The sequence below is a fragment of the Trachurus japonicus genome, chromosome 14, assembly GCF_045865225.1.
Source record: "Trachurus japonicus isolate A0001 chromosome 14, Traja_1.0".
Taxonomy (NCBI): Eukaryota; Metazoa; Chordata; class Actinopteri; order Carangiformes; family Carangidae; genus Trachurus; species Trachurus japonicus.
The window spans coordinates 17,598,331-17,739,693 of record NC_140920.1 but is presented as its reverse complement, the minus strand read 5'-3'; the positions used below and the strand labels follow the sequence as shown (position 1 = coordinate 17,739,693).

General features: G+C 40.8%; 10 protein-coding genes and 1 non-coding gene across 16 annotated transcripts; 6 read left to right on the top strand and 5 right to left on the bottom strand.

Annotated features, from left to right (window-relative positions):
- Positions 1-25,982: 25,982 nt before the first annotated feature.
- nsd1b (nuclear receptor binding SET domain protein 1b) lies at positions 25,983-49,358 on the top strand. Of its 4 annotated transcripts, XM_085798211.1 has the most exons (25): positions 25,983-26,073; positions 26,177-26,300; positions 28,169-29,079; positions 31,899-32,037; positions 32,661-32,833; positions 33,050-36,161; positions 37,234-37,346; positions 37,479-37,740; positions 38,789-38,889; positions 38,974-39,016; positions 39,199-39,458; positions 39,975-40,112; positions 40,852-40,975; positions 42,257-42,457; positions 42,561-42,740; positions 43,565-43,721; positions 43,962-44,167; positions 44,259-44,371; positions 44,695-44,841; positions 45,589-45,711; positions 45,876-45,992; positions 46,204-46,345; positions 46,855-46,961; positions 47,143-47,344; positions 48,080-49,358. In XM_085798211.1, the coding sequence occupies exons 3-25, from the start codon at positions 28,186-28,188 to the stop codon at positions 49,078-49,080; spliced, it is 8,055 nt and encodes a 2,684-aa protein (XP_085654337.1). In that variant the 5' UTR covers positions 25,983-26,073; positions 26,177-26,300; positions 28,169-28,185; the 3' UTR covers positions 49,081-49,358. The 4 variants fall into 4 exon arrangements, with proteins under 4 accessions (XP_085654337.1, XP_085654336.1, XP_085654334.1 ...); XM_085798210.1 differs by lacking the exon at positions 25,983-26,073 and having other exon boundaries at positions 26,161-26,268; XM_085798208.1 differs by lacking the exons at positions 25,983-26,073; positions 26,177-26,300 and adding an exon at positions 26,890-27,136.
- A 2,527-nt stretch (positions 49,359-51,885) lies between these two features.
- On the bottom strand, positions 51,886-60,092 carry rab24 (RAB24, member RAS oncogene family). 3 transcript variants are annotated; one of them, XM_085798214.1, is made up of 9 exons: positions 59,611-60,092; positions 58,443-58,642; positions 57,304-57,372; positions 57,083-57,161; positions 56,364-56,431; positions 56,159-56,258; positions 55,268-55,318; positions 54,771-54,830; positions 51,886-53,788 (listed from the first exon to the last, which is right to left on the bottom strand). In XM_085798214.1, exons 2-9 carry the CDS (start codon positions 58,557-58,559, stop codon positions 53,718-53,720), a joined length of 615 nt encoding a protein of 204 aa, XP_085654340.1. In that variant the 5' UTR covers positions 58,560-58,642; positions 59,611-60,092; the 3' UTR covers positions 51,886-53,717. The 3 variants fall into 3 exon arrangements, with proteins under 3 accessions (XP_085654340.1, XP_085654341.1, XP_085654339.1); XM_085798215.1 differs by having other exon boundaries at positions 51,886-53,785; positions 59,611-60,072; XM_085798213.1 differs by having other exon boundaries at positions 59,626-59,790.
- Positions 60,093-63,517: 3,425 nt separating this feature from the next.
- pgrmc1 (progesterone receptor membrane component 1) lies at positions 63,518-67,887 on the top strand. Its single transcript, XM_085798207.1, has 3 exons — positions 63,518-63,824; positions 65,204-65,359; positions 65,832-67,887. Exons 1-3 carry the CDS (start codon positions 63,530-63,532, stop codon positions 65,924-65,926), a joined length of 546 nt encoding a protein of 181 aa, XP_085654333.1. The 5' UTR covers positions 63,518-63,529; the 3' UTR covers positions 65,927-67,887.
- Positions 67,888-68,310: 423 nt separating this feature from the next.
- Positions 68,311-68,422, bottom strand: trnal-caa (transfer RNA leucine (anticodon CAA)). Its single transcript has 2 exons — positions 68,385-68,422; positions 68,311-68,356 (listed from the first exon to the last, which is right to left on the bottom strand). It is a non-coding gene; the product is annotated as a tRNA-Leu (tRNA).
- Positions 68,423-68,696: 274 nt separating this feature from the next.
- cox7b (cytochrome c oxidase subunit 7B) lies at positions 68,697-71,259 on the top strand. The gene is made up of 3 exons (XM_085798206.1): positions 68,697-68,751; positions 70,342-70,457; positions 71,031-71,259. Exons 1-3 carry the CDS (start codon positions 68,715-68,717, stop codon positions 71,112-71,114), a joined length of 237 nt encoding a protein of 78 aa, XP_085654332.1. The 5' UTR covers positions 68,697-68,714; the 3' UTR covers positions 71,115-71,259.
- Positions 71,260-72,343: 1,084 nt separating this feature from the next.
- pgk1 (phosphoglycerate kinase 1) lies at positions 72,344-85,979 on the top strand. The gene is made up of 11 exons (XM_085798205.1): positions 72,344-72,495; positions 75,545-75,595; positions 75,740-75,895; positions 76,088-76,232; positions 78,312-78,415; positions 78,524-78,643; positions 80,478-80,592; positions 83,641-83,820; positions 84,299-84,476; positions 84,954-85,052; positions 85,149-85,979. Exons 1-11 carry the CDS (start codon positions 72,431-72,433, stop codon positions 85,187-85,189), a joined length of 1,254 nt encoding a protein of 417 aa, XP_085654331.1. The 5' UTR covers positions 72,344-72,430; the 3' UTR covers positions 85,190-85,979.
- Positions 85,980-86,776: 797 nt separating this feature from the next.
- On the bottom strand, positions 86,777-96,069 carry LOC146974647 (uncharacterized). The gene is made up of 12 exons (XM_085796844.1): positions 95,815-96,069; positions 91,400-91,504; positions 89,422-89,464; positions 89,226-89,269; positions 89,091-89,124; positions 88,807-88,832; positions 88,677-88,724; positions 88,547-88,571; positions 87,576-87,631; positions 87,422-87,475; positions 87,266-87,325; positions 86,777-86,958 (listed from the first exon to the last, which is right to left on the bottom strand). Exons 2-12 carry the CDS (start codon positions 91,500-91,502, stop codon positions 86,918-86,920), a joined length of 534 nt encoding a protein of 177 aa, XP_085652970.1. The 5' UTR covers positions 91,503-91,504; positions 95,815-96,069; the 3' UTR covers positions 86,777-86,917.
- A 1,879-nt stretch (positions 96,070-97,948) lies between these two features.
- Positions 97,949-101,521, bottom strand: myl10 (myosin, light chain 10, regulatory). Its single transcript, XM_085798216.1, has 7 exons — positions 101,473-101,521; positions 100,413-100,502; positions 100,003-100,078; positions 99,694-99,798; positions 99,479-99,557; positions 98,942-98,990; positions 97,949-98,166 (listed from the first exon to the last, which is right to left on the bottom strand). Exons 1-7 carry the CDS (start codon positions 101,473-101,475, stop codon positions 98,062-98,064), a joined length of 507 nt encoding a protein of 168 aa, XP_085654342.1. The 5' UTR covers positions 101,476-101,521; the 3' UTR covers positions 97,949-98,061.
- Positions 101,522-103,608: 2,087 nt separating this feature from the next.
- Positions 103,609-112,005, top strand: kctd7 (potassium channel tetramerization domain containing 7). Its single transcript, XM_085798203.1, has 4 exons — positions 103,609-104,177; positions 105,828-105,997; positions 109,278-109,456; positions 111,629-112,005. Exons 1-4 carry the CDS (start codon positions 103,833-103,835, stop codon positions 112,003-112,005), a joined length of 1,071 nt encoding a protein of 356 aa, XP_085654329.1. The 5' UTR covers positions 103,609-103,832.
- Positions 112,006-113,232: 1,227 nt separating this feature from the next.
- kcnj6 (potassium inwardly rectifying channel subfamily J member 6) lies at positions 113,233-129,254 on the top strand. The gene is made up of 5 exons (XM_085798202.1): positions 113,233-113,499; positions 114,833-114,948; positions 116,731-116,982; positions 125,904-126,824; positions 127,995-129,254. Exons 4-5 carry the CDS (start codon positions 125,927-125,929, stop codon positions 128,348-128,350), a joined length of 1,254 nt encoding a protein of 417 aa, XP_085654328.1. The 5' UTR covers positions 113,233-113,499; positions 114,833-114,948; positions 116,731-116,982; positions 125,904-125,926; the 3' UTR covers positions 128,351-129,254.
- Positions 129,255-129,626: 372 nt separating this feature from the next.
- On the bottom strand, positions 129,627-139,779 carry rabgef1 (RAB guanine nucleotide exchange factor (GEF) 1). Its single transcript, XM_085798201.1, has 9 exons — positions 139,650-139,779; positions 138,072-138,263; positions 137,275-137,480; positions 136,782-136,948; positions 136,565-136,646; positions 135,478-135,610; positions 133,709-133,800; positions 133,275-133,531; positions 129,627-132,389 (listed from the first exon to the last, which is right to left on the bottom strand). Exons 2-9 carry the CDS (start codon positions 138,248-138,250, stop codon positions 131,961-131,963), a joined length of 1,545 nt encoding a protein of 514 aa, XP_085654327.1. The 5' UTR covers positions 138,251-138,263; positions 139,650-139,779; the 3' UTR covers positions 129,627-131,960.
- Positions 139,780-141,363: the final 1,584 nt, after the last annotated feature.

Sequence of the window (141,363 nt, the reverse complement as noted above, 5' to 3'; positions counted from 1 at the left end):
AGGAGCGACCCAGAGATCCCCCATCCTCCCCTCTGAGAGGCAGCAGCTCCTACATATGACACCACAGATCTCAGGAGGAGGTTAATTAAAACAAACTGGCAGCACTGTCGTAGATGTGGGTGAAACATGAGACAACTGGAGCTTCAAAGTCTCTCAAACTAAAGCTGTCCACGACATTTGAATGCACTGTATGCGTAGTTCATCCATTTGTCCAGGAAATGTTTTCACATTTTGGCAAAATAAAGCTTTCTTGCAAAAAAATCAAATTACTCATAATAGGCTATAGCCTACTATAGCTAGCTTAAACAGAAATGTACAAAACCTAAGTTCAGTTTAATTTAGTTTAATGGCCCTCTTGCTGCACTCGCTCTTTAAACTTGTATTAGTTTATTTGTTCCCACACAGGACCTAAGGAACAAGCTGTAAACACACAACACCGACATATTTTCACCTTTTAAGTTGATCTAGGCCTATCAAGCTTGTTAGCAAATCATAGGCTAGCTTATTTACACATTGAGCATACAGAACAACATTAGCATTCATTTGTAGTCGTGTTTGCGTTCACCTAACGAACGCATGTCCAATATTAACTTAGTCTCCACCGGCTCCTGAGGGAAATATCTAGCACTTTAGCTGCTAAATGCTCCACTGTGTTCACCACTGAGTCTCACACTGTGTCTGTTTGCTGTTTGGTGCTGAGCAGGAAGTGTACAGAGAGTTTTTTGTGCTTTTTGATGAAAACTGTTGCCTGCTGTGAAAGAAAACAACACGTACGTCCTTATACTGTGAAAAAATGGAAAACTGAGAATTATCTTTCTAAGATATTTTTATTATCGTGATCATTTTCTGCAGGTTTATCACTATCAGAGACTCGAGACACACAGCTGACGAATCATGAAGTAGCCTACAAAACTGTGAGAAAACTGTGCATCTTTAGATGATTATGTACAAACACATTTTGATAACACCTGACAGATGTCTGGTAGGCCTACATCACTGGTGTTTGTGTCAGTGATGACAAATCAGCGCTCCTCCCTCTGTTTGTTTGCCTTTGTTTTGCTTTCATCTACAAACCTTCTGAACAAGACGAGGAGCAGCTGGAGGGCAGAGAAAGTGACCCCTCCGCTCTCGGCCAGAGGTCAGCCGCGAGTTAAGGTTTTTCTCATTTTTATTTATTTATTTATTTGTTTATTTGTAATGGGACTCAGCATATTCATGAACATAAAACATTTTGTTGTAAATATGCCAGATTTTGCTCAGGAGCTAATTTCCATCCATAGTCCCATGGTCCACAAATAAAATTGCATCGACGTCACAATTTAAACATTTTGAAGGGAAAAAGACAAAATAAACTCAGAAATAGTATGTCATTTTCTGTGTAAACACACGTTTTCTATGCATTTTCTGACCCTGCTCCAAATGGGATGGGTAGAGTTTACTCTCCATATCATCAGATACATTCACATTCAGTACATGACTTTTTTTGAGGTTTAAACCCTGATAGCATTTTGAGCCCAGAATAAAATATAATTACCATGAAATAAAACGACCCACATGGTAGCGTGGCTATGTGTTCAGCTCTCAGGCCTCTCTGTCCTGCTGCGCTGCTATGAGCCCACACACTAGGGACATCAGCAGGCTGGGGTTCACTGCAAGTTGAGGTGCTTTTTTTTTTTATCTGTGAATGTGATCGGTCTGGACTGGATTCCACATCCAAACATGAGTTTCTGAAACGAGCCGTGAGCTGCAGGCACCTGTCTGTCTCCAAGCTGTGGTGAGCGCCGTGGGGGTGAGACAGTCTGGCGAGAGCCCCGGTGACCGGGAGGCTCAAAGTGTGACCGACGTCTGCCCACACAGCTATGGGTCAGTCTGCACAGAGACAGACAGGGAGACGACGACTTGGGTCTCCTCCAGAGGACGTTAATGATCCAGACACAAAGAAACAGGGCAGAGATAAATAGAGACAAACGAACTGTTGGAGGCACCAGAGGGTTTTTTTTCTTTTCTTTTCAAATATTCTCCATCTGACAAACCCAAACATACACGGCCACTCTCCCTGTAGCTTCTTGTTTCAGTGTTTTTTATGTCAGAAATATATTTTATTTGGTTCCTCACTGCACTGATCAGTATATCCATTGAGTTTGGGTTGTTTTTTGTTTGTTTTTTTCTATTCAAATTTGTAGCATGGAATTTGACCTGGTATCTACCAGTGATGTGCAGCTGAAATGGTTTCAAAACCAGACTAAATTTTGACTCAAGAAATGAGGTTTATGTTTATATAAATTAGGTTGATTAAACCATAAAACTCCAAAATCAAAGTGTAGAAGTTGACTGAAAAGGTTTAATGCCCCTGTTGGATGATAATTTCATACTTTATGTTAAATAAACAAGACAACACAAAAGTTAAAATTCAACTCAGGTGACACTTTAGGTGTCCTGGTCTGATCTCCAACATGTTGGACTGGTGAAAAAACATTTGATTTATTCTTAAAATATACAGCACCCAGTGCAGCCTCACGGTTGACTGAACATATTATGAAAAGGTTTAGACTAGCTAAAAGGAATTTAAATGTTTCTGTAGAAAATGTAAAATCCTGTATGTGCTTGTTAATTTGACCTTTAAACCTTCTCTCACCTCCATCCTGGATGTCACTAAGCTGTATCACCATCACCATCCCTGCTGTTACAAAAACCTATTGTTCTTCTATATAGACTGCGACATAAAATCATAACCAACAAAGAAGACAAGTGTTTGCCAGACGCTTTACTGCCGAGTTGAGTTTAACAGCCGACGTACAGGAAAGCAATGGGGAAAATTTCAGAAAAAGTGTGAAACATGTCTTTCACATAATCGGCTCCATTGCACACTGCAGCTAAAATTAGACACTCCTGGCCAGCGTCGACATTTATAAACTCATAACTCACAATAGAAAAGAACAGAGCAGGTAAGTTCCCTCTCAGTGTGGAAACTAAGGCAGACAGAGGCCTTTCTGTCTGAGCTGTAAGGGAGGAAACACAGGCGTCATGCAGCGCCGGGACATCCTGACAAGCCGGCAGCCGCTCTGACCAATTAAAAGGTGAGAGGAGAGGAAGAGCAGGATGTCAGCAGCCGAGCGGAGAGCTGCCTGGACTCCCCTGAAAGACTGGGCTCACTGTAATAAACTCAAACTCACATCCTCACTTGCTTCTACTGGAGCTTAGTTATAAAAGTCCAACGCAGAGGAGCATGTGCTGAGTTCATTTACTGTAAAACAATATCTGTTCTTTAAGTTTTTGTCTTTCTATTTTGAAGATTCACCTGGTGTTTAAATATCAGACTTCACCAGTGCCATGTTCTCACAGTGGCCAAAGGAGGCCATGTTTACAGACTGTTATTGTCATTTTTATTAATACACTTGGGCTCTGTCTTTATTCTGAGCTTTAAACAGGTAAACAGATCCCTTCAAACTCATGTGTGAATGTGTGATGAAACTACGGAGGCAATGAGCTCTATGAACACCATCTGCAGACTCAAGTTGGCATCAAATATAATGATGAGATGAAGCAATCACCACGCCACAGCCAAACTGGGATTAATCATTTCATTTTCATTTCTTTATTGAATTGGGACAGTGCACATTCATCAACACTGACACATTAAGCATCAGTGTAAATGTGCCAGACTTAGCACAACTGCTAAATTTCAGCCGCAGTCCCAAGGCAGGTTTCTAAAAAACATAACACAGAAGACTTTAAAACCTTGTGATGACAAGTCATACAGTGGACAATTACAAGACAGAGCACAGACTGACATCATGACTGTGCAGAGAGGAGTAAGTCAAGCTCTGGCCTTAAATCCACCAAATTACAGCACATTCATAATGTTGGTGACACTGAAATTACAGGAGATACTTTAACAAGAAGAAAGCATGCAAACTGTTTGTTTTTGCATATATGCACAGAAAATTCACTCACACCATTATCTATACTATGCACTGAGCAGCTGGTCATGCAGTTAGTTTGTGGGTTGCATCAGTAAAAAGACTTACTGATGATGACACTGAGCAGGAAGAGGAGCAGAAAAGAAAAAAATTGAAGAAAAAAAAAAAAAAAAAGAACGTTCATCAAAACGACAGTGGCCTCCAGACAAGCTCACCACATTTGAGGCGTATTTATGAAAGTGTTATTTATTGCCTTTTAATGTGATGCTTTGCAGTCTGAGACAAGATAGATCAAACCCACCTCCAGGTCTTTAAATATCTTGATGGAAAAAAAAAAAACATATTTTGGTTGGTGTAATGTGGCAAATCCAGTCAGAGTCAGCTCTGAGGTCTCACTGCAGCTTTTTACAGAAGAACTCCTTGTAGTTTTTGTCATTCTTTAGTTATGCCTATGACCTCTTTAGACCAGTCGGGGGAAAACTGTGTCATGCATGGACACATCAGCACTATAGATGATAGTTGTGTAGTTTTGCAGGGTGATCATTTTCTGATCGGATAAACAGATAGATATCAGCATCAAAGGAAGGTGTTTCCGACAGCTAAATACAAAACAAAACAGAAACAGTGAGCATGTGAGATTTTGTTCCTATTTCTGTCACTTTTTCCAGGTCTGACAAACCTGTAAATTAGTGTTATTGGTTGAAAACTTAAGTATTTTATTACTTAATTTTTTTTTTCAAAGAAGCCTGTTGTCTAAATCAGTGTAAAAAAAAAAGAAAAAAGAAACCACAATAAGAGGAGTTTTGAGGTATGCTATGCTTTCCTAATGTACAGCTACTCTGACTGTCTACTGTGAAAGGAAGATCATTATAAGAGTTATAAATTAATATCATAAACTGTGGTCAGGATTGTCATAGAAACATGATCATGTTTGTGATAGGGTCAAACCAAATAATGGACAGACAATAATAAAAAATATAGTTTGGTCTTTATAATATAATGTATCAAAGCAGAATAAGATTCATCCACACTGATGTGCATGTAGATTTATAATTCAAGTCGATCATACTGTAATAATGTGAAAACAAACAGTTTTTTTTTCTTTCTTTCTTTCTTTTTTTCTTTTTTTCGCTTATTATCTGTAACATTTGGACTTTAATCTTCAGCAACAGTGTGGTGCTGTGAGGGCTGCAGGTCCAGCAGTATAATCTCAGTGTTGATGGTTTGCATTTTTTTAAAGTCAGGAGACAGCAGAGAGGCTCATGGTCGTCTTTTGATGAGGCCAGATGAGACCTTCACCCACATTCCTGGTCAGTCTCCTGGGTTGCAGCTCGCCACATTACTGCCTGCTGTCCAAACAAACAAGGCCAGTCGCATAGGGCCTCCTGGGCCATGCCAAGCCAAGCCAGGACAAACCGCCCACCTCTGACGGTCTTAAAATATAGACTCTCCATTTTTAACTCCAGGAACAAGATGCTTTTTCATTCTCTTAAAAACAAAGTCGTTCCACATGTTGTGGCACCCGCTGTTGTTGTCGCCTTTGGTGTCCAGACGTCACCAACCTGTGAATCAATGTGTGTTCCTGAAAGACATGAATCAGTGTCTCCTTGAAATTTTGTAGAATCTAGTCAAAGTAAACTAAATTAACTGTTTGCTTAAAACCTCGACCAAACATGAGCAACACTATGCATTTAAATTTTCCTTCACAGAACCAAAAACCAAACATAAAAACAAAAGGACAAGAGACAGACTGTTAAGGGCCAATTTAACAGTTTGTGCACTACATTGTTAGCATTTTTGTCTAACTACATTACAGAAGAGGCCATCATTAGCTATCTACTACATTTTAATCAAATTACTTTCTATCCTATGCTGATTTTATTTTTTAAACTATGCGTAAACTAAAATTAGCAGCTTGAGTTTAAGCTAACATTAGCAGCTATTTGTCTTGTTACATTTTCATTGACAGTGCTAACAATAGGCCTACAGTTTTGCATGTTTTATCACCTGGTTAGGTTGCTAATCTCAGCTTTAGCCTGAGTCATTTACAATTATTACCCAAATGGCATACTTAAATAAAAGATATAATTTTTCTGGTATAACAAAAGAAATATTGCCATAAAATACTGTTCTCCCCCTCGCCAATAAAGCCAAAAACACTTTGCAAACAGAACATTTTTGTGCAATGTTACAGATATTTGCTTAAATTATACAGCAATTTGTGCTTTAGCATGCAGGCTTGCATAGGCCTATGTGCGGTTGTGTTTTAAGTGTATGTGAGGGACATAGAGAGGATCATGTAGGAGACACAGGTCTAACGGAGGCAGAGTGCCTCTTGTAAAAGGCACAGACCACAGGATGTTGATTCACCATAAAACTTTACTAGACCTTTGTTTTTCACCACTCACGAGTATTCCTGGACCATAGTTTGATCAAGCCAAACCTGCAGGAGAAGAAGTCACTTCCTTTAATCACGAGGAAGGAAGAGCATATAATAGCCTACAGTCCAGGAGGACATGTTAGGGCTTACAGAAAAACAACATCCATAGGAATTTAGTTTATATTGAGCATCTCTGTAGTACTAGAGGTCTTCACAGGTCTATGAGGACCCGAGAAAACCCGATCCGACCCGAGCCCCGTACAGATCCGGGTCTTTGTTTTAATGACGTTACGCAGGTCAGGGTCAAAACCTAATCAACTGACTCGGCTATAGGTCGGTGTGCAATAGCTACTCTTTGTAGAGAGCTCAGCTCAGCAGCAGCTTATTGTTGCTCATTAAAATGTTCCTGCAGTTTAACAAATAAATATAAACACTTGCTCAATACGACTACAAACCCTGTCGGGGACATTATACATCATCACCTGCGAAAAGTCGAGACTCCCGCTGACAAGCCGCTTAGTGGACGTCAAAAGTCATGCGACCGTGTAGTAGTTAGTTAAAGCCTAGTGCTAGCTTGGCTATTTTGGGTTTATCGGATCTGTGTGAATTAGCGGACCCGTATCGGTATCGGATCACTCTCATAGCTTTACTCTTGGGCACGCACAGACTCGGGTCTGTAATGTCTCGGGCAAAAACGGGTTGGGATCCTATCTATTTTAATTATCGGGTTCCCGTCGGATCTCGGAACAAAATGTAACGGTTCTATCGGGTTCGGACAAGTTAATTTCGACCCGAGATGACCTCTGCTCTGTACTTCATGATTTACATCCAATGTCAATATTAGGCTGATATTATCTAATAACATTAAGTCCAGTAAAACTCTCCTTTTAGTTTCATCTTTGGTCTCTAAGTCATAAACTCTGCCTCTATAGCTGTTAAATGCTCCTGTGAGTTTCAGTTAGTCTCCAATTTCTCTGTAGATGCTGAACACTGGGTTTTAAGGCTTTATTTCATTTTGGTCTGAGAACAGCTGCTGCCAAAGAAAAGCAGGTGAGAGCAGTGAGAGTGAACCAAAAGAGCAAAGCTGCAGGACGCAAAACCAACAATAAGCTTAAAGGCATTGAAACGCTCTGTGGAGGTGTAGGGAACTGCTGGGTGATTATCCTCTCTGGGTTTGCCACTATAAGCCACTTTCACATTACATGTATTGTTAAATTACAGCAGCTTTAGCCAGTATGCTACATAGTTAAATGCAATGCACAGAAATTTCAGAAAACTGGAATGTAACATTTCGTTGAAGCTGAAAGTAAAAATAGTTTTTTATTGAACAAAAGTGCCCATCATCAGTGTTCTTGTTGACTGTGGCATCACTGTTGCTCCCGTGAGAAGAACTATGTTGATAATATAAATATTATTTTATCAGAAGTAGCAAATGGTCCAGTCATCCATCATGCTGATAGCTGCAATTTTCTTTTGAAGTCACAAAAATCTGGTAACTGTGAGGTCTATAGATATCACCTCTTTGTTTTTGTCATGTTGTACAAACTACCCAGCCCCATGCAAATCTGTCCTCCCTCTCTGTGTCCTCCGAGTGGCTCGCTCCCATTTTGAATCTCAAATGCAAAAACTGAATTTTAAATTTTAAACAAATTATAGTATTTACATGAAACCAGACTCAAGCAGGAACTGGATGGACGGTTCAGTAAACATAGCTACATGAGGAAGCCACCGCCAACAGAAAAAAGTCCCCTTGAAACTTCAATATATTAGAAACAATTTAATAAGGTGGACCTTCCCACCACTGCTATGTATCACAACAAGTACATCAAATAATTGCAGAACAAAAAAGCAATATGCTGCCCAATCATATTACACTTTATTAGTTTTGCAGATTGAGTGTTTGGGTGAAAATAAAAATGTGCAAAACTAAACTTCCTGTAACATGAACTACTGTTCCTCCCTGAAGTATAGCTCTCCCAGAATCACACCAATACTTTGTCTAATTATACAAAGCACGAGTTCTTCATCTGCCGTGGAATTTGTTTGTAATCTGAGTGAGACTGGACCTAGAAATCTCTATCATGGTTGTCAGATCAGATTGACATGTAACCTTTGAAAGAGATTCTGCCAGGATGCCAGACTGTGACCGGGGGGCAGCGCTGTGTGCGTGTGTGTGTCACTATTGTGTGTGTGTCATTGTTTCTGCGTCTATGTGACAGACAGAGACGTCAAGTCATCAGAGAGGACAATGAGTCTGGTCCAGAGCCGAACTCTGGGAGATGGAGACAAAGACATAGTGTGATAGGTGGAAGGACGTGACGGAGAACTAGAGGCCAACGAGTGAAGCTGTTTGTGTCGCCACCTGCCCTCTCGCTGTCTGACAAACTGCAAATGAAGCAAACGACTGCAAGCAAAATGTTTCCTGAAGATGCAATCAGTGGATTTTCTTTTTCCCCAAACATTAACATTGAAGCGTTTTAAATTCAGTTTGTTTATGTTCATGCTACTCTGCTCTGGGTGAGATAATTCTCCCCCTCTCTGCCGTCACACTGACTCTGTGATTTTCAAAAGCAAACTCAAAACAAGTGGTGGTTCACTGATCTCAGCAGTGCAAAACCTGCCTTTTTGTTGATGATCTAGCTCTGTTTGTTCGCATTGATCCTGATCCTCTTGTTTATACCTGAGGATGACATTGAAACACACTGTTGGATTGAATCAAAGGCTGATCAATCTAAATCTCAGGCCTCAGGTGATGACCTACTAGAACTAAACTATCACAGACAATCGTTAAAAACTAAATTGTGCAAGAAAAAATGTCAATGTTTTCTTCATCATTTACTGAATTCTTTCTCCCCACCAAAGTATTGACATTAATACGGGCCCTTCTTAATCTTGTTTTGTGCTTCTGATCTATTAGAAAATAAAGTTTTAGTATTTGAATTATTTCAGTGTATTTTCCATTTACATGATTCCCATAAAGTTGTGTTTTATCAAACTGCTTTAAATTACTTAAGAATCCACCAAAACATACACACAGCAAGGTCTAATACAATGAGTGTTTTACAACAGTGCTGTATGTATAATCAAAATAAAAGCCTTTTTAGTCTGGGAAAGTTGTGACAATTTGAATTTCAATTTGAATTTGTTATTTGCTGGTAATGAATCTGGTTTGACTGTGGCACATTTGAGGCTGTTTGTCTTTCTCTGTTATTTTCTCGACCACCTGTATCTTCTGAGTACCTTCCAGTCCTCCCCGCTGACCACTGTCCACTCTCCTGATTGGTCCGGTCCTACTCGCTGCCAGGGCGCCACAGGGGGGTCGTATTATGGGCCGGTGGGGGTGTCACTCAAACCTCTCAGAGGAGAAAAGGGAGGGAGCTGATGTAGCATTAGGTCATCCCCACCCCTCCTGCCCGCGCTCTGTGGCTCTTTGACAGGTCGCATCATACCGGGGACCTGCCGGGCAGATTGACAACTCAATGAGTTGACCAGCGCCAGGCTTTTACAAGCACCATTTCACGGCTTCAGTCTTTGTATGACAAACCCCCTGCCCTGCCCAATATCCCCTCTGCCACCACCCCCAAACTCTTTTTTACCTCTCCCCCTTCCCTCATCTTTCTCTCCACAGCCCCTCCCTGTCTTACTAACTGTCCAGCCTCTGTTGTTGTTGATGGTTTGAAACGGGATGTAGCAGCGGAAAATATGAGTGCAGCCAACAAAAAAAGAAACTATTAGAAAGTAAAGATGCCTTCAAATCGTTGATCTCATATTTTCCAGAGGGATCATGTTCAGTGGAGGAATGTGTTTTATTCTACATTAAGTTTTATGCTACTTTAATAGTTAATAATAGTTATCATGTGGGGCATCAGTGTAGTTTAAAGACAGACTTAAACAATCCTGAACCTGAACTTATATCCTTTCAATAATCACTTCCCTGTTCATAGAATAAAAGCTTCAGTTGTAAAGACGTCAGATGTCATTTTTCCATCGTAGTTTTTGATTTTCAGATATCAGCACCTTTTCTTATTTTGATGATAAACGGTCATTTCACCACCAGAGGTTTATCTTCATGAATCAGCTCGTAATACTCAGTAGATGAACCCACCCATGCTTTTTTTTAGTTTTGTCAGGTTTGGTTTTGTTTTTTTCTTGCTACTTTCTCATAGTTCAAATAAATCTAAAAAATCATAACATTTCAAATGAAACGTGGCTCATAATGACTGTGTTTTATTAAGGAGAAACAGGTTAGGGAAAGTGGTGGTGATTAATTTAAAGCTAAATAACAGGTCAATGTCCTACATGAAATTTACCACCCTGACCTCCACACCTTGCCAAATCAATGTGAACGCCATTTAAGGAGTGAAGGTCTTTGATAAAATGATAGGTAAAGGGATGGAGGAAAAAGAGTGGAGATGAATACGTACAAAGTGGAGGAGAATTTAAGAAGGAAGCAAGGAGGAGAGAAGAGGGAGTAAGGAAAGGAGGGAAAGTGGGAGGCATGAAGTGGGAGGGGACACCGTCACGCTTTGGTGCCTCTCAATTGAAGTCTGAACACCAGCCACAAAAACCCGGCTTGCTCCATATACCTCATCTTTGCATGTGAAAGGACGGCTCCATTGTCCGGGTCTAACTGCACATTTAACCTGTCTGGACTGAAAGAAAGGAGAAATTTCTCTCGCTGTATCTCCCCTCACACCCTCTCGTTTTAACAAACCAATTAGCTGGACATTTCTCCTGCAAAGACGACTTCTTTACACTCGTGCTAAATAGAGAACAACCAGCACTCGGATGTTTAATTCGTAGCTGGAGGGAGAAAAACTGGACTTCTCCGGCTTTTTCTCTTGTTTCTTTCATGATTTCAGCCTCAGGAATCTCCCTGTAGTTTTTTACAGAGGGTTTGGTGTTCGTTGGCCACTTTGACCACAGGACGGGAGCAAACCCAAAACTTCTCATCCACAACCCAGAATTTGACACTGATGGACTGTTTTCATAAAATTCAAATTAATTATTGTGTCATTCATTTTGTCATGTTTGGATGGATCCAGTAGAAATACTATATATACAGCACTACATCAAGATAATGATAAATACTATGTAATACACATTAATATTCTGATTTGATGACTGCAGTAGCTATGGGTGTAATCATATTTAAATGGCCAATTGTGCCATAGTACTGGAATTTATAGATTACCATTAATCACTGTATTGTATTGTACTGTATATGACAACATACATATATACATAGTTGAAGTGCAGCCCTTACAGTACTTTACAGTTAAGTAAGCGTCCTTTCTTGCAGAGTGGATGCAGAATGATCCCAAGTTGTTGTGCACGCAAGCACACACACACAAACACACAGTGGACGGTTGTTTGGCTTTGACGAACACACCTTATTAAAGTGTTCAAGGTGGTAACTAACAAGTCAATTAATCATGAGTAAATAATCTGATTTGTTGATTTATTGTTAGAGGAAATAATCAATTAAAGATCATAATTTTCCCACTTGTATTAAAGGAACGGAGGTTTAATGCAACCTAAATCTTGTTTTTGTAGCTATTCTTTAGTGTCTTGTTTGTTTGTTATTTGAAGTCTGATGTCATATGTCTGTTTTGTGATGTTTCCATGTTCATTTGAAATGGTGAATATTATTGTAACTCATAGCAATGATGGAAAAAGACATAAAAAGCTCATGCTCTTCACCTTACCAGGCCTTATACACCAAAACTTAAAGCTTATAGCACTAGAAATCTAAAAGTTCTTCACCTGCACGGATTTGAACTTTCTTTGCTGTGCGTTTGCAGAGGTCAGTTCAGGCTAAAACCCACTGTAAGACACCATGAAGATGATTGTCAAAGATATGAATGCAGACTTTGGGGGGAAGCTTTCCCTCGAAGCTGCACCGCTGAATACTGCAGCTTCCTGAGGAGTCTAGTCCCGGAGCGGGGACGCCGTCTCTGTACCTGTGAAGCCGTCAAACAGCCGACTGGGGTTTGTTTGAGTCGAGCCTCAGCAAGAGCTCTCTCAACACAATGTCCGACGCCCCGGCCCTGTGGCTCTGAAGCTCAGCCGAGAGGCCAGCTGTAAGAGGGTCTCAGCCGGGGGGCCAAGAGGCCTGAGCAGGTCCAAAGGCCTGGTGCTGGGAGCCTCTGACGGGGGCAGCTGCATCCCAGCAGCACCTCAACGCCCACGCTCATTCTTCTAATTAGACACTTGGAAAATCGACTCCCGCAAAGACGAGATCTGCCTCCACTCCCCCTGAAACACAGAGAGGAGAAAAACACTCACTGATAAGTTCTTCAGTGTTTAAACTGTATATTTCACTCAAACGGCTAATTATCTCCCACTGAAGTGATCGGCTGCTCTCAACCTGTCCTCGTTTATTCATTCAGTCATTCATCTCCAGCTGAAGAGCTTCATATTCTCACGTACTTTCATTTAATTAGTCTGGTTTGCACAGGAGCCGGTGTCAGAGTGTGGAGATGATTTTCCCTTCTATGTCCACTAATGATGCTCCATACGAGGAGGTGGAGGATGGTGTTGTGGAGGATGAGTGGAGGTTTCACAATAAAAGCTCTCTTATTGTTGATTTTCATATGATATCTTGAGGATATTTGAACTTTTTTCCTGAAGCGTGATATGTTTTTGTTTTTTTATCTGAATTGGAAATAGTCCAGATTGTGTCTTGTGATATAATTATAATTATTGCCATGTTTATCACTGTGAGTTGACACAAGTTTTGTTTCAGTTTTTTTTTTTTTTTGTCCCCATCTCTTTTCATCATGTAGGCCTATGTGTAATCTGGTTGTCAAACCAAAACTGAAGAAAACGGGATAAAGCGGTAAACCAGATCAAACCAGGAGGTGTAGGTGGTGATTTGTCCAGCAGGGGGTGTAGTTTCTGGGCTAGGAAGGTGTTTTCTCTCTGAGGTTCAGAGGCCACTGTGAAAATAGCAGAAATACAACGAATCACCACTGAACACACACCGATGGGATGAGGCATAGACCGTCGTGTCTGTTAACTGTGAAGTTATTCACTGAGAACACTATACTATTTCAGAATAACAACATGTTGCACAATACAACAACATGTTGTTGTCTTTGTGTCAGTTAGAGAATTGTTTTATCACAGCCTTGAAATTTTTTTATTCTATTCTTTAATGGATGTTTTTTCTTTTCTTTTCTTTTTTTCACTGTCAAGGTGAGAAGCTTCTGAGTTTGATGATTTTCCTGGAGGTTTCTCTGTGCTGCTGCCATATTTTTTATTTTCAACCATATTTTCCATTTTGTCTGACCATTGAATAAATACAAGGTAAGAAAGGCAACCAAAAACACTATTTTGAGTTGAGTGTGATTCATTCTGTCTTCATGGTGGACATGTTGTGTGTCTGCTTGTTGTTAATTATAATGTTGAAATTTATTTATTTATTTACTTCATTATAGTGATTTTGGCCAAAGCAGAATTTGGACGTTGTTCCATGTTTTTATCTAAACTTAACGTGTGAGGACTTTCTTTTTTTTCAAACTCATCAGTGTGAATGTTGCATCTTAATTAGTGGGGATGGGACGCTCCTCCCCGCTGAAGCCCCATTTTGTGAGGGCAGGTGCAGCTTTAAATGACTTGTTGACATTTTTTGCAGTGTGCAGAAGGTGGTAGGTTGTGATCCTACAACCCACATCTCATATACATAATCCAGCAGGCAGGCGGGCCCCTGCTCTTGTTGAATGGAGGGGGGGCTCTCCCTTCCTCTGGGGACGTTTCAGGGCTGAAAGAGAGCCCTCACCACCCGGCTACTGGGGGCCTGTGGGCGCAGTGAGAAAATGAAGACCTCTGCGCCCCTCTAAATCCCCAGGAATTTCTCATTAAGCGTAGGTCCCGGGCTGCCGTGGGCCCTCTGGGCCCTCACCCACCCCCTGTAAGGGGTCTCCCTCTCTGGCAGGGAGAATGGAGCTCTCCACTCCACTTTGTGCTGGCTGCCGGCGACCAGGGCCTGTTATTCACCTTCTCCTTTCTCACCAGCACAAGAGCTTTCTCCCAATCATGCTTTCAAAGCCCTCAGGACTTCCTCTTCCTTTCATTCAGTTTTTACATAAGTGTGTGTGTGTGTGTGTGTGTGTGTGTGTGTGTGTGTGTGTGTGTGTGTGTGTGTGTGTGTGTGTGTGTGTGTGTGTGTGTGTGTGTGTGTGTGTGTGTGTGTGTGTGTGTGATGTCTTTTAAGATGCAACTGAGAGAAAGGCATAATTGAATTTGACATTTTTTAATGGTCTCCTGAGATATTTTTGTCCGGAGGCGCCAAAGCTGGAATGAATCAGACTCTCGTTTCAAAGAGTTTTTTTTTTCTTCTTCACACGTTGTTCGTGAGTACAAGTGAGATTAATGAGGATTATGTATATGAGGAGAGGTAATGAGTTTTGATGAGACTAGAGAGGATATTTAGTGTAAGATTTCAAAACATCTCAGCGAGTCAGGATTTGGCAGCATCATGGCTCCTGACCTTTGTTGTTGTTCTTCAGCCGATCCATCCCCCGTTCCTCCACACATAAGAATAAAATAAAAAATAAAGGTGAAAATATTGGACTGTGAATTTATATTTTTAGATCATACATTTTTCTAATTAGTAGAAATCTGTGTCTGTTGATACCAACGGTTGACTACATGGTTTAAAATGTTTAAATTTATCTTGAGGTATTAAACCATATAAAAAAATAATTTTTTAAGTAATTTTTTACTCAATCAATCACGATTTCACACAGTTTTCATCAGACTTTTATTTTCATACTCGGAAGAAGTCAGAATATATGTAGGCTACTGCGATAATTTTTTAGATAAACAGTTTCAACAGTGTACTGGGATATAATGCATTTTCTTCTTTATTGAGTTATATTTGTGTGTTTTGGTTTAATATTTGATTTGATTTATTTTTTGCTATTGTCCTTTGTTGTGAGCCACATCATAATTTTGATTTCACAAAGAAAAAACTTGATTAAGTATTACAATTATTACAATCTACTGCCAGATGTGGGATTAATAATGAGCCAAAAATGAAAGAAACCAAACGAAACAGGAGTGAATCAGTCACATGAGACGTTGCTGGACTGGATGCTGAGATTTCTGGCTGTTTGTATCCCTTATAAAAAAAAAAAAAAAGCTTCCTCTGGTGGCGTGTCCTTGTTTTGTCCCCGCTGTGAGTTGAAGCATTAACACTGAATGTGTAAAATGAAAACAGACAGGAGGGGCCTGTTTATGTGCTGGTAGGTGAGACAGCTTTATTAAACCTGACCCACTGAAATAAAACATAAAATCTTCATGATTAAATTATGCAATCTATGGATAGTGAACAACTACACACTTTGAGTCTGTGTTAATAGTAGAAATCAATACAAAACTATATAGACCTTTGGATGAGAGCAACATTGAGATAGCTATAGCTCTACAGGCTGGGCTAGGAAGCTGTACTAAGTTGCCAGCTGTCCCGTATAGGATCCCGTACTGCAAAATAACGTAGGCTACTGTCCCTTACTGAGTCAATACAGGACGCTCAGGCGCAGATGAAGTGTTACAGTGAAATAATATTAAAAAGTATTAAGAAGAGCTTATTTAAAAAATTAAAAAATAAATGCAACCTGGGACATCATCTCAATATGCGTTAAATGGGACAAAGGATGAAAAGGATGCAGCAGTCCCACATAAAGCAGGACACCCTGCCACCTTAGCCACATGTGGGATTTGAATCTCCAGACTCTCAAACAGAAGTCAATGGTTTTCATACTATTATCTTACATTACATGTGTCACTTTGTCTTGCTTCAAAGCTGTGATACATAACAAGGTCAGTCAAGTGAAGCTACTGATTACAGTAAATCAATCAATCAATTTGTTTATTTCGGGCATGTCAATTTAAATCATCATCATCACACTTCATCTTAGTTCAAACACATGGCCGAAAGGGAAAGCGGGAGAAGCAAAAGCTTATCTAGTCCCGCCCCCATAAATACTTATATTTTTTCTTCCGCAGATCTCATTAACCTGGCTGATATAGGTTTGGAACTGGTTCTTCTAGCTAGATTTTCCAGTTTTATAGACCTACTACTGGTACTTTCATCCTCCAAATGCAGGACTATTACAAAGTAGAAAATGTCCTCAGAAAGTTTGAGATTTCAGTTATATGAGTGACATGTAAGTGTAATCAATAAGTGTAATGTAAGATAATAGTATTGTGAACCTGAGGGCTCAACACAACTAGCTGGATAGCTCAGTGGTAATACCAGTGGATTAGGAGGTGTGAGGTTTGAGTCCCATTTGGGGTAAGTATGTTTGATTAGAAGAAAAGCTTGTTATCCTTTGATGAATAGATGTGAAAAGTATTTGCTGTAAACACAATTTATTGTGTCATTATAAGAAAGTATTATTTATTTATTTATTTATTTATTTATTTGGTTCATTTCGGGCATGTCAATTAGTCATCATCATCACACATCATCTCAATCCAATTAATACAATACACATGACCGAAAGGGAAAGCGGGAGAAGCAAAAGCTTATCTAGTCCCGGGTATGAGAGGAGGTGTGATGTACTGTAAGATAATGCAATAGTGGAACTGGACTTTACACATCTAGCTGGATAATGCCACTGACTTTGGACCGGGATGCTGGGTTCAAATCCCACTGATGGCTGAGGCCGTGTAGGCCATGTAAAACATGATTTCACTTTGTGAAGTGATGATTTTTTTTTTTTTTTTTTTTTTTTTTTTTTTTTTTCAAATTTTTATTGAAAAAGTACAAAAATAAACAACACTGGCATTTTTCATAGTGCATATACCATAAGTGTCAAGGGAATGCCAGATGAACATCATTCAACATTAGTGCAAGTTAATTCACAATAGGAACATACACATTAGTGCTTCAATAGAATACATTTAGAGCAGTTGAAATAAAAGTAAAATTAAAATAAACATCTCAAAATAAATAGTCAAAGAAACAAATTAAATATAAAATAGAATAAACATTGATTTCATAAGGGGGATTCAAATCAATTTTAGTTATTCATTTCAGTGGGAAAATTCTTTAAATTATCGTATAGTTTTTGTGCCTTTATTTCTGTTACAAGTTTTAGTGATTTCATGTACAATTTAAATTCATTCATGAAGACAATAAATTTTGGGGATGACTTCATAACTCTATTCTTGTGGATGAAAAATTTAGCTAGACAAAGAATTAAATTGCAGCAGAGTTCATCATATTTGTTTTGTAAGATCATACCGAAAGTGACATCATCACGAGAGATAGCAGCTGGAAATAATACTATTTTTTGTTTGATCCAATTGTGGATGTCAATCCAGAAGGTTTGTATTATATCACATGAGAAGAAGATATGGTCCGTGGTTTCAATGTCATTTTCACAAAATGTGCATAAATTGTCATCGATATTAAAGCGTAGTCTAAGTAATTCTTTAGAAGGATAAATGTTGTTCATAATTTTAAAGTGTGTTTCTTTCGTTTTGGGGGGTATAGGAAATTTTAGGTACATTGTTCTTAGTTTATCAATTGATTTATTATCAAATTTATGTAGGATATTATTTTTGTTTTGTTTGCCTTGGCCGTGAGGCACCTCCACATGAGAGTTTTTTTTGTCTCCCAGTTGTGGTTTGTGAAGTGATGATAATGTGATGATAATAATACTGGGTCATCCCATATAATACAAGATGGTCCTGTATTGAAAAATAAAATGCACTGTCCCTTGCTGAATCAATACAGGGTGCTCACCTTGTGCTTTCATGTGCCTGCCTGGTATAACATAAGAGACAAGAAAACCAAAAGCGGAGACATAGTTGAGAAGTGTTAAATCAGAATGACAGGCACAAGTTGTCTGTTACCGTCACTCATCGTTGCCCTGGTTGAGATGAATAAAAAATGACAATACATCAGTATTTTTTCAGGGGGGCGAGAATTACTAGCAACAGCTCTGAAAAGGGTCACATGTTACTGTGAGCACTTAAAAAAAATAATATAAATTCAATTTTCTGAACTTTAAACAACCTGATATAAAAAAGCATCAGGCTCCAATGGTGTGTGACAAAGATACAGAATCTGGTTCAGACTGAACAAATTAGTTATGTTGTTATGTTAACTGATGACTAAGAGCATGAAGAAGAATGAACTCCACTGTAACCCAGCAGCAACAGACCTGACCTGGAAACTGAAGTGACAACAGTTTGAATCATGATTTATGATTTCATGGAAGAAAGAGGAAGAGGAGAGACATGAAGAAAAAACCTGAGAGACAGTGAGAGAAAAAGAGAGCGAGAGAGAGAGAGAGAGAGAGAGAGTCATCCCATGTAGGACAGGACAGCTGACAGCTGGGTTCAGCAAGGGTCAGAGGTCGTGGATTGGCAGCAGTGGGGGAGTGAAGTGGAATCTAAAACAACAGGAAGACACACACACATACTTTTGGGAGAGGCCTCTGGAACGATATCTCTCTCCCTCTCTCTCTCTCTCTCTCTCTCTCCTGTGACAGACAGTTGGCTAAAGCTTCATCAGTGTGACGACTCGACGCTTCCGCCCACAAACCTAATCCAGTGTGTGTGTGTGTGTGTGTGTGTGTGATTGCCAGGATAACTCCTTGAGGTAAAGGGAGCAACTTCCCGGCAGCTCTAGACTACATATATATCATCCTTCATGTCATATTGATTGAGTCATCACAATTTGATTTATTATAAATTTGTTAGAGACATACAATTATGTTTATATTCTGTGTCTTGGGCCATGTAATCGACACAGAAAACTTCAAGTGAGCTTGAATTATCTTCATAGGACTATAAGGCTGCAATATTTTCGTTCTTAATATAAAAAACACAAAAATATAAATATAAAAACTGTTTTATCAATTTATTTTGAATCAATTCATTGTTCAAAGAATAAAATGCCTGAAAAAGAAAAGTTCTCAATAACAATGTGAAAAGATGATGTTGACCAGGCACCATCTGACTAGCATGTTACCATTTGCTAATTAGCACTGAGCATGATGGTAATTTTACTATCTGGGTATTTCATCTCAAAGCTGGAGTAAAGGTCAAATTAAAATGTTGACCTGATGGTCACGCTAGACTAGAGGAAAGGTCAGAGGTCATAATTCTCACTGACAGTGTCAGTCCTGCATGAGCCACGTGGACTTAATCATCCTGAGTATGAATGTTCAACTTTACTGAAATGGTGGACAAGGTGAAGGTGCTGCATTCAACTGCAAATTAACAAATAGCAGATATCTATTATACAATTGCTAGTAAATGCTCTTCATTGTTGTTGAAGATTTCTGTATGTACATTAATGTGTTGCATTCATTCATTTTCTATACCGCTTATCCTGCACTAGGGTCACGGGTGAGCTGGAGCCAATCTCAGCTGACTTTGGGCGAGAGGCGGGGTACACCCTGGACAGGTCGCCAGTCTGTCGCAGGGCTAACATATATAGACAGACAACCATTCACACGCTCATTCACACCTATGGGCAATTTAGAGTCGCCAATTAACCTAACCTGCATGTCTTTGGTCTGTGGGAGGAAGCCGGAGTACCTGGAGAGAACCCACGCATGCACGGGGAGAACATGCAAACTCCACACAGAAGGGCCACAGCCGGCCGGCGAACCCAGAACCCTCTTGCTGTGAGGCAACAGTGCTAACCACTGCACCACCGTGCCGCCATAATATTTTAACTCTTTCAGTGTAACAGTTATTTTATTGTACATTAGGTGACCCGGCAAAAGCAGATATTGGTAAGGATGCTCCAGGTCACTGATGTTGCTCCATTAAAGTCAGCAGAAAGTTGTTGCCTACTGAGATGTCAATAAAGTTAAAACACATTTATAAAAACCTTCACTTATATGTAATTGGGTACTATATTAAATATGAACTGTAAAGCTCTGGGAACGTTTGGCTTTATTCTTATAAAGTGAGACGGTGTCACCTGCTGGAATCCTGACACTGAAGCATTTATAACCCACATGAGCCCAGAGCAGTCATCACAACAATAGTTATCTTGTTCAGGATGTGACAGACAGAGATTATTACACTCTGAGTTCCTGCAACCTGCTCATTTCTCAAGCTTGCACTTTAAATCGTGTGCTGTGCTGCCCTCCAGTGGACACGTTAGGTCTTTACAAGGGATTGTGAATGGTCAGGAAAATGTGAGGAGGTCTGCCCTTATTCAAAAGTGATAACTACAGAAGACATTTATGACCATCAGCAGAGCCTTTGAAAAAGCTTCATATGACTCAAAAATACCTCAGTGGTTTGGTGTAATGTGTGGGTCGGGCACCTTCAAAAGGCCACAAGACAAAGCTGAGGAACTGTGAGGTGATTAATGGAAATAAAACAAACTTAAGATAAACAAAATTGTATATTTTTTTGTGAAATGGTTAGTTTGACCTCTCTGGTATTGAACCATCCATTATCTAAATGAAGCCATGGAAAGTTTAGAGGTCAAATGTCTCTGGTGCAGTTTATAACAATTCTATTGCTCCAATCCACTGAGCCCCACTGCACTTTGGTCCCAGGGGCCCAGAAAAGCCCCAGATTCATACATCAATCATTTTTAGTGGTTAATGTGATTAAGACATTACACATGACGCATTGCAAAAGGGAACCAGCAAATGTCATGTTTTACCTAAGTTGCTGTTTAAGTTTCAATTATCCTCAACTGTCTGCTCCATCACGCTGCCTTGAAACCAAAACACTCAACAACCATAGATTGTATCTTATATTATTTACATATTAACATGTAGAATTTAAAACAAAATGTGTACGTCACAAGAAAGATAGTTTTAAAAGGGAAATAATCCACAATTGGGGAGTTGGACAGATGTTGGACAGTTTATCTAGAATTTTCCCCGTCATTGTTGTTTTCACAACTTAAGCTTTTGTCCTATTGAATGAACTAAATTTATCATGTTTCATCCGTGATTATACTTGATGTTGGACCAATGAAAAGTGTAAACCTACTCCAGGTTGACCACATGCATGTACATCCTATCCATTCCTTTTCCATTCCTTCTTCTACTCGACTGATTGGTTCCTGGATGTCTAGGTAATGACTTTGCAGTGAGTGCACACTGGGTGTCAGAGGGGCCCAGCAACAGATTTTGGCCCCAGGGCCCTCAGGAGTCTATCTAACCCCACTGCTGTTTTGCAAAAAGTCACAAGTCAAAAGTGTCCAAGATTCACTGAATGTATAGTGAAAGGAGGAGAGGTACCAACTGGCATTAGATAGAGTAACTTAGTAGGAAGTACCTCAAAATACCTCAAAAATGTACCTAAGTACAGTACATTATACTTATGTACAATTTTAAGGCATCTGTATATGTATTTCCTGCTACTTTACACCCCTCTAGATTTCAGGGGGAAACGTTACTTCTACTTCTACTAAGAGGAGCTTTAAAGCTGTAATGCATAACTTTTACATATCCGTTACATCTTCATTACATACAAGCAATTACTAGATGAGATAACACAACACTGATTAAACCTATCAGCTCCGCAAATATCTTGCAGTATTTCTTCATTATTTGTTGTTCTGAATTTCGTTTTAAGGGGCGACATTCCCGCGCTGGGCACAGGGGCAGCAGTGCGTCTCCTAGCAACAGGTAGAAACATGGCCGACAACAACCCAAAGAAGCGCCCAAGACATGGTTCAGAAGTTGATTGTACTAAGGAAAAGTCTGGTTGTTCATCAGAAGAAGTGATTTACGGAGAAGACAAACACACATTTATGCTTGTTGTTATAACATACTGGACCTAGATAATGTAGTATTGTCTTGCAAATTGTGCTGTGAGTGTAATGTAATGTTGAATATGGCGGCACAACCGATGTTTGCGGCTTCTAGGCGTTACCGGAGGCTATTTTGACGATATTTTCCATATGTGGCAAGGTGAAGAGGGCCCGGGCGGGCTTCGAACCCCAGACTCCCGGCCGGGTAACGGTCATGCGCGCTAACCACTTGGCCAAAGGGACATCCCCTTGGCCAAGTAGCCAGGGCGCATGATCAATTGGAGACATAGTGACAGGACCCTCAACTGTCACACATAGATGCGCATGTAAAAATTGTACAATGGGTATCTTCCTTGATATAGGTCATATAGCCTATGTAATATATTACATTTTCATATTATACTTTTATATTTGCTTTCCTGTAGCCTAAATGCTTTGACTCTGCGGTTGGTTTCATTCTTGATGTTTTGTTTTTAGGCTTTTGTGAAGTGACACAAAAGCGGAACTGCAACCTTCAAAAAGTTTGTAATGTTCAGTTTTTACTAAAACTGTTTGGTTTCATTTGTGTCATGTCGGATGTTGAAACCGTCAGAGCTGTTTCACTAAGAGGAGTTTCCACTAGTAAACTTTTATTTTACATTCAACAAGTGAGATGCTTCATACACAAATATGTCCATGGGCTACATAGAATGTCCATATATCAAATATATGTGCATAGAAAGTTAACATACATTATTGCAACATATAATGCCATATAAATTCATTATGACAGTATTTTATATTTTTATCATGTTATAAAGTTATATCCTCATATTTCCAGAGAATGTTATAATGTCCCCTCCTATGTGACATATAACAACATCTTCTTGATATAGGGTGATATAGCCTATGCCATATAGCCTAATGACGATGTAAAAATTGTACATATTATACTTTTATATTTGTTTTCCTGTAAATGCTTTGACTCTGCAGTTGATTTCATTCATGATTTCATTTTAAGATTTTAATGTTTGTTTTTAAAGCTCTTAATGGGCTCGCCCCTTTTTATCTGACTGACCTTTTAAAGCCCTATGTCCCCTCTCGGTCCCTCAGGTCCACAAACCAACTGCTCCTGGAGGTCCCTCAGACCAGACTCAGGGGTAGAGGGGACCGTGCGTTTTCTGTTGCTGGCCCCAAACTTTGGAACTCCCTCCCCCCTCACGTGAAACAAGCCCCTAGCCTAGCTGTTTTTAAAACACGTCTTAAAACGCACTTTTACTCCCTGGCTTTTAACACAGTTTGAAATCCTAATTTTTTAGCAACTATGGTCTTATTATTTATTGATTTTGCTGCTTTTTATCTGTTGTGCTTTCCTATTGAATGTTGATTTGTTCACTGTTTTTTTTTTTTTTTTTTTGTGTGTGTGTAAAGCACTTTGGTCAACTTGGTTGTTTTTAAATGTGCTCTATAAATAAATTGGATTGGATTGGATTGGATGATGATTTTTTTGCTTTTTTTCAATACGCTGTAGTGAAGTGACACAGAAGCTGAACTGCAACCCTCAAAAATTTTACAATGTTCAGTTTTACTGAAACTGGTTTCATTTATGTCATGTCGGATGTTGAAACCTTCAGAGCTGTTTTACCAAGAGGAGTTTCCACTAGTAAACTTTTATTTTACACTCAACAAGTGAGATGCTCCACACACAAATGTAATATTATGTCCATGGGCTACATAAAATTTCCATATCAAATGTGCACATAAAGTTAACATACATGATTGCAACATAATGCCATATAAAATTCATTTTGACCATATTTTCCATAGATGCATCATCAGAATCAGAATCAGATTTATTGGCCAAGTTGCGTACACTCATTCAGTTAAGAATAAGAATAATACGGAAAAAAAGTTAAAATAAGATTTTAAAAAAATAAGGTAAAGTGGTCAGATTGTACTGTACAGTCACATGTAGTGCACTACATATCTCTGGATATATCTTCATATGTAATACCGTAATATGTCACCTTCTATGTGACATATGGCAACATTTTCCTCGACTTCGGACCATATAGCGGATATCATACATTACATTTAATAACTGAACATTATAATCTTTTTGAAGGTTGCAGTTCTGCTTCTGTGTCACTTCACTACAGCCTCAAAACAAAAAAAACAAGAAAACCTCATGAATGAAACCAACCACAGCAGGAAAGCAAATACAAACGTACAATATGGGATAAAAAAAATTTTACTGTCTGGTTTCATTTATGTCATGTTGGATGATGAAATCCCCAGAGCTGTTTCACAAAGAGGAGTTTCCATAGTAAACATTTATTATACATTCAACAAGTGAGAATACTGCATTTCTATAAATAAAATCATACATGTAAAACTTGTCAGAATTTGGAACAATTTCAATTTACAGACATGTCTAGTCTGTACAAGTTTGTATTTTTACATGTATGCTTATTATAGATATGTTACATATCCATCCTTAAATCTGTAACATACAAGACATGTTTAAAAATGAATAACAAAAACATGTATAAGCCTATAGAAATGTTATAAACTTACATAAATTAGACAAATGTAATCTTGTACTACATGAAATCACCACGTGGACATCACTAATGTTTGTACACATAGACATTAGTGGATTTTTACGTTACGTTTTTATACTATCCAAAAGATCTATGTGTGAACTTAATATATGTGACATAAATGGCCCCATCACATATAAACTGTCTGTATGGTGTACAATGGCCTTTCTGTGCTGTGAGTTATTTTTACAACCTCTTTTACTGGTGTGTAGATTAATAATTTGTTTATTCAAATTCAGACTCTAGAGCAGCCTTTGGTGCTTTGTCAAAATCAAAACCTGGTTTGACGAGGCAGCGGATGGATGACGGAAACTTACTGACTGGTCTAAATGACAATGAAACCAGATTAACACGAGTCTGGTAATGACGTTTTGATGCGGGAGTTGCGCGTTGCTGCCGAGCCGTGGCGCTGTTCTGCGCTGCGCTGCGCTAAACCCGCAGCATACAGCAGCAGCAGCAGCAGCAGCAGGCCCAGTCCGGTCTGCCCGTCTCTCTCTCTCTCTCCCGTCCGTCTCCCCGTCTCCCCTTCTCTCTCCGTGTGTGTGTCTCCCGCAAAGACCGAGGCAGAAACACATAAACCGCATCTCAAACCATCCGTCAGCCAAATCCTCCTCATTAAAAAAAGACGCACACGGTGGATGAAGTGACGGGGCTGGGTTTTCACCGTGTGTGGCTGCAACAAAACGTCCAGTCCTCCCATAACTGACCTGCACAGACTCGATCATGTCTGTGCTGCTCAAAATGAACCAACCCGAGCTGTTCTTTCACTGCTCTGTCTCATTCCTCCAGTGTTGAGCTTTGCTGTTTTGGCGGCCGTGTCGATCATGGATCATGAACGCTGCTTTTCCCACATCGACAGGAGTGGAGTGTGTGAGTGTGTGTATGGGGTGGTGGAGGTGTTTTTGTTTTTTTTAACACATGAAACATGCCCCCCTGTCCGCCATACCTGTCCTCACTGACACATCGTCTCCAAAACTACACATCTAGACATTCGTCTCAGTCAGAAAACACCCAACACACCAGAGTTGTGATCTCGCATTTTGCCTCTGAGCTCAGTCTCACCGGCCGAGAGCTGCAGCTGCCTTCACCCCTTCGTCTCTGGAAAACTAGGGGAAAAGCGTTTGTTTCCCCTTGTGCATAAAACCAATGACCAGTCGACGCTTTTTTAAGTGCCATGAAGTGTTGTGGCTTTTGCTGTCATACGTGCGTTTGACACACACACTCTCTCTCTCTCCCTCTCCCTCTCTCTCTCTGTTTCACGTACACACACACACACAACAGAGGATGATTGTGCCTCAGTCCTCCTGTCGTGGCAGAAACGCTCATAGACAGTGACTTTGGGAGGCACAACATGTAAAAGAAAATGTTCCTCTCGTGTCATGCGTGGTTCAGGACTCCTGCAGCCTCCAGAAACACCTCCACAGCTCAGCAGAGGTGCGCTTTGTGGCTCAGTTTCTCCGTGGCTGGATGAACTTTATATCGAGCATATATTAACACTTTGTGGCCTGTTTTTTTTTTTTTTTTTTCCTCCTCTAAGGCTGGAGGACTCCATTTTGAAGGGACCGGGTGTGCAAGCCAGAGACTGAACAGCAACTCGTCTCAGGAAAGGAAACTCGTCTGTTTTTCCGGGTACAGCCTGCAGCACCATTTCACTGCGCTCAGTACGTGTTGGTTCTGCTGCTGGTGGACATTTTTGATGTCACTTCATTTATTTGTTTTTTTTTTCGTCTCCAGGCGCATGTGTGCTGCCCAAGTGCGTGTCGAGGTGATGATGATGATGATGATGGTGGTGGTGGTGGTGGTGAAGAGCAGCAGGAGGATGATGCCAGTTGTTGGCACAAGTTAGACATGTGACATGTCACTGGTGGTGGCAGCCTGGTTTAGGTTAATAATTGGTGCTTATAATTAAGAAGAGGGGCGGGGCGATAGTTGGAGGTGTCGTGTGTTGGTGGTCCGGTGCGATTTCAGGAGCTGTCAGTGCAGATTATCTTTTTCTTTTTTTTCCACCCTTGGAGAGAGATTTACGGCCCCCTCTGTGCTCCATGCTGTGGACCGGCTGGGGAGGGAGGCAGTGGTGACGCCTGGCAGTGCGCACGGCAGAGGGAGACTGATTTTTTTGAAGGGGCAGGCAGAGTCAGTCTGAAGGCAGGAAACAGAGCAGAGCAACACAAGACGGGGGGATTTCTGAAGTTGTGGTTTATCACAAAGTAGTGAGTGGGAGTGTCGCTGGAGGAGCACAACACCCTGGATTTCTATTCCAGGGGCCGCTGGACCAGGCGTTAGCGCATGTAGAGAGAGAGGAGGGAGGAGGAGGGAGGGAGGGAGGGAGGAGGAGGAGGGAGGGGGGGTGAGTGAGTACGTTTCACACAGGATCCAGGCCTAGTAGTATTGCCGCTGGGACTCTCCTCATCCGCTTTCACAAAATTGGAAATTGGCACATTTAGACGCCAAAATGAGCGGGTTGAGGGTCAGTTCCGCGGTGGGCGACACCGGAATGGTAAGATTCTCGCGACAGATCCCGTGACACTTGGCGTTTTCTCCGTGATTTTGTTGTTTGATGCACATAGCCTGCATCTGTCGGAGGGGAAGCCTGGGTAGAAGTATATACGCGTGTGCGCCCGGTGTGCGTCCGTGAGTGTCACTCAGTTGTGTGCGCGTGAACCCGCGGTTGTGTGTCGTCGTCTTTGCATGTGTCTGTATGTGGCGTCTGTGCTCCTGTCTCGTGCAATCATACGGCACACACAGCTGCACACACCTATACACACACACACACACATATACACTCACACTCACACAAGCAGAAATACACACTCGCGCACACGCGCGTTACGCCGACGCACGCGCACGAACGGGTCCATTTTAATTCCAGGTCGTGGATTCAGCGTCTGTAGCGGCCGGTTGGTGTTTTCACATGACGCGCTGTTATAATAACCTCACGGGGTTTATTTTGTAGATACTGCACGTTATGTGTGTGTGCGAGTTTACAGGCTGCTGACCTTATCAGGCTTGATGTCATTTTTTATCATATCGCGATATTTTTGTCTTTTTTCCTAAAAGGCTCCTCATCAGTGGGGCTGCGGTGTTGGCGCAGTCTCTCCTAAAATGTCACATTAGGTCGATCCGCTCGTCGCCAGTGAGTGTGTTTACGCTTTGATTTTGACATCATATGACGGCAGCTTGTGTTGTGTTTACGGATACGATGTCTGCGCCTTTTCTTCTGTCACTTAAAAAAAAATCTATCTCATTACCAGCTGCCTGGGTTAACTTCAGATGAGCTGCATCAGCGTTGTGACATTGATAATGAATGGAAGGCTGATTTTAGAAACAAGCTTCAACAAAATCTCGACTGTCTTTGATTTTTTTTTAAAGATAATATTAAAAGATTGTCATTGAAAATATCCAAAAATCACAAATGAGTTGCTCAGATTGAATAATTATTATGTAGTAGTGTATTGAAGTGAATTCAAACTGGTTTTATTTTGAGGCTGATAATGCTGCTGTCACACTGATTGTGTCATTTCTGTTTCAGGGAGGAGCCATGCCAGCATGAGTGGGCCTTACGCAGGCCCTGGCAGGGAGACTCCTCAGTCCAGCTGCCCTTTGACCCCTGGCCGTGACCTCTCCACCTACTCTTGCTCCACCAGATACCATGACCACAGGATTGGCCTAAGCATGTCTGCTGCCACCTCCTCCCTCAAGCATGCTTCCGTCTATGGGTTCACACAACGGGACCACTCCTCGTCCTCCTCCTCTTCCTCGTCCTCCTCCTACAGTCCTCTCCGGAGGCTGCAGCATCTCACCACCATGGTGAGCCAGCCCGACCTGGTCCTACCGGTGAGGGAGCCGGAGCGGGGCTGGGACTGGGGAGTTCATAAGAAGAAGGAGAGGGGGAAGGAGGTGGAGAGAGACTCCTGGGCCGATTGCACGAGCAGGGATTACTCTGGCAGCCAGACGGGCAGCAGGGAGCAGAGCTTTGGTCACTCCTCTGCTGCACAGAAACAACCTGAGGTCCAAACTGGCAGTAGAGATCCTCCAGCAGCCAGTCGGAGCAATCCTGTCACCTCAGAGAAAAAGACAGAAGGTTGTTTCTCAGGCCCGCCCAGCCCTGCCTTCTCCCTCGATAGCAACAGCCCCTTCGCTAATGGCTTCCTCCATTTTGAATCCTCTTTATTTGAGGATGATGAAAATGATCAAGGGCGGGAGACGGCGTCACCTGTGGGAGCCTTGCAGGACAAACACGAGAGGACGGGGAGCGTTCTTCAGTCTGCTGCTGGAGACTCAAATTCGGACTCTAAGGATGCTACCCTGTCATCGGCCAAGGTCGTCACCCGGTCCCAGTCCTCGGGTCAACGCAGGAGATACTGGGACGGCTCAGAGGACGAGTGGGAGAGCGGCAGCGAGCTGTTCCTGTTTGTGGATAGCCCCTCAAGGCATTCAACGGCAAGTTTTACCCTTATGAACATGGCACATGTTACCTGGTTTAGCAATAGCAATGTCACTATCAGACAGACATACAGCTTCATTTCTGGTGCAGAGGGGCAACAGCATTGTAAGATTTCAAAGCAGACCTCTGTCAAAGGTCGACTGACATTCACCCGAACTGAAAATATGTGTTACGATGCAGGATCTCAACTTTCTTTGCATGACATGATTCCTCCAGTGTAGCTCTGTCATTGATAAACACAGGGACAACAGGAAAACACTGACTTACTGCAGATGTTTTCAAACTGTGAGCAGAGTGGTTGAAGCAGTTTGGAGGGAGTGACAGATCTATAATAAGTAACAACAGAGGTTGGTTATTGTTCACTGGTGGCCGACTTGGCCCAACCTACTCATCTACACTGTGAGCAGCAGCTGCAGCTGCAGCGGCTGTGACACACAGATCATGGAGACAATTAAGGTACTTTGAAACTCTTAGTGCAGCAAGTAGCATTGGAATAAGATGCACTGAACAAACTGAATAACAACTCAGACATGACCGCACTGACACAACACACACATTCTTAGAAGCAGTGTTTCCTGAACTTCAATTCATCTATATCTTCACAGGTGTCCATTTTGAAATCACCAGACAGTCAAAAGACAGCTGTTGAAAATCCTGACCTTGTCTGGGAATTTTCTTTTTTTTCTTTTTTTAGCTGCACTTCCATGGGTTCATTGCAAACCGAAGCTGCCAATAGATAATTCAGCTTCAGCTCTTATTTGTGCCAGTTTACCAAAAAGTGCAGAAATATAAGCTAAGAAGCAGTCAACAAGTTGTGGCTCAGAGCTAACAGCTAAGTGAGCGCATGACAACATTATACTACTTTATAATATTTACACAAAGGGAAGTGCAGTTCCACAACTCGAGGCACAAAGCAGAGAATGATAACAAGACTGAAATTTGACCTCTTTGTGTTGCACTGAGCAACACAAAGCAGACTTTCAGTTTAATATCCCGGTATTTTATCATGTGTTGATAGATTTCATCAAAGGCAAGTCACCTCTAATTATTAGTAAATATCAAGTAGTTTCCTTTCCACTACAGCTGAACCGAAAGTTAAAATGCATTAACTGTCACAGCCTCTGCTTCTGTTTCCGCTTTTTTAATTCTTTTTCTGTTTTATCAGTGACACAGCCATTACTCTGATGGAGTCATTTCAGTTTTACTGATGTGAATCAGTGTTTCAGCCTCCTCCTATAGAAACTGCTAACCCTGTCAATGCCAGTAAAGCAACTGACAATTCACATCATCGCTCTCACAGGGCAAGAGATGTGAACAAAGCAAACTGGCACATACTCTGACCTGTCATAGCAGGAAAGCAGAGGTGTTGCTAATAACATTATTAACAACGGCTAAGTTATCTTCAAGTGTCTGTTTAGTACAATAGTGTTCAGTTCCAGGAAGTCAAGACAGTGGGTCAGCGTGCACAATAGCAGAAATCTGAAACTGAAGCACCTAAAGGAGAATTAATCACCTCTGCTATTTTTCAGATTTTCCTCCAGTCAAAATGTCTGCTGTAAAAAAAAAAACAGACAAACAAAAAAAAAACAGGTTCAAAGGTCATTCACATGAACTAAAAAGTCGAAGGAAGTAATTAGCTTTTTTTCTGATTCAAATTATGGGCTCATGACAACAAACTCGCACTTTCCTAACTACCTTCATCTTAAAGTCTCAACCTTAGCAAAGCAAATAAGTGCAATAAAACCTGTGTTAAGAGTCCAGTTGGATGTTACCTTTAACACAACGTCTTATTTTCACATCTGTCAGTGAACAGATTAAACATATGAGGTATAATCTGTCAATTACAGATCTCTACAGGGGCTGATACACAACTTACACAGCCGTACTCACTGAGACAGAGACAGAGATGTCTCTTTATAGTGATTTATTTTTCATGTAATGACCTACAATAAATGAATCCCCCCCCCCCCCCCCCAAAAAAAAAAAAAAAAATGTTGAACAATTCCTCCGAAATGCCTCAGCCAGGGTTACATCATAGCAACAGCCAATATTGGCCCTGTGGCCGATCCTGCTACATACCAGTCATAACTTCTGCTCGTGTTCCCCCACTAGTCCACTCGACCTACTGCTGTGAGCAGTTACTGCTGTTTACACGGAGGCCTGTGATGTTTTCATACTGCGGGTTGAAACCTGTAAGAAATGATGAGCTGGATTTAAATCACAGAAACAAAGTGTGTCGACAGCACCTTCCTCTACGTTTTCTCCATTCTTCAGTCAGGTGAATGCTGGTGATGAAAATCAAACCAGCACAGAGACACGGATGCTCATTCATGGCCTCGGAGAAACTCACAGTTTGTGGTGAAGAGAGCCTGTAGCTGAATATCTTTGAACTGCATGTCACGACCTACATTCAGCACTGAATGGAGGGAGCTATTAAGTGGACCTTTGTGCTCGGTCTATCTTCACCATATAAATCAGTATTGCTGCCTCCAGCATCTCTGATGTTTCAAGGCATACACCTTAGAGTGAGTTCACATTTCCTGCCACAGCAGTTTACACAAAGACTCACAGAGGCCTAGATGGGGTCAAACGAGGCCAAACATATGATTATGAACTACAAACATGGTATTGTTAAACAGACAAGCATGACAATCACTGAATCGTTACATTTTGGATTATGCAACATGTCTGCCGTTGACTATGAAGAAAATGCACATTGAAATGCAAAAGGTCACGATTGACATAATCATGTTGAGATGAGCTCAGTCGTCTTATTATGCTTTTTTTTTCTTCATTGTCTTTTTGCCGTCAGCAGAACAGCCTGAAGAAAAAGCCTTTGCCACCTGTGAAGTTTTTAGAGGGTGAAATTATTTGGGCAAAGTTCAGCCGAAGACCGTGGTGGCCCTGTGAGGTGATCGTTGACCCTGTACAGGGAATCTATCACAAAGTGAAAGGTGGGCCTGAAACACACTGATGTCTTATGTCTTAGTGTTTTTACCTGGATTGATGCTTTGTGCACTGGTTACTAATACTATCAACTGTGTGGCATGACCTGTGGATTATTATGGTTGGCAGCTAATGGACATGGTTTCAGATGGTAAAAGGAGGTCAGGGAAATTAAATGACACTACATGAACAAGCTTAATGCGATAGTTCAAGATAGTAATTCACATAAAACACGTCATGCTTTTAACCAATGGGTCTCTTTTCTCAGTATGCAAACTTAATGAGACATTTCTGTTAAGCACTTGCATCCACTGTCATATGAACTGTGTTATGATTTCATAATATAAAAGTTTGCACTGAAAAAGTTGAAATATTTTACAGGATTGTCTTAATGTTTCATGAGATTCAGATGTATCTACACATTTAAGAACAATGTATTTTCAATCCACTCTTTGTCTTCTCTAATTATTTAAGATTTTGACCATAATTACATCATGTTGGATATTTTTACAGAGTTCTTCATCTTAAAACCCCCTGTCTTCTGATGACTCAATTGAACTTCCTGTGCAGGCTGATCTGATTTAAATTTGTGTCCCATGAGACTAAAGCTGGTGTTTTCTTGCTGTCTTAGAGCCCAGTGATCGGCCCTGTCGGCTCTACCACGTCAGGACCTTCGGTGGGCCTGTGGAGCTCGTCTGGGTGGAAGAGAAGTCGACTCACGCGTTCCATGGAGGTTTTGAATTTGAAGAGCTCTCCTTGTTGCACCGGAGGGGGAAGCAAAGGGAGCAGAACTACAAATACACTGTAATAACTGTTTCATCAACACTTTTTGTAAATGCCATAATGAAATGTTGGGCTAACTCATCATGTTTAATGTCAGACAAGAACAGAAAGCAAAAACAAAATGTTTTCTAACTTTTCAAAACAGACTTTGTTTGGGAAGGTCTCCAGTTACAACAGTGATGATGAAAACCTCAACATTAACAAAGACTGATCAGTGTTTTCTTTACCTCCTTGCAGATTGCTAAACGTTTTCAGGATTCATGGAAATCCAGTGTGGCAGAAGCTGAATCTATTCTCCAGGAAAGACCCAAGATGGCTTCTTTTATTTCTTCATCTGTCGATGAGGCCTTCCACAACAGCCCCACGCCGGAGAGAGAGGGCAAAGCCCATTCAAGCTGTCCCCCTCCCACTTCACCTGTCTCCAACCTGCCTGAGACATCACACATGACCAATGGATCTATTTTATCCCCAGTTATTTCATCCCCAACCGCAACTCCAACAAAGCCAAGCACTTTAAGGAAATCTTCTGGCAAGAAGAAACCGAGTAAATCTTCAAAAGACACGAATAGTAATCACTCTAAAAAGACGTCACGCAACAGTCTTGACCAATCAGACAGAGAGAACGGAGAGTGTCCATATTCAGACCTCGACTCGGTCCCGAAGATTTTGTGTCCTAAAGCACTTGAACGTCAGCCTAAGCTAGTTCCTACTCAGCTGTCTGTTACGGTCGTCAAAGAGGTGAAGAAGCAGCCAGAAATTCAGAGCGGTCTGTGGTTCAGTAAATCAGGCAAAGACAGACGACCCAAAACAACCAGTCCGATGCCAGATCGCACTCTATTCAGCAAGGTGTCCTGTAAGAAAAAGAACCAGTCGGTTGTCAGTAAAAAGATGTTGGTCACAAGTGTCTCCTCTAGTGGTGGGACCAGTGACCATTCAGGGTCATCGGACAAGCATAAGACTCTGGTACCTGCTGAAGCAAATCTGCCTCCAGAACAGTCAGGAAATATGAAATGTAAAAACACTGTGGCTGCAAGTCGGTGTTTTGGTACAAGTGGTGGTGTTGATCCGTCAGCACAGTCAGACAAACAGAAGTCTCCGGTCTCTGTAGAAGCTGTTGTTCCCTCTGAAAAGTGTGGATACTCAAAGTGTAGACAGACAAGCAGCAACACAGCTGACACTGTCATTAGCCCTGTATCTGATCACTTTGGTAGCACAGAGTGTAAAAAGACCTCAGATCCCAGTGTGACAGATAGTTTCAATGACAAACCCAGGTTTTCAGAAAGTGTAAAGGGTGTCAGTCAAACTGAACATCCTGAGATGATGGTTAATAAAAAGGTTCATGCACTTGACAGGATTTCCAAACAAGTGGAGGAAAAACAAAGTAGCAAAAGTCCAGTGTCCAGTTTGATCTCAGACAGCACTGACTCTTTAGCAACTCTTGAAAAACAAACAAGCCTGGTCTCTAAGTGTAGGCTTCCCTTTGTCAAATTAATACGCAAGGACATCAAAGGTAAGAAGTATCTAAAGTCCAGTGTAACCATTAGTCCCACTGAACACACAAACAAAGAAAAGACACCAGATAACAATGTCCCTAAAATGTCCTCCCCTAAACAATCAGACTGGGTGGATAGTAAGGCGAGTGTCCCCTCAGACCAGACTTTCAAATCAGAATCTATAAAGGTCTCAGTTGTGAAGTTAAAAGCGAGTGGTGGGAATGGTATGCTTCGTCTCTCATCGGAGTCATCACAAGGGGAAACTGGTGGGGCTTCAACTTTGGCAAGAGTGTCTGCTGAGGAGGTAGGTAGCCCAGAAGAAGAAAGGATACCTGTTTCAAGTCCAAACATAATGACATCCACATCCTCTAATCAGTCAGACCAGTCACAGTCAGAAGGTAAGAAGACTCCTGTTTCCCATCCAACAGGCTCGTCCTCTGATCAGTTGGATCAGAGTGCCACTACCGTCTCTACTCCATCACATAACACAGTACAGCCTTCTCACCAGCAAAAGGATTCAGTATCTAGGAAGGCACATGTTTCCAAAGGCCCGTCTTCTGAGAAGTCCAAGAAAGTTGTCCACAAATCAAAGCGAGTTCCACTTGATGTAGATAAAGTTATACGTGAGCAGCCTGCACACCTTCCAGCCAGCAATCGGCTGATGACCAGAGCCCTGAAGGCCCTGCAGGAGGCAGAGCAGAGGAAGCAGGGAAAAGCCCAAAAGGAGGCTGAGCTGAAAGAACCTTTAAATCCCTTCAAAAAAGCCGAGGACCTTGTGTGCCACTCGGCGGGTAACTCCAACTGGACTCTAGAGACCAAACTAGACATTTGCACTAAGACAAAATCTCTTAAATCTCATTATAATGACAAAGGTGAGTATGATAAGGACACACTTTCTAGCTGTAGCAGCCCACCTTTGATGTGTTCTGATTCAACGGACTTTGAAGCTGATGTCAAGAGCGAAGACGAGGACCTCTCAATATCCTCAACTCCCCCGATGGACTTTATACCGCTTACCTCTAAGGTAAAGGTAAAGGCAAAGAAGGAAGATCAGTCTGCTGACGTATGCTCCTCATCCTCTCCTTCTTCACCATTTTCTTTTATGAATTCCTTTAAAAATGTGGAGCAGGTATCCTTCCAATCCGTGACAAACAAGAGCGACGGTAAACCCGTCTCTTTCAAAGCAGACTCAAACTACAAGTTCAGCACTTTTCTCATGATGTTGAAGGACTTGCATGACACTAGAGAGCGAGAAGGGGCCCCCTTAGAACTGGAGATCGGGCCCCCAAGTGCACATGTGAAGGCAGAGCCCTTAGTGATGCCCGGGGAGGCTAAACCCACAGGCCAAGATCCACAAATTGATCACGTCAATAACACTTTAAATTCAAGTCCAGACAAAATCATAATCAAACACAGAGATGAGAGCACAAGCCAGATGTTGAAGAGGCCCTACAACAGGAGGGGCAACTGCACTGGAGGGAAAAAGAAAGCCAATCGTAAAGTGCCTTGTCGTCCTGTGAGGTCTGGACCTGGTTTCCCAGGAGTGGGGTCCTTACCAACGGTGGACTCCTCAACACGAGTGGACTGCTCATCAAGAGTCCAGCCCTTGTTGGGCCTGCAGGCCAGCAGCTGGAAGAGGCCGGCTGGAGGTGGTGAAGGAGCGGTTCATGGTCAGGAGGAGCGGGAGGAGAGGTGGAGCAGAGTAAACCAGAATCTACAGAACATGGTGCCTTTGGAGGAGCGGGGGCCCGACACTACGCGGTGTCTGGGACAGCCGAACAGGCTGGTTGCTGACTGCACTGAGACGAACACAAGCTTGATGCACAACGCTGGAGGACGCGACAAAGCTCAAACAGGTAAGAACAGAGTCTGTCCGAAATAGGGTTCATCAGGGGCGGGTCTTCTCTTCCATGGTGGCCCTTCTGTGTAGTAAATACAGATTACAGCGGGCACAGCTGGACAGCAGTAGGCAGGACAGTAAAAAAAATCATTAGACCATTAGCTAGTTAAATGGGTAGTTAAACATTTTGGCATTTTTTGGCAAATTGGCCCATTGCCATAATCGCTATAGTCATATTAGTAGGTTCGTTACCTTTATTTGTTGGTGCAAGCTATTTTTAGAACCGCCGAGCCGAGTGGCGAGCTGCTCAGAGCTACGCTACGGAGGCTAATGTGATTTCTTGGTTTCCCTCATCAAACTCATCAAATACACAATCCAAAACGCTCTTGTGGACAAGTTGTGACCTGCACATTCACCACACTGTGAGATAATAACGGAGCGTTAAGAGATGGAGTTGTTTTCATGGTAAATTCATGCAAAACCGCTGATGCACGTTGCCTTCAGGGACAGTTTTTCAGCAAGCAGTCTCTGTATTTACCTCTAAAACAACTCCGTCTCGTAACGTTCTGTTATTATCTCATAGTGTGGTGAATGTGCAGGTCACAACTTGTCCACAAGAGCGTTTTGGAGTTTTTGGATTGTGTATTTGATGAGTTAGAGTTGAGCTCTAACTAACTGGGTAAGAGTTTATGATATTGCTGTTCACTGTGAGAATTTATTGTGTTGCTTATTCTACTAAGACTTCTTATTTACAAGATAGAGTTGATTATTGATTGACTATAATTTTAATATTGACAAGTGGAAAATGAAAAGATCATAGGCATCTTCTTTACAAGGAGAAAGATCCAATGTGGCCAATAAAAGCAAGATGAAGACTGTACTGTAACTGTACAATATAAATATTCAAGAGAGCGATCAGTGGCAGCCTTCATTTTTGTTACTTTTTGCTCCATGTTGTGTAATCGTTTATTAATTTGACTAATGTGTCGTTCAGAATAAATAAGCAGGAGCTCTTATATTGTTTTTCAGACTATAAACAAGAGGGATAAGACAAAAAGCTTGTGTTTGTCCTTGTAAATCTGTTCCAGCACATAAGCGAATAAGAAAACCAAGCAAGAGGCTGATTGAATGGACCACGGAGTACGAGCAGATTTTCTCCCCGAGGAAGAAAACCAAAAAGCCTCTCCAGTTGATTGGAAAGGTAAAAACCACACAAAGTAAGATCTGTTGAAACTTACATGTATGTGCATAAGAGTGGCGTTGGCATTAAGCACCCAATATCAACTTGTACTATCACGATTGACACTGAAATCACAATGTTTTGTTTCCGCAGGCCTCTCAACCCATTACCTCCATGTCTGAGCCCCCGGGATTAGACGCCAACGCACACGACCAGCCATCCTTGAACTTCCTTCCTGAAATACAGACACCACCTCCTGAGGAAGTCACTGCTACTACAACTCCCTCTGAACTACAAATTCCAAGCACTGAAAACACGCCCTCCCAAGATGCACCTGTGCTTTCCATCGACACACTAACACCTCCTCCTGAGGCTGAACCCTCACTGCCAGAAGGCCTCGTTGTCAAGGACACCGGTGAGTCAGCGCTCGTGTGTGTTTTACCCTTTTTACTCCACAGAGAGAAGTGACTCTCAAAATGATGTGTTGGTGTGTTTGATCATTATATTAAAATGCGTGTGCGCTGATCCGCTGTGTCAGTGCACTTGTCTGTATCTGCCGTCAACAACACCTGTGGCATGATTGATCAGGACATGTGCAGGATATTTTTATTTACCGAGGCACGTGGGCTGCTGTCAGGTTCTTTCTTTCTTTGTGTGTGTGTGTGTGCGCCTGTTGTTATGTCTGGATTTGGTCTCAGATCAGTGATTCTCTACTGGAGCCCACGTTCAGTTCAGCACCATCGCTCTTATCGTTTGTGCTGTGTGTTAAAGCTCATGCCGCGAAGACGTTACCGCTGTTTCACATCATACGCCTGTCAGGTTTTTTAGGCCGGTCAAGCTGCTCGGTTGGAGCTGTCAAGTGTGTGGATGAGAAATAATAAGACCAGAAACATATAATATGTCCAGATTTTTTATTTATTTATTATCGTGTGTGCAACATTTGGATCATACTGTGTTGAACTGTAACGTGCAGTCGTCTGACATCTCTCCCAGGTAGTTTGACAGTTTCAATGGTGAAATGGACAGTAATTGAAATAGGTCTGGGTTTATGTTAAATAGGATCTTTGGCTGGAGAAACACACTGCCAGGAATTTAGAAATGTGGACGGCATCTTTTTATAAAGCTACTGCTGCGACATTAATTCAAGATATTGTTATGATCTAAAAATGTGTGTGAGTGACCACCACAGCAGGTTTTTTGAAAAGTATGACAAATCTTTTTGTCTGTCCACAGAAGACTTATTCAGTTAATTATCAAATATGGAAAGGAAAAGTAGAAAATCAGTAATTTTACCAACAAATATTTCAGCATTTTGCTCAAAGAATTGAAAAGACAAACTCTTCAGTTCAATACTGTTGCGATTTTCTGTTGCTTGACTTAACTAACACTTTGATGTACTGTTCTGAAAATGTGCATGAGCCTCTTTAAATTTAATCTAACCTCCTGGGACATTTAATTGACAGGAAACGCTCCTCTGCTGGAAAAGAAGCGGAAGAGGAAACCAACTCAGAAGATCCTGGAGTACTGTCTGGAGGCCGAGGCTGCGACAGGCCCCAAGAAGAAGGTAGATTATGATCATAATAGTCATTATGTTTTATTTATATAGTTTTATAGTTTTTATTTTATTGTATCTCTGTCTTGGTCACAGGTCAAAACACTGAAGAACAATTCAAACCCTCCTTCTCAGTCAGGTCAGTAAATCAGCTAATATCAATACATGTTATGAGTCCGGGTGCAGTTTGTTGTATGTTTGTAAACTGTTGTGTCTTCTATGTAAAAAGAAGGAAAAACCATTATGTTATATCTCATGAATCTCTTCATTTTGTCTTGTCTTGTCTGTGAAAACCGGTCCAAATGTCTCTCTCTCACCCAGATTCAGGGCCACCATCTCTGAAATCAAAGACCAAGCATTTAACAGCGACCACCTCCACCCTCACAGTTGCAGATGTTTCCAGTTGTACGCCCACACCCTCCACTCAGACCAGTCTCCCTCCCAGCGCTCCTGCACCCACCACTCCAGCAGCAGCTCCACCTGAACCCAGCCAGGTGGAGACAGCGCCAACAGAGGTGGACACTCCAGAGCCGGAGGACAGTAAAGGTCAGGAGGTCAAGAAGGACACAGCAGAGACAGAGGTCAGAGTCAGACTTCTTCATACATTTGATTATTTTATGAATGACTCACTGTAACTGTGCAAACTGTGCATGAACTGAACATTTTTCCACTAGCTTTACTTTGTTGGTGCTACAGTGACACTGATCTTTTTTTTTGTAGTTTGGATACATGGACATGAACTTGTCAGTGGAATCAATGTATTGTTGTTTTGCTCTTTGTAAAGTAAAAAGTAAAATGTAGAAGTTTGTCAGACTTAGTTTTGATGAAAGAAGAGTAACATTTATTTTTTTTATCTGTGAAGTGATTTTAAAATTGTTATGGTGCATTGTCGAAGGCATGACATAACATGACATTATTGAGATAATTTCCACCTTTATTTTGCACAAAAACTCAACAATGTAGGATGGAAGAAGAATGGAAGATATTATAGACAGTCATTATAAAATGAGTTATTGTGATGATTCTGAGATGGTTGATAAATATGTGGGTTCTGATTTATTGTTGTAAAACAGTGAATGTTTCCTTTGCGTCCTCAGGCCGACCCGTCCACTTTGGCTCACAGCTTCTCACCCATGAAGGACGACTTGTCGCTGTGCGACGACCCGCTTTTACCCTCAAGGAAGATCATCGGGGACCGAGGAGGCCCCGCCTCTATGAAGGAGAACATCTGTCAGGTGAGACCAGGTTGCTGATGTGAAATCATCTTCAGAGCTGGGTCCTCTCTGTCTGCGCTCAGAGGCCTGTTAGGAAAAGTTTGAACTTTCCATCTGATTTATTGTAGCAATGATGGAATTAATCTTGTGAGTTATTCAGTCCCCATGAGACTCTGTGGAACAGCTGGACTTATGTGCTGTTTATTAGTGCAGCTGAAAACAAGCAGCTCTGACTCCTCAGTGTTGAGCACAGAGCATGTGTTGTTACATAAGGAGACATGGATGAATCTCATTGTACGTCACCAAACAACTACTGTAGGTGTTCACTATTTGTTATTGTCCAGTTTGAACTTTCACAACAAGGCTCTGTGACATTTTGGGGGTTTCCTGTCTGTAGTGGTCAATTAAACAGACAAAAATACATCAAATACAATCTTCTCCATTAAAGCATCTAACCTGTCATATTTTAATCATCATTATAAAATGATCAGCGCAATGAGAATGCAAACACTCAAATGCACACATTACACTTAAGTTAAGAGTTAAGTTAAGATGCCTTTTTGTCATTGCACATTTCTTCCTTTGAGAGCAGTCCCTATCATAGCAGCATTATAATACTATAAATAACAATGACTTAACATGAGTAGAAAGAATAAACATAAATAAAAGAACAAGAAATAAAAGGTCGGAGTGACAATTTTTCACTTGCTTATTAAACTTATTATGTCTTTTAAAACATGCCATCTTTTTTCTATCTCAGGTGTGTGAGAAGACGGGGGAGCTGCTGCTCTGTGAGGGTCAGTGCTGTGGAGCCTTCCACCTGCCCTGCATCTCTCTGGCCGAGGCACCAAAAGGGAAGTTTGTTTGTCCTGAATGTAAATCAGGTACGACTATGTTCATACTTTACACTTTTACAGTTTTAAAAGCCCTTTCTGTCTTTGGAGTGAAGGAAATAATTATTTGTATTTATGGCAAAACCTACAACTGCAGGTTTTCACCAGATACTATTTACTGTATATGTTTCTTATCATTTACTACTGGTTTTATATTTGTTTCTATGCACATGTAGAGGTAGGTAGTGTAAGACGAGGGTTTTTAGAAGGTAAAAATATTTAGAATACTTGTGTTTGTGCTGTAAATTAAAGGACAATTCCAGGCGAATTCAACTCAGGGGTGTATTTTCATATCATTTTAGGTCTAAAAGAATGAATCTGAAGATTTTCAGTTTAATCGCTCCTGTTTTGCGGTAGTTGCGTCTGTCCGCGCATCGCCACGGCAGCAATGAATGGGAGTGGATGTAAGTTCCGCTGTTTAGGCTGTTTCCAGCCCTCAAAGCCGCATTTTTTTTCCACAGACAGCATCAGATGGCTACTCAAACATGCACCGAGAAGTTTATTTACTTCAAGCAAGCCGACATGTTTGTAAAACTAGATCTAATTCAAAGTCTCCCGGAGTCTCGCGCGAGCCCGAAGTTGCAGTGCTGGTGTATTCAGGCGCAGTAGGAGCTACCGCTTGTGTCATAAACACAGGAATATCAACTCTTTACTTGCTTCAAGTGTACATTTTTTTCCACAGACAGCGTCAGGTGGCTACTCAAACATGCGCCGAGAAGTTTTTTTTACTTGAAGCAAGTAAAGAGTTGATATTCCTGTGTTTATGACACAAACAGTAGCTTTTCCCACTGCACCTGAACACACCGAGCATGGCAACTGGGTCTCGCGCGAGACTCCGGGAGACTTTGAATTAGATCTAGTTTTACAAACATGTCGGCTTGCTTGAAGTAAATAAACTTCTCGGTGCATGTTTGAGTGGCCATCTGACGCTGTCTGTGGAAAAAAATTGCGGCTTTGAGAGCTGTAAACAGCCTAAACAGTGGAACTTACATCCACTCCCATTCATTGCTGCCGTAGCGATGCGGGGACAGACGCAGCTACCGCAAAACAGGAGCGATTAAACTGAAAATCTTCAGATTCATTCTTTTAGACCTAAAATGATACGAAAATACACCCCTGAGTTGAATTCGCCTGGAATTGTCCTTTAACTCTCATATAGATAAAAATGGAAAAATGTAATCTTATCTGATTCTAATATGCAGTGATGAGGTTGTGAAGATTTAAACGCACAGCGACTAAACTTCTTGTGTAATGTTTGTTTTTTCCACTCAGGCATCCACACGTGCTTTGTGTGTAAAAAGCGCAGCGAGGATGTGCGGCGCTGCATGATCCCCGTGTGCGGGAAGTTTTACCACGGCGAGTGCATCGCCAGCTATGCCCCGACTGCGCCCGTGAACCGAGGCTTCCGCTGCTCGATCCACGTCTGCCTCACCTGCTTCATCGCCAACCCCAACAGCGTGTCCATCTCTAAAGGTAAACAGACGACACGCTCCGATAACACCTCCACCACCTTCTTCTCCTCCCGGGACCGAGCTCTCACCGTCCATCTGTTCTCTCTCTTTGTTCACGTCTGCAGGTCGTCTGGTGCGGTGCGTTCGCTGCCCGGTGGCCTATCACGCCACAGACCTCTGCATGGCAGCAGGCAGCGTCGTTCTCTCCAACAACAGCATCATCTGCCCCAACCACTTCACCCCCCGCCGCGGCGTCAAGAACCACGAGCACGTCAACGTCAGCTGGTGCTTCGTCTGCACAGAGGGTACGGAGGCATCTTCAGACGGACCTGATCAGATTCATTCATTGAAAACTCTGATCAGGTCAAAATTTACAAAAATGCCAAAAGTTATTTTGGTTTTTGCTGAGGGAAGGCTAGTCTTAAAAAAAAAAAAAAAAACGGAAAAAAAAACAAAAAAACATCAGTACTGTTGGTTTTTTTGCACACTAAGGATAATACAGTTTTTTGTTGTTGCTAAATAGCTAACATTAGCCTACCATTAACAGCTGTTTACTTACCAGCGTGGAAAAACATCGTAAGATCAGCACCAGACTTTGTTCCTTCACTCCAACAGTCGGCGTACAATGCTAATGTTTAAGTTTGAATGTGCTTTGTTCACAAATTTAAGAAATGCATCCAAACCCCAGATTTTCTCTTGTCGTAACCAAGTGTCTTCTCATCACAGAGTCCTACTGTGAAAAGTCCATAAATCCTGCAAATTGTTAATGTATTTTACCTGATGAGAGCTTAGGAACCTTAAAATCCATTAAAAAAAAGTGAATAGAAGTCATGCTTCTGCCCACCTGAGGAATATAAAGTCCAGGATTTACTTCACTTCACAGTTTATTATCTGACCCAGCTCAGTAGCTGTGTCGGTCCATCGTGTGGTGATAGGTAGGATTGAGTGAAACATAAAACAAAAACAATGAGCTAAAAAGGGGTTAAAATAAAATAACAGTGGTAGTAGCTACTCTTAATGTAGCACTCCTTCATATGCACACATACAAACTCTGAAGAAAAAAAACACACACACACACACGGACTCCATCAACAGCTCCAATAATGTTGTTTCTCCTCCTGTGCTGCAGGGGGCAGTCTGCTGTGCTGCGAGTCCTGTCCCGCCGCCTTCCACCGCGAGTGTCTGAACATCGAGATGCCTAAAGGCAGCTGGTACTGCAACGACTGCAAGGCCGGGAAGAAGCCTCGATACAAGGACATCCTCTGGGTCAAAGTCGGACGCTACAGGTCAGTGGGCTGCTGATGGACGCTCAGTTTCTTATTATGGTAGAGGACATATTTCTGTCTCTACAGCACAGATGTTTCCATGATTTGTTTGACAATGACAATCCGAGACCCAAAACTATTCAATTTCTTACACAAGTCTAAGAAAAGTTGCAATTATTCACATCCTGTACTGTGAAGATTAAACTCTACCATTGTTATACAGTTCTGTTTCATTAGTGTTTTTTCCTCACTGTTTTACAGGTGGTGGCCAGCAGAGGTCAGCCATCCCAAAACGATCCCAGAGAACATCCAGCGGATGAGGCACGATGTCGGGGAGTTTCCTGTTCACTTCTTTGGCTCCAACGATTACCTGTGGACCTACCAGGCCAGAGTCTTCCCTTATATGGACGTGGACGCCAACAGCAAAGAAAAGATGGGGAAAGGCGTCGATGCCACCTACAAGAAAGGTACCCAAATCCTGAGGTGAAATGCATCTTTCTCTCAGTGTAATGTTTCAATAAAGACTTGACTTTTCTTGGTGTCCGTCTCCCTCTTCAGCTCTGGAGGAGGCGGCTGTGAGGTTTCGGGAGCTGCAGGCGGAGAAGGAGCTTCGGCAGCTTCAAGAGGACAGGAAGAACGACAGGAAGCCGCCTCCGTACAAGCATATCAAGGTCAGGGAGAAGAATTTCCATGATCCTCCTCTGCTTTGTTTTGTCCTAAATGCTGCAGCGTGCAGGGTTTCATCAAAAGTGAAGCTGTGGTGTGCTCACTTCCCAAACTTTGATGTTAAATCACAGCTTCACTTTAGGATTCAAGACACACAGACAAGCTTTAACCGACTTTAACCTGAGAATCACTGAAATCTGTCCAATCGGGCCAATCCTCTGCTCTTGAACTGGACAGGATCCTGTGGAGAGGAGGCTGTCGTACTTTGTAACACAGCTGTGCTGCTGCACACTTGAGGAGAGTTCACGTTTGCCTCTGACTCTTTCAGGTGAATCGACCAATAGGAAAGGTTCAGATCTTCACGGCCGACCTGTCAGAGATCCCGCGCTGTAACTGTAAGGCCACGGACGACAGTCCGTGTGGGATGGACTCAGAGTGCATCAACCGCATGCTGCTGTACGAGTGCCACCCACAGGTGAAGAAACTCCTCCAACACACTCACACCTGTTAATCATGAGACTATCATAACACATCATAAAGCACCGTGACGGTATCTTCACTAAACTTATGTCATGTGATCCCCTTTATTTAATCAGATAATTACAGTACAATATAATGATGTGATAATATAATACAATGCAATGTGTTTTTCCTTTGCTCTTGCAATGCAAAGAGTGTTTTTATGTAAATGTAATATGTACATACATCGAATTTCCATATACGAAACATATCTCTATGTATTAAGTAAACCTATATCTGTCATTACATTATAATATATATGAAACCTATTAGAAATTGGAGCAATTTAGTACAGTGACATAATGACCATATAAATATCTATGTTTATGTATCACATGTAACATACTTTCTCATGTGCTTATTTATACAAATAGCCTATAGGTATGTACAGTATATGTAAGTGTTTATATATGTGTAGTAACACATACATGGAGTCTATCCACATTTATGTGATATATGTCACAGATATACATAAGTTCCTACATAAGTGGAAATCTCTTATGTATTTATACCTAAACTGTACACTTGCTTAACATGTACATGTGTATCCACCTCAAAGCCAACTGATGTATGTTAACATTACACATGTAAATATAAACAAATATTATGATGGGTTTTTCATGTTATAGAATTATATCTCCATTCAGTTGTAAATTATCCCTGCATCATAAATGACTCATATATTCTGATTTTGAACCTCCAGGTTTGTCCGGCAGGTGAACGCTGCCTCAATCAGGCGTTTTCCAAGCGTCAGTACAGCCAGGTTGAGATCTTCAGGACTCTGTCCAGAGGGTGGGGGCTCCGCTGCGTCCACGACATCAAGAAGGTAAAACACATGATGACGATGATGATGATGAAACTGGAACCAGTGCTTCTACATCAACTGGTGCAGAACCGACCTGAGGTGGAGCAGCTGCTGTCCAGTGAACCGGACCAGGATGAATAATGAATAATGCATAATGAACGTTCCCCGTGTTGTTCTGCTCTCAGGGTCAGTTTGTGAGCGAGTACGTCGGGGAGGTGATTGACGAGGACGAGTGCAGGTCCAGGATCAGACACGCTCAGGAGAACGACATCTGTAACTTCTACATGTTGACTCTGGACAAGGTACAGCTGAAGAGTTAACCAGCTAAGTGTGTTTACGCTGCATGTTGTATTAAAATAACCTGATCATTTAGATATTGATATACTGTGAGTGTGTAAAAATGAATCATGGATCCAGTCTGTTATTTCATTCACTTTGGAAATTAAAACAAAACTGATCTGAATTCTGTTTTGGGTGCATGCATGTGTGTGTCTGTGTGTGTGTGCGTGTTAGGACCGGATAATCGACGCCGGGCCGAAGGGGAACGAGGCTCGCTTCATGAACCACTGCTGTCAGCCGAACTGTGAGACCCAGAAGTGGACGGTGAGCGGAGACACTCGCGTGGGACTGTTCGCTCTCGTCGACGTCGCTGCAGGTACGCTGAATTTAAAAACACACACTTGAACCTGGTGTTTTTCTGAAATAATTCACAATCAGTAACTCCTCCAGTGGAAACATCCACTTTTTTTTCTTCCCATACATTTATATGTGAGATACTTGATAACAATTAAAACCCTATCACTTCCTAATCTTTATATATTCTTTATATGTTAGATTTACATTGGGCAGCAAGGGAAAAAATGTTTAATTGAGCCTGTGTTTTTATGTAAATCTAATATATGTACATACATCGGATTTCCATATACGAAATATATCTCAATGTATTAAGTAAACCTATATGTCATTACATTATAATAACTCCTCCAGTGGGAACATCCACTTTTTTTTCTTCCCATACATTTATATGTGAGATACTTGATAACACTTAAAACCCTATCACTTCCTAATCTTTATATATTCTTTATATGTTAGATCTACATTGGGCAGCAAGGGAAAAAATGTTTAATTGAGCCTGAGCCTGTTTGTGTGTGTGTGCATGTTCAGGCACAGAGCTGACGTTCAACTACAACCTGGAGTGTTTAGGGAACGGGAAGACGGTCTGTAAATGTGGAGCACCAAACTGCAGCGGCTTCCTAGGCGTCCGGCCAAAGGTGAGGGTGGTGACGGAAAATTAAATGCTCCTTGTTTTGTGAAACAATTCATTATGGTTGCAGTTATTTTAAAGCGCAGAAATGTCAGTGATTTAATTGAGGAGGAGGTGAAAGATCAGCTCGTAAAAACTTGCCTCTGAAAAACAAGTCCAGTGATCAGTGATCGTCGTCTGTCCCTCAGAACAACCCTCCGTCCGACGACAAAGGTCGGAAGCTGAGGAGGAGAGGCCACGGCAAGAAGAAGAAGAAGGTGGTGGTGACCAAAGAGAGGGAGGACGAGTGCTTCAGCTGCGGAGACGGAGGACAGATGGTTTCCTGTAAGAGACCGGGATGTCCTAAAGTTTACCACGCAGACTGTCTCAACCTCACCAAGAGGCCTGCAGGTCAGTGGCTCTGCACGGACACCACAACACACGGTCGTTTGTTTTGATAAATGTGATTCAAATCTATTAAGCTATTTTTGGTTTCACACTTGCACCTTTTCTAAAGTTATTTTGTTAAATGTGACAAATTTTAAGTGACAAACATGAAAATGTGTACATCACTGAGGTGTAGAGGTGAAGATTAGTAAAGAAACAAAAAACAAATAGTGGGAAAGTCAGATGATCCCTTTGTACAGTGCACGCATGTAGGAGATTGAGAAATATTAAGTAAATTACTGTTTTTTCTGCACTAAAGGTAAAGTGCAGTTAGAGGACTAGACATAAAAACACTGAGAATTTTGATTAATGCGTTATTCATTTTTTTTATTACTGTGGAAGCAGCATTTCCCACAATGCATCATGTTCTGAATCTATGTAACACATTTTGCAAAATCTAGAAAAAAAAGTGCAATATTTCTCTGAAATAAAGTATAGTAAAGTGGCATAAAATAAAAAATACTATTTTATTTCAGTTACATGTTGTTGCTTTTGCACTGTTATTTTGTCTTTAAAAGGAAATATGCATTTTCACCTTAACTATGCTACATTTATAGTAGGGAGTAATTGTATATCCTTTTCTATTGTATATATCTTTTTTATTGTAACTGGTATCACTCGTTTTTTGTTTTACATTTCATTTCATTATAGAAATAAAACAGCCTGTAACTCTTTACCTATGTCGTGTGTTTGTCGTAGGTCGATGGGAGTGTCCGTGGCACCAGTGCGACATCTGTGGTAAAGACGCGGCGTCCTTCTGTGAGATGTGTCCCAGTTCTTACTGCTGCCAGCACCGCGATGGACTTCTCTTCATCTCCAAGCTGGACGGGAAACTGTCCTGCAGCGAACACGACCCCTGTGGACCAGAACCGCTGGAACCGGGGGAGATCAGAGAGTACGCACCCGAGCCCAGAGCGCTGCCGTCTGGACTGGGCATGGCCGTCATCCCCGCTGCCCCCGCTGCCCCCGCTGCCCCCGCTGCTGCTGCTGCTGCTACCGCGGCTGCTACTACTGCTGCTGCTGCTGCTGGCGCTGCCTCCTCTAACAGCAGCACCGGTCTGAACCCCAACGCCCAGAGGGTCCAGAGCGCCGGCGCCGGGACGACGTGTGCTGCCGAGTCGTTTCCTGCTTTCTCCATCCCCGTTCCCATCACCATCCCCGTCGCCGCTCCTCCCGCCTCGCCTCCCCCCAGCAGCTCCGACCCTCCCAGCAGCCCCCATGTGTTCGACCTCCCTCACTACTCACCCATCTCTTCGTATGAGGAGGAGAGGGACGTCTTAGAGGAGGAGGAAGATGAGGAGGAGGAGGAGGAGGGGGAGGAGGAGGAGGGGGAGGAAGAGGAAGAGGAAGAGGGAGAGGAAGAGGGAGAGGGAGAGGAAGAGGAGGAGGAGGAGGAGGAGGAGTTGCTGGCTGAGGTGGAGGAGATAGTGGAAGAGGGTGAAGTGGGGAGGCAGAAATCAGAGGATGGAGAGGCGGAGGAGGAGGAGGAGGAGGAGGAGGAGGAAGAGGAGGAGGAGGAGGAGGAGGAGGAGGCCGGGCTGGAATACCTTGAGATCAAAGACGATGAGGAGGAGGAGGAGGAGGAGGAGGAGGACGGAGAGGAAGAGGAGGAGGAGGAAGAAGCAGAAGAGGAGGAGGAGGAGGAGGAAGAAGAGGAGGAGGAGGAAGAGGAGGAGGAGGAGGAGGAAGAAGAAGAGTGACATAGAGTTATTAATATTTATACTGGCACAGAACAAAAGACGTCACAGTCGCTGCCGTGGGGAAATAAATGTCAATCAACCAGTCACACAACACCAGTAGACCAGTCCGTCGCTGTTCGTGTCCACTGTGGAGGTTCAGGAAATTTTTTAGGACAAAACTGAATCAATCCATAAATAACTCGTGAAGTCAGTAAATAAACTAAACTGGACCGACGGAAGTTTCACGAGTTATTTAAGGACCCGTCGGTTCAGTTGTGTCCTTTTTTAACGGCTCCATGTTTCCCGACCTCGGGACACACTCGCTGTAGAGACGGATCATGACACAGTGACTTTGCACAAACTGGCTGCTCCTTCGTACGGGAGATCTGACATAAAACTTTGGCGTTTGTAAACACGTTTCACTCCGATATTCTCCTTTTCTTCCCATCCGGACTCAACCTCACCTGCTGATTTGTCTTGGTGTTTCTTTTGAGCTGTGGTTCAGGTTCTCACATTATGTCGGCGAGTCCAGTCGACCTGCAAAGACTTAAATGTTCATCGGAGACAGTTATCGTATCTGGTGTGTTGGTGTTTAATGCAAGAAAAGACTCAACTGTAGCTTCCTGTCAGGACGGGACGAAACTCCCCCGCAGTGCATCCTGGGACACGAGGGCGCAGCAGCTCTCCGTCTGATAAATGTATCTAACAGTGAGCCTGTTTACACGGCTGCCTGCAGCTGGACGGAGGCTGTGGTGACAAAACAAACACACAATTTCTCTGTAAATAAACCTGTTTCATTCAGGTTGTGCTTTCGGTCGTCAACACGGCTGGACTGAAATCAGTCCGTGTGGCCGGTGATGTGTAATTTTACCGTACACACACATTCCCGTCGTCCATCCCCCGGGGACGGAGAACCTGACACACAGGAGTCATTGTTTCCATTAACTCCAGTCTCCCCCTTTTGTTCTTCTCTTCACGCCTCAGATCACTAGTTGGTGGTTCAGGATCGGACCATCTATGAAAATGTGAAAGTGCCAGATAGTGAGAGTGTTGGACCGAAGCTGCTAGTAGCCAGAACAAGGAAGAAATATTCTCTTGACCATTTCATGCCAAAAAAAAAAAAAAAAAAAAACTGAAGAGGTGTTCAGTGTCGGACTGGGGCCAGTCTTCACATCAGGGTGGGAGAGACATATAAAGACATAGAGAAAGTATTTACACCATCATGAAACACTAAATCTGTCTGAGATAAAGAAACTCGTAGGTTATTTAGCAGCTCTATACGTCAGGCTGAGGCAGGTCGAACTGCACAGACTGATGCCGCTGGTAGCTCTTGGTCATGATGCAGAGATAGCACTAAGTTCGTGTTTGCTGTTTATATATTATTCTGTGACGCACAAAAGACGAGGAGGGCGAGCGGGGATGTCAGCACTCCCTCTCTCCCTAAAACCTTCGACAGGACGGTGAAATGGACTGACTCCTGCCGCGATGCTTGCACTTCAGTGTGTGTTCTTGCCACATGCGTTTTCTTTTGCTCTGTCTTCAAGCTTCTGATATTGTCTGTGTGTTATCTGCCAATGCCTTAGAGTGTATTTCTTTGGAGATATTTTTAAGGAATGGTTTGGCGCCTCTGAGAGCCAAGTTTCCCTACTAATGCCTTTTTACAGTTGCCCAACAAGCAATGTTTCATTCCAGTGTAATTATGACCTGACTCTCAACCATTGACCAGTAAACTGCTATATAAATATACTGTATAAGAAGAAGTTATGAAATAAGCACTTTGTGCCGGTCTTGTTCTTTTTTTTTCATGTGTTGGTCTCACGTTACTCTGCAGAGAAAACAAACATCTGTACATTTCTAAAATTAAAGCCACATCTTGTTTTATTGCAGCATCTACTCAGTTATTTTGATGATGGTCGGACATGGAGTCATGTGGCTTTAGATCAGTTTAATTAAATCACATAATTCTGCATTTCAGGAAGATGCTCTGTGCACATGTTCTTTCTAATGCATTAAAGGTTGGTCAACAATGTCTTTGACCAGCAGGAGTTGAAGCATTGACAGCCAGCTGATATTATTTATCATAATAATTACAGTTTATTTATATGGCCCACAAGGGGCCACTGACCTCAGCAAAAGGTCAAATGCAAGCATGAGGCATGAAGTTCAAAATATATCAACTCAAAACCACTATTAAGTGTGGAAAATTGGCCTTAAAATGGTTGATAGTTCATATTTTTACCAAATTTGCCAAAGCATTTTCAGGTTTCTAGAGTTTTCTGTGTTATTTATAATGCAGACTTTCTGCAATGTTAACCAAACTGATTTTATACAAAATATTTAATACCACATACGTACAATGCAACTTTGTTTTTCACAGTCTTCCCAGGAAATCAATTAATCAACTATTCTGTTTTGTTCCAGCGACAGTTTGTGTTGGTTTGATATTATTTTATTTGGTTCATAGTAGCATCCCTTTTCAAGGCACAAGCTTTTCATTTCATTGACTTTCATTGTGGGGACTGATGGTATAGAGATGAGACATTTTATATGAGCAAAAACATCTAAGTGGAAAAATAAAAAAGTTGCTAGAAACACCAAACACAAAAGCTTTAACTACAGATCAGTGTGCAGGCTGTGATGGATTAATGCTGGGATTTGTGATGATTTGCAACATCCTTTGATTTTACACTTTACACTGTATTGCCATTATCTTTGCTAGTTTTTTTCCACATGAATGCATAAAAAGTCCAGATATTGTAGATGTGCATCATCAAAACAACTGAGTTAATTAATATAAAATGTAAAGTCTATCAGGGTGTTGAAACATTATTTCAATAAGCTTTTAATTTGACATTACACATTCGTATTTTACAGCACTCTTTTTCACAGCCTTCAATAAAAATATTGTGCATCAAAATATCAACACACCTGTGACAAGAACACATCAAGGCAGCAACAAAGAAACTCAGATTGTTTCCATTCATTTCCCCCACATCTGGCAAGACAGTTTAAAAAGGCAATAAATTAGTGACTTGATTCTTAAATATTATGTAAATACTGTTCTGAGAACATGAAGAGATGATGGTTTGTACCTTATTACAACATTCAGCCACGAGGATTTTTCCTGTGTTGGGTAAACCGACAGTTTGTCGCCAGAACCGAGGGGAAATGTGATCATCATTTCATTAGAAGTGGAGTTAAGTTTTTCACCCTCAAAACATTACCTAGAAGAAACAACTGAAAGATCATTTGATATTTCCATGTGTATATTAAACCACTTTTACTGTTTAGAATTATTTAGAAAAAAAAAAAAACATGAAGGAAGCCGTCTTCAAGTTCAAGTAAAGTCTGCTTAGGTCATGTAGTTTTATAACGGAGCTTGACATTTAACGACAACCACCTTGAATCAGCTTTCGTGTACTTTTAGCTTATGCTGCAAAAGATTATTAACCAGTTACATGTCGAACATACTGTCAGCATGGATGTATTATTATAACAACTATGATATGAAACTCCAAGATGGCGCCTGTTTGTTTTGATGGAAAAAAAAAAAAGGTTTTGTAGTGTCCCGTGCTGTTTTGCCGACTGCACTGCACGAGTGTTAGTGTTGTATTCTCTCGCTGGCACCACAGACATGGTGTCCTGTCAACAGTCTGACAGACATCTCTCTTGTATTACTGGTCTAAAATAATTGTTTGGGCCGCTCAGTGTTTGTGTGTTGCGGCACAGCGGCCACGGGGGAACATTAGCATCAGGGCTCAGTAGCAGGAGTATCAGCTTTCTCAATGTAACCATGGTTGTCACATGGCAAAAAGTTGTTGTAATGTTGTAATGTAATGTTGTGGTCAATACACACACGGTCCTGTCATTTTCAACTGCAGCTACCGGTACAAAGGCCTTTATAAATATCACTGGTACCTTTTCATTCATGCATTATACCAGACGTTTCACATGGGTTGATTTCAGTGGAGTATGACTGAGAACATAGGAGGAGTTCCCTCATTGGCTTCACTCCACTGGTGCAGGCTTCACTGAAGATGTGCAAGGCCTAACAAATGGGTTTCCACAATGAGGTAAAGTTACAGTTCAAAGTAAACAAAAAATTAACTCCTGTAAACAAACATTCACCATCCCAGAGCACCGCACTCGCTACAACCAGAACCAGCATCCATCGAGTTTTCTGTCAGCGTGGGTTTGAACAGATCCGTCTCTTCTGTCAACACTTTGTTTTCACTTCCAAACCACTGCAGATCAGATTTTAACCACAGCACATCTTCAGACTTCAGCTGCAGCCTCATGTTTATTCCAGAGTAAAGTCCAGCTCAGAGAAGTGACCAGCTGATGTGGGAATAAAACATGGGACATAACTGGGTGAGAGGTGTGAAATGTTGGGTTTTTTTAATCCCCCTCCACCCAGTAACAGCTGCAGCCATATTGGATCCTCTCCCATGAAGCCTTGCAGCCCTCAGTTCTTTATGGCACAAAAGAAATAAACATATTTAATAAGGTATAAACAGTTCTGTTTGATTTCTTTTTTTTTCTTCTGACATTTTGATACCAGATCCAGAGCAAAGGTATCCGACAGCCGTCCAGTAAATCCAGTCTGACTCCAGTCTGAGGGAGTGAGGCCGTCTCTGTTTCCTTCCTGCTGCTCAGCATCAGTTGTTGTGACAGCACGAGTAGAAATATGAGTCTTTCTTCTGGCCCAAGTCCACGCCAGGTTCTTCTGCTGAAACACAGGAAGACATTTGATTCCCTTGCAGCTACTGTTTTTAACACTTGAAAGGATGTTAATTGCTTTATATTTAGCAATATCCAGGTGTATTGATCTTCTCACATTTCCCATAATGTTCAATTATTACTTTACACTCCTGGATCTAAACTACTTTTGTTCATAGTGTGTCCAGAAACATTTCTGTTGCATTTGGCTCCTCTCATGTGAGGTGTTCCTCAGGGAGCCATTTTAGTGCCTCTTTTATTTTCTTCTCCAAATCACTTATTAAAGGGATAGTTCACCCAAAATTCAAATTTCACTCATTATCTCATTTCATTCATTGTATTGAAGCCCTGACATGAGAAATTGTTCCGAAAAAATCAAATAAGTCTATATTTTAAGCTTGTTTGTAGCGGAAGCTCCCAGTGTCTCAGTTCACTGCTCTTCCTGTGGCGGAACAATTTCTCATGTCGGGGCTTCAATACAAGAGGGACATTACAAACGAGCACTATGGAGGTATTTGGACGTTTTTTGGTGTGTCTTTTTGGACGAAGAAAAGTGAGCACCATTCACAACCATTATATGGACAAATACTGCTGCGCGGACCCCCCCGTAACTCAGAGAAGGCACGGAGGACTCTGAAACTTCTCCCAGCCCTTAGTCGACATGAGGGTGAGTAGATAATGAGTGAAATTAGAATTTTGGGTGAACTATCCCTTTAATTTACTCAGTTAATACAAACCAAAATACAAAAAAAAATGTTTCTTTCAGACAGATAAGTGTATGAGTGGGATTATAAACGCTTGCATGAACCTGCTTGTTTCAATTAAACTTTGGGCTTTAGTGAAAAGCAGCATGTTGTCTCTATGGTAACCATCTCCACCAGAATCATACACTTGAAACCGCTCTGAATGTTTATTGTGACCTGCTGACAACTCTAAATTAAATGCCTTTTAAGAAAAAAGACTTCATGAGCGTATGTGCATTAAACACTCACCGGTCATATACTGGAAGGCAGTGTTGTTGTAATCCTCAGCTACTTTCTGGAACAGCTCGTCTGAGAAGCAGAAGAAAAATGAGGCCTGTCAGTTTCCATCACTTCATTCACACTTCATTACCTTATTAAAAACTGGTCCTTCACGTTATTTATACCTGGTTTACTGAACATCTGGTGCTGCACGCAATCACTGCACAGCAGCTGTTTACAGTTAAGATTAAACATTAATGACACAACATTCAGTGTGGACTAAAAGTATTTAAAGAGGCCTTACAGATTTCAGTGCTTCTTTAATGAGGCGGGTTTAGTCACGCCTTCTCTGTGCATCTTAAACTGGTGTTAAATAATGTTCTTCCTGAACTACCTCTCAGATACGATGCTGTGTTTGAGTGTTACGACTCTGAAGGAAACCCACTTCCTCAACAAACAGGCCATGAATAAATGCAGCTGTGATTGGAGCCAACCACTGGTGTTAAATTCAGTTTGTTGTGACTCACCCACATTATTTCCTGTTTTACTGGAGGTCTCAAAATGTTGTGCACCGATCTCTGTGAAAGCAACAAAATACATTAAGATTAGATGTTAAGTTTTGTCCACGCACATATTCCTACTGATAACACACACACACATCACACACACACAGGCAGATAGAGGTCATGGATTTATTAATATTCTTTAACAATGTTATAGGCACAGTAATCTCATTATTTCCTAATTTCAGAAATGTCTGTTTCCATTTGTTCATGTTAAGTCTTATCCGTTAGAGCAGCTAAGTTTGTGTTGATAAAACCTGTTTTTTTCTTTGCGATGCCCATGTCACTTTGTTAAAGTGGACACACTGTCTGCATGACGCACACGTGAGACGCATGTCTCGCGCCTCGTGATCTGGAGATTTGACTTCTCGCTTATTTTTCACATGACGCCTAGTTCCCAGCAAAATTACACAGAAAAGACCTGTTGCTAGTCATATTCACATAAAACTCACACCTTTGACCGTTTTTTCAGTGCCATGAAAATAGATTTTTAACCAGTTTAACAGCTTCATGTGGAGACAGATGAGTTTGAATGATATTTTTGTCAAAAATAATGCCATAATGTTCAGCTTTTTGACTGTTGGTCCGAGAAGACGAGTCATTTCAACATAGGATTTGGGGGTGATATTAGTACATTATGGCCCTTTTATTTAATCACTTCCTGACATTTCATAGATGCAAATAGTTAAATAATCAAGTAAATAATCAATATAATTAACAAAATAATCAAGAAAATAATGATTACAGCAAAAATACAGTTAAAAAAATGAACAACTAGCAGATTTCTTACACAATAATATTATAAAGAATGTACTGGACAGTAAAATGAGGTTTAAACAGTGAGGCTGCCGTTACCTTCAGCAAAGTCCTGAGCATCGTGGTAGTCGATTTGGCGCAAGCTCCGATCTCCCTCAATCAGGTCATTCTTAGTGCCACACAGGTAGATTTTACAGTGCTGGAAAATGTAAAACAGACAACGAAGCAAAAATAAAAACAATGTTACTGAGTGAATTATGTTTTTTTTATATACAATAAAGTTCAACTAGAAAAGCTCTCTTACCTCCTCGCAGTTTTGCAGCTCTTTCACCCAGAATCGAGCTCGCTGGAAACTGCTGCTGTCAGTCAGATCTGAAAGACAAAAATAACAAAGCTGACCTCATCATAACACACTAACAGTACAGGCCTGCTAATAATGCAGTAGGGAATCCATTAATGAACTTTAATATGCAACCAGTCGTAACAATTCTGACCATTTCTGTCAGATTGATTCTGATGATGGACATGGTCAAAAACAAAACATCTAATATAATAATGAATAATTAGGAACCTGGAATAACAGCTCCTTCTGATCACCATTTTGTGCAGATGAGGTTTTAAAAAAAAAAACAGGATGAAAACACATGTGTAATGAAATCTACAAAAACAGGACTGAGGATAAAGAAGAAGAAGGACAGCAGACCCAAAAATAGACAGTACATAATTTATGACAGCAGTGTGAGTAATCCAGTGGGAAATACCATCAGCTATTTTCTACGAGGCAAAGTTCCCCTACTTGTAAAGTAACATGTCTTAATCAGAGGGTTTTTATGGAAACACACTATTAGCATGGTCTCATACGTATCTGTTTACTGGTGTAGACTATCTTAAAGCACAAAGCAGTAAACTGTCCTGGAGTCATACAAGGTATCATATGTGATCAGACTATATGGGGCTTCCCTTACGTTCTCCACAGTAGAGAACATAAGGTCAACACCAGCTACATGCGCATGCAAGTTTTACCATAGCAGACAATGGCCGCCCGAGCTCCTCTGTAGTAAATCCTGCTCATAGCTTCATAGCGCTCTGATCCAGCTGTGTCCTGGGTAATTCAGAGAGAAGAGTAGAAAGTGAGAAAAACGGATATCCATCTGAAGGGACAAGGTGAAATATACAGATCTCACTGGGATAAACTCTGATACAGGAAAAACACACCGATTCACACAATGTGGTCTCTAACTCACCCAGATGCCAAGAGTAATCACTTTCTCTCCCACCTGGATTGGTTTGGCAACAAACGCAGCACCGATAGTCTGTGAAGAAGAGAGTACAAGAGCAGCAAGGCATTAGACACTCATGGAGTCCCTGTGGGTCGTGGGTACTCTGTCTGAACACTCAGAGTCTTAATGGACACTAATGAGAGGCAGGATAAGGTCGGCCTGGACTGATAGCTGTGTGATATTTGGAGAACATCACATTGCTGCCATCTTAAAATAGGTGATGTGCACATTCATCACAACACCTTTTCATTATGTTTTGTTTTTTTTAACTAGGAAAAATTACATTATTCATTGTTTTGTTTAGCGATATGTAGTTTAGTCCAGTGGTTTACAACCTAGGGGATTAGATTCTCTTCAAAGAGTCACAAGACCAATGTGATGAGGGGTCATGAGATGATTAATATATAAGATAACAGGATATGTGTGGAGTTTTTTGTAAAAGTCTTGTTATAATTTTACCTTTTCATGCCTCTGACAGTTAGTGACATGAAACTGTGTCATTATCATTTTTAGAACTGACTGGTAACAACTTATGGACAACTGAAATGTCACAAGGGCTGAACAAGGGCTTTACAAAAAAAGCAAGTAGATCCTTCTATACAAAATCTCAACATACAAAGTAACTAAGTAATTATAGCTATCATATCAATAGTGATGTAAGTGTGTATTGTGTGTAGATTATGTCTATTAAAGTTCATATATGTATATTTAGAATGAAATATTTAATATGAAACTGTGCAAAAACTCAAATCTGAATACTTTCAAAGGATAAAGTATCATTAAATGTACAAGTCCACTTTCTGAATCAATCATGGTGTATTTTCAGAGGACACGAGAGAGGCGTGACTGAATATTTTCCACATTAATATGTTACAGTACTTATAAGAACCCTTGTCTAATGCACTATGCGTTAAAAGAAACATACTGAAACATTACTTCATCTAGAGTTTCTATCAGTGCTTCTATAATGAAAGACGATTCCTGACTCGAGCCTCGATCACCACGATGTCCTCAGGACTAAATGTAAAAGTGAAGCTTTTCAGTCAGGGAGGGAATCAGCAACGCGTCGACATGGAAATTGAAACGGAGCAGCTGACACTCACGTTCTGGTACGGGCCGACCAAGAAGCGATGATGCACGTATCTCTCCACCAGGCTGGTCTTCCCTACACTCTCCTTTCCCAGCATCACCACTTTGGCATCCACACGCATTGCAGTCATATTCACTGGGTTTCCAAAAGCCCAGGACAAGCAAACAGATGATGGGGGATTAATTTAGGGGGCAGCTTCTGGGCTGCAGTGTGCTGTGTGATGAAAAGACAGAATACACAACAGATGAGTGAAGATACTAGAGATTGCTAAATCCTTAACTTTCTCATATGACCCTTTCACTTCCTCTTATTATCTTTTTATGTAATCTGTTGTGTCTGAAGTCAACTGATGCATCGGTACACTTTACACATGAAATCTGTTTACAATATTTCATACTTGAAATGTTTTATCAGTCATTATCAGATCAATGGTAAAACAAAACTATAAACTCTGTCAATCATAATTTATCGTATTTTCAGACTATAGTAAAAATGAATGTCACTGTATATTACTCACAATTTAGTTAGCAAATACACTGTCAGAAATAATGTCATGAGCCTTTAGGGCTGCAGTTCATGGTTATTACAGTTGTCAATACCTGTTGATTATTTCTTCAATTCATCGATTAATCATTTAATAATAAAATATCAAAATCCGATTCTAGTAATCAGTTAACTAACCAGTTACTGTTAGAGCTGCCAGAGTCATGTTTTAGCTGTATTCCTCTGTCCAACAATATACACTCATGTAGTCACTTACTAAATGACACTTGTGAATATTAGACGAGCACTGATTGTTATTAAACAATATAAGATGAGTCTGCACTTGAAAGATGACTACATGATATCCATAATGATCTGATAATGACTGATAGAATTACATTCATCACTCTGAACAACAAAACAACGAGCAGTAGGTTTCGATATCATGCTCTCACCATTTTATTTCTGTTTCACTTCGTAACGTTTACATATATTTCTGTTGTTTATATTCACCGGACTGTTGATTGAATTGTGTAAAATATATATACGGTAGATGAATTGTTCAGTTTCCTCAACATGACATGGCCAAAACACCAAAACACCATGAGCCCAGCAGCATCACTGGTTTGGAGCTAGCTGAGCTAACGTTAACTCGTAACGTTAACGTTACTCCAACACACCCAACAGGGAAAACTCACCTGGCTGTTAGTTACCTGACTCAACAGATCCTCCCGTGGCTGTCGTTCGTCCGTGACTACCACACCTGGTTTAAAGCGAAAACGGACACAGCCAACCCGCTCGTCATGTCTGCCCAGCCCCGTTGCAACCGGCAGCTAGCTCCGTTAAACCCCGCGGACGGACGGACGGACGGCTCCTCTCTCTCTCTCTCTCTCTCTGTTGCGCAACGGCTGAAACTACAAGCTAACCGTCCGCTGCATGACGTCACGGGCGGGGACGGTAAACATGATGCTCTGTGGTTTCACGGGAGCTCCGTGCTCTGAAAAACAACTCCAGGTGGATTATAGGGGGCTGCTACCACCAGCGGCAGCGGCAGCGGCAGCAGGGAGAGAGAGGTTCACGTTTGTGCGGAGGAGAAAATCTCCAGCTGAGCTTTGTTTGTTTGTTTGGGTGGGAACCACAGCGGTGGGGAGAGGCGGTCCGCCGGAAGGAAGTGCCCGAACGGAGCGACACAAACACCGGAAGCTGCAAGCACCAGCTGACTGCAGCATGTGGAGCTACCCAGACCACAAAACTCTGTATTCTCACCTCCAAGCACAGTTCACTTTAGCTCATTGTTTTGTTTTTCTTTTTTCTTTTTTTCAAGATTCAGATGTTGTCCTTTCTTTCTCTCTCAAGGCTCCAGACTAACTTTTTTTACTGTGAGCACAGTGGCCCCTAACTCAAAGATGCACACCGTAAATTGACTTGGAAAGCAAATATTGACATTTCCTTTTAATGATCCTAACACACATCGGCCTGATACCTGACAGATTCTGAGTCACCCTTTGAACGTTTCACTAGTGTTAAAAAAAAAAAAAACAGCAAATACTGGTTGCACATGTGCACATGAAAAACGTAGACTTGCACTGTCTCAAACGCAAAATGCCCCCATTTAGGGGCAGTCTGTAGAACTGTCTCTTCCTCAAGATTTCTTGATGTTTGCAATGTTTATTATCAATAATATCAGGTTTTCTTTTGTCTTTTATGAAAGACAAATGTTACAGTATTCACGATTACACAGTGAATGAAGATTTTGGCCCTGATATTTCAATTAAAATGCCATTATTTAACTTGCATCAGAATGAGTTCGTCATTATTCATTGTCACTGTGCAGTGTTTTAATACTGTACAATATTTAGTTTTAAAATAGTTTTATTAACACATATTATGAGAACAATTAACAACTAACTGCAAGTGCAAATGACAGGCAGTCAACAGCTGGCAATGTGAACACTGTTTACAATTTCAAATCACTGGCGCAGTCCAAAGAGGAGGTGGGCTTCTTAAAGGAAACAGTGCCTCCATATGGCAAGCGGATTTAACATTTAAAAGCTAAGTTTGAGTATCCAGAATGATCATCGTAGATATCAACAACGTCTTTCTGACTAGTTACATTTCCAATAGTTGGATTTTTCATTCAAGATATCTGTAATTCAGTTTTGCCTAGTCAAAAAGAACATTTCAGGTATCCGCAACTACATTCTTCCAATCCACAATTGTCATTTCAGATATCCACAACTACATTCTTCCTAGGACAAATGACCTCACTTTTACCATTCATGTGTATGGGGTTTGTCATTACATTTCAACAATTCATTTGCAGATATCCACCATGTGAATTAGGGATATCTGTAACTGAATTATGACTATTCCTAATTCCAGTTTGAGATATCTACAACATCATTTTGACTAGGCATAATTCCATTTAGAGATATCTACAACGTAATTTCTAGTCTAAACTTAATTTAAGATATCTGAAAAGGGACTGTCATGGAAATTTTTAGCTGTTTGCTGTTGGTGAATAATGAAATAGAGACTTCTGCCGGCTTTTATTTCCTTGCAAGGAAAGGTCAGTTCTCACCCGAGCAGTGACTGTAAAGAAAAGACACCGAGAATGGAGAGAGAGACCTAAACATTTATACCTGAGGAACGCCCCTTAGTCTGCTGCAGGTATCGGCACCGACCCCCGAGGGTGTGTTTCACACCTGGGGCATCCTGCAGGGAAAGTTAAGAGGTCTAGACATTAAAATACACAAATGGTTAACAAACAAAAGGAGATCTAATACCTTGGGGGGAAAGCAGGGTGTAGGGACATCTCAAGTGATTTAAACATAGAAAGATTCAAATTTACCATTAGTACATGACATGTAGATATCTACATCTGTCTACTATTCATCTACAAAGCTCTACTCGGAGCCGTATTTAACTTCACTTTTGCATTCTTGCTCTAGTCTACAGGTCTCCCTACCCGCTCCCAGTCCCACATCAGACTCCACCTCCCTTACACAAACTCAGAGCTAGGAAAAACTGCCTTCTCCTTCTATGCCCCACACCGATGGAATAAATGACAAAACTCACTGAAAATCGATAGACTTATCTCACTTGAGGCTTTCAAAAACCTACTTCTCACCACAGTTTTGGGGGCTCAGACGTGCACTTGCTTCAGTTAGTGATTTTACTTCTCCTGTTTTCATAACTGTATTTTATTGTGTTGTATTGATGTTTGATTTTCTGTGATCTCTGTATGCTACAGGGCATCCTTGAAAAAGAGAGCTCGCTCTCAATGGATCTACCCTGTTAAAATAAAGGTTAAATAAAAAATAAATAAAATAAATATCTTTAATTGAGGTGAATTAAAGATATCTTGAACTGGAATTAGACGAGTCAGATTTGAATTATAGATATATCAAATTGGAATTAGTCGTAATTCAGTTACAGATATCCGTAATTCACATGGATATCTGCAACTGAATTGTATCTGTAATGACAAACCCCATACACCTGAATGGCAAAAGTGACATCATTTGTCCTAGGAAGAATATAGCCGTGGATATCTGAAATAACAATTGTGGATAGGAAGACTGCAGTTGCAGATATGACACATATCCAGTCTGGCTTTTAAATGTTAAATTCTTGCCATAGCCTCCAGTGGATTTAGACTAAGGGTCATCAACATGGTGGAGCTTTATTCTGGCAAACTTTGATTCAGTTCAGGTCACAGTGGGAAAATGAATGAATAATTAGTCATCGGGCTGAAAACGCTGCATCAAGACTGTGAGAAAATGAGTCCTGTCATCCAGGAAAAGGATGATCTGATCACAAGGTCAAAAATATGATGGGGAAGTCATGCCAAGTCAGCTGATCATATTGATATGAATTATCTAACCGTTTGTCATGAAGAGAAAATACTCAAATCTATGTTGTCTTTATTAGAGCTTGCTGAAAGTGGCAGCAGCATTAGACTGTATAGTTTTAGCTGGGTGTACCTAACAAGAAAATTGAGTGTTGATCACCAGAAAATTAATGTAGCCTACAAATTTGTTTCAGTTATTCAGATTTTTGGCAGCTCGTAAAGAAAATAAATATTTAAAATTTGCTCTTGTGTCCTCACACAAAGGACATTCGTGCAAAATATGGACATGACTCCACAGAGCTGAGCTCTCTCTTCACGAACACAGATAAAAAGATTTTAACTATGTTACAGGCTTTTTTGACAATGCTGGAAAACTAGATGTGAGATGGGAGGGCATATTAAGTGCATCATTCCTTCTTTTTTTTCTATTCTTTTCCTTTTGTGTGTGTGTATGCGTTGTGTTGTTTATTGTTTATCGCTTATTGTTTGGACCCAAACGTTATGTTTTTAATGATTTGTGTCAATAAATTAACTAACTATGAAATTTTAAAAATCGCTGATACACTTTATATTGTAAAAAAAAAAAAAAAAAAGTGCAAACTCAGTCACGTAGCTTGGAGGAGTCCGATTGGTCTAACCGGTTCACCGATGCCCTTGAGGCCTGAGCAGGGATTGGTCCAGGATCCATCGGATCCACCGGTCCCACCCCAACACACACACACATCAGGGAAGAGGGAGAGGGAGGGAGAGATAGAGGAGAAAACATGGCTGAAGCGGAGGCAAGCGAGGTAACTTCTGGTGGCGTTTTCCAGGAGATTTTCACCTCTCCGCTGAACCTGACCCTGCTCAGCCTCTGTCTGTTCCTCCTCTACAAAATCTTCCGCGGGGACAAATCGCCGGACCTGGGCGACGTCGAGCCGCCGCTGCCGAAGCTGAAGCGGAGAGACTTCACCCTGACGGAGCTGAAGGAATACGACGGCGTCCAGAGCCCGAGGATCCTCATGGCCGTGAACGGGAAAGTGTTCGACGTGACCCGCGGGAAGAACTTTTACGGCCCAGGTAACGTTAACGTCACCCCGACCCGCTGTTACGCACGGTAACGTTACCGAGTGTTCCCCAGGTAACGTTAACGTCACCCCGAGTGTACCGAGTGTTCCGTCGGCCCTGCCGTGGAGGAACTTTAACGGCAGCGCGCGTACGGTGGCCGTTGGTTTTGTGTTTATAACGTGTACTGGTAGTTACCCATTCACTGGTTACATAATCGTACAGAAAAGTTGTGGTTTTGCTGATGTTTGGGTAGAGTTTTTTTTTTTTACTGGACTTTAACGCCACACCCCCTTTAAATTGATAGCCGAGGTCTCGTTTCACAACAGAGCCGCTGCTGTAGCCTTGGACACCGGAGATCGTCTCTGTAGTAAGATGAGTTACTTACTCCCGCTTGCTCCCTGTTTTCAGAAGTGAGGTGGGAAGGTGTGGCTACGGTGGCCGTGAGAGCCCACCGTACAGTTAAGGCAGAAGTAGAAAACACATGCAAAGTACACAAGCTCAGAATACAACCTAATGAGTTTGGTAACACTTCGCGCTGCAAAAACTCACAACACAACAGAAGTGTGAAGTCATTTGAGTTTGCAGCTGTAACAGAAAATGGTTTGTGGTCAGTATTCTGAGTCTTGATTCCATCAAAACTGGTGTAGTATTAAAAAGTGAACTAGCCTATTAAGCAGCTGATTGTGTTTTTGTTTGTTTGTTTTCTCACCACAGCTTTCATCTGCCCTTGCTCAATCTAAGCTCTATGAACAGATTGGGTTTTTTGTTTCAAAGATGCATTATGTGACATTATACCTAACTATACCTGAATTGAATGGACACATATATGAGTCCTCCCACTTCACAGTCATTGTGTTGCTTTTACTTGTTATTCTGTGTAAAAGTATAGGTAAATCTTTGTAAATTTGTTCTGTCATGCTTCACGGTTCACTGAAACAGATACAGAGTAAGACCTCGCTGTTTTTGATCTTATCTCAGACTGTAACCTCTGTTGCATGTAACCTCTGACCAACTTGATAACTGACTGTCATGCAAACGTCACTGTCAGTAAACCACAGTCCCACTGAAATCCTGCAGTGGTGTGTTTTATTTCAGGAATTTAACATTTTTTGGCCTGTGGGTTCAGTGTTTTGACTGCACCGCTGCAGGCTGTTGAAATCAGGGTTGGGTATTGTTTTAATTAAATAATGAATATGAATGGTGTAACTGAATTTTACCCCATAAACAGATGCCTGGCTCATCATCAGGCCTCTAGAGTGAAAGTCACAAGTAAAACAACATGCACAGGAATCCGTTGTTTCCAGCATTGCCCTCCTCTCGTTACCATTTTGCTGCTATTGCTGAGCCTTGGCCTCACCGTGTGCTCCCTGGGGGGCTTGTTTGTGTTACAGAGGGACCGTATGGAGTGTTTGCAGGCAGAGATGCGTCCAGAGGTCTGGCCACGTTCTGTCTGGGGAAAGAGGCCCTGAAAGAGGAACACGACGACCTGTCCGACCTGAACGCCATGCAGCAGGATAGCCTCTCTGAGTGGGAGACTCAGTTCACCTGTGAGTAGAGATGTGGCTTCATCACATTTTAAACCCTTTAAACCCTGTTTGTTTTTGATTTTTGATTTTATAAAACCTATTTAGCTAAAGTAAACAGTGAACTTTGCACACATATTCATAATAGTAATCTAGTTTAAGGTATAAAACAGGTTGAACAGGCTGCTTAGGAGTGGGAATGTGCTGAACATTTACAAAACCACCCCTGTTTTCTTAATGTTACTGATTACAATTATTTTTGAGTTAGTAACAGTGAATGGATGGATGGTCACCTGTTACTTTGCACTGCTCTTTTTGACATTTTGTTAACAGTGATTATTGGTATAATGAATATTCTTGTAGGTTAATAATTGCTGTGTCACAGTAAATATTTAACTTCATGACTGAAAAAAGAAATTTCCTGAATAATTTCCAGAGAAGCTACAGTACAAAAGATGATGGGGAAAAAACATAACGTCTCTTTTATCTGTTACAGTTAAGTACCACTTTGTCGGCCGGCTTCTGAAACCAGGAGAGGAGCCCGTGGAGTACACAGACGACGAGGAAGGAAAGGACAAAAAGGCGGACTAGGAAACAAAAAGTGACCAAGAGGGAAAAATGTCAGATGCCTTAATGTTTGTAATTTGATGCCGCTTGCCTCCTGTTTAGGGCCATTCAGAGAAAACTCCTCCATCTTCTTGTTGCATTCTAGTATTTTTGGATCATCATTGTCCTGGATTTTAAAAGCCGACTGAACTCCACTCATTTCCATTTCTGTTACGGGAAAGTTAGATGGCATTAAGAGCTAAACATACTAATGTCTGATGTAGAGTAGTGTAGCATTGTTAAAGTTTAGATCACTGTGTATGAAGCTAAACACGGATCCTGACATTGTTGACGAGAATCAGAACTCAAGACAAAGAAGGAGCAGTTCCAACGTTTTTATGAAGTTGCTGATGGTTAAAGAGGGAGGTCGGCTTTGTTCAGCTCATGCTTATCAACAGCTGATCAAATTAGTTTGATTATCCACGATCTACAGGTCTGATGTACACGTTGTTAATATCACTGCTGTTTTATTGCAGGTCGTACACATTCCTTTCATGCAGGGGTCGGCTCTGCTTGCTTTGAAATGAACTATCTCAGGAAGTTTCATTCAAAATTCAGACGATTTCAACTTAAACGGAAAATCCTGTATTTTTCAACTTGGGGTTTTTTTTCCCACAATTGTGTCGGTTTTAACAAATTTTCTTTTGCCACCTCTGCTGTAGAGATTTGATAAGTAAATGCAAAAATAAAGAAAAAGGTCCATAGAGGTATAAAGCACTGCAATACTTTCTGACTAAACTTCAGTTTTATAAAAGAGAATCATATATAGAAAATGTTCTCAAACAATGCCTTCAAGCCCGACTAAAGCTAGTGAAACAAATGTTTAAAATGATTCATTTAAAATCAAAGTTTGTTTTGAAAGTTTTGGGAGGCTCACATCGTTTGCCTCGGTATGACAATACAGCATTTTGCTTGAGTCATGTCTCTTGAATCTAAACAACAGAGCAAACTTAGCAAAACCCATGATCATAAACACCCAGTTGGACCGAACACTAATGAGCTGAGTTAAATATTTTTACACGTTGAAGATTTCATCATATAAGTGGCGTAAAACAGATCCCTTCTGAAGCACTTTTTCTCAATAAACTGCATGTAATTGTAACCAAACTGCCAGTTTTATCCTTCCTGGCTGAAGCCTATATTACAGTGATATAAGAGATGATATTTTTAAGCATGATGACGTTCAGATGTTTGAATCATTCCAACACATCACGTGGATCTGCTGGTCTGAACGGTTATCGACATTTAACCTACATTTAATATGTCTGATTTTCAGTTCGCATTTCTGTTGACGACCCCTCAGTAACTGACACCCATTTTTATAACTGAATAACTATTTTGGTCACTTGTCTGTAATATTATTGGGTTTCAGTTCCTCACTTATTAGATGTTGCTGCTTTTGAAATTTCAATTTTTCTTGGATTTTGGATAGTAGGTCGGACAAAACAAGTAATGTGCAATGATTTTTTTTTTTAAATGAAAAACAACTACGCAGCCCGCGTTCACATGCAGTAATATTTTTAATGTTAATGGTTGTAGTGCATTACATGGTGCCAAGGAAATGTGTCATAAAGTTCAAACCACAGAGAAATTAAGTTTGGTGATATTTTCTTGTGACCGCAACATAATAGATAAAAAGCATTGTTTTACAATTCAAGTTGGAGCGGCAGGCTTTTATACAATTGTGTCAAGGCATTCCAGCAGAGGCTTTGTTTGCAAGGAAATGCATTTCTCTGACTGTAGAAAAATGTGCTGTGAAAAACAATCTCTTAACAACATTCTCCTTTGCACCCATCATCCCTGTAAAAACTGGAGAGATCAGCCACAATAATAAAAAAAAATGTACTCAGTGAGGGAACATTTTCAGTATGCATATGTCATGGTACTGTCATACTGTTATTATCCTGAATGATATTTTTGATTTAATAAAGAAAACTACAAATGAATGCTTGCCAGTCTATTTATTACAACTGTCAGTCTGTATAGGATTTTCAATGACTGTTAATTGTGACTGGGAATATTTTGAAAAGTAAAATGGTATGTTGATGCAGACCTGGTGAATTAACACAAAATATTCTGCCGAAACATTTTTTTCATCAAGAAACCAAGAGTATTTAAGTATTAAAATATTTACATTTGTTGAAAAGCAGATTAAAGAATAAAATAATGCCTCTTTAAAGTTTAAATGTTGCTTTCTTTTTCTTGCCTGGTCACACTGATTCACTTATTGACAAATCTGCACATTTGCTACACTTGGCCTATTTTGCCTGTTTATAAGTATTAGTACAACAACGACTCACTTTTATCCGTTTTATCGCTGTTTTTACATTTTAGAACATAAGCAAACCGAGGCGGGAAGGAAAAGTATGTGTCAGAAGTGGGATTCGAACCCACGCCTCCATTCGGAGACCAGAAGTCCCGTGCACTGCGGAAGGAGTTTATCCTTGAGTCTGGCGCCTTAGACCACTCGGCCATCCTGACACGGTGCCTTTTCGTGGAGTCTGCTAGGTTTTTAATGAACACACATTCTTTGTTATCTCAAGCCAGCTGTTTGTAAATTGTCATAATTGTGATTTACATAGGTACTAATTAACTTAAATGTATTTTTTGTGTAACCAGATATGTGTTTTTCGCCTCGTCTCGCGCAGTAAACGGCTGGTTAGTTTCATCGACGCATGCGCACATGGACGCATCGTAATATCCGTTTGAGTGTACGTGCGGCGGCCATTGTACTTCCGTTCTTCAAGGGTAACTGAAGACATCAGGAGAAAACATGTACCGGTTTGCTAAAGCCGCAGTCAACGTTACTGGTAAGAATACTGGGTTTTTATATAAATATATATGTATATAATGTGTGTATGTACGTGAGGTGATGGCGCAGCATCGGCCGATCTGAAGTTTGACCGGCCTCTGTGTGGTCGGTGACCGCGGTCGGCGTGTTAACATCCTGGTGTTAGCCTGCTGGCATTAGCATCTCACAGTAGAAGTCATTATATGTCTTCAACATGATTATTTGTGTAAATAAATGTATGAAAATATCGCTCCTAAATTCGACAAGGTATTGTGTAGTAATATTAGAAACGTGCTATGTTCTTCGCTGTGTCATTGCCCGATACATTCAATGTGTAGCTAATGATAAGCTTTTGTAATATTTGTTTCGTGTAATTGTGGACATTAGTGGCATTTGTGATGGGAATGATTGCGCAACGGTAAGATGGTGCCAATAAAAGTAGACTGTATGATAAAGGAAGGGCAGTTGAGGACACTATACAATATGATAGACACCATTTTGAAAAGACTGAGATCTGATTTGATCAATAAAAGTGATAGTGATGGTTGATTTCCTGGGATCATCCAGTGTGGCTCTTATTTTCATTACCTAATTGTTTGCTCATTTGCCAAGGTCACATTTGAATGTGATTTGAAAAGTGAAACATCCAAGGTGACATCGTCACAGCTCCTGTTTTTCAAAGATTTAAGTTCACATCATTAAACAGTGAAAAACAGCGAGTATTATATGTCGCAGATTGGCCTTTAAAATACCTACATAAACCAATATTATAATAGTTGCAGATTAAGTTTCTGTTCATCTGTTAGTTATTGCATCTGATTTGCACAGATGTTCATTTACATCGCAATAACTTTTGGCTCCAGTTTATCTTTGTGTCATGGTTCACATCATGCACAGCCAGGTCATATTTTAATAGAGACCCACAAAATCTTTGCTATATACACAAGCTGGATCAGTGTAAAAGGGGTCATGCAAGGCCATGTTGTGTCCATGTTATCATTTACTGTCCACGTCTAGGCCTTTGTTTATGTACATAATTGTAGCCGTTTTTGCAAAGCAAGCACTAAAGTTTTTTTTTAGCTGTTTGTTTATTTTTTGTAAGTTTGTTGTGAGTTGTAAGGTTACCAGATACTGGTGAGACAGATGGAAACCTGTCATGAACATATAGCATACAAATCATGAGAGGGCGACTGAAGAGAGAGGAGCAAAGGTCTTTTGTTTTATTTTTTGATTGGGAGGCATTTGAAGTATTGTAAAATTAAATTTACGTGTGATCTCATCACCAGTGGTTAAGAGGATGTAGCCTACAGAAAAGGATGTGAAATGTGAAGAACAAATTGAGACAAATGGGCCTTGCCTGTAATGGGGATTTTCACTGTCCATTAACTGTGCTCTATTAATATTTCAAATTTGTGTGAAATTTCAACACCTTTTATTTTCAACTTTTCTTACACGTGACTTTCTGTCAGGGGTCCCAAGAAGACTGCATCATAATTTGAGCCCTTATAGGCTAGGCTCTGTAAAGATGACTAGAAGTGAGGTCATGAGTAATAAAAGTTAGTAAAAACCCAGTGTATAAATGCCAAATTGTGTTTTTTTTGTCATCCAGGTCAGGCCGTGAGGCAGGTGAGGCATGGCTCCACCGCCAGTGACAACTTTCACGCCAAGTACGGCACAGGCGTGTTGGCCGGCGGAGCGGTCTTCTGCGTAGCCATATGGTCATATGTAAGTATCACTGTCCTGTTGATCCACATCATATTTTTGTATGGTTGACTTGAAAAAACAGCTTGTTCATATAAAGCAGAGCCATTGTCATGTTTTCACTCTGAGCCATGCTCCTATGGAGTTACAGCAATATTTGCATCGACCTGGTGCTGCTCATAAACAGTCTACGGTTTGTAGTGAATCCGTCTATGTTAGGACCATAAACAAATATAAACTAAAACACTCCCGCCTGTTATAATGATAGGGAAAACCCTGACAGCTGTTACACTGAACATTACACTGTTAAGGTGCTTGGAAATACATTGACAGCTAAGAATACTGTTACACAGTATAAAAAACAGTTACACTTAAAATAATTACACTGTAAAGGTGTTGCTATTTTGTTTGTTATTTATTTCTCATTCCAAAAGTAGTTGTAGTTTATTGCTATGTGTGACAGGTTGGGGATTGGGCCCAACAGAGAAAGTTTGGGAACCACTGATATAAAGAAACGCAAGTGCTGGTTTTATAACAGTCAAAAGTGTCGGATAGGTGTTTACCAGGTGTTAAATGATGTTGTCTGTCTTTGTGCAGGTGCTGACACAGACTGGCATCACCTGGAATATGTCACCAGTTGGAAAAGTCATGCCCAAAGAGTGGAGGGAGGCAGAGGAGTGAAGAGCGGCCATGCCAGACCTACGACTCACCTAATGAACCTTCTGGTTGTACAGATGAATAATGAATCTCTGTGTGTTCAGACAGTGAATAACTGTGTGCTTATTCCAACATGTTACTTTGTTCAAATAAATTATCTGTGATTCTACTGACAATTCTACTGACAGCTGTCTCGTCTTTTATCTGTTTACATTGTGTGCACGAGCAGATAGTCATCATTTTATATCTTTCACAGGGGTTTGACTATTAATTAACACAAATTTGATCATTATTATTCCAAATGCCACACATTTTTATGTTACTCCATTTTTACCAAGAGTTTAGGGATGTAACAAAGGCAAAGAAGTGGAGCTATCTAGATACTGCACTTAACTCTGTCAACTACACCCTCATACAAGAAGCTAGAGGAAGTACACTGAGAAAGACCTTTAATCAAAGGTAAAAGATTTTACATGTACACATTTTGCAAATCACCAACAGCTTCAATGCAGCATTATGGGGTAATCTTGTTCTGCCGTCAGGGGGCGCACTTTTGCAGAGTATGGATGATGCCTGAGAATAAAAGGCACGGTTACTCTGCTCAAACCATAGAGGCTCAAACATTCAGCTATAAATAAACGTCATCTCAACCGTAGTCAACCTAAACGTTTTACAAGGACTTGAGAAACTTTGACACATTTCTTCTTATCATCTATATACTTTGGATAGACTCAAAAGTATTTTTATTTCCATCCCGAAGGTCTCAAATGATGAGCAAGAAATGACAACTTTGCTCCATGAATGTGAAACTTTCCTAATAGGATCATCATATTACTAATCCACTGAACTTTTTTTACTTGATTAACATTATCATTGCAAAGTTGGTTTGAGTATCAGAAAATTCTTTTTTTTTTTCTTTTTTTTTTACAAAACATTTTTTTTAAATCAATATCAACACATATAGAAGCATATTTGTTAAAAATTAGCGTTGTGTGTAATGTTAGAGATAAAATATTATGTTTAGATATAGTGTAATTTGTATTAAACTTCTGCTATTTTATTTGAAATAACAATTTTGTAAGGTAAAGTTTTTTCACAACCAGTCTGATCATGATCAGAATACAGTGAATGAAATCTTATCCAATCAAATGCAAGAAAACGCTGTCATTCTTCCCCAGCCAATCAGCGGCGGGTAGGCCCTTAAGCCCCGCCCCCTCGGTGTCCATCCGTGCTGCACTAAGGTCACCGCTGTCACTCGGTCTCTTACCAACCGACAGCCGAAGGAGGCGGAGGATCCCCAGCGAGGAAGGTGCAGGAAAGAAACCAACGAAGCCAGCAACATGTCTCTGTCTAACAAACTCACCCTGGACAAGGTGGACGTCAAGGGGAAGCGTGTTATTATGAGGTGAGCGCCTTCCTAGGTTATCACATCGGATGAACGGAAGTTGGGTTTTCTATCGTTAGCTAGCAGGCGGACATTTCATTTCAGAGCCCAAACACACACACACAGGTAGCCTACTACACTTCCTGCGGCAACAAACTGTCTGGTTGAGCTAATGTTGTTTTACACCGACTGTGGGGATGGTTAACGGTGTGTGAGGCGGTTGAACACACGGCAGGAAGTGAACTTGTTGGTTTGTCACGTTTTTCCATCCATGTTACGTGCCCGCGGGGAGATGCTGCATGGATGAAACCGACTGAGTCACCGGAGGGAGGCAGCCAGTAGCCACCACGACCATCACCGAGCCTCAGCCCCGCACGTTAACCTTACATCACTGTGTACTATACATCTACACATTCACCATATCATTATATCCAACGAGCCCCTCACGGTGGAGTCGCATCACTGCAGCGGTCCAGTCTCTGATGACGTAATAAGACCCAATACATTTGTCACACAGTGTGCTGATAATCTAAAGATGCTCAGGTGCTCTTTTTAAATTCATTTATACGTTAAATATGAAATATTGTAGTGTATTATCGTCAAATGATCTACCTGAGCTCTAAATACAAATGTCTTCAGATGATAATATGGTATGGTTATTGAAATGGACTAGAAATAGATGTAGTATGTCAGATATTATATATTATCAATCTAATCTGTCAGATTCATGTTTTGTGATGAAATGCTGCAACTCTAGGGATCTTCAAAGTAACAATGAGATGCAGAGAAAACCAGGAAACTGTGCATGATTCATCAAAACGGTGAAAAACAGTCAAAGGCAACTAACTCATTCATCACCAGTGGACTCCAGGCAGGAAGCTGCTTCAGTGTCCTGCTCAAAGGCAGTGCAAGTTTTAATCCCCTCCCCTCCTTAGATCCAAAGATGTTAATATTAGTAGTTAATCTCTTTTTTTAACAATAAAAATATGCTTTCAGACTTATCTGAAATGCAGCAGTGTTATTTTTAGTCTGAAGTATTGTATGTCATTTATTCTATAGGTAAGGTATTTCTGCAAACTATAAAGGCCAGTGGCCACACAGAAGAGCACTTGAAACTGACACCCTGTGTGCAAATGTCAGAGGGCCATTTTGGTTCGCTCGTCGTCTTGGTGGTGCAACAGGCGGCATAGGACAAGGTTCACCGACAGCAGCCCCCGGCCTGCACTGCTCGGTGTTAAAAGGTCAAGTTCACGTTGAATCAGTCTCAGCGTGGAGTGGATGATCAGCGCTGCACCGATTCCTTCATATCACACCCAGGGCCTGTCGTTGCACGCCCGGTGTGTGTGAGTTTTATGAACGTGTAGCTGCAAACAATGTGCAGGGGAGGTGTTGTGTTCAGAATAAAAAGGAGCGAAGGCGGGACGTTGCCAAGTAGCGCCTGGAAGAAATCTGTTCAGCAGCCAAATCAAAGGGACTTTGACTTTCTTCACTGTCACCAGAGAACATGACTAGAGTAGGAAGATAATGTTTTAAAGCAAAACCCTCTGCCATTGTCGTGAGAATAGGTCCATCATACACATCTTACTGTTATGTAGATTGGAAAATTACAAGCACTGAGAGCATACATTGTGGCCTGACCTTGCCATTAGCCAACTTGTGCTGTAAATAACTGCCTTCTTGGGCTTTACCCATCATCCTCAGCACATTTCTGCCTCTGAGAAATATCTGAGTGCTGTGTGCGACATGTGATGTAAGAAAACCTTCAATGAAATGCAAAAAATCCACACTAACGAGGAATAATTAAAGAGTGTTGGTCGATGTCCTGGCATTGTCTGTCCGGGCACGACAGCTGTTGAGCCGTCGAACTGCTGACCGTTGGATTTTAGACTAAGACAATGGATTGCTGTTATTATGGCAGTGGGTGCAGGTGCAGTGTGTGTGCGTGCAGAGTGTGTGTGTGCAGGCCGATCATGTGTCTCGGTGCATCAGGGCCTCAGACAGAGAGGAGGAGGGAGGCGGTTATGTAACTGAGTGGATGTTCCTGCCAGCCTGAGGAGCAACCAGCTCAGTGTGCAGACTAGAGCAGCGTTAGCCGCTAATGCTGCTACTGAAAAAATGGAGAAAAGATGTATGGAAATGCCTGTGTTGGACCAGAACTGTTTATACTGATTTAAAAGCATTTAGTATTCTTTGTTGACCACCCTTGAATATTTTTACACAGTGTAACCACACAGGGCAGCAAGCATGTTAAGGGTTAAAATGCTCCTTGTAAACTGATTTAAACCAGGCCTGACAGCTGTACATCTGTCATTCACTCATTCATTAGCTCTTAACCCTCATTACATAAAGGGCATCTGCACAAACTCCAGCTGCACCGTTAAATCAGCCAATTATCTATTGATATTTGGTTATCGTAGGTATATTCATGTGTAAGTGAGTCTGTAATTATTAAGAAATTGCAGTACAGACATGCCTAGCTTGACTTGATGTAATTTAAAAACGGTGTCACCATCACTAACAGGGAGCTTCAGGCAGGTTTTAAATAACAGGAGGACCAGCAAGGTCACCAAAACAGGAGGTAATTATGGCTGTAATTTCTACTGGAGTGGGGATGGAAAATGATTTTACTTGTCCTTGAGACAAAAGCCAATCAGCAATGTCCCCAAAATCAACTGGAGAAAAAAAAGCAAAGTAGGAAGCCAGAAGAAGTTGTGATTGTCCGATATCTTGTCGAGCTTATCACACCAACTGTGGAGAGACTCGCATTAAATCATAAAGTCAGTCACTTGTTTTATCTAGTTTATCAGATTGGGAGCCACACTATATAAACATATGCAGTTTGATCTCATTACTACTGATGTGTAGAGATGTCCAGGAATCTCACAGGTACCATAAGATAAGTCGTCAAGTGGAAATGTTAGCAGCTCATGTTTTATTCACAGCTGATTCTGAACGTCAGACCTGTGCATTGTTCAAAAGAGAAACATGAGACATCACCAAAACCGTCCTGAATGTCCCACATGCCTCATTAGTCTCTGTCGCTCTTGTAACTAAGTTTGTTCTCTTTCAGGGTTGACTTCAATGTTCCCATGAAGGACAAGCATATCACAAACAACCAGAGGTAAAATATATTCCTCTCTCAGTTCTGACTGTAAAAATAAACTGAAGGTTTTATCAAAAGGTTTTACACACAAACACACAGAGCACAGTTTCCTCAGACAGAGGCAGGAGGAAATGTTCAACTCTCCTGCTGGTTGATTCTCAGGATCAAGGCGGCCGTTCCCACCATCAAACACTGCTTGGACCATGGAGCCAAGTCTGTTGTGCTGATGAGCCACCTGGGCCGTCCCGATGGAAACTTTGTGCCTGACAAATATTCCCTGGAGCCCGTCGCTGCTGAGCTCAAGACTCTGCTGGGAAAGTGAGTAGATGGATTGAACAACTGGTTTGACCCTTCTCCTTCTCCTTCAATTGATTGTATTTCTGCTGCAGTGAAATAAACTGGTCTGGTCACAATTCAACCAAAGATCATTAGTGGACAAAGCTTGGTCTGTTGATGATTAAAAAAACATGTTTGAAAGAAGATATTAAATCTTCCTCTGGTCCTCTGCAGGGAAGTCACCTTCATGAAGGACTGTGTTGGTAAAGAGGTGGAAGCTGCCTGCGCTAACCCCGCCGCGGGATCCGTCATCCTGCTGGAGAACCTCCGCTTCCACGTCGCCGAGGAGGGAAAGGGCAAAGACGCCTCTGGAAACAAGGTGAGTCCTCCAGAGGTCGGTGTGGTCTGATTCAGGACACGAACACTGTTAAGTTTAATGTCCTTTAGCCTCGTGCATCAAGTTACCAGTCAAAGTCAGCAAAGAAAGAACTTAATATAATAAATTAATACACAATCTCACATCAATAAATGTTAGTTTATAAGTTAAATGATGAAACTGTAGCTCTCTGGTTTTGGTCTAGATTTTTAACTTAACATACAACTTTACTTCTGTTATAACAATGTCATCTCAATCCTCCATTTCATATGGACATGGTGGCAAAAAAGAGTTGTTTCTCTTCGCGCACAAGTTGAAATTGAAGCAGCAGATTTTTAAAGGAAATTAAAGGGGGAAAAAATCAAAATTTCAAAAAAGAATGTAGTTTTCATGAAGCAGTGGAAACAAATGAAGCATTGCAAGTTAAAGCTAATAATTCCTACAAGTGTCACACTTTATATGAATACAACTGTTGGTAATGAATTACTAACCCATTGTGTGTATAAAGCCAGAGTAAACATCCTCATGAGGACAATGCTGCACTGCAGGACGTAGTTCTCTGTATTGTTATCAGACTGGTGAGAAAGAGACGAGTAACAGAGACAGACTTGTTAGTCAATAGTGCATCAAACAAACAGCAACATGATGATGAGCCAACACACGAGGAGAGAAGAGAGGAGCCGGACTGTGAGGCCGGTGCTCCGGCAGGATGGTTGGTTGGTGGAGACTCTCTGTTGTCCTCTGGCTGTCAGACAACCAGCAGGAGACTCAGCGCTGGGTCACCGGGAGGAAAATGCAGAGTCACTCCAGCTGCAGCACAGTTCCTCTGAAAGAGCTGCGTCACCGTCTCATGACGTCATGGTCAGGAGTGCTGCAGCTTCTGCTCGGATCCTCCTCTCTAACTGTTTCTGAGTTTGAAATTTTAATGTTACACAGATCACAGCTCTGTCTACTCTAGTCTAATCAGTAAACCTCTGTATTCATGCATTATAAAACCACAGAGCAACAGAGTAAGGCACTTTGACATCTCATTCTTTGTGTTGAGATGTAGATGGTCTGGAATAAAACCAGACCCAGACTCAGGACTCGGTATAAAAGCTGATCTCGGGGAGGCAGCAGTGGATCAGCAGCCTTGTCCCTATGACATTTATCCTGAAGGTCAGTGGGCTGTCCTGGCTGGATGTGTTGCTTTTCCTGTCCTGAGAGGCCTGGCTGGTATGCAGCCTGTGTGGCTTGGTTTCTACTGTACTGCTGCACTGTATCACATCACACTGGCAGCTCTTTATATGTTTTATTGTGAAAATATTTCTCAGTGACAAGAAACTGAAAGTGTCTCAAAGACTGAATTCATTTCACTGGTTCAAATCAAACCTTGATGAGTTGTGCAGAGGAATCAGTGATAATACTATTAAGCAATAAAGAGATCTTCTACTATAATGTCTCATCAGTAGACGTGCAACAAACACATGCATGGTATCTTCACTAATATGATGAAATGAGAAATCGGCAGTAACTTGTTACCAGTTTTTAAGATGATAATCCGACATGGTGAGTGACGGGCGACATGCAGGAAGCAGTGACCTGACTGTACTCAGGTCTGACATTTGAACGACTCTTGACCTTTTTGTGCCCTCGGGTCTCACAGTCACGACCTTTGCCTGTTAAAGTGCAGCACGAACCCGATCCACAATGCACAGACTGAATAGCGATAGTGAGGTTTAGTTCATATTAGGACAGAAAAATTACATCGTAATTATTTTTGGCAGACATTATAGTGAGTCGTGATTTGGGTGGAAATGGTGTTTTTTTTAATTGATTTAATTTTCACGGGAAACTATAAAATGTTGACGACATGATTGTTTGGAATTGGTGATTATTTTGTTAAGAAATGATGAAAACTTTAAGCCTTCAGAAGGAAAGACAGTCCCTGCTGCTTAGGTATTATTACATGCTCATACAATTATATTATAGTTGAGCTGTGATGGTTGGATCTGTGGGTGAAATGGAGCCGTGTAGAGAAAGAGACTGTGGCCACTGACACAGGTTTGTCTCTTTGTCTTTCTGTGTCCTCCTGTCCCTCAGACCAAGGCCACCCAGGAGCAGATCGACTCCTTCAGGGCATCTCTCTCCAAACTGGGAGATGTTTACGTTAACGACGCCTTCGGCACAGCTCACAGAGCCCACAGGTGAGCAGAACACGGGCTGCTTCATCCATCCAATCATGCTCTTTTTTTTTTACTAAGTGAATGTTTAAATGTCTTGTTGACCCCTGCTGTCATCTGCTCCTCCCCCAGCTCCATGGTGGGAGTGAACCTGCCCCAGAAGGCCGCTGGTTTCCTGATGAAGAAGGAGCTCGACTACTTTGCCATGGCTCTGGAGAAGCCTCAGAAGCCCTTCCTGGCCATCCTCGGAGGGTGAGAGCAGTTGGTTTCAGCCAGTCACAGAGTTCAGATGTGAAACAATGCAAGAGGCTTCGTCACTGGTGATTTACTGCAGAGACACCAGCGAGACATGAAATACAACGTAGGGAGTCAGAGATGAATCTGGCACTAACACAGCGCAACGAGAACCATGTCACTCACATTACAAAGTATTCGATTGTCCACTTAACAGAATGACAAAGTCAATAGGAGCAACTAAAAACTAATCATTTCTATACATTAACATATGGATCTCATGCCTCAGAGACACAGAGCAGTCTGGGTGAAATAGGCGGAGCATGTAAAGATAACCGAGCGTTGAAAAGAGTCAGACCTGCTGTGGACATTGACTTTTACAGGAACATTTCTGTCCCTGTGAAACATTAATTTTTAACCTCGTACTACACTGTGATTTACATTCTGAACCAGCAGGATGAGTTCAGTTCCTCCAGAATAAAAAAAAAAACTGACAACATCAGCTTTAATTGAATTTGAAGAAGTCATCTTCTTATCAGTATTGTCCTCTCCTCCTGCTGCTGCTGCTGCTGCTGCGGTGCAGTCTCCTTTAAAGTACCCAGGTGACCGTCCAGGAATAGAGACTCTAAGCTCATTATGTAATCTGTGGTGTCACAGTCCACTGCTCTCCTCAAGACGCAGCTATGACTGCTCAGACCTCAGTGTGCAGAGATGAGAGGTCACACAGGACTTATTTGTGAATAGTAATTGAATTCATCAACACTCCTGTTAGATTCAGCAACATTTTCATGGTTGTTTGCTTGTGATTTAGAACTGAACATTTCATAGATTTTTTTTTTTCACTTTTTGAATCAATCAAGTTTATATGTGTTTACTCTAAAAATACAAAAACTGCAGATGCACAGTTATAAAATAATGGTCCTTTATCTATTCTGTAATCACTTTTTATTTGCCCAAACGGAGGAATGAAAGCTGAGGAAATTAGCCAACTCTTTCCTGTTTCCTCTGATATTACACAAGTTCAATGATAGAAACTTCCACAAGTTAAAAATTTCAGCAGCTAACAGGTTCAGCACAAACCCCTGAACGCATCATTAACCAGTCAGAGTGTTTTCTCTGTGGTGCTGCAGGAGTTTTCTTTATTTTTCGGGGGATTGATTGTTCCTTGTGCTCGAGATGTGACACCACGGCCAGACGAATAAAGAGGAAACGGTGTGTGAAGCTGCTCTAACAGACACTCTGTTTACCCCGAGCTGCCGTCGGCCACATGTGGGATTTGGCCTCGTGTCAGAGTCCATTCAAGCCTGAGAGCATTGTGCAACTGTCACATCCGCTCAGCGTCAGGGCGGTGCAGCTAATCACCGTCCTCCAGTTCACAGACAGAGGACATCGACCATTAGAGTGTAATGGTCATCCAGTTTACACAGCAGTGAAACAACAAGTCATGGTGGGTCGTACCATCAAAGACATTTTCATCAGTTTTAGTGAAATCATACGTGAATGGTCCCAGGAAAAAATGAAAATTAAGAGCAAAGTATATCAGTTAGTGGGAGAACAACTCTGTATTACCACTGAAACCAGGATAAACAATCCAGAAGTCCAGTTTGAGTGACGGATAATTTAATTTATAAGCAGTCACAGTGGTTTATGATGCCACGACTCAGGATTTCACAACTATTGATACTGTTATCACAGCGGCAACTGGTGATTGATTTGTGATTGATTGGTCTTTCTACAGAAAATTAAAAGCCACAATTAATAATGGAAAAGAAAGTAAAATAAAAGTATCTTTTGCTTGGATATCTCGTATCTTATACTGATGTGTTCCACCTCTGTTGTGTCTGTGTTTCAGAGCCAAGGTGAAGGACAAGATCCAGCTGATCAACAACATGCTGGATAAGGTCAATGAGATGATCATCGGCGGAGGCATGGCCTTCACCTTCCTCAAAGTCCTCAACAACATGGAGGTGAGAAAAATGTGAATAGTGCACTGTGGGACTTTCTCCTCTGAGAACAGCTGCTGCAGTGAGAGTGAAGCAGAGAAATGAAGCTGGAAAGGAAGGAAAAACACAACTGAGGGGTGTTTTAAATCCATGGTTATTAATGACTGTAAACAGATGGAGTAAATACTTAATTTAACATTTTAAACCAGATTTCTTTAGTACGAAGGCCTGTCTGAAAACGTTCACCTCTCAACGTGCTCTGTTCATCGAGCTGCTGGACTGTTTTCAGACAAACTCTGTAAAACCAACAGAACAGTTTCCCAAGTCTGAGAATCACATTTATTACCTCAGTTCCACCTCAGACCGGGTTTTGTTTAAATTGTTTCACCCAAAAGTTACAAAAGAACATGTTTTCTCACTTCCTCAGTGTGGGATGTGTCCACAGAGAGATATCTTTGTTTCATTTATCTGTGCCAACCCAGAACAACGCTGAAACAGAGAATCATGTTTCAGCGGCGTGACATCTTATCTCTCTGGAACAAACAGTGCCCTCTTTTGTTCTGGACCAGGTGTTGTAAAAATAAAATCGGGTTGGTTATTTGCAGTTTTACCTGATGATTTGACCTGTTCACCATCACTGTGTTTGGATTCAGGGAAAAATCTCTTAGACTCTCAAATCTATCTAATCATCTACATGGGGAGACTTTACTGCAGTGAAAGTCTTTTGTAATTTGGTGAACTGACCCTTTAAATAAAAGCTGGACGTCATATTTTTGGTTCTGAGCATGATTCTCAAACAGTGACAAAACAAAGCGGTTTCACAATCTGTTTGAGCTCCACCAGGTTTCAATAGCTCAGATTTTCTGCTGCAGTGGAAACAAATCTTCTTTATCTCTCAGTGGAGAACTGTGACCTCTGAACCTCAGGACGTCTGGCTGCTGGAAGTCGTCACTGTTTGATAGATAAAATAACCCTCCCTCCTGGGGCTGAAATGTGATTGGTCAGTTTAAATTTTACTCCAAAATAAAGTTGCATTGAATATAATTAGCACAACCCTCCATAAAATAGACAGTTGACCTGTCACAGAGCTGCTGACATGTTTTGTTACACTGTAAAAACCAAAATCAGGTCGTTGGAATTAGTTTTTTAATCCTGGCCTTGTTTTGTTTTTTTCTAATACAGAGAATTTGCAGCAGGACGGAGAAAATAATTTGTGACTAGAAACATTTTATATTTATGATTAATGATTAAACAAGGGTTTAGAAATTGATAAATCAAACACGAAACATTTAATGAGACTATTAACTCTTTGACTGCCAGCCATTCTCACAGCAGCTTCCTCCAGCTTGCCAGGCATTTTCCAGCTTTTTGACTGATTTCCGTAGACCCACCATATATTATGTACTGTTACTACATACACATTCAACCCATCAAAGGAAAGATGAGGGTCTCTAGTTTCCAGCAAAAAAAAATGTTTGTTTCTATCTTGTTCCAGTCTTGTGAAATTGGCGGTTGAATATAGGTTAGTTTAGCCCAAAATGCCATTTTGGCACCAAAATCTTGAGAAAAAGAGGTTTTTGTGTCGGCTGTCATTTTCAGGTGAACCAGTACAATTGGCTCCTTTATATTTTGCTTTAGTGATGCCTCAATATCTGTACAGTTGTTCTCTTGTAAACAACAACTAAATCAACACTGACAAATGACTTTTGATGACAATAGACAAAATATTTACCTACTGACACACACTACTGCAGCCTTTTTCCTTCTTTTCTTTGAGTTACAACTTTTTATTTTCTTTTTTTTTAGTGTGTGTGCGTACGTGACGTGTGCGTGTGTGTGTGCGTGCGTGTGTGTCTGTGTGTGTGTGTGTGTGTGTGTGTGCGCGCGCGCGCGCGGATCAGTTCGACAGGTTTTTGTAGCCGAAACACGGCGCTTTAGATCAGATCCAGCTTCCTCTGGTCAGCAGGCAGCGGTCTCACTCACTCTCTGTCTCTCACACACATCTACACACACACACACACACAGCCGACAGCTCTGGCTGACGTCACGTGCCCCCTGAACTCAGCCACAGACAGTCTCTGTAGCTCACAACAGACAGACACCATAGCTCTCCTCGTCATGTTCGCCGGCGCCGTCCGTTCCTCATCCACACTAGATCGGGGATTTTCAAGCTGCTATCTGAGTGATTTCTCGCAAAATCTGGCGACTTTCCAAACGCTCTTGATGACTAACAACGAGCGATCAACGGGGTTGTTGTTACTAACGTTTGTGCTTTGTATCACGGAGCTGCACGGAGCTTCAACGAGCTGCCGAGCCGCCATGAGCCCCGCCGCCGCCCCCGAAGCTCTCACCGGCGGCCAGAGTGTCACGGAGCGGCGGCGCTGCAGTCAGACACCCGCACCGCTCCGTGAGGGGGGAAAAACACGCTATAGTTTTTATATCTCTCAATCCAAATGTGTTTTTCTGCAGTTTATTTTGATGATACAAGTCTGATCTTCACAGAGGAGTAGGGCAAGACATTCAGCATGGCGTTGCCATTAAAAAAACGCTAAGACGAGTTATCTCGTCTTTGGCAGACTACGCTTGGATTCGCTAAGACGAGATAACTCGTCTTTGGCAGTCAAAGAGTTAAGGAACAGATATGAGTGATAGGGAAGTTGGATTAGAGTTTGATGAGTTGAATATGAGAAAATGTAAAATTCATGTAGAAATATCAGTTCACTGTCAGGTTGTTTAAAGACAGCTTTCAATCCTTACAAACTCCTTACTTTCTACACTCCTGCTCCAGCAATTTGCCTTTTCTACAATCTAAATCTATTTCTATTACTGGTCAAGTCTGCAAAGATATCAGAAATTTCAATACATTTACATTTAACATTTCCTGCAAATGATCAATGTCATTGCACATTGTCCCTTAATAAACTAAATAAAACAGCAGCAAAATGGAGATGCTCACAATTAAACAGCTTGTTTTATCATTGATAAAGATAAAATCTATATCTCTGACCATCAGACAGTTCCAGGTGTAGCTTTGTCTTCACTGATTCCCTGTCGTCCTCTTGCCTTTGTCAGATCGGTACGTCTCTGTACGACGAGGAGGGAGCCGGCATCGTCAAAGACCTGATGGCCAAAGCCGAGAAGAACGGAGTGAAGATCACTCTGCCCGTCGACTTCATCACCGCCGACAAGTTCGATGAGAAAGCCACCACAGGAACCGCCACCGTCGCTGCTGGAATCCCTGCAGGCTGGATGGTGAGATTCCTCTTCGACCCAGTGTTGCCAGATCACAGTGACAGTTTCCAGCCCGATCACAACTTAAAACCAGACCAAATCATAAAGTTGCCGGACACCCGTGTAAAACCGTTAAATCATTACACATGCAGTAGAAAACACATCATAAAGATCCAAACTTCATATCTGCATCAAATGACCACAGATAAATGGCAGATAAGTACACATGCAAACCACAAAGAGTGCAGTTAGACAACCGTAACCAACCAAATAGGCTACACAAATGGCATCCTAGCACCAGGCCCAGATCCCAGCTGTTTTAGTTAAAGTTAAAGTTAAATTTTTAAATGATGGGCTTCATTTTTATTTTTTTTAATAATAATAAAACACACACATCTTCTTGCTGGTTGTAGCCTACATGCAGAATAATCAATGTGAAGGTTTTACCTCACCGTTGTTTTCGTGCTTGAGTTCTAATGTTCCTGTGTCCTGTGTTCAGGGTTTGGACTGCGGACCAGAGAGCTCCAAGGCCTTCTCAGAGGCCGTGGGCCGGGCCAAGCAGATCGTGTGGAACGGCCCAGTCGGTGTGTTTGAGTGGGAACACTTTGCCAAGGGGACAAAGAACCTGATGGACAAAGTGGTCGAGGTGACCAAAACAGGATGCATCACAATCATCGGTAAGAAAGATGAGAAGGGAAAGATGCTGTTATCCAGTTTTGATGTTGATCCACCATTTTTACTTACTTTGATTAGATTTTTTATCTATTTTTCATATTTTCTGTTACTATGTATTGATATACGTCTTTTATTTCCTTATTGCTCCACGGTGTTTTATTCACACTGTTTGTTTTGGTCTCTGCACCTGTCAGTTATTGATTTTCTGCAATGATGGAAGTTATTTTTGTGATAACAGCAGTAAATACTCACGTCTGTCTCTACCACAAACTCTCATAGTTACACTACTAGATGTCCTGAACAATGCGGCATTAAATGAATTCAAATCTGGGTCAGACCTTTTCTTATTGCAGAGTTTGATTTCTAAAAGATAAGCTGGTTCACAGGTGTTCAAATAAATATAACCAGAGTGAATCAACCTTGTGATCATGTGATGACGGTGTGTGTGTGTGTGTGTGTGTTTGTTCCTTTGTGTCCAGGTGGGGGCGACACCGCCACCTGCTGCGCCAAGTGGAACACAGAAGACAAGGTCAGCCACGTGAGCACAGGGGGCGGAGCCAGTCTGGAGCTGCTGGAGGGTGAGTGACAGGAAAACATCACCATGCTCGTTCACAGGACAAACTGACTTGACGATGGCGGAGCTGACCGTGTCTTCTCTGTCTCTGTGTCCACAGGTAAAGTCCTGCCCGGTGTGGACGCCCTCAGCAGTGCCTAAACTTCCCATCAGCCCACTGGTGTGTGTGTGTGTGTGTGAGTGTATGTGTGTGTGTGTGAGTGTATGAGAGGTGGGTAGCTTCTCAGCCAGACTCATGTTTACTCCTGAAACCTTCCCACCCTGCAAAGACCCCACACCTGCTCTATCATGTCGTCTCCATCCCGGCTTTGCTTTCAAAGTGTCCACAGGTGAATCATGTCAGTGCTGTCTGTTGCGTGTCGAGCCTTCTGCCTTAACGCCGGCCTGCACATCAAACTCTTCAAGTCAAAGGAGTCGCGACCTGACACCGACTCATCTCTGACGGTTCAGACGTGTTTGAAAAGATCAGATGGTTTGTTAAGGTGGAAGTTGTATTTTGCTCAGGTGTTCAATTTTCCCGTTGACCTGCTGAATGAACGCAACACATCACACACACTCTGCAGCGTCGCTGTCGCCTGGATCTGGGCCTGAACAGCAGGTGTCAGTCTTCTGCTTCACTTCCTCTTAACACTGGCTTTGTGTGAGTGCGTGTGCGTGTCTGTGACTGAGTGAGTGTGCGTCTGTTATTTCCGCGTCACTTTTCCGTAGCCACCCTGGAACGTCACTGCACTACCCTCGACAGAGTGTGTACACACACACACACATATATATATGTATGTATAAACGGTTAATATGTGTGTGTACCTACACGTTGTATTTTCTGTCGCCTCGTCGTCTCTGGTTGTTGGTGTCTGAGCAGAGTCGGACTGAGACGAGGTGTCGCTCTCAGACGATCTGATTTAATCCGGTTAATAAAAAAGTCTCTGTTCAACTTTTCTGTGATTCCTCCTTTTTTTTCCCTTTTTAGTGTCTGTGTTTCTTCATATTGAAGAGCTGTGCAGCTTTATGTAGGATTAGCATGAACATTTACATGTCATGGTGTGACACAGTTAATCCTGTGGTGTGTGATTATATGAACTATCATAATTTAACAATAATTTTATAGGATATTTACAAATATATCTTTAGTGTGTTTTTACACCAATGTCCACTACTGTGAATCCACAGGATGGAGGACTCAACATCTCGGTGTGTCATGAACTGATCAGAAAGAAACGTTTATAAACCATGTGGTGGAAAATATAAACAAAACATTTTTCAGATAGACTAGTGCAGTGTTTTTCAACCTTGGGGTCGGGACCCCACATGGGGTCGCCTGGAATTCAAATGACTGATAAAAATATTTTTTTAAACTAATTATTCTTTTTAAAATTATGATTTAAAACATCACAGACAAACTCAAACAACTGTATTCTATACTTTCACTTTCTCGAATATAAATCGAGTTCAAATAAAAGATACGGTATCACTAGACAGACACTAGTCCAGTGGTTCCCAACCTTTTTTGGCTCGTGACCTCATTTTGACATCACAAAATCTGATATCTGTCTGATATCATTCTCTTGCATGGACAGTTTAGAAGTTAATAAGTAAATGCAGGGCTTAATTAAAGGATTAAACCTCAACAGTGCTCAAAACCAGGTTCAAGAATATGAAGTAGGAGTGTACAGTGTTTTTTTTTGCCACTAGATGGCAGCCACAGTTCTCACAGACAAAACAAAGTCTCTGTTCATCAGTATTTATTCACACAGCTGTCGACATAATCAGCACATCACACGTAGCAGGAATAAAACACAACGACTTGCACTCTCAGTTCTAGACGGGCTGTTTGGATGGTTTTATTTTTCCGATGTTTTCTGTCGCTCCACGTCAGGTGCATTCTCCCAACTCATTCACATAATCTGGTTCCTCTGCAAGAAAGAAAAAATGTGGGAGAATAATTCATGATGTCTTGAACGTCCCTCAACATGTCTTAAGTCCACCACAGTTTCATTCATTCAGTCAGTCAATCAATCAATCAATCAGTCATCATCAGGTTATCTGTATCAGTAGTTCTTAGCAGCAGTGTGTAGTTGTTATAACCGTAATAATAATAATAATTTTTCATGCAAAGAAAAATCCATTCTAGATTAACAAACAGATCCTAGATCAGACATTTATAGATATAGAGAGAGATCAGACAGCATGTTATTATGAAATGAATATTTTGTGTCTCACCGTCACCGCATTCTTGCTGAGCCTGCTCCAAGAAATCAGAGTTCTCATAGTCGTCGTCGTCTGTTTGGATGAATGGCAGATGTTTACTTCTCTTGTGATTGACTAAAACCATGAAACCTATTGTCTCTAACTGAATCGCCACAGATATTTACATACCGTCTTTTATGGGCAGTGATTGAATAAAGTTTGCATAGACACCTGGATCAACCTCTGGACGAACACAAGAAATTCAGGGAATGAATGTTAAATAAAAGAATCACATAGCCACATCAAAGTTTAACACTTACAAGAGAAGATAATAAATACTCACCAGTTACATTCGTCTCTGTCTGTGTGTTTTCATACAATGCATGTGGGATCGGAGCTCTATGAACAATAATCAATATAAACACATTAGTTTATAATTGGACACAAAGAACAATAAAACAAAACTTCACATTCCTCAGTAATTCTACTTTAAACTGACTCCAGGTGTTCTGTTTCACTATGAACATGAAGAAATGATCATTAAGTTTTTGCTCTTTTTATTTTATTTAGATTTACACAAAATGTACAAAAGAGTTTTTTGTGTTGATATTGGTATTTTGTTTTAAATTGGTCAGGATTTGGTTGCACCAGATTTACGTCATGGTTAATCCACAGAGATGATTACTACAGTAGTACTACTACTAGTTAATTAACACCACCTACAGTTAGTGACTGTAAGGCTTGAATAACCTCTTTTCTCTCAGTTATCAAGGTTATTGTATTGTATTGTATTGTATTGTATTGTATTGTATTGCATTGTTGCTGAGTTTTTCCCCAGTTTAAAACTGAGCAGGAACAACAGCTCTGCTTTATGGAGATACATTTGTGTCTATTATAAAAAAAATAAAAAGTTGGTTGAAGATTGAAGTGAGTTATTATTAGTTTGAAATATATATATATATATATTGTTTAAATCAACTTTTTGTATTGAATAATAAAGAACCAAATGTATCTCCATAGATTTATTGTTTAACATTTATTATTTGGAAAATATTTCAACATCATGACTTTTATTGAATCTTCCTACATGTTTTTGTCTGTTACCAGCTGCTTCTCTATGATGTTGGTTTGCTTTAAAAAAAAAAAAAAAAGATTTCAAACTCAGATGATTAATGAATTTTTCTATAAGCAACCAGATTTAGCTGATATGAAATAACATTACTGTAGGTGGGTGTTTGGATGCACAGTGACATCATCTGTACAGAGTTTCCTTCACATTATATTTTCTTGAAAGAGAAGAGGTGAAATACTCACACATACGTATGCTCCAGACTTTCTGCTGCAGTAAAGAGAGAAATAGATAAATATACATAATACAACCAAAATGCAAATACTTCAAAATCAATATAAGATGTTACTTTAACGTGTTGTTGTGTACAGTTACCTGCTTGACTGACATTTTCATAGTCTCCCTGATCATCATCGATCACATCTGGAACACACAGAGGTTGATTGGAGCCGCTCACCAACAGAAACTTGAAATATTTATTTGCTTAAAAACAAGATAAACTTACCTTGTGAAAATTCCTCATGTATCTCTCTGAAAAAAACAAACATAAGAATTTATAGTTTTGTGTTTTTGTGTTTGTTTTGTTAGTTACATAAAGGGAACTTTTTCTTGACTAACAACAACCAGGCAGCTTGTTGTGTTGTTTTGTGGCATTGTTTCCTTTCTGGGATTTATTTTTTTTGATTTGTTGTGTTTGTTTTTTGTTTTTACTATTGTGTCATGGTGACAAATGTCCCGAGTGCATCTTAGACTATATCTTATAGAGAAAAGGATATTTGATGTACGTACTCTGTGGTTGAAGTTATCTGATTGGCTCTGGTGACTGAGGAAGGAAAAAAAGTGTTACAGTTATTTTAATGTCATAATAAAATAAATAGAAATCAGCAGATATTGTACAGTGTCTGAGTCTGTAGTGAGAAACACCTGTTTTTGATTGTGTCACAGCAAATACACTTCCCCCACGTTGGCTGTCGAGAAGAGGAAAGTGTTTTCATGTCAAAATCTAATGAGGCTTTTGCAAAAAATGTTTCACACTTACTACGTAATGTCACAGATTTCAGCAACTGATGAGTCAGAAACAACAGAGGTGATGAATATGGACCAAATCTCAAAAACTCACAATGTTTGCAGGTGATACACCTGGTTCTCCTCCTGTATTACCTCTGAAAGAAATAATCAGTGATTAAGTGACAGTTTAAAACAAGACAAATGAATTAAACTAAACTAAAACTGCAAACAAACAGAATACAGGGGAGAAAAACAACATTGACCTCAAAGTGTTGGTCATTTGTAATATAAGTAGAAATCACTTACAGAAGACATGTTGATGTCTTGGTAAAGAATAAAACATAATTTAAAGATAAATTGAATACATTTCAACAAATTGAGAGACTGAAGCATCAGCTCTGTGTGTGGACTGATGAGGAGACGTTTTCCGGTTTTATTCATCTAATGTTGAACTGCTGCTGTTTTACTTGCATCATCTTCTGCACTTCATTATTGGCACCAAAGTGCAGAAATAATTAACACTAATCTTCATAAAGCAGCACTGAACTGACAGGTGCATTCATTTGTATTTTCCTTTAGTTGATGTCTGGATATTTCTATGTTTGCACAAAGCTGAGGTGCGAACAACTGCATGATCTGTGTTTCTGAGGTTATGAAGCGACTGACCAGGCGTGAAAGTTAACTGTTTTGTGTTTTTCACACTTCTCACACATGATCATCTGGTTCACTCAGCTGAACCGCTGTGGTGCGTTAATGTGTTCACTTTAAACTGAACATTTAAGCAGAAGTAAGCGATCCGGTCGTTTTGGCTAATGCTGCGTTCCAGGCAGGCTTTTGAAACCGTAAATTACAGCCTCAAGTCACGACTTACGACTTTGTAGCGCTCCAGGCAACACACTTGTGTTTTTCCGACCTGTTTTACCTGTGAAAGTCACTGTAACGGCCACTCGTAACTTCCGTCTTGTGAACTCGTCGTACCAGATCAAACTGTTACGACTTCACAGGTCGGAAAAACACGAGTTACGGGCTGCCTTGAACGCACCATAACAGTCCTCATCCCTACGTCACCACATTCACGCGCATCCCTTGGCTGCACACACAGCCCTGCATGCCGTTCTCTCTCCTCATTGGATAAAACTTGTGGGATACGAGAAAAGTTTTCTCCTCGGCTCAGAGCAGAGCAGAGTGACTGACAGACCCGTGTTTCAGTCCAAACACTCTATGTAAGTGATTGCTGTCGGAAGATATAACTATTTAAGACTTATATTAACACAAAAATATTGCTTACTTCTGCTTTAACATCATGCCACATGACATCGCTAGAGAAACGCCCTTAGCATCAGTGGTATGTTGCTGTGCTACAGATGTTACAGAAACATCTGTTACCTCTGAAGACAGTTTGTCCGCGTGTTTGAAGCAGAGTAGCAAACAAATAAGAGAAAACTCAATGTGACAGTTGACGGGTCCTGTCACTATGCCTCCAGTTGATCATGCACCCTGGCTACTTGGCCAAGGGGATGTCCCTTTGGGTGACTGGTAAGCGTGCTTGACTATTACCCACGAGTTGTGGGTTCAATTCCCGCCCGGGCCCTCTTCACCTTGCCACATCAACCAGAAAAAAATGTACCTTTACTTTACTTTACCACATTGTTTAGATATAATAAATTCTTAACAAATCAATAACATTGTTTATTTGTTGAATGTAACTCGTGTCTGATTCTCCAGTGTTTCAGTAAGTTATAGGTTTTATATACATATTTTGGTGAAGAACCAGATGTGGCAACTTTATTGACCCTAATTTGCAGCATTTTTTTTGTAAGATTAAGAAAGTCCTCTAATGCCTTAATACCCTCCAATAATGGTCCATGATTAAAATTATGAATTTAGTATCTCAAGGAGTGTATTCGTGTCTATGAAGGGTTAAAAGGGGACTTTGAACTTCAAAAATTAAAAAAAGAAAAAGAACTATGAACTGTGAAGTAGTTCATCTTCAGTGGCCGAGTTTAACATCACAGCAGGGAGTAGCTAAGTAACCTGCAGTGTGATGACTCAGACGGACTCCATTGTTCTCATCTATGCGATGCACTTACTGGACTTCCTCCTGCAGCGCAGGCACAGGAGAGACAGAAGACTCAGAGACAACGTGATGGCGACAGTCACGACTGCAGCCAACACATTGAAGTGTCCACTCATCCCTGAAACACACATCAACACACAGCTGATCAGATTAAAAACCAAAGCAGCAGCTCAAGAGTTCAGTAACTGATTATTAGAGCTGTTGGGGTGGTAGTATTAAAGCAGCAGACTGGTCAACGTTCAGCTCACTGCTGCTCTCTGTCAGGTTGAGCTGCTGTTTTCCTGTTAACGCACAGTGAATCACAGGATGTGGTTGGCCGAAACAAAACTGAAACATCGCTTGTAGGTTGAGCACAGGACTCGGGCTCCCCTGTGTTGGCTGATGAAATAGATTAGATAGATATCAAACAAAGCTGGCCTCTGACTGACAGATCTATTTTTAAACAGTTTACTCGAAGTTTAATTCTGTTTTAGGTTAAATAAAGAAGGGTTTAAATCAAAACGCATGCTGCTTTCACAACATCTCAGAGCTCCGGGTTCTAACGTGTCTCCTAGTGTTGACACAGTTTCTCAACCGCTACCTTTCTTCATTACAGTTTTTCTTTTGCAAGTAGCTGCTCAGTAAACAAGCTGCTGAATTTATCACGAGCAAACAGAAAATCACCTTGTATAGACATGAAGCTGTGGGTTTAGAATAGAGATAGTAAGTGTTTATTTGTACAGTTACAAATTTAAAACAGAACTGTGCTGCTGATGCTGAGGACTCATGTATGGTTATTGAAAATAAGTTTTTGGTTATTTCTATTCTGTATGATCTGATAATATCTTTGGGGTTTTATCACCTCAGTATTTGTTTTGTGTCTTTTTATGAGGGGTAAAAAGACACAATGGATAATCCAGATTTAAATCAACAGAAAAGATTAAATCCAAATATAAACCTGATGATTGAATCAGAAACTATAAGTTCATTTGTTCATCAAGTTTTATCCCTGAATAATAATAAGATAAGATAAGATAAGATAAGATAAGATAAGATAAGATAAGATAAGATAAGATAAGATAAGATAAGATAAGATAAGATAAGATAAGAAGACTTTATTGTCCAATGGTTTAAAAACACAGTGGAAATTTGCCTTCAGCATGTGGCAGAAGTCATAGAGAAAACATGAAGTTAAAACACTTGGTGCACAAATTACAAATTAGTTTTCCTGAATTATTTTTATTTGAAAATCATGATTTTTAGTCAGTCAAGTCAAAAAAGTGTTCCTGTTCACTGCAGAGATCCACAGTTCATCACTGTAGCCTAATGTGGTGTTTAGACAAACACACACATCATTTACATCTCTTTGACCCATTTTTCATAGTTTCCTGTCATTTTTTTAGACCTAATTTTTTTTCTTTTGGACCTTTGTCGACCAGATAAATGTTGATTTCTTCCCTGATTTTGGTGAATATTGGCCGGACGTCAGAGACTCAGTGCCGTTTATTGTACCTATGTCAGTTAGCTCGTCCATTGTCTGTGTCGTCTTTGTCTTTATCAGGAGGTGATCAGTGAAACTCACTAAACAATGTTGTTGTCACACACAAAATGAACAAGGACAAGGAGCATTTGGTCTAAGCTGGTGAGCGACTCTGTGGTGAGTGGTTTCCTCCACAGCTGGACCGATCGCTGCCTGAGGCCGGACAACAAAACCACTCTGGACCCTTCACATGAACCAGCTCCTGCCCTCTGGGAGACGTTTCAGAGCAGAGGAGCAAACACGTTCTCCTTTGTTGCTCACTCCACTACACTACTGAACAATCAGGGGAGCAAAAAGCATTGGACCCCACCACCACGTGCACACACACACACATCCTTGTAATGCTATCTTTGTGAGGACACTCATTCACATAATGTACCTATTCCCTAGCCCCTTACCCTAACCTTAACCATCCAAAACAAATACTTAACCCTAACCATTACTCTTAACCTAATATAAACCTACCGTAATTATAATCTAAAGTCTTAACCCTCAAACAGCCCTTGGAAAAAGTGAAGACCGGCCAAAATGTCCTCACTTCCCAAAAATGTCCTCACTGTTGGTTAAAAACTTGATGGTCCTCACAACGTAGTAACTACAAGAACACACAAACACACACTAGGATCCCTGAGACTTCTACATGCCTTGACTGTTTTTGTTATTTTATCTGTAAATCAAATTCTTTTTTTTAATGTGTCTGAGTTGCGACAAGAGGAAACGTGAGGACTGTGAAGCTGCACAAACTTCCATAATGAAGGTCTTTTGTTTTACAGTTTTAAATTGATGTCCGTACATCAGTTATTCTCCTGACTGTGTGAACAGTAGGGGGTTTTTTCCCCGGCCTATCTCAGATTGCCGTTTGAACTCTGACCCCTTTATAACACCCACCATCGGACCCTGGGTGGGCCGGCCCGGTGGGTGTTAACAGGTTGATGTTGTTGTTTTGAAGCTCGTTGTTTTGTTTGTGCTTCTTTAATGACGACTGAATGTTTCCATGAAGTCACTGTTTCCAATGAGCTGTAGTTTTTCCGCCATAGTGAGACGGCGTTCAGCACCGAGGACGTCCACACCCACACGTGTGGTCGTGTGAGAGGTGATATAGGACGGTAACTGTGTCTCCAACCAAACGACAACCATCACTCATCAAAACCCCTGGATTATATTTGATAAAAGCATATTTAAAAAACAAACAAACACATCAGCAGTGTCTTTGAACACAGCGTCAGCAAAGGTGAAGGTTTCTGAGGCGTAGTTAGTCCAAACCAGGTCTCATTTAAACTGGTGTGTGGACAGTGAATCATCCACTGTGATTCTCACTAGATACTGGTTTGGTCTAAGTGACACAGAAATGACCAGAAAAGTTGAATCAGCACCAGCATCATGAACTTTATACGGTTATAAAGACGGACCGTTGTGTTGGACTGAGTCAGTTTTATCTACTTGGGCCTGTTGAAGTGATGAGTGAAGTGTTTAGTCATTGATCAGCTGTATAGTTGAGATGAGTTGAGTTTATAAACATTTCATCCAATAGGAGGAAATGTGTCTGATGCTCCACCAGACCTGGTGTATTCTGGGTTTGGTCCAGTAAAGAGACGGTGTAACAGAGACGGTATTGAACACTATGGATCATATAGCCTAGGTGATAATGCTCCGCTGCTCCGTGGAGTTTCACTGTAGAAACACAAAGTCCAAAAAAAAGAGACACAACCTTCAACTGTGACACATTATCTACTAATATCTGACATATATTTATAGTTTTCAGCTTTGTTATGCTGATTATTATTTTCCCTCATTTCTTAATTAAGAAAGAAATGAGTTATTACAATTCTCTCTGCACATAGGCTACTGAATTTGACAAATGCATTGTGAGTTACGATCACTATTTGAACCCAACACACTTTCCTCGTAGCCTACACGATTATTCAAAATCTCCTACAGGGTCGTTATTGCTGTTTTTGTTATTGTTTAATCTGTACGGGATTTTTTTTTAAGTACTCAGGAAAAAAATAAATGACTTTATTTTCCCTCCTAAACTAAATTTCTCCCTCTCTTTTCCTCATCTAGGCCTACTTCTTTCCTTACATACTTGTTGGTTTTCAAAATTTTATTATCATTATTATTATCATGATTGTTGAAGTCCTCTATGCATATTATATCTATATTTACTCTTTGATTTATCTTTAGATTAGTGTACAGATCATCAGAGCTCGGTCCTGTAAAGCAAATGCCACACATTTTTTGGGCCACTGAACACTATGAATTTGGGAATATTTCCATTTTGTTCATCGATATTCAAATTTTACAAAATTTGGTGAATTTGGGCTCCAATAACAAGGAAAAACTGCTATATTTGTGTTTCTACATTCAACAACACAGTTATAGTATTACGTCATTGGATGATTGTTGCGATCGTATTGAGGTAGATGTTAAATATGAAGCACAGAGTTACACAGAATATATTACTGAGTACAGTAGGCTATTGATGTACCTTTTTCAAAATAATCTTTTACAGTAACATCGTCTGTGTGATAAATGCAAATGAGTAAAAAACACAACAATCCCCTTTGAATGAGGTCAAGTAGATGTGAGCCAAATGAAATACACAATACAGGTAAATGCATTGAACCACCATCACTGGTTTGTAAATGTTCTTAAATAATGTATGTTTTGTTATGTAAAAAAGAAAGAAAGTTTAAATGTTTTGAGCTTCTACAAACTGAGTGAGTAGTTTATTCTGAGGTCAGATCAAAACATCTCAACTGTACAACGATCAACTTTAGGTCAAATATCCTCATTATTGAAGAATTTTAACACATGAATCAAACAACAAAACAAGTCTTTTTACCTGTTAATAATAATATTAGTGTGTGTATGTGTGTGTGTGTACGTGTGCAGCGTTGGCGTGTTACCTTCAGTGGTCCGGCTGCTTCATTCTTCAGTGGCAGCAGCAGCAGCAACAACTCTGCTTCCTCTTTCAACACCTCGCCACATCCGTCATGCTCATGACTGCCAAGACCTCTGAGAAACACACATCTACAATCTCTGGTGTGGTTTCAATTGGACACAGAAAAAATACACCGACTGATCAACTGCTACTCGGGTTTGTTATTCTAATGAGCGGTTTCATGTGTTGTCAGACTGCTCTCAAAAACACCTTGCAGGCCTCAGAGGAGAGAAGACGAATGTCCCCGTTAGCTCTGGTGTTGTGTGAAAATGCACAAACTTAACAGGTTCCTCTGGTTCAAACTGAGCAGCATTTAGAAAATAAGAAATACACAGAAATGATTCACATCTGAAGATAGAAAAGGACATGCAGTGTTGTTGGCAAGAATGAGGTGATACAATGCAAATCTTTGAGAGGGGTGACCATGTGACGTATTTTTTGACTCTGTAATCTATCACAATCACATACAATCTGCACACAACAGACTCAGAGAGGTTGCACTTTGTATTTCACGGTTGCTATATTGTCGTAGGTCATCTGAAAAGAGGAAGTTAGATCTGACTCAATCAATTATAAAACTAAAGCTTGAAAAGGAAGGATCAGAGAGACAGAGAGACAAAGAAATGGCATTCATTATTTCCTTTGTTATAATTCACTTCAACATTGTTTTCATGCAGTGTGAACAGTGGGGTTTAAATCAATCAGAGGTTCAAATACAACACAGAATCACTGTCACCATGTTAAGTATTGATAGGATATTGATACAGAACCTCAAAAAATCAATACAATATCACAACATAAATAAAATATTGTGATATTTTATTGTTTGAATATTTTCTTACAGCCCAAGTTTTGACTGAACTACAACTAATGGAGACTCATGCAGAGACTTTACTCCAGTATAATAGTTAGCAGAGTTGGGCAAGTTTCTGAAAGTTAGCCTAGTAATTAGTTACAGTTACTCCTTTCAAAAAGTAATGAATGTTCAAAGTGGCTTTTATTTTGGTGTTTCCTGTGGCTCAGTGTTGATCACTTTATCGGTGGATCACTAAAGCACAAGAAACAGGTTTCAAACGGTTGACGACAGCTCACCAATTTTCCACGAGGGAAACGTTGTCCATATTCAGTGAACTTGGCCCTGAATGCGCCACCACTGCGTGGGCTGATCGTGTTATGGCCACGCCCACTACGTCTTTTGACCAATGATGTAAACTGTATATACATCCATCATGGTATAATCCCCTCATGTTGTTGCTAGTTTCACATTAAGTAAAGAGTCAAAAGGCTACTGAAATGGAACTAATTGTAAACGTCCCACACGGAAAAAACCTATAGGTTTTAATATAGGTTTGAATATATGTGACATACATAAAATTGGCCGTTTTCATATATAGCTATGCATATATGCTAATATATATATATATGGTGCATATATGAACAGATAATTGCATATAGGTTTCATAATGCGCATATATCCTCATGAGGATATATACTGTATATATGCGCATATATGAAACCTAACATGTGACAAAAAAAAAAAAAAAAAAAAACGTGTTTGAGCTCATTCGTCACATTTCAACTCTGAGTTTTCAGCAGCTCCAGTAAAACTAAACTTCTGAGATGGTTTCCTCTAAAGAGCTGCTGAGGTCGAAGTTGAAAAAGTAGGCTACAAAGTCAAAGAAATGTACGTTTTTTTCCCCCACCACATTAAATATCTCACGACCCCTGACCCCTGTGTCCTGTGACCCCTTTGAAGACGAACTGACCCCCAGTGTGGAAACCAGTGGACTGTTTATAAATTGGTTAAAATTAGCTCCATCTCTGCCTACACCAGTGTCAACAGTCTAATAATATCATGTATAATGTTATTTATTACTCACAAGGGCCTTTTTCCTTTTCGCCCATATGTTGTATTTTTTTTACATTTGGTGCTTTTACTAGAGAGAGTTTGAATTCTTCTTCCAACACTGATTATAATAAAACATATATAGTTTAATGTTCTTCCTTTAATCTCACTTTAATTAATGATCAATCTTTATCACTTTAATGTCATATAAACTGGTTCACACAGCAGTGACGGAGACCAGACTCTTTCATTGTTTTTATTGTTGAATCTGTGGGTGAAACATGGCAACGTGTGATGTGTGGTGTTTGGGTGAAGTCTCAGGTGAAATGGGATTGACAGGTGATCCGAGGGCTGTGATTGGCTGTTTTACTCCTGCTCCTTGTCCTCTCCGTGGGTGATAACGTAACACAGGTTCTTGTAATCCAGGTTTCCAGCAACGTCCAGGGGAAAGTTTGTGAACATCTGGTTGACCTGTAGGAGGAGAGAGGGAGGGAGGAGGAGAGAGTCAACACGGAGACTGATGGTGAAGGAATAAACTGAAATGAAAAAAGATTAGGTGCCACCCCAGCTCTAGGGTCTGCAGCCTGGAACTGAATCTCTGTGGTTTCTCTTAAGTTTCATTACAGCGTCTCTGTTCACGGTTTCAGATGAGATGTTCAGTTGCATCAGAGTTTGACTGACGTTTCCTGCTGCTGCTTCACATTAAAAGTCTTCCACCGGTGAAACAGCGGAAGGCTTTAATTGTGAAGCTGCCACAGGAAGTGGACTAGGTTTATCATAGATATTCAAACTTGATGTTCTTCAATAAAAATCTATGTATGTACTGTATGTATGTGTGTAGGCTATCTATCTATCTATCTATCTATCTATCTATCTATCTATCTATCTATCTATCTATCTATCTATCTATCTATCTATCTATCTATCTATCTATCTATCTATCTATCTATCTATCTATCTATCTATCTATCTATCTATTGTAAGAGAGTGAGAACCAGGTTACCATGACCTGTACCAAAGCCCCACATATCAGTCTACTTTACAACAGGAAAACATCTGGTACTGCTGGCATAGGCCAAAGTACACCCCACACACACACACACACACACACACACACACACACACACACACAGACAATGATGTAACACCCACTCACATTTTGTTCAATGTCCCGGATAAATGAAATTGAGAAATGTTTCTGCCATAACACTATCATTAAAATACATCAGTGACATGCTTGTGTTACCTCTTCCTCTGTGAACTTGTCTGCCTGAGACATGAGGTGGTATTTGATACTGTGGAGGAAGGAAAGTCATAGATTGTTACTTTTTCCAATATTTTTCCTGAAAATATCATGCTTGATTTTTTGTATCTGCCTTATTATCATTTTTTTCAGCGTTGCTCTAAAGACGTATTGGCACAGGTGTATGAGCTGCTTCAGTCTCAGGCTCCTGGTGTTGATCGGGTTGGTTCACTATCATACTGGAAGATGTTTTCAAAAACTAAAGGATCAACTTAGGAAATTTCATAGTCTCCGTGGATAGATCCCACCAATTTACCCCCTTACTGAACCTTACTTAATGAACCAACATCAGATCAAATTTTGTTACTGTAATACTTTTGCTTTATGACCAGATACCAGATACCAGATACGATCTTTGTCTCTGTTTACTGCTAATTCATGCTAATCTGTCCTGAAATAGGAAACATATTATCACAGTGAGCATGTTACCAAACACATCTAAGGCTGCAGGCCTTTTGTTAAGATTTTTAAAATACTTACTCGTCCCCTTTTAGGGCGCCTGTTCCCTCAGGGTCGAAGATCTTAAAAGCATTGAGAATAGTTTCCTCAGGATCGGTACCTAAAAAAATAATGTTGTTTGAGTCAATCAATCAATCAATCAATCAATCAATCAATCAATCAATCAATCAATCAATCAATCAATCAATCAATCAATGAGTGTCACCTATCCACTGTTCCTGTGTAGCCTGACTCACCTTTGAGCTTCTCTCCAAACATAGCGAGGAAGATGGTGAAGTTGATTGGACCTGGAGCTTCTTTCATCATCTCATCCAGCTCATCATTGCCGACATTGAGACGTCCTGCACAAAAAGCAGACAAAACAGCAACTCACTGAGAAAACATAGCTCACCGTACAGTTATAGCTGCACCTAACTGGTTATAGTTTCAGTCTTTAGGGAGCTGAGTCTGTTTTCAGAAAGCTGCATTGATTTCAACTCTGGCAGAAAAAACAGCATGTAGGCTACAAGATTTATAACAGCACAGTGTATGTGTGTGTGTCTCACCTAAAGCAGCATACGTGTCTCTCAGGTCGCCCTTGTCGATAAAACCATCTCTGTTCTGGTCCATGATGGTGAAAGCCTGCAGTGAAAGACACACATACTCATTTTTCATTAAAAAACATCTCAACCTATTTGGTGTGTAGTGTGTTTTTATTTCAGTCAAACACTGCAGCAGTTAATTTCTCCTATTAACACACCTGCAGCCTGTCACCTGATGTCTGTACTACTTTTTTATCACCATCATTAGCCTGTAATGCCTATAATATCTGTTGCATAGAGATCTTATCTTACTTTATTATGAAATGAAATAGGCGTACTGAGTGATCTAACTTGCTAAAATAGCTTTGATGAAATAATTTGTAATAAAACAATAATAACGAGATGACAGTCACAGCTGTCAGCTGTTGTCTCACCTCCTTGAACTCCTGGATCTGAGCCTGCTCAAACATGCTGAACACATTGGAGCTGGCCTCCGCCGTCTTCTTCTTTGCCTTCTTTGGTGACTGATGGGAGAAAGAAAAAGACAGAATTACTTTTGAATTAAACTACAACTTATTGTCCTAAATGTTTTAAGTGTGATGTTTGGTGTGTATGGGATGTTATAGTTTTATTTCCTTTGGCCTTTAACAGTAATTTAAGAGGAAACTTCCAGGGAAGTTAAGAGAGCAAATGACTCTTCATGTAATGAGTAAATATAATAAACACAAGAGTGAGGGCTCAATATTTCCCTTTTAAATGTCATGTAGTAGAAATATGTGTGTTTAGCTTGTTGTGTAGCTCTGTATGGACACACAATGAGGATGAAACAGTGAAAAATCAATGTTCCAACAAATGCCCAGTTTGATTAAAAAACATCCAGTCCAATCTGGAAACACCGTTCACAGACATTTAGCTTCATCATATTCATTTGTCTTGGTAGAATCCTTGAGAATATGTAAGACACAGCAACTTGAAAAATAACATGTGGAAATGGGGGAAAAAAACAAGCAAGAGGTTGATCAAGCACTTTAAATATTTACCCATGTCCTCTGTCTTCTGATACGTCCAACAAAACCTTTGTCTAATTTCCCTGATAAAAAATGTGTGCTACACTAACTTGACTTTTACATCCTCATGTACGCGCTGTAGAGGTTGAAGGTCAAGACATTAAAAAACTGGATCAGGGAGGAGGTTAAGTACTGTAGGCGCCCCATCTGTTGAGGCTATAAAGTCCTCGCTGCAGACGGCCCCGGTTCGAATCCCGCATAGGGCAGCCCTTTCCTGCATGTCATTCCCCCTCTCTCTGCCTCCCCATTTCCTGTCTCTCTCAACTGTACTATTTAATAAAGAATATATTATAGAATATATAAATATATAACATAAAAAATATACTAAAAAAAAAAACTGGATCAGTTTCTTCCAAGGAAGAGAAAAGACCTGAACAGAGACGCTGAGGAGAACAGGAACAGGCAGGAGGATGTGAAGTGGTCTTACCATGGCGAGGAGTTTCTCAACAACACGTCCTGGACTTTTCCTGAGAGACAACTTTTTTCCATCTCTCCACAGTTATATAGACCCAACCAAATCAGCCACCTGGGCTAAGTTTAGACAAAGGGGGGTGGATCAATATCTCAGGTATTCCTGCCATATAGAGACGGGACACTTCACACCCACCTTCATCATCCATAAAACTTCTATTGTTACCCGTTGCAGTGACAGGGGGAGCTGTCAGCGCAGGACGGGTATGGGCCACGGACAAATGCTCATACCTGGAGCTTCATTCAGGCTAATCATAGCTCAGTAGCAGCAACAATTGCTCCATAATGAAATAAAACTCCTCAGTGTTAGAACGGGCCTCACACATAAGAGTGACCTTTAGAGGCAAATAAATGGTTTTGTTTAAGGTTTAAATCTGTCTAGTAGAAAAATGTTTTGCCACTTTCGAGCTTTTTTGCGTGTGTGTAAGCTAATGAATCACAGCAGCTCAGGACAATTGTAAAGCATATATTTATTTAATTCGGTGTAATGTGTGAATCAGCATGTGTTCAACCTAATCTAACTCTGTTTTACTTTTTATGTTTGTTTTGTTTTGTTTTTTGGCAAAATCAGTCGACAATGTGAATTGGCGGCGCAGCTGTACTTCCAACTTGTGGCCGCGCAACCTTGAAACTTTTGGAGACACATTTTTTGGATGACTGATATGTCATCTAAAACAGGTGTATATTTTCATATCCATATATAGTGTATATGGTTTGTATGTAGCCTGCCGTATGTGTGTGTGTGTGTGTGTGTGTGTGTCCCATGTATGCACAATGATAAAAATGAGAGTGTGTAATGACCGAGAGATGACAACAGCCCGCACACATGTTTGTTCAAGTATTAGATTTCATTGAATCTGACACAGAGTGCAACACTACATAGGCTAGTAAAACTAACTGTTTCCAGTGTAGCGTATCATCTCAACAGTAGTTTGACACCAGTTAAATGGGGCTTTAAGTGGTTTTTATGCTGCAGTACTGGTAGTGACCACAGTCTCTGAACAAGCTAAACTAAACTGGAAAAGAGCACAACATCAGTCACATCACATGGGCTATTCTGCCTGTGTGATGTTTTTGAGTCACACACCATCAGTAGAAACAGTAGATGAACTATTTTTGGTTTGATTATTGAAATAGTTCACTACAAATGTTCATGACACCATAGGCTGATTCAGTGTAGAAGAAGCTAAGGGTACAGATCTCACAGGACAAACTTTCTGATGTAATTAATATTACTGAATTCCTCATTAAACCATCAAACATCAAAACATTGTGTTAATAATGTTGGGGGAAAAAAATCAGGGGTTTCCTCATCTTGTTTGGTATATAAGTCTGTTCTTGGTAATTGACCCAAAAACATCACACTGATCCCAGAGGGAAACAGATTCCTCAGCCTGCTCTCTTTTCCCCATCTGTTTCTGCTTTGTCATTTTGGGTTTGATTGTGTTTTTATGTCTCTTTAAATGTCTCACAAAACTATATCATTACTTATATGGTCTTTGTTTTTCACGTTAGATCATAACTTTTTTATCTTCAGGTTTTACCAAACTAGGACTGTATGCTTTGATTTTGTTTCAGTAAGTAAATCTATGTGGTATAGCAGAGATGGACGGACTTTGGGTATAGTCAGTAAAGTCATAAGTTAAAAAAAAAAAAAAAAAAAAAAACTAAAGTAGGCTACACAACTCAAATAAACATGGCCTACTTTTATCTGTCCACCCCTGGCTTTGACTCTTTTTTTCCCCAATATAACTTGATTTAACAATTAGGTTATTGTTTTTAACATATCACAATATAAAAAAAACAGCACAAACTACAACAAAAAATGTAGGCTAATATGTGTGCGTGTGATAAGCAAATTTCATAATTTAAATATAAAAGGCCTACATATAGCCTACATGACTTGAAATCATAAAAAAAAATAGATTTTTGTCAATGACATCATTTTCATGTATTTCTGAAAGACCTTTCATTCTGTAAATATAATGAAATAATTTCTGTGTAGGAGCATCACGGGAGGAGACGTCATGACGGTGTGCGGATACGTCACATTACGTCACATTACGTTATATGGCCGAACACAGCAGCAGCACGGGCCCGAACCGGACCGGTACCGCGTTAAACAGCACGTTCACCACCACCCGTGACCTGTCGCCTTTTATTTTCGCGGGGCGGAATCTCCGTGCTTCCGGTGCCGAGTTACCGGCTGGGTGTGTTCGTGCGGCCCCTCCCTCCCGGTTGTTGTTGTTGTACTTACCGACAGTCGCGCGCCGTGGCTCGTGCTGTCGTCCCCTGGTCCGTTGGCTCGTCGCGCGCATGCAGCAGAATGGCTCGAGCGGCGGGTCCAACAACGGGTCCAACGGTCCTAACGGTCCTGACGGCTCCAACGGCTCCAGCGGCCGGGAGCGGCAGCCGCTGTCCTTCAGCCCGCTGCCCGCCGCCGCCACGACGCGGGTGAGACGCTTCATCCAGGAGAGGCGGACGCTGCCGCTGCCCAGGGTGATGGTGGTTTTCTCGGCCGCGGGGGACACCGAGAAACCGAGCGATGCCATGTCCAGCTCGGACTCTGCGGAGGACGAGTTCCGAAAGCCGGCGTCGCCCTCGCCGAGCCTCGCCCTCAGCAAGCCGCTCCAGTCCCCGCTGAGGACCCAGGAGCAGGAGGTGGGTAGGCCGCTAAAACACAAAACCAACTCTAACACAGGCTAACACACCGAGAAACACAGAGTAGACACAGCTAACAGGCGGTACTACTAGGTAAATATCAGATTTACTACTGGCTAAATGACAGCTGTCATCTACTAGTGTATTACACATTACAAATATTACACTATCACTATTACAAATACAGAGATTAGGTAACTTACACATGAACAGCAAGTTTGAGTCTCTGCTTCAGTTTCCACAGAACTAATGCAATTATAGGATACAAATTATAAACAAATAAACTATATCATACTAGATAGGGGTGAAGCATAATAACAATGTCCCCATTCATAAGGCGCATTATTATTACTGTCTGGGCTGAGTATGAAAATGATGAGAGTGGTAAAGTTACGTTGTGGCCTTCATGGTCACCAGGTGTCAAACCATCTGAACACCTGAGACTCAGAGAGGGACTGACACCGTCAAACAGCTCTTGTCCACCATCATCATCCCCAAACAAGTCTTCATCCTCAGAGACTTCACATAACACCTCACTAAAACATTTTATATTGTTATTTTCATCCTTTAATTGATCAACCTTGTAGATTGGAGGTTGTGATTATCGATTGTCTCTAAAATGGACTGAAGGCAGGAAGGATGTACTCTAATGTCTTATGTATAACAGTGTATTGTTGAAAGCACCTCAGAATAGCAACGAGTAAATGTCACATATTTCAGTTATTGTTGGGTTTGGTGGTCAAACTGTCCGGACCCTGTCATAAGGCTGTGTCACCTGACTTGTGTTAATAATGAGCGAGCATGTGATGTGCCAGTTTGGGACCATGCAGCCCGCTGAAGGGTCTAAACATGGCTACAGAGGAATAATCCTCTTATGGTCCTCTATGGTCCGACTGTAAAGTCACAGCTGATCAGACACTTGGAGTGACACATTTCTCCTCACACATCTACTGGACGCACGCCATCTAACAACAACAACAACAACACAGTCCTCGCTGTTTATATAAACAATCAGCATATTTCCATAGAGGTCATGGGATGGAGGAGAGATTGTTTTATTCAACTACTATAACATAATGTAGTTAAATAAGAGCTGTTGGTTGTAGTGCTGCCACAAAGCTGCAGCTTGTCTATAATGTTATTGAAGATTGTTATGTTAATTAAGTGTTGGACAGACTACTGTGTGTGTGTGCATTTGTTATTAAGTTATTTAAGATTAGGCTACATTGTAATAAAACGCAACTGTTTGACATACATAAGAAATATGCTGACTCATCACAAGTTAATGGCTGGGATGACAAAAAGTTCAGGTCTCATGAGAGATTTCCCTGCTACTCACCAACATCATTTTTCATTTTACTGAACAAATTTTGTTTGTCGTCCTCTAGAGTTCATAGGTCAAATCCTCCTGAATCGTCCTGAACCTCTGATTAACAATAAACAGAAAACCTGTAGTTGTAACATAAGTAAGTAAGTAACACAAGTGTTTGTAGTAAAATGTGTTTCTCTATCTCTGAGTTTTCCAGTTGTTTTCAATCCACTCAGCTGTTCTTTCTTAATGCTTTGTGACATGATCATAGTGTTGTGCGGTTGTCGACTGCATTTCTTGTAATTTACCGGTTTTATTTCTTTCTTTCTTTTCTCTTATAGTTCCCGGAGGTCATCTCTCTGAACGTCGGCGGCACGTACTTCACCACTCGTCTGTCCACGCTGCGGCGATACGAGGACACCATGCTGGCGGCCATGTTCAGCGGGCGTCACTACATCCCACGTGACGCTGAGGGGAGATACTTCATCGACCGGGATGGAACGTATTTTGGGTGAGCTTGGAGAAATATCAGACATGAAGATTAGAAATACCCGGGAGGGGAAGATTGTGTGTGAGAATAGGAAGATTTCTAAAATGAAATTTGTTTCTAAAATAACACTTTGCGATATAAAAGTGGCTCTAAAGCTGCAGAGGGGAAATCTTCATAATCTGCTATGGAAACAGCTTGTATCCCCGGCTTCTGCTAGTGCTATAAACTGATTTATATATTTAGCACTGGGCTGCTGCTTTTGCAAAATTAGTTTCTTATCTTATCTTTGGCTTCTCTGGCACAGCGTTACAAACCAAAATACAGGGCAGTTGACAGCACAGGATGATGATGAGAGCAAGCAGCTGGGACACAGCAGTGTCACATGTTGTGATTTAAAATATATTGAAAATACAGTACAATAAAATAAAATGGAGACTGAGCAAGGATTATAATCTGGAAATAAAACTTTGGGCTTCCCTGTCATTTTGCTGGCTGTTTTTACAGTTCACTGCAATTTTATCTTTTTCTTACCTTTTGATTTCTGTGGTAGATTAGCCTACTATTGAAACTAAAATCCTTTTCAGCATTTTTACACACCCTCTCAGAGTTTGTCTACCAACATTGATCTTTCTGCAGATATGTATTTTTTTTTCCGTATATAGCCGGTATTCTGTGTTCATGACATTTCCCCGAAAATGTTTAAAACTCACACCAGTTTCCTAAAGCTGCAGAGCAATAACAAAATCTCCTGCTCTTGCGTCTCCCTCTAGCAAAAGGTCAGCCGAAGCCACATCATCAGCATACTTAGTGGGTGTTGCATTTTAAATTCATGAGTACCAGTATATGAAAATCAGAACAAAGGGCTTTAGTTACACAACAACAGTGTGGCTTAGCATTGTGAATGCGAACAACAAACAGTCAGTCAACAAGACAAACCGGTTAGCTTAACCCTCCTGTTGTCCTCGGGTCAAATTTGACCCATTTCCAAATGTTTATGTGTCAGAAATCTACTTTACATGTAACATTGAACTTTGGAGGGAGGGAATGGTGGATCTCACTCTTTTTATGTCACTTCACTATTGAGCATAAAAGTCCAAAAGAATGTGTGAAAGTGGTGGTTATGAGCTGAAAGATGAACGTTTTGAAGAGGGCAAACTTTTCATGGAGGACAGGAAGAAGGTTAAAACAGGGCAGTGATAAAAATGGTAATGATATTAAGTTATAAATGAACTGACATTTTCCAGACTTGCTTATAAATAATAAACAGGACAGGGCACAGTGTGTACAGTCGGTGTCAGTGAGGACGGTTATTACAACCTGAACTGACTGAGAGCCCATCAGAGTGATCACAGTTCATCCTGAGGATGTGAAGCTCTGTGGCTGAGACACAAATAACGTCGGCCTCATGGTGGCGCTAGATGGACAGTGAAGTGTTTCAACCGGTGTCGGTGGGATTCATCCGCCCGGGGGGGGGAAGGCCATAATGTCTGTGCTTGAACCTCATAAGTTATTTCAGTCTGGACCAAAGTGGATCAGCATCAGCGTCTCTGGGGCGGCGCTGCTAGCATGGCTAAAAGGGAAAAGGCAAATTGCTTTAAATATGAATGTAATAACAAGCAGAGTGGAGATGTATGACTTATGTAAGAAGAAGTGGGTTAGGGTAATTTCAGTTCTGTGTGAAGGTCCCAGCGCGTGTCCGTGCGAGGAGGTGCGCATTAAAGATTTAAACACAATGAGATAACGGGATGAGATGGAAGACGTTGGACTATATAAAGTCATATAAAAACCTTCAGAGGACGCCGGGCGGCTGCAGCAGCACAGGCGCTCTGAAGAGGCCGTTTAATTTGGGATATTAATGCTGGGCCTCGCTGGAAAATGAATCTTCTTTTTTCCACTGCTGGTTTGTTGGACACTGCAGCAGTTTTTTTTTTCCTCTGAATTTTTCTGCATCTGTTTCATCCTCTGCGTTCGCAGGCCCTCCAGCTTCTGCTGCAGAGAAGCAGAGTCAAAATCAATTTATTGGTCAAGTAAACCAAGTACAAGGCTGTCGAGTGGAGATGTCAGTTCAAGTACAGACCTCCAGCCAAATAAAGATAAGCAGACATAAATATATAGCTGCAGTGCACATGCAAGAAGGTACGAACATATTTATAATTTATAGTATATCACAACTTTGTGCAGCAGGCTGGATATTAAGGTAGTGATTTAATAACTTTGCTCAACTGCAGAGGAGTTGAAGAGGGTTGATAACAAAAAAAAACCTGACTTTAACACCAGGCTGGATACCGCACTTGTTTTTGCAAAGTAATGTGAGGAACTAAAGAAAATCTGAACTGGTTTAGTGAGTACAGGTAACATCAGCTGGGAATGTGGACGGACCGCAGGTGGACATGAAGCTGAAATTCAAAACCAAGGCAAAGTCATCAAGAGGAAAGTCAGAGAAGTTATGGTTTAATGTCTTGACATAGTCAGATCACTCCCCTCTCATGATTGACTTGAAAGAACACAGGCTGTGGATGATGTGGATAAAATCCTGTTTCACTGTTTGTGTTGTTTTATGTGTCAGTGCAGATACAAGAAGTGTCAGGGAATCGGTTTGACAGATGTTTGTTCAGAGACAGAGTCAGCAGGCAGGATCAGACAACTCAGGACTAAACTAATACACTGATTCAACAACTGTGTGAAAAATCAAATTGTCATAAGGCAGTCTCTTGCATATAGAGTGTTTTGTGAAAAATGAAACAAACGCGGCAAATTAAAATAATTAGGAACATGGCTGTAAAGAATGTCGATGTGAGGCTGAAAGATACCACAGATACTACAGGGAGATTTCTGATGCATAGAGTTTAATAGGTTGGAAACAAAAAACTCAAAACTCAGTTTGACATGAGGTGTCAGATTGGACTGATATATCTAACTTCACCACTAGGTGTCTCCACACATTTAATACCAAGTTGATCATGTTGCATTATTGTCCAAGATCTGTTGCAAATGCAACGAAGGTTGGATTTATCACCTTGACACCAGCCACAAACCATCAGCAACCCTGTCAGCCAATCAGAAAGTGAATTATCGGTAGCAACCCTGTTAATAAAAGTGAATCTATTAAGTGTTTTGCTGCAGCAGTGATGAGTAAGTTGTGTCAAGATTTGCTTCCTGTTTACAGACTCATGAGTGTGAAACAATTAATCACCACTGTTCTGTTTTTATCAGCTCCTCCGGTCGTCAGGAGGAGGAATCATAAAGGAGGAACACGGTTTTGTGTGGACATGTTGTAAGTCACACTGTTTTCCGTCCAAAGGGACATCCTGAACTTCCTGCGAGAGGGCGAGCTGCCCCACAGGGACAGAGTGAGAGCGGTGCACAGAGAAGCCGAGTACTACGCCCTCGGCCCGCTGCTGGACAGCCTGGAGGAGATTCAGCCGCTGACGGGGGAGAAAGTCCGACAGGCTTTCCTCGACCTGCTGCCCTACTACAAAGGTAACTCAGAGGACGACGGCTCGTAGTATTTATGACCCGGGGGGAAATATCACAGAGTCTGAATCTGACAGCAGCATCAAAACTTAATCCATTTACACGACTGTGCACTAAAGCAGAAGTCTGTTGCATCGGGTCTTGTAACTTCAGACTGTGTTTGGTCACAATGACTCATTTTAAAGTGCAGCAGATTATCTATTAGTTTCTGTTTGTGTTGTTCACATGGAGGTACAGACAGCTGTCAAGTAATGATGAACGATAACTTATTTTCTCCACCAAAACCCATCACAGATAACTTCCTGCTTCTTAATACCAATGATAACCAATAACATTTTTATTATACACAACTGAGGCGAAGATAGTGAGTAAAGATGAATTTAACATTATAGCTTTGCCTCTGACTTAAGACAATAATACAACCAACATCACTATTTTAATCACAACAAAAACATGAACATTTATGACTGACTTCAAAAATTAATATTTATTATTGTTTCAAATCAACTTAGGGGGCAAAGAGACTGAAAATGAGCAAAATTAAGGCAATGTTGGCTAACTATAATTGCTCTCGTTATGTCATTATCGGATTTATCTGTGTATTTTGGCTGATAATTATCTGTACCGATGGTTATTGTACATCCCTGCTGTCAAGAAAAAGAGGATTGTCTAGTTCAAGAGCTTTTATGGATGTTTATTTGCAGTGGACTTCAGAGATAATAATATTCTCAGCAGATGTAAGTCACTGAATTTTAAAGCAGGTGCTTCATGTCTGTTTGTTCAGACTCCACTGAGTTATGAGTCAGACGCAGAGGACGGGCTCAGGATGCTTTTTGTCTTCAGAAACCATCTCCCTGTTGTTGTTGTTTTTTAGAGCACCTGTATTTACCTCAGTGCAGTGTATTTACCTCACAGTTTGAAAGCCTCTGCAACGTCCTCACTGCAAACCGCTGCACATTAACAATGTCCTACTGATCACAAATCAATACTTTATCAGGATTACCCCCGACTGCTGCGCTCAACACCTGCAGTCCTCGCACAAACCAGTGCTGAGAGTGTAACAGTGCATGTAATCGATCCAAGGATTATTGTTTGGTACATGATGAATCAATAAACCCTCTGAGTACACAGCGTCAACATGAACTCGGTGTTTCGAGTCCCAGGTGGAAAACTTTGGCCGTGTGTCAGCTGTTTACATACGCTGGAGGAGCCACTGATGTCTTTTATAGTTTCCTAGTAAATTGTACATTAAACAAAATGCATGTGACACATTTGGAGCTGTGCACTGTTTACGATGCTGCAGTGAACAAAGAGTGTTGGCAGGTTCTGTGTTATTTTCATCCAATCTTACTCATCTTTCAGCAAAGATCAAATTGAGCCCTTGTTTGCAGAAAAGGCAGAAACGGGTCCGACAGGCAGCTTCATCATTATTCTAAACCTTTTTCATCTCCCAGTTAAAGTTTAACCACCGACACTAATGAGATGCAAAGGATCGACTGTGCTCTGTCCATGCTAGCTGTAAAGTTTCTTTACCTTTCAGGCGGGATGGGCCAGTCAGTTGTTCTACACATTCATTCATCTCTATTTAACCTGGTTTTATGTCTCTTTACTAAAGACCTTATCATATTTAATTTAGTTTTTTTTTTTTGCTAAATCCCTCTTTGTTTTACTGAACCTCCACAGCTGCTCAACAAGGAAACGGATGCAGTATTCAGTGTTTCCTCAGACTGCTGAAGTCTCTTATTAGATTCAGATCAACTTTGGAATATATTTGCAGTTTTGCACACTGTACGAGGACTGAAAGAGACTGCACCTGTCCCTCAGTACTTTGTAAACATGTGATTGAATAAGCGATGAATGTTAAGGAGGAAGAAGGAAGAAGGAAATTATCACAGCAACCAAAAACCTGACGAGACAGACCTTTAAAAATAGTGAACTGACAGGGCTCCAGACTAACTTTTTTTAATAGGAGCAAGTGACCCTTAACTTAAAACTTTAGGAGCGCAAGCAGAAGTTCAGGGGCACATACTGTAAATATTCACATTTCCTTTACATTCATGATCCTCCTGACTCCTGTAATGGCAGAGTCCAGATTCTTTGAGTCATCCTGACTGAATTCTTAAATATGTTTTACATTTGTTGAAATGGGATCAATAAAAGTATCTGTTCTCCTTTCAGACAATCTGGAGCGCATCGTGGAGATCGCCAAACTGAGAGCCATGCAGAAAAAGGCCCGGTTCGCCAAGCTGAAGATCTGCGTCTACAAGGAGGAGATGCCGATCACGCCGTACGAGCGCCCCCTCTTTAACTCTCTGCGCTTCGAGCGCTCGGACAGCGAGGCCAAGCTCTTCGAGCATCACTGCGAGGTGGACGTTTCCTTCGGACCCTGGGAGGCGGTGGCGGACGTTTACGACCTGCTGCACTGCATCATCAGCGACCTGGCGGAGCGCGGCATCACGGCCGAGCAGCAGTGCATCGGCGTCTGCGACAAGCACCTCATCAACCACTACTACTGCAAGAGACCCATCTATGAGTTCAAGATCACGTGGTGGTGAGGCCGCAGGGAGACGGTCGTGGCCGATGGGACCAAAGCGCCAAAGGATGGGTGGTCCATTTTTTATACAACTCAGCCAATATTGGTTTTTGTATTGACGTTGCCAATATTTTGTGCTGATGTCTTAAAATGGGACCCTTTAAATCCTGCTCCAGTTTATAAACACTCTGTGTTCCCCCACAATTTTTTATTTATTTTTTGCTGTCCTGTCGCAGTCAGAAACGCTATAAAGCAAACGAATAACCCTCAGTCGGTAGTTTATTAGCTCCACCTACCTGAAACTAATGCAGTCCTTAAATAAACCCTCCCACTGGGAAGGTTGTAATGTTCAGGTTTAGTTGAAACGGTTCCAGAGGTGTTGACTCAACTGTGTGATCATGTTATAGTTTGTAGGTTGTGGCGCTGCTAAACTGCATTGTATTTTAAAGTGTGTTACGTTGTGTAGCCCACTCCCATTGATATCAAGTGGGAGAACTAAGTAACAGAAATGTCTCAGTGCAAGTCAACAACGCCACAAACCTCTGCGTCGATCATACAGGTGAATTAACTCAAACAGTTTCAACTGAACCTGAGCAGCCGGAGCTCAGTCAGTGTCCCTCTAATAATAAACTGAGTGGTTATGTTGTCGTCAGTTATAAATGTACAGCGGTCTGCAGTGGTGCATTCTGGGACCTCACACGGGGCGGCCTCTGTGATCAGATGGGTTTTGGCAGCGCTCAGAGCACAGCTCACAGTCACTGGAGTTACATGTACAAGCAAGTTGAAGAAAAACATCACCACAGCTACATTGTGTGTGTGTGGGAGAGAGAGAAGTGTAAGTGAGAGGTTTATTTTGCAGCTTGTGTCGACGGTGGTGTTGATTAAAATGAAAGATTATCCGTCAAAAAACAGGATCAGGTTTGTGTCGACGTCTAACAGAACAGATTTCATTTTAATCAGACTACTGGTCGTCTAAACAGATATTGGTAAATGTTTAAATGTAGTGAAACTCTTGCACAAGTAGAGCAGATCCATTAATACAGTTTGGTTTATTTTTCCATTTGCATGTGTTGATCTATTTCAGCCATGCAGTGCCAAGCCAACCGGTCCAGATCTGTATCAGCTGTGTCCTCCGAGGATAAAATCATGTCTGCTTAGTCTTAGCGGCAGCCGTTTTCACTGTTTATTTCTCTTAGTTTTGCTTTTTTATAAAGTAGAATGTATCTAATTGATGATATCAGACTAAGTATAGCTGCATATTGGCACATATTCAACTTTTAATTTGTAAGATACAACCTTGAGGAGCTTAACTTTGACCCAAAGTCTCTTATGAGGCTTAAAATCTCTTTTCTTCCAGCTTCTGTGTGTAACAAGTGACTGTGTGTTGGACTTTAATGGCTGCCAGGAACGACCCTGAACGCCTCGCAGCACTGCGGCTGAGCGAGACCAGTGTAGCACGCCGACCAGGAGCTGAAGCTGACGCCGACAGCGCCACTCTCGCTATGCAGCTATGCAGGTAACCAAGGTGATAGACTGAAACTCTGAATGTGCAAAAAAAAAAAAAAAGTGCAAAAAATCAAAAGCCTGAACTGATTGTCACACGAGACCAGTTCTGCCCATCATCAGTGATATCCTAAAAGCTTTTTTTAGTATTATTATGATTTTAATTATTATTTCCTTCCTACATTCATAACTGATTGATCCTTCTTTTACCCTGATCTGGATTGATATGTGACTTTCACTATGTTTCCAGTCCTCGGTTGGTTCAAAACCTTGTGGTGAATATTGAGTCATGTAAAGAGAAAGTGAAGTGAATCTGTATTTTTTAGGATTAAGTCACAGATTAACTGTGATAAAGAGTTTATTTTAATTATGCAACCTCCTGAGGGCTGTTGTGTGTTTTTAAAAGAGGTTGGGTTGTGTTTGTTTTGTCAAACGGTCTTCACATGGTTCTGTCGTGTCGGTATGAAGGAAGCTAAATTTGTTGCACACTAATGTAAGTTAGCAGATGTTGTTGTGGCAGAAATACAAAGAAAAAGTTAAACCTAACACGTTAAGTACTTATTTAATGTCAACCTCACCTTTGCTTCTCTCAAACATTAAGACATTAAAACTCATCGAGGCTGCGATGTAGAGCGTCAACACATAAACTAATGTGACTGTTTTCCTACTGTACTTGATAAAGTCTGAGCACCTTGTGATTGTAACCAAGATATATATGTATATATAAATATATTTTTTACCTCAAACAGCTCCATAGTCTTTAACTATAGAACAGCATCATTCATCTTCACTAAGAAAGTGATGTACTTTGATAGATAAAGCAGGAGAGGCGTATTCTTCCGTTGGAGCACCACTAATCTTGATTTACGTTGTTACGTTTGCAATGTTTTGAATGTTTTTTATATTGTTATTTATTTTTTGTGTCAGCTTCTAGGAAGCTTTAGGTCTATAGTCATCTTTGGGTTTAGTTTGTAATTGGAAAAAAGCACCATGAGATTTTTATTATTTATGGTAAAATTAAAAATAACTTCAATGATAAAATGTGTCCCTCTTTATTTTACTAATTGGCTCATTGATCACTTTCCTCCAAAACACATTGATAATAAGGTTACAGATTTGCTGTTTGGTATTTTCTCCTTCTTATTCTAAATAACAAAGAGTTGTTTTCTGATTCTGCTACATCAACTATGATCTTTTGTTTTCACTTGTGACAGAAGCGTTTGGTTGTGACGAGCCTTTGATCTGAAGCCCAAAGGTTTGGTTTCTACCTGGAGTTGTTCTGTCTGTGTTGACTCCACACAGCTACACGGTGTACAGCTCCTCTTTGTACATTTTCTCCTCTGCAGCTTCCTGGCAGGGGTGGGCGGATCAATCCCCAGAGCAGCCTATTGATACGACCTCTACCTAAGTCTTGTTCTGACTGTTGAGGACTGATACCAAAAACACACGGATCCCTCACATGGTAGCTCACATCCCCGCCACACAAACACTCTCCTTGCTGCTGAAGTATCTGTCTCTCTGATGCTGGTGTGTGCCTGTGTGCAGTGAATTCACATAATGAACATAAATTGATTGTATTACTGAAAACCATTTTGTGATTAAGTAATCAACAGAGAACAGAAAGAAATGCCTCATTTGGCAAATGATTTGCTGGAAATTACAAGATATTAAGTAGTAGCCTATTAATAATGTGTTCTCCCCATAAATTAGACATATTTCTCCCCAGTACATAAACTTGAGTAGTAGCAATATCATCACTGATATTGGTGAAGTGCACCTTGTTATTAACTAGGTGTCAGATCAAAACTAAATATTGTGATACTGTGCTGTTTCCTGACAGTGAACACAATAGGAGTCAGTTTGATATTTGATATGTTATTATATCCATCACTGTCTTAGTTTAGGCGTCAGCAGTAATGAGGCATGTGGTGAAAGCCACACACACAGTTAAATGTATAATTCTCTGACAGACTTGATATTCATAGACATTAGAACAGTAATATCTAATTCTGTACATAATTAATAACTCAGCCAAGTGAGGATTGGACTAAACGTCAGAAAGACAAAGTGTATTTTACAAGAGCACAAAACATGGACATTTCCTTTTAGGTAAATAAATTCACTACACAATACAGGTGTCACAAAAACAGTTCAAAAGTAGTTAGTGTCCTCCAGAGCAAATCTTTAAACCTGCATTTTCAGTTGTGTTTTTCAGTAATCTGGCATCTACGGAAAAAAAAAAAATTAGGAGACACGCAATATCAGCAGTGGTTATGAGTTTTTATTGTTTTACCACATTGATCCAAACCAAACGTCTGGACTATCATTATCTTCACAGGATGAAACAAATGGGCATTTTGGGCGTTTAGTAAATATCTCAGCAACTGCTGACTGGATTGTCAGGACAGTGGTGATGGTCTCTAAACAATGAATCCTAAAGAAGAGAGAGCGAAAGAGAGAGAGAGAAACACCCAGGAAAGAGCCCAGTGGCATCAGCACCATGGAGAGCTCCATACAATCAGACCCTGATAAGAGAGAGTTCAAACAACATGTTTTAGGCATGATTCAGTCTGAACTGTGTTTAGTTGTTTATTTAGTCATGAATATTTAATTTGTTAAATGATCATCTTGCCTTTACAATTATTCTTTGATAGGGGTGACATAACCAGTGATGTGTGAGTTATCTCTTATATGTTTCATTAGGCTACATTATTTGATTTATATTGCTGTTGTGTTATCATCACTATATGATATATAATAATGTAATGACCCAGTTGTGTGCTCTAATTACTCTTAGCGGCATGGCTGGATTCATAAAACACCCTATGGCAGAAAGTTCAATGTAATAATTTCATCATTCCCCAGACACACAGAACCCAATCTGAAACATTGATTAACTGATTAGTTAGTGGTTGATTACCCAGCACAGAAAAATGAAGGGAAACTGATAAACAGCATAAAGACAAGATGGAGGATGGAGGACAGAGATACTTCATCCTGTGGTTCAGAGCTGCACATTTATCATGTAGTTCTGTATTAGACGTGATCAGTGATGGTCTCTCTATCTAGTGAACTTTTTTTTTTATTGGGGCCCCTGAGGGTCTGGGGGGCCCTGAACAGTCGGTTTATCCAGCCTCAGTTATCATTACACATTTCTCCGCCTCCCTCTCTCCCTCTCTCCCCATCGCCTTCTCTCTCTCTCTCTCTCTCTCTCTCTATCTCTCTCTCTCTCTCTCTCTCCCAGTGTTCACCTACGTCTCTCTCCCATGCTGAGGGGTGGAGGCTGACGGCCGCTGCCTCCTTTTTCCTAAAGGAAGAGAGAGGAGGATGGAGGAGGAGAGCGGCTCTTCGTCTTCAGTCAGTCGGTGTTTCTTCTTCGCAGAGCGGCTCGATAATCAGGAGCTTCTTCAGCCTCACTGGACAGTCATTTTTCATGGGAACAGAAAACGTCTTTACAATGATCCGGGGAGTGACCGTTGATCCGCTGCACCGACAGGTAGGTCACAGTGCACCGTGTGGCACCTTTACACACACACACACACACACACACACACACCTTTACCTCCGCTGCTGCTGCCTGTAGCCATCATCACCACATCCTGGTACTAATGTAATCATGGTATATACATACGGGGGGACGGTGGGGGTGGAGAGTTGCATAACAGTGGAAGGCGAATCAGAGATTAATTAGCAGAATAATTATGAGTGCGCTGTGTGGAGAAAACGGAATAAATCAAAGCAGCCGTGTGGATGTGAACATAGATGTGAGATGTGATGGCTGATTTCCTTCACCGTGACATGATGATGATGATGATGATGGGAGAGGAGAGAGAGGAGAGGGGAGGGGAGGGGAGGGGAGAGGAGGGGGGCGCTCGGACAGAAGACCCTGTTGAAGAAAATGATCCAGGCGGTGAGAGGCTGCAGGCCCGCGGCCCTCACGTCTCCACAGGACCGAGCAGCTCAGATAAGACGCTGCCTGCACCGAGAGCCGCGCTGGTGCGTGTAGGCTACTATACACACACAGAGAGAGAGGCAGAAAAATGAACTGCCATTATAGGAGGCTGTTATTATTATCTGGATCACCTTCATCTCCATGGCGACGGGAAATCTCCAGCCTGATAGTTTGCTCTCCGCTTCCTGCGGATGCACCTGATCCCGCAGCAAAATCATTTAGCCTAGCCCGCTGCTCCATAATAAAATCATGTTCTTGTGCTGGGCAAGACTTTTCTTAACCAGAAGGCCGATTGTATATAGTTTATATGAAAACACCACTCAGCAAATCCTCTAACCGGATAATTCAGGTTCAGACCACTCTCTAAAAAGTTAGAGCTACAGGCTATTTATAACTAGTAAATTCTGAATTATATAAACCTTCATTATAGGAAATAACTGTTTTCATGTTTGCCATCTGAAACTTAATTATAGACCTGTTGGTACCCCTCTCTAATAAGGTAGCATTTGTTTTATAAGTTGTAATGAATTGATTTATTAATAATTGATCAATATGTAATGTAGGTGCTTTGTAGTCAGGCAGTTATAAGCCATTGATAAGACCAGCTTTTGAGTTGCCAGGTTGTGGAAAATCCTCCTTCAGCAAAGCTCTTTAATTCACCAGAGAGGACCCCTCCTAACAATGGACGGATAGGAGGAGGGGGCTGCAGGACATCTGAACCAAAATCCATGAATAAACCAATCAGCATCTTAACATTTACAACAACAGACGATTGACTGGTTTATTAACATTTATAGTTGCATGTGACTGACTGACTGACTTCTGCTAATGGTTCTTTAGAAAATGAGAAACCCAACACACTTTGTTGATGTCACACATTTATGGATATTTATAAATTTGTTATAAATAAAGAGAAACTTTTAATAAAAACACATTTCACACTTAGTGTATTTAACAGTTAGTCCAAATCTGTAGGTTAATAAATGATGATGATTATACCATATAAATGTGTCACTCACTGCAAATGTGTAAATTGAAAGTTTATAAATGGATTTTGGTTGAACCGGTGGTGTTATCCCTGATGACTTAAAGTGTTGTGTCACATGATGAGTTTCCTCAATCTGACAAAAAAAGTTGTTTAATTACAGCTAATAAAACCTTTTATAAGGTGCCATATCAGGAATTGTTCCCAACTTATTTTATACCATTGTTCACCTGCTCATCATCCCTAGGTTACAGCATAAATATACTGAATTAATTAAACTTTATTTAGTCAAGTAGCTTCCTTCAGGGTGAGAGCTCTTTCTCAGGAGAGAGTTGAGAACAACAAACACTCATAATAATTCAGCACAAGCAGCATAATAAAGGCCAGAAAACCACAGTCAAGAAAAAAATAATTTAGAAAACATTACAAGAGTCATATTGAATATCAGGTGATAATCCTTAACCGTCACCGGGGAGAAAGACAGAATCACTTCCTGTCATTTATAAGATTCATACCAGGATTAGTGTGTACATATGGGACATCTACGGTTAATTAGTAACTTAGTCATGTATTGTCGTGTGTTGATATGTGAAGAAGTTTAGCAGCAGTAAGTCTTGATGATTCAAAGCATGATTCAAATATCAAATATCACCAGAAAACACTAATGGCTCATAATGTTAGAAGTTGTTATGTAATCATGTAATTAGGGACCAACCAGTAGGTAGCCTATGTTTTTTCAGGGTAAAAAAAACAGTTATTAGTAATTATGCAGACCAATAACTGATAGGTTATTTGGAACTGATATGCCAAGATAAAACTACTGCTACTTTAAGTACATTTTAAGTATTTCTATTATTTTGTCCACCCCACTGACATCACTGGAGGCAAACAGCATTTAGTCTGTATTATATAATAGGCTACAACACAACAGCTCCACACGCATGCAGCAGGATTTACTGCAGGACTGTTGTATTAGACTGCATCAGTTTTAATGTATATGTAGCTATATTATCAGTTGCTCTTCATCACATGACTGCTGGAGCCTACATTTACGCCATTTACGCTTCTTTTAGCAGCTTTCACTAATTCAGCTGCTGAGATCTGCTAGTTACTTTAGCTTAGCAGTTGCGCTGGCTTCTCTCTCTCTCTCTCTCTCTCTTGCTCGGTCAGTTTTGGATCAACAGATGAGCTTGTTCGTCAGTCTGGTGTTTTTGTAACTTCAGTGTGGAGGATTGAGATGTTGATCATGACTTCGGTGTCTGTTGTTTTATCTTTAACACACAGCTACACTTGCTAACTCTATAGTCTTCCACAGCAGCTGCACGGCGGCTGCATCAGAGCACATTTTCAAACTAATTTATGTTAACAGCTAATAAAAATAACAATTCCCATTATCGGTAAAATGCTTGATATTGCAGCCGATAATCATCCAGTCTGATAATCTGCAGATCCCTATCTAAAATACTTATTAATTAATGTAAAAGTGATAATGGGGTCTGATGTTGTGGTTTATCCCTTTAGGATTACAGATCATTTATTGAATCACCACATATCATAAATCAATCCAGTTATCTGTAGCCTGTAATCTCTGATGAACCTCTTAAGAAACCAATAATGCTAATAAAATCAGTAGGTGAATAATAAGATTTAATCTTAATCCAGATGTAACTATAGTCGGTATTATTCTGTGGCTTAGACAGATGTCTGTTTTCTCCAATAAAGTCGGTTCCAGTGTAATAAAAGCTTTAGTCGTCTCCCACTTCAATAAAAATCATTCCTACTGAAATCATAGTCATATCCAATAAAAGGTTAGCTGCGTGGACTTATTGTCATCTCTGCCAAAAGCTTCCTCCTCCAAAACAAACCACTGTTTTATTTTCTGGCGTTACCCAGTTTACTCTGCTCTCTGCAGCCGCAGCAGCAGAAGCTGCAGCTCCTGACACTCACCGTTATGTATCACAGTCGGTGTTTGAAGGACACGATATCTCAGCTGGTAACATGACTCAACACCCACCACAAGTCGACCTGTGTCAGTCTGGCAGTCTGGTTCGACCTGGTGTGAACCCATCTGAAGATGTTGTACTTTTCTTGTCACAAGCAGCAACGGTTTTGTGCAGCAACTGGGTGTAAAGATTCAAAAACAGCTCATCTCTAAGAGCCAGTTGGTCAGGTGAAACCTATTTTGATATATTACTGTGCAAAACAACCACGTATTTTAGAGCTATGATTAAAGAGCTGGAGAAACAGGTGTTACTAAATATGTACACCTACCTGCTAAGTGTTCGTGATGCTGCAGTAGTTTCCTGTTTAGACGGCATGTTGTTTCCCAGCAACACATTTACACATTACTATCAAGGACATTGTTACTATCTAGAGCTTTTTTAGGTTTTACTGTTGCAACATGATTTAGTAATTCACCATTGAAATGAGCAGGTTAGCAAATCAGCAGCAGATTTTTTTTTTATTGAGTAGTCATTATTAGCTACTGTTTGCTCAAATCAATGAGCGTAGGCAGCAGCGAGTGCTTGGTGACTGTTTTCAGGCGACAGATCCAAAGCCTACTTGGTTTTTGTGATGCACCTTTCCCATATTGGCAAAAAATCCCACAGTGTTTCAGTTTTGCTTGTTTTATTTTTGTATGATTTGTTTCGGTAAGGACTTATCCTTCAGTCCCCCTCTGACAGTGAACGGAGAGCTTAATGTGTTTCAAGGCACCACACTGAAGAGCAGCGATACACTGTCTCTGTATACAGCAATGGCTAATTAGCTGTATTTTCAGGGAATCAGTTGTTGAATGAGTCTCGTTTTCATCCTCTGAGCATTAATCTCACCTAAAGAGCTGGAAAAATATGTTTGTTGTGTCTGCTCAGCTGTTTGTGCGGCTATAAATAACAGCAGTGTCCCCATGTGGCCTCAGCTCAATTTCAGCCACATCTGGATAACAGCTACTTAGTTAATAATCTTCCATACACAGCAGACCTAATGAAAAAGAGAAATAGAAAATGTCGTTAAATCTCATAAAACAAGTGTCAATTGATGCAGTTGTATCGACGGGGTTTCCTCTGAGTTGAGGTTCAGTGTGTATATACAATGTATAAACCGCATCCTGCCGCAAACCAAGCACGTGCTCCAGTGTTGATAACTGATGATCATATATTCAGGAACCTCCAGTTATTCAATTTAGCTTCATTACTAACTTCATGGGTGGCCGCCGGTTCACCAGATGAGCTATTCCAGGCGCCCCTGGATCCAGAAGTAAAAGTCCCATTCATTTTTTCTCATAGACAGTGTTTCATTACTCACAGCTGGAGGTCTTCTATGGCTGAGATAGACATGAAAATTTACTGGTTAAATTATCAGTGCTGGAGAAAATACCAGTTTCATTAATAATAAGTCAAAGCTACAAATTCGTGTGGATAAAACAGACGAAGGACTCCTGAGGTGCACCACTCACTGAGCTGATATGATTCCCATGTTTACAGCTTCTCCAGTCGTCTTAATCAATTAGCACTGACAAAACAAAACAAAACATAAAGAAACAAATGTCAGCTTCATTTCTTCAAAGTATGCCGTTGAGCCTAGCAGGCAAATTTCTTGCAGCATCTGGAAACGAGAGCTTCTGCAGAGTTTGCAACCAACTCACTGAGTTAATTAGCACTAAGCTACATCAGGCAAGGGGGGGAAAAAACAACACAATGCTGACAAAGATGTTTGATGATTAACGGATAAAAACTGAAAACCCTGCAAAAGTTTCCTTCCATGTAAAGTCAAGGATCTACTGTTTTGTGAAAAGTGGTAAATCTGTCACTGTTATCTGTAGCTAGCAAACACTTAGTTATTTACACATCCAGCAGCTGCAGAGTAACATCAGGGGTCATGTTTGTGTTCACGCGATGATCCATCCAATATTCGCTCTCTCTTTTTTTTTTTATATCTTAACCAGCTCCTGAGAAAATATGGCTCATCGGCGGCTAAACCATGTTCATTAGCTGGTCGCTACTTAATCTGCCTTTTGGTTTCAGTGTTTTACCACAGTCAAAACCACAGTGATAAATTAAGAGTTGTGGGCCATAAAACCAATGTAGAAAATAAGCAGAACGTACAACATTAACCACAGCACTATAAGGCTATTGTTGGCTTTCATTGTTTCTTTATTGTCTGGACCATTATAACAAACGTGCTTTATAAATAAAAGCCTGATTATTATGTTTCTATTCTCAGCTATTCATGTATTAGAGGGGAAAAAAATCCCCAGATGTGACATGAATGACAGTTTTATGCACAAAGCCGATACAAATACATTGTTCTTCCTGGGGCGTTCTGAAACGAGATGAAACAGACAAATGTTATCCAGTGCTGTGGCCTCATCCAGCACATTCCTGCTATATTGTGAGCACTTGGTAGACTGAGCGGTGCGTTGCCATGGAAACCAGCGCTGCCGAAGCTCATAATATTCCCCTGTGAATGGAGAGCAGAACGGCTTCAGCACAACCATTTGTTCCAGTGGTAAAAACACTGATGGTGGCTTATAGGCCGTGCGCACAGGAGAGGAAATCAGCCCTGATCTCAGGACAGGAAGAAAAACTCTGTATATTATGTGACAGCCACGTCGGAGGCATCGCATAACAACTCCACTGTATTCATGGGCGCTGCATGGATTTATTTTTATCTCTGTGCTGTCCTACTTAGATCCTGGACAGACATGGAAGAAGTACTCAAATCCTTTACTTAAGTCAAAGTAACAAGTCTTACAACACTGTCAAACCCACACAACTGATATAAATAAATAAATAAATAAATAAAAAAGTACTGTGCAGTAGAAGGCAATATAATCTGTATAATGTTCTTAAAATACTAAAAGTTAATGACAACTGTCCCTGCAAGATTATATATTGTCACTATCAAACATGAAAGCAGTTTTTTGTCTTGCTGGCTATAATTATTCCAGGAGTCAAAACCACTGGATTATGAAAATTTGATAAAATAATCAAAATATACACATTTAAATAATCGCATGTCAGAAGCCCGACCATTAAAACATAACTTACCCCCATAAAATAAAAGTACTAGTTGCTAATTAATGTTCTGTACAACAAGCCATAATATCTTATATAAGCTCTTTATCATGTCTTCAGTGCAAAAAATCTTAATTCACAACAACTAATTAAAATTGCTCAAATAATTGGAGTGGATAAAAAATGTTAACAGTTTTTATTTTAAAGAATGTACTAGAAAACAATATAATATTACAGTAGGCCTACATAAAGTAAGGTTAAACGAAGTAAGTTCTAAATTGCATTACATCCAATAAACTCTCTTTATCGATTATCCAGCAGATCAATAATAGAGCCAGATCTAAAATACCTAAATTAAAACAAATTAAACAAAGAAAATGAGTAGAAACATCCCAGGTAGTAGTATAATATATATCATATATAGTAAGTTAACAAATATAACAGATAACAGATAGCAAACAAAATACCACAGGAAACTACTGGGGAAGCTTGTGTTGAGTCATAATCGAAAGGCGACAGCCAGGACACCAAGAAAGGTAAATATAGAACTGGACATAGTTTAGATCAGAGTAATAAACCTCATTTATCTTCAGTGGATAATTACCGTCCTCCTCAGATCTGTTTACCCCACAGTGTGACTTCCTCTCGGTGCTGAGGAGCTTCCTAGCACCCACAACACATTACAACCTTAATTCAGAGTTACACACCTACTGTGTACTGCAGGACTTACTCTTACAAAGTAGCTTTTGTCAGTGTGGGTGGGAACACGTTCTCTCTCAACCTCACTGCAGCTGCACAGTTTCATGCTGAAACTATTTCGTACTACTCGTGTACCTGCAGACTGGACTCAACTCACGTGGTACTGGTAAAAATAAAAAATTTAAAAAAAGGCACACAGTCTATTGTTTGTGATATAATCTGCATGCATGGCGTGATTGTGTAGCTGCCACTCAGTCTGAGAGTGTGCACATTAAACTGTTAGATTTGCAAAAGCAATCTGTTTTTTATTTCTCTATTTCAGCCTCCTGTCCCTGACTAAAACAGATTTCTTTTTTCTCTCTCTCTCTTTCTAAAATGGAGCGTTTCTAAAATGGCCTCCAGTGTGTGTAATCTGAAAACACCACTTTCAGGTGTTTCATTGTGTTAAACTGTAAAAACGTCGAAGGCTGCTCAGGGACAACGGTCACTGACTGTGTGGCTTTAAAGAGAAATGCAACTTTTGGTCACATGATCAAACTTCCTCTGAGCTTTTTGTTTTAGATACCAATGCAGTTGAACTTACGGCACAACTGGAAACATTAGAGTGAATTTAAAATGATTTTATCAGACAACAAAACACTGTTTTTATCACGGCAGTGCAGCAGTTTGAGAATGATGCTGGTTTTAAGATTTATATAGTTCACATAGTTCATAGTTAGGTCGTTGTTATCGGGCTATGAAACTAAATCTTCTTTTTCTAACCCTAACCTAGTTTACTTACTGTAAGTAGTTTGTTTCAAGCTAATGAAGATATTGTTGTAACCATGGGGATGACCTGTACGTTGGTACCCGGCACAGTTACTGCATTTATTGTAACCATGACAACCGAGGAACGTTACGCCTGATGCTGTAGCCGCAGCATTTCAGGAAATATTATACAGATCGTTTTTTCATATAGAGTATATGTTGAGGACTTGTTGAGTGACATGACAACTTTAACTCCCTGTTGTCTCTTCGTCAGTCCTGCGTGTGATACGTCAGTGAAGCCGATGAAGATGCAGCACAGCTGTTGTCATTAACCTGCGTTTGTGTTGATTTTGTCCCGACTGTGATCATGATTGAGTCTATTGGGCCTGGGTCTGTCTCCCTCCTCAGTCCTCAGCAGATGCTGACTGTGACGCAGTGTTGTTGTTGTCAGCTTAACAAGAGACTCAGCCGTGTTTTGAATATTCTCTATTACTAACAACCTGGAAACAATATGGTGCATCCAAAGCACTTAACTGAAAACGTGACATGTTATAAATATTTGATTTAAATGAGGTGGGCTACAAGAAACAATTCCTCCAGTTATTAAAAACACTAAAACATTTCTTTTGAATACTTTTCTCAATGATTTGAGATCCAGTTAATTCATACTTTAAAGGAAATACATGATATAATGAGTAGCCTAAATTTCACCATTAATTCCAAGTTAAAAGTATCAAAGCAGTATGTTACAAACTGAAAGTAATCATAGGCCACACAAATGTATACTTGCATAGTTATATCATCATCATCATCATCATCATTATTATACTACTAGATTGAGGTGAATTGTAATGATACTCAACAGTTTTACCTGGTTGGTATGAAGAAATCTGAACAATAAAATGTCCAATATTTAATATAAAATGAAAGTAACCCACAAAGTTGGACTTTTGTCAGTATCACAACAACAACAGTGCCAACTATTGCCGATAACGACCGCCATGCTTCCTGTCTTACAGGCCTGAATCCACCTAGAAACCCCATGGAGCAGGATGTGGAGAGCCCGGCCATCATCAGACAGCCCAAGTTGCCAAAGCAGGCCCGTGAGGACCTGCCCAAAGCGCTGGCAAAGATGGAAAGGACAAAGAAGATCCAGCGGTACGTCCAGAAAGACGGCAAGTGCAACGTCCATCACGGGAACGTTCGAGAGACATACCGGTATCTGACGGACATTTTCACCACGCTGGTCGACCTCAAGTGGAGGTTCAACCTCTTCATCTTCGTGCTGGTGTACACAGTGACATGGCTGTTCTTCGGCTTCATGTGGTGGCTTATTGCGTACATCCGGGGTGATCTGGACCATATAGCAGACAATCAGTGGACTCCATGTGTCAACAACCTGAATGGGTTTGTATCAGCGTTTCTGTTCTCCATCGAGACGGAGACCACCATCGGTTACGGATACAGAGTGATCACGGACCAATGCCCCGAGGGGATACTTCTGCTTTTAATTCAGTCAGTGCTGGGATCTATCGTGAATGCCTTCATGGTGGGCTGCATGTTTGTTAAGATCTCGCAGCCCAAGAAGCGAGCTGAGACACTAGTGTTTTCCACCAATGCGGTCATCTCCATGAGAGATGGACGACTGTGCCTGATGTTCAGAGTCGGAGACCTCCGAAACTCGCACATCGTGGAGGCTTCAATCAGGGCCAAGCTTATCAAGTCTAAGCAGACCAAGGAAGGGGAGTTCATCCCTTTGAACCAGACGGACATAAATGTGGGCTACAACACAGGAGACGACAGGCTCTTCCTCGTGTCGCCACTCATCATCTGCCATGAGATAAACCAGAACAGCCCCTTCTGGGAGATCTCACAGGCCCACCTGGCCAAGGAGGAGATGGAGATCGTCGTGATTCTGGAGGGGATGGTCGAGGCCACAGGTGAGTGCTCGGACCCTGAGGGCTGTGCTTTAATACGGCCGAGTCGAAGAGACCACTGGTCAATATCAAAACACATCAATGTTTTTGGAAAGGTGAAACATAACTAAGGCCATTTATTGAAGTCCTGTATTAACATGTAAATTTGTCGCACTTGCACTTCAGTTGATGCCACAAGATACTCTTCAGTTATTTGATGGCTGTTGTTACTTCATCTAAAGGTTTTACATGTAAAACGCACAAAAAGCTTCTGAAATACGATGAATTGCTGATTAACTATGAACAGAACAAATGGTTGAGTTTGAGTTGAAATTGGTTTGTTAATCTAATTGTTCAGTAGAAGCAACATTTCAAAGGTCCAGCCGCTCAACGGTGAGTTTAGGTTGCTGCTTTTCTTTGTCTTAAACTACGGAAAAAGAAAGGCAAACTTTTTTTTCTAAATGTATATACAGTAGTAATATGTTGACGTTTAGCACAACATTAAGGCAGAAGTAAGCGATCCGGTCGTTTTGGCTAACTTCTTGTCAGCCAATGGAGTTAGCAGTCCCCGCCCTCGTCCCTACGTCACCACATTCACGCGCATCCCTTGGCTGCACACACAGAGAGGACCGCCCCTTTATGCCGTTCTCTCTCCTCATTGGATAAAGGTTGTAGGATACAAGGAAAGTTTTCTCCTCGGCTTACAGCAGAGCAGAGTGACTGGCAGACCCGTGTTTCAGACCAAACACTCTATATAAGTGATTGCTGTCGGAAGATATAACTATTTAAGACTTATATTAACACAAAAATTCCGCTTACTTCTGCTTTAACTACTGTATTTTAGTTGACCATGTTCACCACTTTAGTTTTTAATTTTTACCAGGCTAATATTTGCTACTTAGCAGCAGAGATCAAAGACTTGAGCTGAGCCTCATGCAGGTATCTGGTCGTCAGGATCATCAAAGTTATTACATTTAATTTTGACTGTCTGTATGTCAAATCTCAATCTGTTCCAGTTGTTTACAAGAAAAAAACAACACTACCAGTGACAATTTTTGGATTTAATTTCTTTCAAGATTTTGCCTTATTGTACTTATTCCTGTTTGCATCCTTCATGAGCACCACAAATAACATCCCATGACCCTGTAATGTGTCCCAAACCTTGTAATGCTTCGTTTTGCCTCCTATCTCCAGGTATGACGTGCCAGGCAAGGAGCTCGTACATCGGCACTGAGATCAAGTGGGGCTACCGCTTCACCCCAGTCCTGACGCTGGAGGACGGCTTCTACGAAGTGGACTACAACAGCTTCCACGACATCTACGAGACCAACACACCCAGCTGCAGTGCCAAAGAGCTGGCCGACATGACGAACCGCACCCGCCTGCCCCTGACCTGGTCCCTGGCCAGTAAGCTGAGCCAGCAGGGGCTGCCAGAGTCCGAGCAGGAGGGTCAGGAGACCAAGACCAGCCCGGACAACCAGGAGAAGAGCCAGCAGCAGACGGAGAGGAACGGGGACATTGCCAACGTAGAGAGCGAGTCCAAAGTGTAGCGAGCACAGCAGAGGAGGGCAGAAAAACAGCAGGTTGAAGGTCCATATGAGATTATTCGACTGCGCTGTATTGTACGCCTCCCACTTTGGGACGACCACACGCGAGCTTGCGGAGCACAGGTGAGAGTCTGAGGTACTGAAGGACGACCAATGAGCACAGTAGACCAAGTACCCCTGCACCAAGAACCGCTTCTTTCTCAGTGATTCACAGTTCCCCCAAAAACAACAATAAAACATGTCGACATGTGGCCCACCGCTGAACTGAAAACCCTGTGCGGCAAGTGCATGTTTCAAATATAATGTGATGTCCTCCTGTCTGATGAGATTCCTATTATTTTTTCTATTAAAAATATTCCTAGGGGCATTTGCATAAGTATTTTTGTATATACTATAAAACGTTTTGAATTCTTTGTTTTGTTGCGGTGTGAATATTTGACAAATGTTTGATACTACTTCCTTTAGGTTAGTTCTGTATATATTCTATGCCTTACTGTATGTATAAAGCTTTCATTATTTGTTTTTCACAGATATATGAGCATGTATAAACATTATCTGCCGTTAATTTATCTTGTATTGTGTATATACTGTATGACGATAATGTTACAAGGAAAACATACATCTCAATGGATGCAAACTCTAGTTTAAACCAATGACAAATTCTTCCCCAAATGATAGGTGTTTGTTTAAGGTAGTATTACGTGTCTATGATGCTATTCCTCGAGAAGCCATGACTTGCTGTTTACAGCTGAGTGACTTCAGACAATGGCCCTTTAAAACTGCATTTAGTCACTTTTGCACATTGGAGGCCTCTAGTGGAGAAAGTTAGTCACTATTTCAGTCTCCAGAAATCCCTCACATGTCACCTAACAGTATCAAAAACCAATAAACAGTAAATTGCATATTATGTACTTGATGAGGTTTTTTTTTATGGATGTGTCATATTGTGTGTACGAGAAGAGGTCATAGACCTTATAGACCTTATAACTAAAGTGTGTAAAGTGGTTTTATCTGTAAAATATACTTTAAGCATTTAAATCAAAGTACTTGTTCATAGGTCAAACCTTGATATACCTCATAAGATTATCAGAGGTTTTAAAAAGGAAAAACTGACTGAGAAATAATCAGTAACTCACCATCTGACAAATATGTCCAAAAGTAAGTAGTAGTATAAAGGACCATAAAATGAAAATATTCAAGCGACAACATGTTAACGTTTCATTTAATCATTTTCTTTATTTCACTCAAATGAAAAATGCAATTATTATTATTTATATCCTTTCCCAACAATCAGCATCATCCATCTTCGAGCACTGATGCTTTTATCACTGCATCATCATCAACTGTATTTCTCAGTGTAACTACAGAAGGTCGTAGCTCATAGTTTAGTATTATTTCATTATGACATTTTGACGAACACTTCCTCATTAAGCACAAACGTGTGAAATGGTTTTACTCCATGAACCTGAAATGATTGAGATCAATAGTTCACATCTCTGAGTTTTGACTTAATAAAAGGTCATTTTTTTCTGAAACTGCTGAGCACTGAAAGAGTACACTGAGCATTTAGGGAACAATTTTCAGCCTTAGATTGAAATTATTACTTGTTTTTTCTTCTGGTAATGCTGGTAATGAAGAAACATGTCATGTCTTAAATAGTTGTGGACAGGAGACAGGTGCAGATTTATCAGACTCTGACTACAAAGGAAATAATCCATTACAATCAATCAATTAGTTAGTTTAGGTCTCAGTAAGAAAAATAGTATCATCAGACTTTTTCATTAAAGTTCTGCAACTTTAAACCAGTAGATTAGTGTCGTCAACAACCAGTTTAATATCCAAACCAAATGTCTTATACTCACAGTTCTGACTCTACTCATGGTGCATTCATTTCAAAATAAAAGTCTTCTGGTGAGACAATTTCATTTTAGATTTAAATATAAATCAATCAATGTCTAAAATCTGAGGGTGTAAGTTTATCTTGTGAACATCATGCTCATTTAGACGAGTTAAACCACACGTGACGAATAAAGCTCTGATTTTCTTTGCAGTTCTGTAAATCTGGTAAATTACAGTGATCTAAGTTTAAAGGCTTTTATACGTTGATAGATTTATGAAAAGAAATACTAAAAAAATCTTCAAGCCAAAAGAAAAAAAACCCCAAGGACATCAGACACCAGCCTGTTGTTACAGTACATCACAAAATGACAGACTAATCCACATTTGAAATACATTATTTAAAGTACAAGAGCCTTAATGCGTTCTAACAATGCAGAGAGTCTGCACACACAGTACAATGTTGAAATATAAAGTTAGTTTTTTAAAATAAAAAGTAAAACTGAAGGACCTCTTGAAGTTAGGTCTACAGTATGTCTGACCATGATAAGACTGTTTCTGTGTTTTGTCACAGCAGGAGAGCTCCACACTAATTAGTAAACACAGCAAATCATGACATGATGATATGATAATGAGTCAAACTGGCCTCAAACAGAAACACATCACCAAATACAGATGTTTGTATTACACGATGTGTTCAAGCACCAAAGTTAAAATTGAAATAAACGTTCAGGAAAACCACACGGAGTGAAATGTTTAGAGTTTATGACTAGCTACTGTTATCATTTTAATATTAACACAGTGTGTAAAACAATATGATCTGACTCAGTGCTGCCATTTAACATGTATCAGTTCTTTACGATCAGCTCGCCGTATGTAATGCAATGATTTTTTATTTTTGTTTGATGAAGCAGCTGTACCACTGCGGAAGAAATAAAAAAAAATACTGAATATACAGTATAAGTTAGTTTAGGCACACATAATTCTTTAAAATCAAAACCTGTCTCTAACACAAGAGTTTTGCGTTTTCATTTTTCTGTTTCATATTTCTAGTTTTTACAGGACTGACATAAACGTAAGCATCTCAACAGGCCAGCATCGCCTGCACTTCACCTGTTTTCTACTATGTCTTTCTCACACTCTACAAGATAGAATAGAATAATTGTTGTTTTTTAATCTTACTCTAAATACAGTTAACACCCTTGTCATGCAAGTTGGTGAACTACTGTAGCTGCTGGGTCACAGCTAACATGCTAATGCTACTCAGTGAGTCTTTTTTTTTACACAGAGATCTTGTTATATTGCTGCTAAGAAGACGACTTTGATGTGTGATGTTGATGCAAGCCAGCGTGGAGGAATCAGACGCGTGACGAAACAGAAACACAACGTCTGTCCCGTGATGCCCGCTTTCCCTTTGACACAGACGTTAATGTAGAATAACAGTGGCTGTGTTTGTACCTTTTATACAGAACGACAGGGTGTGAAAAGAGGCCGGGGACAATAACTCCCCGTCCCCTCCTTCTCTTTTCTTTGCACTGCGCAGAATAAAAGAAGCGGTGAGCAGTGAAGACAGTGCGTCACGTTTTAAACAAGGAGTGCTTCCAGAGAGTCTGGGTTTCTTAAGGTGCAGAAGAAGCTTCGGAAAGATAAGGCTCCAAACTATTCAGGAGGTTTGTGCGTGTACCATATGTCTGTCGCCATCGAACTCAAAACACAGACAGGGAGCCGACACTTAAAGCATTAGTACCTTTTTTTTTTTTTGTGGGTCAAAAGGTGGCTACCCAGCAAACACCTGGGGCGTCAGAGGAGGGGGCAGGTTGTCGTTGTCCACGTTGTTGGCGTCGATGGCGGAAACGTTGCAGGGCAGAATCTCCAGCGGGTATTTCTCCAGGATGCCCTGCACCTCCCGCTCCACGCTCTGGGGCCAGGAGAGCAGGTCGGCCTGGAGGCTCTGCGCCGCCTCCATCAGCTTCTCCTGCTTGGTGCCGATGCTCGACAGCAGCTCCAGGTTGTGGTTGAGCTGAGCCAGGACCGGGTTGGTGGCGCCGGGCACGCCGCCGCCGGCCGCCGAGTCGGTCTGGGTCCAGTCGCCCTCCGAGCTGTTGAGTCGCGGCGAAGCTTGGCCCGACATGTAACGCTCAAACTCCTCCGGGGAGAGGTTGAGGGACTGGGCGTCCAACTTCTCGATGAAGGCAGCTGCACAGCACTGAAAACAACCAAACAAACACAACAACACAGGGGACACAAGTGAGAATGATCTGACACTGGCCACACACAGCCAGATGGCTTCCTGGTAAAGGAATAGGCTGAAAACGTGCTTATTTAATGATAGTATCATATCATATCTGTAAATTATAGTGCTGTCAATAGATTAAAAAAAAACAAAAAACTAACTTATTATAATAATAATATAGCAGCTTAGCATGAAGACTTGAAACAGCCAGCCTGGCTCTATCCTAAATAAACAAGTTCACCAGACAGCACCTCACAGCTCAAACAAAGGTGTTTTGTTTCTAAAATATTTTTTAAAAATAGAAAAAGGTGACCAATAACGCATAAAATGTACTTGTTGTATTCACCAAAAAAAGCCACTGTCCCCTCCCTCTGGAACTCACTCCCCAAAACCCATCTGTATCTGCACACACCTCCCAACATTCAAAACCATGTTCAAAGCCCACCTTTTTAAATGAGCCTTTAATGTATACGTTTGTGTATTTTATACTGTTTTAATTGTTTTCTGGGCAAATTGAATTATAGGCAACTGGACTTGTATTTGTCTGGGAAGACATTTCGCCTCTTATCCAAGGGGCTTCATCAGTTCCCACGCAACAAGTCTCACTAGTCCGCACTAGCTAGACAAAGACAGTGGAGTTTTAATTGCTGTTTTACAGTTGTATTTTATTCTGACTGAGCTCTATTTTATGATTTTTAATAAGTGTAAAGTGTCTTTGAGCATCTGTAAAAGCGCTTACAAATAAAAAATTATTATTATTATTATATAAATCCTGCTTTGCACATGTAAAAACCACAGTTTCCCATCTGAGTTGCAGAAACCTTTCATGAAATAAAAAGGAAGAGGAAACAAGCGGACCAGGTTGGTGAAGTAGTATCCGTCCTCCCCGGTCATCAGCCTGCTGGGGTTGCAGAAGCGCGTGATGTACTGGATGTTGGACTGAAGACGCGGAGGATTCGCCTTGAGCACGATGTAAATGAGCGCGGGGAGGAAGTCGTCTGCAGAGGCCGGCTCGTTCTTGGTGATCCTGATGGCGCTGAAGATGTGCTTACTGCAGCGTGTAATGCACCCCAGTTTGTCTCGAGGAACCCTCTTTGAATCCATCTCGATGACGTCTGCGAGCACAAGTACAAACATGAAGCTGTGCGAGACTTTGGTTTATATCCTGCTGAGATATTTGCTTGTTTATCTGACACTGACAGAGAAACACACGGGGGGTGAACAGGAGCAGAAAACACTGGCCACGTTTAAATACCTGCAGCCACACTGTGAGTTCAAACATGTGTGCTGACCTGTTATCGCTTTGACCACGTTCTCTGAGACTTCAGGGATTTCCTCATCGAAGGACACGCACAGCATCTGGATGGTGACCCAGTGTAGCGCCCTGCAACACAAACAGTCCCATTACTGCTCGCTGAGGTAAGCCTGAAGCTTTTTCTCTTTTTACCAATGTGTACCACCGTACACATCGGTTACAGTCAGTTCCCCTGGGGGGCGGCGACCCAGTGCGGTTAACAGCTGCCGCTGTGCATTCACACGTAAGAGAAACATGGAGGAATCTGCTAAAAATGGCCGCTGTGTAATCAAGTGCAAAAACAGAGTCAGACAGAAGTTTTCACAGACTGAAGCAGATTAAAGAGAAGCAACACGCTGTGTAGCTGTAATGTGACACTAAAACCATCTGAATCTGAATGTGTGTGTGTGTGTTTCCACTCCTGCTCTGTGCAGTCACATGGGGATGTCACGATTATGGATTTTCTTGGTACGATTATTCAGAGAAATAATCACGGTATTAGGATTATCATGATTATTATGCATTTCACAACACTGTGAATGTGTAAAAATCGGTAACACTTTATTTGACGCCTGTCTCTATAACGCATTAACCATACTTATAATGGGTTATAATGCAGTTATAGCACTGTATAGCTATAGTTATAAACACTCATAAATGATCATAATGCTTTGTAACAATAATCATAACACATTATAGAGCATTATAACTCTATTATAATACTTGACCTTATAAGCCATTATAAAATGCTCTGTGATGTGTTATGCTTATTGTTATAAAGTCTTATGATCATTTATGAGTTTTTATAATGATAGTTAAAGTTATACACGTTTATAAGCCAATTATAACACATTATAACTATATTTATAGTGCATTATCGATGTGGGCATTGTCAGCGAGTTACTAACAACTATACTGACCTTATAAGTCATGATAAAATGTTTTATAGTGTGTTATGATTATTGTTATAAAGCATTATGATCATTTATGAGTGTTTATAACTATACTACTATACTTACACGTCACTGCTCTGGAAACACTGGTATAAGTGTCTTTTAATAAGGGGCTGCTAGGCTACCCCGTATGTTGTTGTTGTCTGTTGTTGTTGTATTGTTGTATTTTTAACTGGACCCAGAGTCTGTACTAATAAATTATCTATCTATCTATCTATCTATCTATCTATCTATCTATCTATCTATCTATCTATCTATCTATCTATCTATCTATCTATCTATCTATCTATCTATCTATCTATCTATCTCTATCTATAGTTATACAGTGCTATAACTGCATTATAACTTATTGTAAGTATGGTTATAATGCGTTATAGAGATAGGCGTCAAATAAAGTAAACCTAAAAATCAAATATATTAAAAAAAAATGTTTTTTAAATGACATGATTATAATATACACAAAATATTTTCAGTATCTATTAATACAGGACCAATTATGAATCCCCCAGGGGAAAAGTTTTAAATATTTCAGTGATTATTTGTCATCTATACCAAATGTTTAAGTTTATTTTAATCTTTTTTTATTTTTTAATTCCTACCAATTTAATGTTACATTTGTTTGCGTTGCGTGCGAGTTGCGCTGATCTGCCGATACGGTTCCAACATAATCTTTTTTTTTTGAAAGTGACGGTATTGAGGAATGTTTACGATGAATTAATTGTAGCTATTGATACCGCGATCAATTGTGCAAACAAGTAATGGTGACATCCCTACAGTCGTATCATTGTTATGATGTGGATCCAGGGAGGCCGACCTTATCCTGTTCTGTGTGGCCAGATCCTTCTTCTCGTCGTCAGTGGTCTCTGGGCAGAAGACGCTCTTGTACAGACGGGTCATGATGTACTTCTCCACCTGGTCCATCACCTGCTCCACGGAGTCTGAAGAGCCTGGTGGACGACCACATGCATCAGAGGTCAAAGCCAAAGAGTCACATTCAAACAGCCGAGTGGAAAGATTCTGCATGTGCTGCCATCTAGTGTGAGTTACGTTCTGTCAAGAGTCGCTCTGCTCATTTCATCTGGGATTTCAATTGTAGGTTTAATGTGAATTAGGTTTAGGTTTAGGTTTTAGGTTTATTTATTTAGCACACATTTAAATTCAATGGTGCACGGAGGGAACGAAGCCGATTGGCTTGTACATAGTAAGTTCCACCCCTATAACAAATGACAAGAAGACAAATTCAACGTTATATGAGCAAAATGAACAAAAATGAGAAAAAATGGAGAGATAAAGAGCAAAGTGATCAGTAACAAATAGAGACAATAGAAATAAGGTACAAAAAATTAATTAATGAAATCATAAAAATACAGAGTAAGGATATGGGATATGGAGAGAGCGGGAAATTCAAGAGAAGTTGAGATGTATTTTTAGCTGCTTTTAAAAAAAAAATCATTAATAACATCAGGACTAGGGCTGGGCATCGCTACTGATTTACTGAATCAATTTGATCATTCATTCGATATTGATTCATTCAGAGACATTTCGGTTTTTATACCAATTTTGCTTGGTTATGAAAGAGATTTTCACAAAACTAATGCTGCAAATTGTACAAAGATGGAACTCTCTCACCTGGTGTATTATTAAAAATAGTAATGCTCACAGTTGCATTAATGCACATTAATTTAATATGACCCACTACAGAAGTTAACAGTACAATTCTTCAGTACAGTTGTGGGTGATGATGATCGCTATCGTGCAGATCTAACAGAGGAAACAGGAAATTGCCCTAGACATTAAAAGATCGATCTAAGGATTTTATGAAGATCGAAAGGAATCAGAAAATCAATTTTTAAACCCAACCCTAATCAGGACATAAATGTTAGAAGTTTCTCTGAACAAACCTTTAAAATGACTCATCAGGCGGTCGGCCATGCCCTGGTAGAAATCCTGAACGCACTCTGAAAGTTCTTCAGCACTGAGATCCTGTCGAGACAACAAGTTTTATTGATCTGGGGCCTGATTCCTGATTCCTGATTATTTCTACACACGCTCTTGAAAACGTTCCACAGCTGAATTATCATGGTAAAGGTTGTCATTATGCCACAGAGTACAACAGACCTTCTTGCTGGACATGTTCACGATGAAGGCTCGAGACTGCTTGTGGATCTCCCGGCCGGTTTTATGGAGGTTTTTCAGGAAGTCCACGAAGTCCCTGGACACTTGGTCTGTCTCGAAGCTGGCGTGGCGGCTGATGGACGGACTGGGGCTCTTCCCCTCCTGGGTGTCTGATGAGGAGGAACAATCACTTTTTGTTTTGCTAGTTTACTGTGAAATGTGAATTTTTGCCTAGATGTAAATTAATATTCTTAATCAAAGTGCTTTTTCAACTTCATGACCCCGGAGCTTAAAACAACTAAATGGGATTCAGCTCTCATTCTTTTATTATTCACACTTTGTGCTTTTCCTGCTGCTGTCTCACGGGAGACGTCCGTCTTACATAAAAAGATGATTAATGAATGATGACATCCACGGAGGAAGCAGAGAGTTCAGCATCAAACCAGTCAGGGAGTGAAGCTGTGGCGTGTGCCGTGGTGCCGTCGGTTGGTCGTACCTTTCTTGGGAGTGCTGCGTGACGAGGGGCTGAAGAACTTCTTCACGGTGGTGACCTTTCGCGTCTTCTCATTGGTTTTCTTCTCCTCGAACTTGGAGAACGGTCCCAGAGAGGAGTGTCCCGGGTGTGGTGCTGCAGACTGAGCGTGGGATTGACTCTGGGCCCCATGACTACTGGCGTACGCCGCCTCCTCCTCTCTTTGCAGCCTAGCACAAAGGAAAATGTATTAATCAGTCATCAATTTTATATTTATATTTTACAAAAAATATACATCGACCATCCTCAGAAATAAGCTGTGTGTATAAGAGGTTTTAACAATCAAGCTTTTCATTCCAACGTGTGCAAAACCTAATTTTAAAAGGCAATGCTCCGTCTCTTTGGACATTACGTTACAGCTATGCGATTTTCCTCAACTTGTAAAACGGATTTACTTCACGAGAGAATTATATAAGAGAGAAAAATCCATTCTGTGTGCTTCAAGTGGCTTTAACATATTAAAATACGGTGGCCCCACGGTATGAAAAGCGTTGGATAAATCAATAGAAAGGGCTGACACACTGGGTTCGCCTTTGTCAAGAGGCTGAATGACACTGTTTACCATATTTAAAGCTGCAGTTGTGTCGTGCTTTTACAATAGGCAGTTTAAAATGTTAATGAGGCTTGTTATGAGTTTGAACAATCACAGAAAGTCTGACGCAGAACATCTGTACGTCCAGATTGTCGTTCCCCAGGAGACGGAGACACCGACGGAGACGTGTCACCGACAGGCAGCAGCAGGCCGCTGGTGAAGCTCTTACTTTTCTGCCAGGGCCCAGTCGTCCTGGATCTGTTTCTGCCGGACCCGCTGGTACTCCTCCCTCCAGCACTTGGAGCACAGACCTTGCCATGCTGCGTTGCCGTAGTAACCGCATCCCTTTTTGCACAGCAGGTCTGATTGGTCCACATGTATCCCCCGTCGCTCCGTCCGCTGACTCATAATGCCGGTCAACCTGGAATGAAAAATTCATCATCTGATTTATTAGTGGATTTGTATCCAGCGCACATTATTACACTGTTCACATGCACTGTCGTTTGTACACAGGCGTCACAGCTTAGGCAGAAAGCAGCCTTGATATTATCATGTCTGTGAGCTGGAAATAAAACTACATATTTTATTTTTATTGTCTTTAAATATTTGTTTAAACATTTTCTGTGTGTGTGTGTGTGTGTGTGTGTGTGTGTGTGTAACCTGGAGGCGGCTACGAATGTATTATCTAATCATGTATCGTAAAGTGATAAATAAAGAGACACTTGATGATTATATAACTATTACAATTTTATAAAGTTCAGAAAGAAATCAAGATATCCTAATATTTTAATAATTACTGAGTACAGTCTGCCACAAACTTTTGTTTCCCATAATGCAACCTAGTTATTCTACAAAATTTTATTATTCAATGTTTTGTCACTTTCATACATCATGTTTATCATTATTGATTATAGATTCTTCACATGACACCTTCCCTGTACTGACACAGTATGAGGTCCCTGATACTTGAAGGTTTTGCCCAATGCTTCAACACTTGAACCAGCAAAACATTATCAATAAATATGCACTAAAAGAGACAAAGTCAAAGTGATAAGCGTCGCTGTCAGTGACAAAGTTATGGTGTTATCAGAGCAGAAAACAGTGAGTTTTCTGCTCAATGTTTGAAGACTTTACAGTTCAACACAACACAAACAGAACAAGTTAATTACAAAAATATAAAGATATTTAGCAGCTTAGGAGACTGTGTGTGTCTATGACACATGGCTATAAAATAGAGGAGGGGAGAGAGGACCTGTCTTAGTTGGCAGTGGCACCCTTATTTGTTATCAATCAAATCATGTAGCACCAAACAGACCTAATCTGGGACTGGAGGAGCAGGTGGAGGACTGAGGCAACAGTGTAGAGTTACATACTTTCACCAGATGTAAATCTAACCTTATCTGAATTTACACAACAGAGATTAAAGACAGACATTCATTCAGTTTCTGTTTTGATGATAAGGGCACTGATATCTCCCCGATAGCAATCCAGTTTAGTAGAGATCTGGTGGCTGTGAAGGCCTCAGTATTATTCACATTCAGTAACTTAACGTTAGACGATCAGTGAGCCCTCCGGTCTGGTGTAACGACAGAAACTATTGTGATTCCTCCTGTGTCTACCGTTACACTCGTTTCCAAGCCATTTAACGTTACCGACGGTCTGTAGGTCAGTCAGCTAAAAAAACAGGCAGCGGGATTTCAATTAACACACGGAGGTAATTCACCTTAAATGTTATGTTCACTGTCTGATCTCTTATATCGTACTTTAATGTGACATAGACAGACATGGAGTGTGGTTTAGTACTCACCTGTGTTGTTTTCACCGACCTGAAACAGGAACAGACTCCTCTCTCTCTCTCTGTGGACCGAGGCGTTACGGTCCGGACACTGACGTCATCAGAGTGCGACAACGCCACAGTCTGATGATTACAGTGCAGAGGTTTAAATTAGAGGCATCAATTTAATTAATATAGACTTTGTCATCAAGACAAACAGCCTCGATGACACTGGGTGGTACTGTTTGGAGTAAATCGCCTGTTTACCTCGGCAGCAAGAGCTAATTTTCAAGGAGCGGCCTAAGTTGTCATGTAGCAAACCGCCAACCGCACACGGACGGAAGCCGGTGAGTTCTCACAGCGCAGGACCAGAGAACTTGCTCTGGCAGTACGTAAGTGTCAAACCACAGGGTTTTAACCACACCGAGACTGAAATGATAATGTATTTGAATGACAAGAGTTTAACATATAATTTACATTTTCTACAAGTTTATAGGCTACATTTGATGTTTCATCAGCTAATTGGCACAACGTTTAGGCCTAGATGAAAAGTAAAACCTCCTACAATAAACACATTTTTTGTCTTTTACCTACAACTATTATAGAGGTGGGTTAAGGTGCATATACCGGCATGTTATTCATGTAAAACTTTAACGGCTGCTGAGGAAATAATCCAGTAGCTGTAGTTGTAGTAGACTTTTGGGTGTATAGAATTAGCCTACATGAAAAGTGTGTTGATGTGTGGTCCAATTGAATGAAAGGGGGCAAGCCTGAAGGTGTGGGGCACTTCCTTCAACTTGAAGTTGTCTCTGTGTTAAAACAATGGAAAGATTTAACAATTTAAATTGTAGAAAATTTTAAATATAGAAAATAACATCATACACTGTTATTGGACAACCAAAATTAGGTTAAGGTAAACACACACAATCACATACATAATACTGTAATAGGCTATAGTTAGTGGGAAGGGAACCCATTTGTAATCAAAAAATGTCATCATCATGAGGAAAAAGAATAAGAATAAAAGCCGTGTATACTGTATAGTCCAAAATAGACACAAGTGCATAAACAACATCCAACATCACATGAAAACATCATTGAAAGTTACAGAACAAACGTGTTTGAAGGAGTGTAGTATATTACCCACCTGAAATTCTTTACTTTTATATTTTGAATTATCTTACTTTCTTCTTTAGGTGTCTTCTTTTCTTGCTTAAGGAAAATGACCCGTTGGAATGTGAATGTTTTCTTTGGCCAAAAGGCTAAACCTTAGCTCAGAGCTTAAGTTACCTTTCTGGACATCTGTATTTTGGTTTGCCCCATCTATGTTTACAAATGACCTGGTCGAGAGGTTAAATGTCAGAGGGTAAATTCTATGGGTCAGATGCTGCTTTAATTTATGGACGATCTGGGTTAGGTACATTCTTCTCTTTGGAGAAGGTTAAGTTTTGGATTTAGAAAACACATAAAGCTATTGTACCTTACTGTTACCCTTACCCTTACTTTATTATTGCTCTATGGCTGAGCCGTGGGTGCTATATTTCGTTGTACAGTATTCTTTCGTTAGTATATGACAATAAAGGAACCTTAAACTTTAATTATTGAGATATAAGATTCAGCACATGATGTAGGTGTATTGTTTTAAAGTCCTTTTTTTTCCAAGTATACAACAGCCAGTAATCTAGAGTGTTATCACTACTGCACATGAACTCAGCCAGAGGCTTTGAGGTTATGTCTGGACAATATA

What these genes read in the sequence shown, in the direction of transcription:
- cox7b (XM_085798206.1), top strand. Translation starts at nt 68,715, where the DNA reads ATGTACCGGTTTGCTAAAGCCGCAGTCAACGTTACTG. An exon ending in AGCCGCAGTCAACGTTACTG is followed by an intron (nt 68,752 to 70,341) that starts GTAAGAATACTG and finishes TTTGTCATCCAG; the next exon opens with GTCAGGCCGTGAGGCAGGTG. An exon ending in GCGTAGCCATATGGTCATAT is followed by an intron (nt 70,458 to 71,030) that starts GTAAGTATCACT and finishes GTCTTTGTGCAG; the next exon opens with GTGCTGACACAGACTGGCAT.
- rab24 (XM_085798214.1), bottom strand. Translation starts at nt 58,559, where the DNA reads ATGACTGCAATGCGTGTGGATGCCAAAGTGGTGATGCTGGGAAAGGAG. An exon ending in TGGTCGGCCCGTACCAGAAC is followed by an intron (nt 57,373 to 58,442) that starts GTGAGTGTCAGC and finishes TCTTCTTCACAG; the next exon opens with ACTATCGGTGCTGCGTTTGT. An exon ending in TAAAACAGGAAATAATGTGG is followed by an intron (nt 54,831 to 55,267) that starts GTGAGTCACAAC and finishes TCTGCTTCTCAG; the next exon opens with ACGAGCTGTTCCAGAAAGTA.
- pgrmc1 (XM_085798207.1), top strand. Translation starts at nt 63,530, where the DNA reads ATGGCTGAAGCGGAGGCAAGCGAGGTAACTTCTGGTGGCGTTTTCCAG. An exon ending in GAAGAACTTTTACGGCCCAG is followed by an intron (nt 63,825 to 65,203) that starts GTAACGTTAACG and finishes TTTGTGTTACAG; the next exon opens with AGGGACCGTATGGAGTGTTT. An exon ending in GTGGGAGACTCAGTTCACCT is followed by an intron (nt 65,360 to 65,831) that starts GTGAGTAGAGAT and finishes TATCTGTTACAG; the next exon opens with TTAAGTACCACTTTGTCGGC.
- kcnj6 (XM_085798202.1), top strand. Translation starts at nt 125,927, where the DNA reads ATGGAGCAGGATGTGGAGAGCCCGGCCATCATCAGACAGCCCAAGTTG. An exon ending in GGGGATGGTCGAGGCCACAG is followed by an intron (nt 126,825 to 127,994) that starts GTGAGTGCTCGG and finishes TCCTATCTCCAG; the next exon opens with GTATGACGTGCCAGGCAAGG.
- nsd1b (XM_085798211.1), top strand. Translation starts at nt 28,186, where the DNA reads ATGAGTGGGCCTTACGCAGGCCCTGGCAGGGAGACTCCTCAGTCCAGC. An exon ending in ACGCGACAAAGCTCAAACAG is followed by an intron (nt 36,162 to 37,233) that starts GTAAGAACAGAG and finishes AATCTGTTCCAG; the next exon opens with CACATAAGCGAATAAGAAAA. An exon ending in ACATGTTGACTCTGGACAAG is followed by an intron (nt 45,993 to 46,203) that starts GTACAGCTGAAG and finishes TGTGCGTGTTAG; the next exon opens with GACCGGATAATCGACGCCGG.
- pgk1 (XM_085798205.1), top strand. Translation starts at nt 72,431, where the DNA reads ATGTCTCTGTCTAACAAACTCACCCTGGACAAGGTGGACGTCAAGGGG. An exon ending in CATATCACAAACAACCAGAG is followed by an intron (nt 75,596 to 75,739) that starts GTAAAATATATT and finishes GTTGATTCTCAG; the next exon opens with GATCAAGGCGGCCGTTCCCA. An exon ending in AAGACGCCTCTGGAAACAAG is followed by an intron (nt 76,233 to 78,311) that starts GTGAGTCCTCCA and finishes CCTGTCCCTCAG; the next exon opens with ACCAAGGCCACCCAGGAGCA.
- LOC146974647 (XM_085796844.1), bottom strand. Translation starts at nt 91,502, where the DNA reads ATGAGTGGACACTTCAATGTGTTGGCTGCAGTCGTGACTGTCGCCATC. An exon ending in AGTCTGGAGCATACGTATGT is followed by an intron (nt 87,632 to 88,546) that starts GTGAGTATTTCA and finishes TATTGTTCATAG; the next exon opens with AGCTCCGATCCCACATGCAT. An exon ending in ATCACTGCCCATAAAAGACG is followed by an intron (nt 87,326 to 87,421) that starts GTATGTAAATAT and finishes TCATCCAAACAG; the next exon opens with ACGACGACGACTATGAGAAC.
- kctd7 (XM_085798203.1), top strand. Translation starts at nt 103,833, where the DNA reads ATGCAGCAGAATGGCTCGAGCGGCGGGTCCAACAACGGGTCCAACGGT. An exon ending in TGAGGACCCAGGAGCAGGAG is followed by an intron (nt 104,178 to 105,827) that starts GTGGGTAGGCCG and finishes TTTCTCTTATAG; the next exon opens with TTCCCGGAGGTCATCTCTCT. An exon ending in CCTGCTGCCCTACTACAAAG is followed by an intron (nt 109,457 to 111,628) that starts GTAACTCAGAGG and finishes TTCTCCTTTCAG; the next exon opens with ACAATCTGGAGCGCATCGTG.
- myl10 (XM_085798216.1), bottom strand. An exon ending in AGACACGTATGCTGCTTTAG is followed by an intron (nt 99,799 to 100,002) that starts GTGAGACACACA and finishes CTTTTTGTGCAG; the next exon opens with GACGTCTCAATGTCGGCAAT. An exon ending in GTTTGGAGAGAAGCTCAAAG is followed by an intron (nt 99,558 to 99,693) that starts GTGAGTCAGGCT and finishes TTATTTTTTTAG; the next exon opens with GTACCGATCCTGAGGAAACT.
- rabgef1 (XM_085798201.1), bottom strand. Translation starts at nt 138,250, where the DNA reads ATGAGTCAGCGGACGGAGCGACGGGGGATACATGTGGACCAATCAGAC. An exon ending in CCTGATGAGTCATTTTAAAG is followed by an intron (nt 135,611 to 136,564) that starts GTTTGTTCAGAG and finishes GTCGTCCACCAG; the next exon opens with GCTCTTCAGACTCCGTGGAG. An exon ending in GATACTACTTCACCAACCTG is followed by an intron (nt 132,390 to 133,274) that starts GTCCGCTTGTTT and finishes GGTTGTTTTCAG; the next exon opens with TGCTGTGCAGCTGCCTTCAT.